Here is a 144,179-nt window from a genome sequence, read left to right on the forward strand (position 1 = left end):
TATATATATATATATATATATATATATATATATATATATATATATATATATATATATATATATATATATATATATATATATATATATATATATATGTTGTAAATGGAGCATTAAACAAATATAAGGAAAACACAATGCTATATTCTCCCTTTAAGCAGCGCGGGTGAGATGGAGGGAGTCAGTGACTGAGATGAATGGACGTACACAGAGGGGTCCGGGGTAACACAGGAGCAGTTCCCACAGCAGCGGAGGGGGCTCTGTGACGGTGTTTTGTCTGGGCGGATCTGATATTTGACATTGGTTGACCGCACTGGAGGGGGGGAGAGGACACCACTCATATCCCCCCTCTTTCCTCTATTGTATCTCAAATAATAACGCTAGTCTTGTGTGAAAGCAGCAAGACTGATGACACCCCCCAGCACTCCCTCCTGCCGTCTGTAGCAAGAAGCTTACTGTCTTCTGTCGGCCTGCCCATACACAGAGAGATCTCTGATCACAGAACAATTAGGCAGAGATAACGCTTATTAAAAATCGTGAGCGATTGCAATTTTACTAACGCAATCTCAGCACATGTAACTAAACTCAGTGGAGAATGGCGTTACAGGTAAAAATTGCACGCTTTCAGGTGCGTAAATAACGCTTTCGCATTGCAGCATAAATTTGCCAAACCCGCATGCAAATTCTCATTGACGTTTTTTGTAGCAAAGAGTAACAGAGGAACATGCACCTTCCGTCTTATGAATGGTTTATTGCAAGTGTACAGGTAATGTGGTGATATCAAGAACAAGCAACCATCTGTGTACCTGGATCATCGCTATGCAGGCTGTCCGGGGGGAGAACGGTGGGCCTAGCGACGGCTGTTTTGTGTCCTGATGGACGCTTGGTCACGCTGCGTTCCACCATTCTCATTGACATTTATTATCTACTCTGCAATGATGCATGAGGGAGAAACGCATACGAATGTGCATAGTGACTGGGTAAATCGCGTGCAGAAAAGCGTGCGTTTTTCACAAGAGCAAGTGTGAATTGAGCCTTAGCTGCTGCCCACGCTGCCAGTTTGCTGTAGCAGACAGGTCACGCTGCCAGTTTGCTGTAACAGACAGGTCACGCTGCCAGTTTGCTGTAGCAGACAGGTCACGCTGCCAGTTTGCTGTAACAGACAGGTCACGCTGCCAGTTTGCTGTAACAGACAGGTCACGCTGCCAGTTTGCTGTAACAGACAGGTCACGCTGCCAGTTTGCTGTAACAGACAGGTCACGCTGCCAGTTTGCTGTAACAGACAGGTCACGCTGCCAGTTTGCTGTAACAGACAGGTCACGCTGCCAGTTTGCTGTAACAGACAGGTCACGCTGCCAGTTTGCTGTAACAGACAGGTCACGCTGCCAGTTTGCTGTAACAGACAGGTCACGCTGCCAGTTTGCTGTAACTGACAGGTCACGCTGCCAGTTTGCTGTAACGGACAGGTCACGCTGCCAGTTTGCTGTAGCGGACAGGTCACGCTGCCAGTTTGCTGTAGCGGACAGGTCACGCTGCCAGTTTGCTGTAGCAGACAGGTCACGCTGCCATTTTGCTGTAGCAGACAGGTCACGCTGCCATTTTGCTGTAGCAGACAGGTCACGCTGCCAGTTTGCTGTAGCAGACAGGTCACGCTGCCAGTTTGCTGTAGCAGACAGGTCACGCTGCCAGTTTGCTGTAGCAGACAGGTCACGCTGCCATTTTGCTGTAGCAGACAGGTCACGCTGCCAGTTTGCTGTAGCAGACAGGTCACGCTGCCAGTTTGCTGTAGCAGACAGGTCACGCTGCCAGTTTGCTGTAGCAGACAGGTCACGCTGCCAGTTTGCTGTAGCAGACAGGTCACGCTGCCAGTTTGCTGTAGCAGACAGGTCACGCTGCCAGTTTGCTGTAGCGGACAGGTCACGCTGCCAGTTTGCTGTAGCGGACAGGTCACGCTGCCAGTTTGCTGTAGCGGACAGGTCACGCTGCCAGTTTGCTGTAGCGGACAGGTCACGCTGCCAGTTTGCTGTAGCGGACAGGTCACGCTGTCAGTTTGCTGTAGCGGACAGGTCACGCTGCCAGTTTGCTGTAGCGGACAGGTCACGCTGCCAGTTTGCTGTGGCGGACAGGTCACGCTGCCAGTTTGCTGTGGCGGACAGGTCACGCTGCCAGTTTGCTGTGGCGGACAGGTCACGCTGCCAGTTTGCTGTGGCGGACAGGTCACGCTGCCAGTTTGCTGTGGCAGACAGGTCACGCTGCCAGTTTGCTGTGGCAGACAGGTCACGCTGCCAGTTTGCTGTAGCAGACAGGTCACGCTGCCAGTTTGCTGTAGCAGACAGGTCACGCTGCCAGTTTGCTGTAGCAGACAGGTCACGCTGCCAGTTTGCTGTAGCAGACAGGTCACGCTGCCAGTTTGCTGTAGCAGACAGGTCACGCTGCCAGTTTGCTGTAGCAGACAGGTCACGCTGCCAGTTTGCTGTAGCAGACAGGTCACGCTGCCAGTTTGCTGTAGCAGACAGGTCACGCTGCCAGTTTGCTGTAGCAGACAGGTCACGCTGCCAGTTTGCTGTAGCAGACAGGTCACGCTGCCAGTTTGCTGTAGCAGACAGGTCACGCTGCCAGTTTGCTGTAGCAGACAGGTCACGCTGCCAGTTTGCTGTAGCAGACAGGTCACGCTGCCAGTTTGCTGTAGCAGACAGGTCACGCTGCCAGTTTGCTGTAGCAGACAGGTCACGCTGCCAGTTTGCTGTAGCAGACAGGTCACGCTGCCAGTTTGCTGTAGCAGACAGGTCACGCTGCCAGTTTGCTGTAGCAGACAGGTCACGCTGCCAGTTTGCTGTAGCAGACAGGTCACGCTGCCAGTTTGCTGTAGCAGACAGGTCACGCTGCCAGTTTGCTGTAGCAGACAGGTCACGCTGCCAGTTTGCTGTAGCAGACAGGTCACGCTGCCAGTTTGCTGTAGCAGACAGGTCACGCTGCCAGTTTGCTGTAGCAGACAGGTCACGCTGCCAGTTTGCTGTAGCAGACAGGTCACGCTGCCAGTTTGCTGTAGCAGACAGGTCACGCTGCCAGTTTGCTGTAGCAGACAGGTCACGCTGCCAGTTTGCTGTAGCAGACAGGTCACGCTGCCAGTTTGCTGTAGCAGACAGGTCACGCTGCCAGTTTGCTGTAGCAGACAGGTCACGCTGCCAGTTTGCTGTAGCAGACAGGTCACGCTGCCAGTTTGCTGTAGCAGACAGGTCACGCTGCCAGTTTGCTGTAGCAGACAGGTCACGCTGCCAGTTTGCTGTAGCAGACAGGTCACGCTGCCAGTTTGCTGTAGCAGACAGGTCACGCTGCCAGTTTGCTGTAGCAGACAGGTCACGCTGCCAGTTTGCTGTAGCAGACAGGTCACGCTGCCAGTTTGCTGTAGCAGACAGGTCACGCTGCCAGTTTGCTGTAGCAGACAGGTCACGCTGCCAGTTTGCTGTAGCAGACAGGTCACGCTGCCAGTTTGCTGTAGCAGACAGGTCACGCTGCCAGTTTGCTGTAGCAGACAGGTCACGCTGCCAGTTTGCTGTAGCAGACAGGTCACGCTGCCAGTTTGCTGTAGCAGACAGGTCACGCTGCCAGTTTGCTGTAGCAGACAGGTCACGCTGCCAGTTTGCTGTAGCAGACAGGTCACGCTGCCAGTTTGCTGTAGCAGACAGGTCACGCTGCCAGTTTGCTGTAGCAGACAGGTCACGCTGCCAGTTTGCTGTAGCAGACAGGTCACGCTGCCAGTTTGCTGTAGCAGACAGGTCACGCTGCCAGTTTGCTGTAGCAGACAGGTCACGCTGCCAGTTTGCTGTAGCAGACAGGTCACGCTGCCAGTTTGCTGTAGCAGACAGGTCACGCTGCCAGTTTGCTGTAGCAGACAGGTCACGCTGCCAGTTTGCTGTAGCAGACAGGTCACGCTGCCAGTTTGCTGTAGCAGACAGGTCACGCTGCCAGTTTGCTGTAGCAGACAGGTCACGCTGCCAGTTTGCTGTAGCAGACAGGTCACGCTGCCAGTTTGCTGTAGCAGACAGGTCACGCTGCCAGTTTGCTGTAGCAGACAGGTCACGCTGCCAGTTTGCTGTAGCAGACAGGTCACGCTGCCAGTTTGCTGTAGCAGACAGGTCACGCTGCCAGTTTGCTGTAGCAGACAGGTCACGCTGCCAGTTTGCTGTAGCAGACAGGTCACGCTGCCAGTTTGCTGTAGCAGACAGGTCACGCTGCCAGTTTGCTGTAGCAGACAGGTCACGCTGCCAGTTTGCTGTAGCAGACAGGTCACGCTGCCAGTTTGCTGTAGCAGACAGGTCACGCTGCCAGTTTGCTGTAGCAGACAGGTCACGCTGCCAGTTTGCTGTAGCAGACAGGTCACGCTGCCAGTTTGCTGTAGCAGACAGGTCACGCTGCCAGTTTGCTGTAGCAGACAGGTCACGCTGCCAGTTTGCTGTAGCAGACAGGTCACGCTGCCAGTTTGCTGTAGCAGACAGGTCACGCTGCCAGTTTGCTGTAGCAGACAGGTCACGCTGCCAGTTTGCTGTAGCAGACAGGTCACGCTGCCAGTCTGCTGTAGCAGACAGGTCACGCTGCCAGTCTGCTGTAGCAGACCGGTTGCTCATCACAAACTCAATTTGTTGTATTTTGGTGCATTTGCTGTGCAACTCGAGTCATAAACTCGGTACCTTCAGGCCCTGTTCACAGTAGCCAGTTGCTTTGCAGAATAATTCTGCATGTCAGCTCACTGCCCATACAATTCTATGGGGTTGTTCAGAGTACTGCATTGTAACTGATCGCGTTATTCTAACTCGCTGCATGCAGGCTTTGTATTAAAGTCTATGTCCAGTCTCCAGTGCAGTTCAGTCATTATAAAACATAACGCATGTGTTATGCAACTGACCACTGTGAACTTAGCCTCAGAAAACGGCCAATCTGATCATACATAATCCAGACCCACAAAAAAGTAATATTTGTTTTTTTTTATCTAAAAACTCTTGACGTTGCCATCAGCCTCACTCTGTGTCTGGTTACCTTTGGCATACTGGATAGCACTCTCATCTTGCAGTGCTGGATCCCTGGTTCAAATCCCAGCCTGGGCACTATCTGCATGGAGTTTGTATGTTACCCCCGTGTTCGCATTGGTTTCCTCCAGGGATGAGCAGAAACTACGCCAGTGAATTTACGCATCGTAGTTCGTAGGGGAAGTTTCAAAACTACGCTTACGAATTTAATTTTCCGCGTGCGATTGTATGCTTACAAATTTACGCATGGAAAGGGTAATGTACGCTCTGGGCACTCCGGTTTCCTCCCACATCCCAGAAACATACACATACATTAATTGGTTCCCTCTAAACGACTATGTACATACATACTATGTACATCGATGCGAAAGATGTTGGCACTATCTTCATTCTAAATAATACAATTCCCCCTATCTTCACAAATTATCACAATAAAACTCCGACCTTTGCAGCCTAAATTTCAAGATTGGTGGAAATATCGCCACTGTCTAATTTCAATGTTCAAGAATGCTTGACGGTAACCCGAATTGTTATTTCGGAAAACCTGTTTAGAAAATTGCGTTCATTTTGTTATTTTAAATAAAGTTCATCACGGCCGGCCCACATGACGACGCCGTGGCCATTGTTGTGTATGTTTGGATAAGCAATTGTCACGCCAAGTGCCGCCTTATTGAAACCGTCCACTAGACAATGAAGAAATCTGCTTTTGGCCAGCGTTCATAAAGCAATTTTTGAAATTTTAATCAAGGGGTCAGAGTGTGAGATTGGCCTGCGATGCCCCGTGTGGGTTCACAGAATGGGGTTGTTTGAGGTTGTGCACCATCTGATAAGATGACAGCTGTGACCTTGTCCCCAGTCGTCCCTGTGACCTCTGACCTTTCCTCTGGTCTTATCCTGGGCAGATTGTCCTTGACTGCGGTCCCCTGTGGGACAAGCAGAGACACTGATTTGTGTGTGGTGGGGGGTTTGCTGTTGTCATCTCTCTATAGTGCCTCCCCCTTCCATCTCTTTTATATGAGCTGGAGGAAGGAAAGGGGGGGGGGGGGGATTGGGGGCTGTGTTATGCTCTGTGGTGAGACCGTCTGTTGTGGAGACCCTCAGTTCAGAGTATGATCTGGGGTCATGCAAGGCTCTACTTGGTCACTGCAGCTTGTTTAGGGGATCTATGCAAAGCTTTTGAAGGAAACTTTCAAGACTATTGGCCTGGAGAACCCTGTAATTCCTCTACTGAGCCATGTGGTGGATTTGCTCCATCCTCCTGTCTTCCCTCCTCCAGGCTGGTAAGTTCAATTCTGACATTATTTCTGTGGTGCTGACATCTTTACAGACCCCATAGCCCTGTCACTAACTGCCCCTTTAGAGGAGCTTTTAATCCTTAGTCTAGGCTGATTTTTTTAGGGGAGCCAATTAAGCTTATCAGTATGTTTTGGGGATGTGGGAAGAATGGCATTTAAACACAGGGAGGACATACAAACTCTATGCAGACAGTGTCATGGCCGAGATTTGACCCTGAGACCTCAGCGCTGCAAGGCAGGAGTGCTATCCACCATGCCATCATGTATCGTGGCCACTGGCATATGGCAGTTTTGGATTGCAAGCTCCTCTGAGCAGTGATAATCCTCTCGCTTCCTCTCGTGTGTATTTTTGTCATTCCCAGACTGGTGTTTCCGTCCCTATGTTTGTAAACACTGACCAAGCAGAGGACCATTTCGCATGTGGGAAAGATTGCAAACAATCGTATTAATGGTATTAGTGGCGCAGTATAACGCCTGCTACACACCAAGCAATTTCCAGTCAGATAGACGGGTCAAATTGATTATTTCCGACAGGTCCAATCTGATTTCCGATTGTTTTTCTGATCAATTTTGTATAGAAGTAAATTGTTCATAAAAACGACCGGAAATCATATCGGCCCTGTCGTAAATGATCGATTGGACCCGTCTATCTGCCGGGAAATTGCATGGTGTGTGCCAGGCATTATATGCTTTGGAATGGTGCTTACTAGCCATGAGCGCTCTCTACAGCTGGTCGTCGGGTCAGGTGGTCCGACAGATGCTCCAGATTTTCCGCACGTTCGTTGTTAGTGGATCTTTCTAATTGTGAAGCCCATTAGCCTTTGTTGCAGGATGGGTAACATTCCTGCCTTCCTCTGGGATTCTTGCACCATCTGCACGGGGCTAAATGCTGCTGTCATGTTTATTAGCCCTGGTTTAAGCAGACACTTAAAGAAAATACCTGCTTTGGTAGACCTTTTTCAAACCAGTGTGAATGGACCGCAAGAGTTTGCATGCAGTTTTGTAAAAGTTCCTTTGAGAATACAGTGTTGCAGCGATAGTACTTGGACACCATCACGCATAGCTCTGTGAACTGTGTCTGGCGTGTACTGGCCAGTGGTGCTACGAAATTTCGCATCGAAATTCGCCGTTTTCCATCGTAATGCGAAATTTATGGGAGAATGCGTAATAAGTTACTTGTAAACCGTAATAATGTATCGAAACGTCGCGTGACTTCGTAATTTCGCGAAATTACGGTTCATTCATTTAGTATGTTTTGTTGCATATTATGATTGATGTAAGCTTACAAATTTCCGCATGCGGACATGGTATTGTATAGACGCGCATGCGCAGTTTAATGCATATGTTTATACTCATTATAAGCATGATTATACGCATTAATATATAGTATGTGCATGCGCACTGGCAAGTTTAACGCGGATTTTAACGCATAAGTAACGCGTAATTGCGTTACGCAATTTCGTTTACACACGTAGTACCGTAGCCGTAATTACGCAATAACCGTAATTTCGTAAAATACTACACAAAGTTTAATGCACAGTTTTTCGATGCGAGATTTGCAAGGCCACTACGACCACCACTGGTACTGGCACAATGCCACCCTTGGGCACGCCACACAAGCATTTTAGGCAGCATTCTCACTTACCCATTTGAATTTTGTCCTTAGATTCCTGCTCATTTGCCTGTTTGTGCGCATTTTGTTATACAATTTTTTTAAATTGTAGGTTTTTTTTTTTTTGCGTCCCAATAAATTCTATTTACATGAGAATGTACCTCATTAAAGGGGAACTGAAGAGAGAGGTATATGGAGGCTGTCATGTTTATTTCCTTTTAATCAATACCAGTTGCCTGGCAGCCCTGTTGGTCTATTTCTCTGCAGTAGTATCTGATTAAAACCAGAAACAAGCATGCAGCTAGTCTTGTCAGATCAGACTTATAAGTCTAAACCTCTGAAACACCTGATCTGCTGCATGCATGTTCAGGGGCTATGGCTAATAGTATTAGAGGCAGAGGATCAGCAGAGCTGCCAGGCAACTGGTATTGCTTAAAACGAAATAAACATGACAGCCTCCATATACCTCTCTCTTCAGTTCCCCTTTAACTTCAAAATTGGATGCAATTTTCACAAAATGTCTGCGTTTCTACTGACTAATACCTGGTACACACTTTCAATTATAATTGGCAAATCACTGACCAGTTTTATCACTTTCATATAGTATGAGAGTCAACAGATCTTGAATACTATAAGCAGATGGTGTAGGTAAGCCCTCATACTACATAGACATGGTAGAATTGGTCAGTGATTGGCCAATCATAATGTGTGAACCAGGCGTTAGGCTGGGAGCCAGTTTCCGTTGGCAATTTCGTGGACGTGGTTCAGGGTTTGCGGTGTTCTGCATTCACGTTTTCCATGTGTAATTTTTGGGGGAATTGCAGCAAAGTGCACTGCATGCATTTCGTAAACAGTACAACATGCGCGTTTACTTCGTAAGTGAGGCATGCGTTCATTGTACTGAATGCCTCACTGTAAGGTCGCACACTGAAGAACAATCGCATTGCATCTGCATGTTAAGTATGAAAGAGCCCTTAGAGACCCTTACAGGTGAAACTTGAAAAATTAGAATATCGTGCAAAAAGTCCATTTATGTCAGTAATTCAAGTTAAAAGGTGACACTAAACTCTGAATACTCACCTGAGGATGGATTGCAGAACCTCACAGCGACTCCACCTGTCAAAGTGCGTTCCCAGATCCATCTTCCAAAGCGCGAGAACACGCAACTGGACATGACAGGAGCAAACGGGAGGTTAAACGATCGTGGTACTTTGCCCGTGGGAGTTCATGGAGATCTTAAAGGTCTTCAAATAATCCAATCCAATCTAATCTGTTGTGACGGTCTTTATCGATGTGCGTTGAAAGCGTTAGTATAATCGCATGTAACTGGAAACAATCGCTGATTGCTAAAAAATTTGCCAGTCGGTAGAATTGTGCAAAATATTGCAGTGTGGGTATGAGCCTTAAAGGACAACCGAGGTGACATAAGATAGACATGTGTATATACAGTGCCTAGCGCACATATAACTAGGCTGTGTTCCTTTTTATTGTTTCTCTGCTTGAAAGAGTTAAACATCAGGTATGTAAGTGACCAGTTTCTATCTGGGTCAGGACTGGGTCGGACTGGGTCAGACTATAGCATAACCCTCACTGATAAGCAATTACAGCCATAAAATACTTTCCTGTCAGTAAATGGCTTCTGAGAGCAGGAAAGCGCTAAAAAGGGTCAATAATTTATAGATTTGAGCTCTGGCATACTTTAATGAAGGTGTCATTGAGCAGAGACAATGAAACAGTAAAAACTTAAAAACTAGATTTAAATTCAAAATAAAACTGGGGGATATCTAAAAAAGTCATTTTTAGGAGAAGGATGATGGATACAATTGATTTTCTCATCAGTTTATTTTCACTTTGGATATCCTTTAAGATACGAAATAGATTCATTACATGCAAAGGGAGATATTTTAAGCCTTTATTTGTTATAACTTTGATTATGGTTTACAGGTTATGAGAACCCCAAAATTAAAATCTCAGACCATTAGAATACTGTGAAAATGTTCAATATTCTCGGCTCAAAGTATCAGCTGAATGAAGCCTCTAGGTACACACCATACAATTTTCTGTTAGATTCTTCTGTTAGATTTACCTACAACATGGAAAAAAGCTATCAGGCAGGTAAATCTAAGAGAAAATCTAACAGAAATTTGTATGGTGTGTACTGCCCTCACTGCCAGTTTGCTGTAACCGATAACATTGCCTGCCAGTTTGCTGTAACAGACAGGTTGCTCATCACAAACTGTCACGTTGTTGTATTTTGGTGCATTTTCAGTGTAACTTAATACATAAACTCCGTACCTTCAGGCCCTGTTCATTGGCCAGTTGCTTTGCAGAATAATTCTGCATCTCCGCTCACTGCCCATCAATTCTATGGGGTTGTTCACAGTACTGCATTGTAAGGGCCCATTCACGATTTTTGCCAGCGTTTTGCGTGAGTGATTTTTTTCAGCGGAAAAATAACTGGACAGTGCGGCGATTTCTCCACGATCGCGTTTAGCGCTTCTATAGCACTGAAATGCAATCGCCGGGAAATCGCCTGAAAATGGTGCAGGTTTGCGTTTCACCATTTTGGGCGATTTGTGGCGATTAGCGCAAACCGCCCAAGTAAGAACGGGCCCATTGACTTTTATTACACTAGCGCTTTCAACAGCGCTAGCATTTGAGCGTTTTGCCGAAATCGCCGGCAAAACGCTCAAGTGTGAATGGGCCCTAACTGATTGTGTTATTCTAACTCGCTGCATGCAGGCTTTGTATTAAATTCTATGTCCAGTCTCCATTGCAGTTCACAGTCATTATAAAACATAACGCATGTGTTATGCAACTGACCACTGAACCTAGCCTCAGTAAACGGCCAATCTGATCATACATAATCCAGACACACAAAAGTAATAATTTTTTAATCTAAAAACTCTTGACGTTGCCATCAGCCCCACTCTGTGTCCGGTTACCTTTGGCATACTGGATAGCACTCTCACCTTGCAGTGCTGGATCCCTGGTTAGAATCCCAGCCCCTATCTGCATGGAGTTTGTATGTTGTCGCCCTGTCTGCGTGGGTTTCCAAAACACCTGCAAAGGGGTTCCTATTTCGTATATTAGTTTTACCTTTTACGTAGAGTTACTGAAATAAATGGCCCGTTGCACGATATTCTAATTAATTTTTCGAGTTTCACCTGTATGTACCTGGGAAATGTCTGTGTAAACTGGGCTGACAGCTGCCAATGGGTTCCCTACGTGGTTTTCTGGTAAAATCTCCGCTCCCTGCCCCTGACAGAACATTTTCTTTAGTCATTTGCTCTGAAGAACAATTTTATTTATTGTTTTGTCCACTCTCGATCCATACATATATATTTTTTAGGTGGATGTTCCCTTCAAAAAAAAAATTGGAATGAGATTTAGCGGCGATTCTGCATCCTGCTCTTTGTCAGCCTTTGGCAGAGAAGTGGTTAATAATGAGGTGGATCTTGAATGGGGGGTCCAGGAGGAGGAGGAGAGGTGGGTGAGACAGGGGAAGGAATGATTGTATTGGGGAGGAAGGCGGCATGCATCCATCTTCAGTCCTGTGTGACAGGATGAATGGAGGACCCCTCCCCCCATCCCCATCCATCTGTGTGGAGCACGCCATCAATCTGCCCCCTCAGGCAGCCTCTGCAGGGTGACAGTGTGCAGCTCTGAGGGAGGAGGGGGGCAACATTCTGCCAAATAGTGACATTTCTGCAGTGGGGAAGCATTCTTCAGCTTGGCAGCATCTCAGTTGTCCTATCTGGAATAACCACCTTATGCTTCTGAGAGGGGAAAAAAATCACTTTCAGGCCTTGTTCACATTGCGTTTGGCTCGCGTGTCCGCAGTGGGCTTTTTCAGCGTTTTTTAAATCGCTTTTTTCCAGCGATTTTCTGCGTGTTCGCTTTTTATGGGCGTTTTGCAGAGCGCTTCCGTCTTTTTATCCGGAAAAAAACGGAAACAATAAATACAATGTATTTTTTTTAAAACCGCTCACGCAATTGCTTGCCAAAGCGATTTGGCGTTTTTCCTACACCTTCCATTGAGGCAAATCGCCTCAAAAATGGCCCAATCACTGCTTTTCAAAGCGGAACGCAAACGAACCGCTCTGATAAGAACTCTCTCATAGAGAATCATTGCACAAGCGCTTTCAAGGAGATTTTGAGAATCACCCGAGCTTAAAGTTTTACAAAAACTGATATAATGTGAACAAGGCCTCAGCGCCAACCCTCACAAGATATCATCCATTATATGCAGTGCATGTTACCTGCCTGGCCTGGGCCGTTTCTCATAACAATGGGACTCCCAGACAAAATTAATCCAGGGCCTACCTTAAAGACCCCTCCCCCCCCCCTTCTCTTTTCCTTAAAATGAACCTTAAGTGAGAAAAAAAAAATGAGTTTTACTCACCTGGGGCTTACCTCAGCCCCCTGCAGCTGATCGGTGCCCACGACGAGTCGCTCTGATGCTCCGGGTCCCGCTGGCGGCCACTTCCGGTTTCGCCGTCAGGACCCGTCAGGCTGGGGAACGCGGCTGATACTACGCGTTCCCAGCCAAAATAGCACCCCTATGCGGCCATATGTCCGCATAGGCACTCGTATGCGGACATATGGCCGCATAGGGGTGCTATTTTGGCTGGGAACGCGTAGTATCAGCCGCGCTCCCCAGCCTGACGGGTCCTGACGGCGAAACCGGAAGTGGCCGCCAGCGGGACCCGGAGCATCAGAGCGACTCGTCGTGGGCACCGATCAGCTGCAGGGGGCTGAGGTAAGCCCCAGGTGAGTAAAACTCTATTTTTTTTTCTCACTTAAGGTTCACTTTAAAGAGACACTGAAGCGGAAAAAAAATTATGATATTATGATTTGTATATGTAGTACAGCTAAGAAATCAAACATTAAGATCAGATACATCAGTCTAATTGTTTTCAGTACAGGAAGAGTTAACAAACTCCAGTTGTTATTTCTATGCAAAAAAGCCATTAAGCTCTACGACTTTCAAAGTCCTGGAGAGAGGTGTCTTCTGACTTTTATTATCTCAACTGTAAGTGAACTGTTTTCTTTTTCTCTGCCAGAGGAGAGGTCATTAGTTCACAGACTGCTCTGAGAGAATCATTTTAAATGCTGAGCGTTGTGTATTCTCTACATATTATAGAATAATGCAATGTTAGAAAAAACACTATATACCTGAAAATAAAAATATGAGAATATTTTCTTTGCTGCTAATCTTCTAGTAATTATTCATAGTACACAACCAATTCATTATATCATATTTTTTTTCACTTCAGTGCCTCTTTAAGGTGGCATTAGAGGCCTCTAAATGTTGGCCATTTCACCCCCCCCCCCCCCCCCCCCCCCCGAGGCCAGAGTGGCTACTGTGCCACAACTTACTTAACTGTACTCCCCAGGTCCTCTGCAGAGCGTTCAGCAAGAGTAGCGCCTCTCCTGTGCCAGCAGCAAACTCCTCTATTAGTCCATGGCTGCATGCACTCCCATCTTCATCCTCCCTGGGGTGCCTCCCCTCCGTGACCTGCTGCATGTTATTACTAAATAACAGGTCACAGAAAAGATGCAGCCAGTGCTAGATGAAGACTAGGAACACAGATTGACACAGGTGCGTGACTCCTTCAGACAGTGAAGTTGGAGGGGGCGATTGCCCATATGGTATTGCTGGCCCTTCGCCAGCGATGTACAGAGCCCACTTTACAATGAGACACCGCAGCCGAAGGCAACCCTGGACACCGTCCAGCTTGGAAAGAAATCACACCGTAAGATGGGCATTAAATTCAACTTTTCTGTAGCTCTGATCTAGGGAAACTAAGCCCTCACTCCAGTCGTATTCAGAGGATAATGATTAATAATCAAGTCAATGAACCTTTAGCTTAGTATGGCGGAGCTCAGCGCAGGCTGACTCAAGGATGGCCAAGTCAACCTGCGCTGAGCTCAGGTGATGGCGGCCAGGGGGGGTGTTAGGATCCTAAGAGATCCGGGGCATTTTTGGGTACTCCCGCTGAAAAATAGGTGTGGCTATGCACCAGAATGTGGGTGTGGCCACGGGTGGGGACAAATTTACATGAAATTAACAGGGAACTAAGTAGGCCTGCCCAGAAAAATGTTGGATGAAGCCCCTCTCCATTAATACAGAAAAAAATCGAATGCAGCATATCACATAAATAACCAGTGTCATTTAAATATTTGGGACATGCTGGGTGCTGTGTGGTGCCATGCTAGGCACTGTGGTACTTCTATTGGGGCAGGCTGGGTGTTGTGGTGACATGCTGTAAGTTGTGGTGCCTGGAACCTCAATAGGGAGTATGCATCGTTGTGTGTGTCCTCACTGTTCTCTTCCCCCCCCCCCCCCCTTCTTCCTTTCCCGATCCACCCCAGCAGAGTAGCACAGCAGGAGGAACTACTCATCTCTTCTATCCACTCTCCAAGTCTGGAGAGGTCCTCTGTAGCTGGCGATTCTCCCCCTACCAACCGAGAATCACACTAGGAGCTCTAACATCTGATTATAGGGGTAGAAGCCTGGAAGAGAAGATGTAGGCAGAATCTGGAGACTAAGCGACTGTAGGCGAGTACTACCGCCCGCTGCCTGAGGGACATCCGGGGCACCCCAGAATAGATCAGGGGCACGTGCCACTGATCTTTGGGGCTAGAGACGCCCCTGATGACTGCAATTAAATTTGTCAGTAAATCCTGAGCCGTGTCCAGTGATGAGAAGCTTTCTGCTGTGAGGTTCTCCTCACCTCCCGTTGCGTATGTCACGAGTCTGCTGTGGTTGCATTATGGTCTCTGAAATATCCATGCTATAGAAATGATGTGTATTCTCTGCACCACCTTCAAACTAAAGAAGCCACTTGATGAGGGGTGAAGTGTCTTCAATACTAAAACAAACTGTCTTGCTGAAGCCAACTTATTCTCCTTACATGATACCAGGATGTGACAACCTCCAGAGATAATGTCTTGGATGAAATATGATGGCTCCTGTGGCAGATCTCTTTGCTAATGCTGCTTGGTTGGTTGTCACCTGCATCTGCTGGTGGCAGTGTATTCTGAGATTCTGGCCTAGAACATGTCCATAGATCGGTTGTTCTGGCTCCATTGAGACATTTAAAGGACAGCTGAAGTGAGAAGAATATGGAGGCTGCCATATTTATTTCCTTTTAAACGATACCATTTTTCCTGGTGGCCCTGCCTATTTGGCTGCAGTAGTGTCTGAATAACACCAGAAACAAGCATGCAGCTAAGCTTGTCAGATCTGACAATAATGTCAAAAACACCTGATCTGCTGCATGCTTGTTCAAGGTCTATGGCTAAACGTATTAGAGGCAGAGGATCAGCAGGATAGCCAGGCAACTGGTATTGCTTAAAAGGAAATAAATATGTCAGACTCCATATCCCTCTCACTTAATTCATCCTTTAATAATCAACAGACCTGTTCCTGATGCGTATTACAGCCAATCAAGCTATTTTGTCAGGAGTTGAGTCGGGGCTCTTCTTTATGTCATCAACAGCAACCTCCATCAGTAGCGCCACTAGGGGGGTACGGTAGGTGGAGACTGCACCAGGTGTCTCTAGCAAAGGGGGTGATGCCAAGCTCCAGGCTAAGGGACAGTGGAGTAGAGCTATGTAAATATAGACCAGGCCAGTGTTTCTCAAACCTGTCCTCGTGACTCTCCAAGGGTGCAGGATTTGCAGGCAACCTCAACTATGCACAGGTGGGTTAAATAGTGTCTCAGCTAAGTGGATTCCAAGTAGATTAGACACTAATTACCCCACCTGTGCATAGGTGAGGTTGTCTGCATGCACCGTTGGGGAGTCACGAGGACAGGTTTGAGAAACACTGGAGCATGCTATTGCCCAACTCATCTCTCCCCTATTGCAAAACGGTCCAGTGTAACCCCTTCCCAACCCCGTTCTCAACAAATGTAATGATGCTACAAAAAAGTATTATTGGTTTTGTTTAGCCTGGTGAGTTAGGAGGTTCATGGGGTAAGAGACCATGAGTTTCCGCACCAGGTGACACCACCCTAGTGTGACGCCTCTGACCTCCTATATGTCTCTTGTAGCAGTTGTGCCTCATTGGCTGAGCTTGGTGTAACCTTTGGTTCCTCACTTGACCTGTCTTCCTTTGTCAGCTCAGGCATTCAGTGGTGACCTGTCCTTCCTGCAGGAGCCGGCCGATGCCGTGGCCATCCGACATCAGGTGCTGATCCTGCACTGCCTGGCAGAGGGGCAACAACCAATCAGCATCAGCTGGTACAAGAATGGTGAGCCGCTCCCACCCTCCTCCTACATCCAGCAGCTCCTCAATGGATCCCTGTGGATCCGAAACTTCCAAAAGAGGCAACGAAACGGGACGGACGAGGGAGAGTACAGCTGTGCCGCTCAGAACCGCTATGGGAGACTCCTGAGCCGCAAAGCCAGAGTCCAGCTGGCATGTAAGTGGCGATCCATTGTGATTTTCGGATTGGTCATTCCACCATCTACAACCCTAATGCTATGTACACACGTCAGATTAATGTCTTTTAAGATGATCGAGGAATATCAGATATCACTGTGTTGGACTATAATCCGTATGAAAAATGTAACCAAACCCGGGTGCCGGGTAATGTTGTTTGAGCTATTGAGCTTGCTAGCACTTGGCATAGGCGATGGGCAAGCACCCTCCCCATGTAGTTACATCTAAGGGTTGTCGTGCTCAGGCACGACTGGTGGCATATCTAGAGGGGTACAGGCATGACTCTTGCCATGGGTGCCACAGTGCTATGGGTGCCTTGCCTGCCACTGTTCTGTGCCATCATGCCTGCCCCAGTGTTCCCCCATCATTCAGCCCTCAGATCAGCGGCGGCCAAAGAGAGAGAGAGAGAGGGCGCACACAGTGACCGCGGAGAACTTCATATGCGGAAGTGACATCATTAGTCACTTCCCGGATGTGTAGTGTGCCACATGGGTACTGTGTCCCCTCCAGGTGTTTGTGTTACCTTGCTGCTCCAAAACAGCTTATTGCTGCTCACGGTCTCTCAGTGACGTGTCCTTCTTTGAAATTGCCCCCTCCAGATAGTCATGAACTAGTGCCGGCCATCTCAAGACCCAGGGTAGTGTGCGCTTGTGTGATTATTCATTCAGATTCTTTGGTGGTGCCAGTGAGCCAACGTCCTGTCACCTGACTTTACCCAGCATGCACCGGTCTCCTGCTCACCTTCCCCAAACTCGCGGTGTGGTCAACACAGGTGGCCATTGCAAAGCACGGCACTTGCATGGCTATGCGATTCTCCCTAATGCAGTTATAATGAATGGAAATCGCACTGCGCTTGCGTGAATTTGTTGCCGACTATGTGTTGCAATTCCATGCATTGATGGAAACATTAGACAGTGCAGTCTATGCACTTCTGATGTCCCTGCAGCAGATCACATAACTGTGCATTCCTGAAACAGTTTCCAAACCCAGCAGGGTAGAATATACTAAGTTTATTAAACTGCACTGCAGCACAACTGTGGTTCAGCAATGGCCGACCATTAACCCAACCCCTAAAATGTTTACTTGCTTTGTGCTTTTCATGTTTCCTGGCAAAGATTAACATTCTGTGTCCTCTCTGTAGACCTGTCTCGCTTCCATCGGAACCCACAGCCAATGGCTGTAGCAGAAGGGAGTGTGGCCAGATTTCAGTGCTTGACAACAGCTGTCCCCAAAGCCACCATTATTTGGGAAAGGAACCGCACAGAGCTGGTCACAGCCGACCCCAGGTGAGCCAACAGTTGTCACCTGAAATGATTTCCATCTATTAGAGCAAAGTGAATGACTGTTCCTCAACTGGACCTCATACACTTTCTTCCTATACTGACCTTCTCAAACTCTACTGGACTTCATCGCTTTCTTTCTCTAATGGATCTCATCCCTTCTCGTCCTCTACTGGACCTCATTCCTTCTCCTCTACTGGACCTCATCACTTTATTCTTATACAGACCTCATCCCATCTCTGCCTCTACTGGACATCACCACTTTTTTTTTCTTCTGCTGGACCTCATCCCATTTCTTCCTCTACCATACTGCATCCCTTTTCTTCCTCTAATGGATCTCATAGTTTTTCTTCCTCTACCTGGCCTCATCACTTCTCTTCTTCTGGACCTCATCCCTTCTCTTAATCTACTGAACATAATCCCTTCTCGTCTTTTAAAGCCCTTATCCCTACTGTTTCTCTACTTGATCTTATCCCTACTGTTTCTCTACTTGATCTTATCCCTTCTCTTCCTCTACTGGACCTCATCCCATCTCTTCCTCTACTGGACCTCATCCCGTCTCTTCCTCTACTGGACCTCATCCCGTCTCTTCCTCTACTGGACCTCATCCCGTCTCTTCCTCTACTGGACCTCATCCCGTCTCTTCCTCTACTGGACCTCATCCCGTCTCTTCCTCTACTGGACCTCATCCCGTCTCTTCCTCTACTGGACCTCATCCCGTTTCTTCCTCTACTGGACCTCATCCCGTCTATTCCTCTACTGGACCTCATCCCTTCTTACTCTACTGAACCTCTTCCCTTCTCTTCCTCTACTGAACCTTGTAACCTCTCTTCCTCTACTAGACCTCACTTTCTTCCTTGCTGTACATAACCCGCTCTTTTCCCCTGCTAGACCTTGTCTCCTATTTTTCTTAATTTAACTTTCATCCTCCACTGGACCTCATTCCTTATTTTTTTTCCTCGCATAGACCGGCCTTTACTGGGCTGGGCTATATTATCAGCTGGGAAGAAACCCGTCACCGCAGTAAGTGATTTCTCAGTGCTGGGACTTATGGATGGCCTTTTTCTCCCAGGCTTTTCTCCTCGGTATTCCTTTAATGCTTTTGCCCTTTTATACTGGTTACCTAATCCTACTTCATTTTGTCCAGAAGTCACAAAGCCTTTTCCACCTTACTCTACTTCATCTCATAATTAGCTTTATTCTTCTTCTACAATCCATCACATTTTTGTACTGTCCTGCTTCTGCAGCCAATGTCCACTGTTCCTCTTGGGCACCCCAGTCTCTATCACTGCACATAATGTCTTCACTATTTCTCTATTGCTCCCCATCTGCTAATTCTCTCTAATGCAGCCTATTCCCTCTATACCTCTACCAGGTTTATCCATCCTTTAATTTCCTCCGTATTATGAATTCAGGGTTAATTTGGGTTTGTTTTTTTCTTAAGCCCCTTGTGGTTCTGGAACTGCGACTGAAGGTCATCACATATAGACAAGGCCTTTAATGTTAGGCAGTATTAAAAGTCACATAAACTCTGACTCAAGGTGATGTTCCCTGTCTGTGGTTTTTCCAGGTTCACCCTCCTCCCAGATGGCATCTTGCAAATCTCTGGTGTAACCAAGGATGATGTTGGTGTTTACAGATGCTTGGCTACTAATCCAGCCAATAGCAGATACAGTGATGAGGCTTGGCTGACCCTAACAGGTACCCATTCAATCAATGAAGGTATGCCCTTCCCCTACGACAGGGATCTTGAACTCCAGTCCTCAAGGGCCGAGGTCTTCACTCATTTTAGGCACAGCTCAAATTAATTGATGAGACTGAATCAGGAAAGGTGTGCTTCATCAAGTAGCACTCATTTCTACATTTCTCAGTCCATCTAAACACTGGCTTAGATATCAGGGACTGCAGTTTGACACCTGTGCCCTAGGATGTTCTTCAATGTAGACCTCTTCATTCCTCCTCTGTTGTTTTCTTTTACAGGTTCTGCCCATCTCAGCCACCAGGAACCAGTCATCCTTTCTGGACCCCAAAACCTAACCTTGACTGTCCACCAAACGGCCATCTTGGAATGTATTGCCACTGGAAACCCACGTCCTATCGTGTCCTGGAGTCGCCTGGGTAAAAAAGGAAATAAATGCATTATTCTGTGAACAACAAAATATTTTCTCTAGTAACCCCTTTACCAGTATTAAGCCAACATCAGCTAAAATTAAGAATGACTATATATAGTATATGGGAAGGAAGTTCTAATTTTCAAGGTCTTCTCCTTGCAGATGGGCGCTCCATTGGGGTGGAGGGGATCCAGGTTTTGGGGAACGGAAATCTGATGATCTCTGATGTTTCCGTGAAACATTCTGGTGTCTACGTCTGTGCTGCCAACCGGCCAGGGACGAGGGTCCGCCGCACAGCGCAAGGGATGCTTCTAGTCCAAGGTGGGTCCAGTCTGTGTCTAAATTGACGTGTCTAAATAGGACGTTAACATAGCACTGTGCACTAAGCAGCTATAGGATGATTTTCTTCAGTTCATGCCGTGAAAGTTAGTCTCCCAGTTTACTCAGTGGGATTATACTCCCGAAACCAGTATAAGCCTGTTTATCTCTGGTCATTGGCAAAGGCAAGAATCTCCCTGTGCCTGTGTCTTCACTCCGCCCACCTCCTTTTCTGCTGAAGTGACTCAGATGTTGCCAGGGCAATGTGTCTATTCAGCAGAGGGAGGGGGGCAGAGTGAAGGCACAGGGAGATTCTTGCCTTTGACAGTGACAAGAGATAAGCAAGCTTCTCCTGCTCTGTGCAGTGAAAATAAACAATTTTACACACTGGGAATACTTGTAAATGCTATCAAATGTTCTTTTATGTAACTAAGAGTAGTTACTATAATTTTAGTTTTGCGAGTATAATCCCACTTTAAGGTACCCAACAACGGTAACATTTTTAAGGGGCCCATACACTTATACTATTTCCCGCCGATATACAGCAGATTAGATCACTGTGATCGAATCTGCTGTGAAATCGTTGCGCAAACGCTGACCGGACGATCGATATCCATCCAAAATCGATCGTTCCCATGGATCTGTCCACGCGGAAGATTTCGCTTGATCGCCTGCGGGTCGGGAGTGCGTTGATAGCACCGTTGGAATGTCCGACGACTGACGTTAGCGGTAATACATTACCTGTTCCGCCGGCGCGTGTCCCCGCTGCCTCTTCTCCGCGCTCGGCTCCAGGACTCCGGCTGGCTTCACTTACTTCCTGTCGGGGGAAGTTTAATTAAACAGTAGAGCGCCCCCTACTGTTTAAAATTCCCCCGGCAGGAAGTAAAGTGAAGCTGGAGCCATGGAGCCCAGTGGAGAAGAGGCAGCGGAGACCGGGGGACTCGCGCCGGCTGTATCAGGTAATGTATGGCCGGGCTTATGGTCGGCGGCAGCTCCACAGATTGTGAATCGGTTTCATAGTGAAATAGATTCAAAATCTTTAGTGAACGATTATATTGTATAAAAATTGAAAAGCAATTGGTTTAGATGTGATCGCAAGTTGGATTCTTTAATGCTTTAAATCGATTAAATACAATATTTTCTTCGAATCTGAATAATCTTATAGAAAATATGATGGTTGGCTCATAAACAATTGGCACCTGTACTGTAGTAAACTCAGATTTGTGAAACGGGATTTATTTTGCTTTGCTGCACTTCCCCAACTAAAACACAGCGGCTGCCTGGACTGAGGACCAACAGACAAGCAGAGATAGAGATGATCTTCTACACAACTCTATCTAGCTGAATGCACACTTTTCTCTGTAGGATGAAACTCCAATTTCATCTATGGTCTAAAGCAGGGGTTGGGAACCTGATGAACGCCACATATTTTAAAATGTATTTCCGTGAGAGCCATACAGTATGTTACCAGCTATGGGACAGTGCGCATGCGCAGCAGAGGGCTCACATCCCTGTTGCCATGGTGATGTGCATACAGTTGATCCCTAAGGCAACAAAAACATCCGCCATGTCTTCAGCTTCTCTTGGGTTTCAGCAACATCAGCAATTTCCCTGAGAGCCAGACAGGAGAAATTCCAACTAACAGCTTGTACAAGTATCTGCCTGACTTGGGGAGGGGGGGTCGATTCACTTTGTAGGACGAGATCCCGGCACTTTGATTAACCCAATAGGCTGCCTGTCAAGTGACAGGCAGCCTATTGGTCCAATCAAAGTTCCTGTATCTCGTCCTACAAAGTCACTGGACCTGACAGGGTCCAGGGCAGGACAATGGGGGGAGCATGAGTAAGTTACTAGTGCACACTTTAACAGTAGCACGCCTGCCACACTAAACTGATTTGTATGTGAGCCAGATGTAGCCATCAAGAGCCACATCTGGCTCCCGAACCATCGGTTCCCTACCCCTGCTCTAAAGCATTAAACACAGAATAAAACTAATAGCTGAAACCTATTATTGGTTTCCAAGTTACTGGAAGGGTTAATAATCAAACTTTTCACTTCACTAAGAAGCTAATTAATAAGACTGCTCCCTTCTTTCCAATATTATCTGATTGTGTTCAGCTTTATTTCCCAGAGGGGAAGCAGAGAAAGCCTAGTACACACATCCAATGTTGATTGGCCAATTTTACCACTTCCATTAGTATGAGAGCTTACCTGCACAATCTCTTCATAATATTCAAAATCTGTTTGCCCTCATACTACATGGAAGTGGTCAAATTGGCCACTCATTGTCCAATCAAAATGGGATGTGTGTACCAGGCTCTTCTCTATCTTTATTTGATCAGTAATTACTAAATTACATGTCAATCTGGTAATTTGCCCTGAAGCTGGCATTCTTATCAATTATCTTCAGTGATGTGTAAATATGCCTTCAAGTGACCTACCAGTCTGTTTCCTATTAGTTTTTAGTATTGTGTTTTAATGTTTTGGAGCAAACATTTGACTTTCTTCCCGCTTTAACATATTACTGCTTATAAGTTTGTCCCTTGCTTTGCACTATAGTGGCTTCTTTTGTCTACTATTTCACAAATCTGAATTTATTTCATTCTATGCGGTCTATGCTGCATGTGTTTATTATTTTTAGTTAAAAAGATAAATAAAGCTGGAATACATTTACATGGTGGGATATTTTTTTTTGCTAGAAATGTATGAAAGTAGAGCAGCATAATAAGCTGCGGTTTGCTGATGACCCCTATTGCCGTCACCCTGGGGAATATATTACGAATACGCAAAAAGGGCATCGGGGAAATTTGGGTGCCGGAAATACCTGCTAGTAGAATATCGGTGAAGTTACCGGTATCCTACTATTGGGCAGTGGTAATTCCGATATATCTGTAAAGTTTACCAACACTTAACCTATCTTACACAAGCATTTCTACTGCTGCCTAACCCTAACTGACCCCGCTAATCCTAACTGTCCCCCCTGCTGTAAACCCGCCAATATCATGCCCCCTTTATCGCTGTATACATAAAATATTGGCCTTTACAGCACAATATTACAAAAAATTAGCAAACTCATTAGCCCCAACCTTAGCCGACTGCTTTAACCAATTACGAGAAGGCAAACTTCCCCCTAGCTCCCTGCTATCTGCTCATATCTCTATGATCCCCAAAATTGAGCAAGACTGTCATGCTCCTCACCAGTTTCGCCCTATTTCCCTCATGTTGATCTTAAAGAGGAGCTGTTAGGTATAAGGTCTCAGAGAAAATAAACACATATATCAGTAGCTAAATATAGGCTGTACTTACATTACATATGCATTTCACTGTCCACGTTTGGATTTCACAGAATTGTTATATAGTATATGCAGAGAATGATGCTCCTGACAGCTCATGGCAGGCTCCATGTTTGTCTGTCTCCTATGAAGCCAAATGTGTCGTCATGTCCTCCCTGCTTCCTGATCACAGAAAAGCTCGTACTGAATAACACTAGTGTGCAGTGAATATTAATGAGCCATGTGGCTAGGAACAATAGCGGACTCCTGCAGTGTACTCTGCCTGGAGATTTATCAGTGCTGTGGGCTGGACTGAGTTACATGCTATTGTTACTTGACCCTGTAACTTCTCATTAGCAGCCGAGGGGAGGGCCCCAGAATGCTTTGCAGTATGGTATGTGGCTTGCGTCCTCTTGGGTCTAACAGCTTTGCTGATAAGCACACATCAAATGTAAGAGAGATTTTTATCTTCAGTAATGCCTTTTTGGCTTCCTTCTAAACTGTTTAAGGGCCCTTTTCCACCAGCGCGTTTGCGCTGGCTGAATCGCAAAACCGCAAACCACTAGCGATTTTACAATCGCTACGGTTTGCTTTTTAACATAGGAATTGCGGTAGGTAATTTCCACTACCGCGATTCGTTTTTTACTTGATTGCGATCGCGCCGCGGAGCGACTTTTGCCACGATTTTGCTATGCAGTGCATAGCATAGCAAAATCGCGGCTGCGAACGTCGGGGAATCGCCGCTAATTGCGATTCAGCAATCGCTAGCGTTCAGCGTGAACGCTAGCGATTGCTAGTGGAAAAGGGCCCTAACACAGGAGAATAGAGGTTTAAATTAGCTTCTGCAGCCTGACAGTTACTCTTTAAGCTACTAGGGAAAATATTAGCTTCACGTTTGAATAGAGTTCTGCCAGATCTCATTCACCGCGATCAGGTAGGTTTTGTTCCAGGCCGCCAAGCGGAAGACAACACTAGACGTGCAATCCTGTCCCATTACTTGCACTCCCATAAAATCCCAAGTGTAGCCTTGTCCCTAGACATCTTTAAGGCCTTCGATACCCTCTCATGGGACTACCTCAAACATACTTTAAGCAAGTGGGGGCTAGACCCCTACTTCCTGAATTGGGTTGGAGGGCTGTATTCCACTCCCACAGCTTCAGTGAGATTCTCAGGCCACACCTCACGACCTTTTTCAATAAAGAGAGGCACACGTCAGGGCTGCCCCCTTTACCGTCTACTTTTCATCTTAGCTCTGGAGCCACTTGCCTGTTTCCTACGGGACAACATTAATATTAAAGGGGTAGATAGAGCCGGTTTTGCCCACAAATTATTAATGTTCGCGGATGACACCCTGTTGTATCTCACAACCTCACATCTCCATCCCAAACGCCCTCAAAGCCCTCGAACAATTTGCCCAGGTCTCTGGCTTAAAAATTAACATGGCAAAATCTAAAGCCTTAGGTATCGCCCTAACACCACATCTCACCACTCAACTTCGGGAATTTTGCCCCTTTCAGCGGGTTCAATCTATACCCTACCTTGGAGTTGCATTAACCCCCAACTATGACTCCCTCTTCGCAGCTAACTATCCGCCATTACTTAAATCCCTATCTGCACTAACGGACAGATGGTCTTCACTCCCGCTCTCCTGGCTGGGGAAGATTAATTCAATTAAGATGACATTTTTACCTAAGCTCCTCTATTACTTCAGAACCCTCCCTGTCAAAGTGCCCCTCCACTACCTGCGCACTTTTCAACATAGAATACAATCGTTCATTTGAGGTCGTAAGCACCCTAGAGTCAATAAGTCTACCCTTTTTCGCCCACAAACTAGACGGTGACTTAGGAGTCCCTCAGGTTAGCTCTTATTACCGAGCAGCGACTATCACGCAGGTGTTTCAAACCCGTGACACTCCTCTCTGAGTGTTTCTCGAAATCCCAGACAGTGCTCCTCTGCTCCCAAGCACCCTTCTTTGGGTACCCCAAAAAGTTTGGGATTCAGCCCGATACTCTTCTCATCTTCTATCCTCCCACCTTCCCATGCTACCTTTAGTTAACAACCCACTTTTCCTTCCAGGGAATGAAAATTCGGCAGCCTTTAGATGGTAGGTTGATAATGGTCTTACTAAAGTAATGCATTTCCTTACCCCCAGAGGGGTGTATAGTTGGCCAGCCCTACAAGAAAACTTTCAAGTCCCGCCGAGAGAATATTTTCGCTTTTTGCAGATAAAGCATTGGGTGCAGTCCCTCATCCAGAATAGGGAACCCCCTTATGATACCACCCCATATGAGAACATATGCCTTCACCGTGCCAACTCTAAAGGGCTGATCTCTACAATTTACACCTTTCTAACCCGCCCAGAATGACCACTAATCCATGCCTACACTAGATGATGGAAATCGGATCTGTCGGGCACGAGAGACAGAGAGGACTGGCTAAATATATGGTGCAGGATTTCCTGCTGCTCAACGAATCTACACACAGTAGAAGCGGCCTACAAGGTTATGACCCGCTGGTACCTTGTCCCGGAAATAATAGCTAAGGTCTTTCCTTCTGCCAGTCCTTTCTGCTTCCGCGGCTGCAGGTCACATGGAGATATGCTACATATTTGGTGGACCTGTCCCAGACTCACTAGGTTTTGGTGCCAAGTTTATAGGCTACTCTCATCCCCATTCCATGTCACTATCCCCAAAACCCCATGGCAAGCTCTCCTGCATGAAAAAATAGAGCTGCTCAACTCATCTCAGAACAAACTAGCCTCATTTGTTTTCTCGGCAGCTACCATGACAATTGCTAGCAACTGGAAAAGACCTTCTGTTAACATTGGTGAGGTGAAATCAAGAATCAACTCCTTTATGATCAACGAGAAATTGACCAGTATTTTGAGGGACACCCATAGAAAATTTGAGAAGATTTGGGACCCCTGGATCCAATTAGAGCATCCTCTCATGGAGAGTTCCTTGATCACGAGGCTATGAGTCGGGATGGCCCTCCTCCTCTTCTTTCCCCTTCTCTTTTTTCCTTCTTTCCTTCATTCTCTCTCTTCTGATTCTTTCTTCCTCGTTTGAACTCCCCAGTTGAGCTCATCATAGCGACCTCTTGGTTGCTCATCTATCGCTGGACGACGGGTACTGGAGGTCACAGTCTTCCCCAGCCTCAGGCTGGGACTACCCTCCCCTTACTCATATACATGCCCCAGATAGTTGGACGTGATCCTCTGGGACACACCTTTATAAAGCTTTCTAATGTGCATTTCCCCTTTGTTTACATTGTGATTATGTTATCATCCGTTTTATTGTAGGATAACTGTCAAATGTTACGTTGACTGTTATGTTATTATTTGGCTCTATTGTTAGCCTTAATGTATCCTTTTCTTTTTTGAAAACTGAAAACTTAATAAAATCTTTGAAACAGAAAATATTGGGCACCCACTATTTTATTAGGTGCCAATATTTACCTTTATAGCTGTAGTTAAAGTAAAAAAAAGATACTTACCTAAGGAGAGGCAAGGCTCTGGGTCCCATAAAGCCTTCCCGCTCCTCTCACTGTCCCATTGTTCTCACGCTGTCACCCCCGGTAGCTGTATCCCACCGATTGGTCGAATACCGTTTTGTGCAGCCTCGGGAAGCTTCAAAAGTCTTTGGGAGTCCAAGTGGTAGCACTCTCACGCATGCGCAGTATGTAGCCGCCCGTCTTTGGGAGCACTCGGGCCCTGGAAGACTTCTGAAGCCTCCCGCGGCGGGGGATTCCAATGGGTTGACATCGCTGGAACAAGCTCTAGAGCCTTCACTCTCCTTAGGGAAGTATTTGTTTTTTTTATTTTTTGTGGGTTTACATTATCTTTAACTTGGGCACCTATGGTTAGACAGGCAAAAACAGTGCAGGCGATTTAGGCAGACGGCCATAGGCCGTAATGTGAATTAGGGCTATAGCAGTGCTCAGTCAGTAATTTGGGCGTTGTCAAAAGCTGGAGCCCAAATTTCTATGAAAATAGCGTAATTCGGCCGCAAGCAGTAGCTGGCAAATGATGTCTTACTCCAGAGTCCATGGCGGTCTAGAGGGGGAACAGTAACGCCACCGGGACTTTCACAGGAGCAGGGGGAGCCGTATTTCTGCTTTTCCCTTCGCCTTTATTACATGTACAAGCCTATGGGGCGTGCAAACCTTAGTGGCCCCACCAGAGGCCCATTTTCCGGCTACTGTGTGAAGTGTGGGTCTGCATGCAGCCTCTTGCGGCCACTTTCTTAAAATAAAAAGCGCACTCGAGATATTTTGTGCATTGCGGTGGACCACCACTCATCGCAGGGGAGTTGTAATCCTCAGCGCTGAGAGTCCTGACAGTACAGAAACACGTATGGGTGGAGCTGGACATTGTGTGACTCCAGCCGCCACTATCAGAATTCCGCTGGCTGTAAGGGAGGACGTGGCCCCCCTTTCACTACAGAAAACAACGGCCCCCATTTCCAGCTCTGATTTTCTGTTATTTTATTTACTCTGCTGAAGTCTATTCTGTCCATCGGCTCTATTATTTGGCACGGTGCCTCTTGCTTGGCTCTCTGGGGACCGGCGTCTAGCGCACCTTTTCATTGGCTGTGTGCTCCGGAGACTCCCCCCTTTCTCTGGTGCCCCCCCATCCGTCTCCCTATGAATGAACGCTGACATGATGGTGACGGGGCGCTATACACCCGACTGGCCTCTCAAGCGGCATGTCAACAGCCACATCTGCGATTCTCATCCTTTCCCGCCACAGCGGACGGTGGGAGAATCCGCTGAGCTATAGAGTGGAGAGCCGGCCGGGCCAGCTGGACGGAGGGGCTGAATGAAGGGCCATTGTTTCCAGTGAATGAAGTGTCAGCCTTGGTTTCCGCGGCGATGGGGGGAGGGACCAGACTGCATTCACAGGATCAGAGCCTCTCGTACACATCAGAGTGTCAGCTCCCAGGGGCAGGATTTAAAACATGATTTGTGCCTCTTCCTTTTAGTGTAATTTAGGCCACACAGCAGGCTTGAAGCAGCAATTGCGGGTGAAACTCGAAAAATCCAGAATATCGCGCAAAAGTTCTTTTATTTCAGTAATTCAACTTAAAGCGGACCTGAACTCAGAACATACTCTCTGCTCTAAAATATGAGCAACAGCATAATAACCTTTAAAGAAAAATATATCTGTTACAGATGATACAAATCCTGCAGTAAATCAGCAGTGTGTCTACTTTCTGCTTTCATGGAAGCAGACCTATTGTTAACATTTTGTACTTTAAAATGAGCTTATCCGCCATGGCAGTCAGGTGACACGGGAAAGATCAAATTACAACTTGTGATTAGTCACAGATGAGGGGGAAATAGACAGGCTACACTCTCTAAATACATACAGGGAGCATTTCTCTATGTTTTCCTTCTGTTCTGTGCAAAAGTTCAGGTGCACTTTAAAGGGGAACTGAAGTAAGAGGTATACGGAGGCTGCCATATTAATTTCCTTTTAATCAATACCAGTTGCCTGGCAGCCCTGCTGGTCTCTTTCTCTGCAGTAGTATCTGAATAACACCAGAAACAAGCATGCAGCTAGTCTTGTCAGACCTGACTTTAAAGTCTGAAACATCTGATCTGCTGCATGATTGTTCAGGGGCTATGGCTAATAGTATTAGAGGCAGAGGATCAGCAGGGCTGCCAGGCAACTGGTATTGCTTAAAAGGAAATAAACATGGCAGCCTCCATATCCCTCTCTCTTCAGTTCCCCTTTAAAAGGTGAAACTAATGTATGACATAAACTCATTACATGTAAAGAGAGATATTTCAAGCCGTTATTTGTTATAATTGGGAGGATTATGGTTACAGCTTATGGGAACATCAAAATCTCAGATCATTAGAATATTACGAAAAGGTTCAATATTTTCGGCTCAAAGTGTCCGACTGTAATCATCTAATTCATCCAAAACACCTGCAGTGGGTTGCCATTTCATCTATCCGTTTCACCTTATAAGTTGAATCACTGAAATAAATTGACTTTTGCACAATATTCTAATTTTTCGAGTTTCACTTGTATTATTGATTTATAAAGCGGCAACATATTCCGTGGCGTTGTACAGAGCTAGGGCTAGCGCACACCAAAATCGCTACTGCAATCGCTAAAGCTTAGCGATTGCGATTTTGTGAAGCGATTTTCAGAGCGATTTTTGAATGAATGAGCATTGTTGCTCATTCATTTGAGCTGAACTGCTCCCCAAAAAAATGCTACATGCAGCACGTTTGCGATTTTGAAAAATCACAACGCTGCTGTGGGAATAACCTCATAGGGTTTCAGTAGCCAAGCGCATTTCAAAGCCCTGGCAATCTGAAAAACGCTCAGAACTGCTCTTTGAGTTTGATTCACTAAACCGTGACAACTCAAATATCACACCTTATCAAGGATATCACACCTTATCAAAGATATCACACCTTATCAAAGATATCACACCTTATCAAAGTTAACGCGCCTTATCAGAGTAGTATAGCAAGCACTACAAACCCGCAGGGGCTCAGGGCAGGACGAGAGCCATAGCCAATTAGCAGGCATAAGTTTGTAGTGCTCGCTATGCTACTCTGATAAGGCGTGCTAACTTTGATAAGGTGTGATATCTTTGATAAGGTGTGATATCTTTGATAAGGTGTGTTATCTTTGATACGGTGTGATATCCGAGTTATCACGGTTTAGTGAATCCAGCCCTTGGCGTGTACAAGGCCCTCAGAAACAAACACTGGGTTCATAATACAGAGAACGGCATACATAAAGTATAGACACTGGTACATATCACAGAATAGGCAGACATAGTCATTACAGTGACTAATGTGACATGATGAACAAAATGTATAGCAGATTCCAAGACACAAAAGGTGGAGAGAGTCCTGCCCTTGTGAGCTGACAATCTTAGGCCCCGTTCACACTTGCGGTTTTGCGAAAACCGCACCGGATGTCCGGACCGCACCGGAGCCGGATCGGACCTGAACCGTACGGTTCCTGTCCGGATCCGGTCCGGATCCGGTCCGGTTGCATACGGTTTCCGTGCGGTATGAACACGGTTGCGGTCCGGATCCGGATTCTTAAAGAGATAACAACCTGTATAAATACCTGGGGTTCTGGGAGGTCAGCAGAAGCTCTGGGGTCATTGTTGGAGACAGCTGGACGTGTGGAGACCATCCTTGGATACAGAGACAGCAGTTGGGACCATGGATCCAGTCATTTTTTACGCTTATTACCTGGGAATTCTCTCCTTCCTGTTGTTTACCTACTACTATGTGGGGAGAAGGCGTGCTCCTCGCAGGAGATGGTGGGTGCACCCTCTACTAGCCAGGAGGCAGAGGAAGGGAGAGTTCCAGGCCCTCTACCGGGACCTCAGACGACACCCACAGAAGTTCTACAGCTACACTCGGATGTCTATTCCCCTGTAAGTATATAGGCCTAAATACACCAACCCCCACCATTCCTAAACACCACACCCTCACCCCCACAACACCTCATCCCTGTATACCTAGCTAAACACACCACCCTGACCCCCACACCCCTGTATACCTAGCTATACACTACACCCCCACCCTCCACAACACTCCCAAACCTCTGTAAACACACCTCCCCCATCCTCCACCCAACACCTTGTCCCACAACATACTTTACAGCTTCTTCCTTTACATCTCCTGACAGGTTTGATACCCTTTTGGAGATGGTGAAGGATGACCTTAGGAAGAAGGATACCACGTTCAGGAGAGCAGTCACACCACAAGAACAACTACTCATCACACTGAGGTATGTAAAAACAAATTTTTTTATTGCAAAAACAACCACTTTCCAACATGGAAACATTCTTCCAACATGGAAGACAAAAAAATAACATATCTATGGTATAGCCCGGTCAGTTTTAAGGAACACCAACCACCAACTTTGTGCTGGTAGAGTTGCAGGGCATAGCTGCCCAAGTGTCTTTCGGGGACACCAGGCCCTAATAAATTGAAGTGCTTCAAAAACCTAACCACTGGCACAGGACCCTCTGAGCCATGGATGAAGGACACAGGTCAGTGAAAAGGCTAGGCCTCTCACCGACCAGTGTAGGTGTCCTTCATCCATGGTTTCAAGGGTCTTGTGCAAGTGGTTAGGAACAAGAACAAAGTGAGGAGCAAGAGGAACCGATGGCAGAGGTGCATGACTACAGGTGCAGTCAACAGGCACAAGGTTGTGACCCAGGTAGTGTCTTTCGGGGACACCAGGCCCTAAAATTGAAGTGCTTTAAAAACCTAACCACTGGCACAGGACCCTCTGAGCCATGGATGAAGGACACAGGTCAGTGAAAAGGCTAGGCCTCTCACCGACCAGTCAAGGTGTCCTTCATCCATGGTTCAAAGGGTCTTGTGCAAGTGGTTAGGAACAAGAACAAAGTGAGGAGCAAGAGGAACCGATGGCAGAGGAGCAGGACTACAGGTAGTGTCTTTTGGGGACAAAAGGCCATAAATTATTAGTGCTTCAAAACCCTAACCACTGGCACAGGACCCTCTGAGCCATGGATGAAGGACACAGGTCAGTGAAAAGGCTAGGCCTCTCACCGACCAGTCAAGGTGTCCTTCATCCATGGTTCAAAGGGTCTTGTGCAAGTGGTTAGGAACAAGAACAAAGTGAGGAGCAAGAGGAACCGATGGCAGAGGAGCAGGACTACAGGTAGTGTCTTTTGGGGACAAAAGGCCATAAATTATTAGTGCTTCAAAAACCTAACCACTGGCACATGACCCTCTGAGCCATGGATGAAGGACACAGGTCAGTGAAAAGGCTAGGCCTCTCACCGACCAGTCAAGGTGTCCTTCATCCATGGTTCAAAGGGTCTTGTGCAAGTGGTTAAGAACAAAGTGAGGAGCAAGAGGAACCGATGGCAGAGGTGCATGACTACAGGTGCAGTGCAACAGGCACAAGGTTGTGACCCAGGTAGTGTCTTTCGGGGACACCAGGCCCTAAAATTGAAGTGCTTTAAAAACCTAACCACTGGCACAGGACCCTCTGAGCCATGGATGAAGGACACAGGTCAGTGAAAAGGCTAGGCCTCTCACCGACCAGTCAAGGTGTCCTTCATCCATGGTTCAAAGGGTCTTGTGCAAGTGGTTAGGAACAAGAACAAAGTGAGGAGCAAGAGGAACTGATGGCAGAGGAGCAGGACTACAGGTAGTGTCTTTCGGGGACACCAGGCCCTAAATTATTAGTGCTTCTAAAACCTAACCACTGGCACAGGACCCTCTGAGCCATGGATGAAGGACACAGGTCAGTGAAAAGGCTAGGCCTCTCACCGACCAGTGAAGGTATCCTTCACCCATGGCTCCAAGGGTCTTGTGCAAGTGATTAGGAACAACAAAGTAAGGAACAAGAGGAATCAAAGGCACAGGTGCAGGACTACAGGTGCAGTGCAAGAGGCACAAGGTTGTGACCCAGGTAGTGTTTTTCGGGGACACCAGGCCCTAAATTATTAGTGCTTCTAAAACCTAACCACTGGCACAGGACCCTCTGAGCCATGGATGAAGGACACAGGTCAGTGAAAAGGCTAGGCCTCTCACCGACCAGTGAAGGTGTCCTTCACCCATGGCTCCAAGGGTCTTGTGCAAGTGATTAGGAACAACAAAGTAAGGAACAAGAGGAATCAAAGGCACAGGTGCAGGACTACAGGTGCAGTGCAACAGGCACAAGGTTGTGACCCAGGTAGTGTCTTTCGGGGACACCAGGCCCTAAAGTTCAAGTCCAGCAAAACCAAAAGTTCCCTGACATGGTCATCTGAACACCTCTGAACCTTGGTTGAAGGAGATGGGGCAGGGAAAAGGTTGGGCTAAAAAGCCCTGTGATGGTATCCTTCCTCCGAGGATCGGAGGTATTCAGAGGAGCATGTCCAGGAACAATTTGACTTTTTTTTTCAAATTGTATCGGCACCACTACTAGAAAAGGTGGGAGTTGCTGCCTGGAAATCTGGACTCTCTTGGGTGCTGGTCGTGGATGAGCTGGACCCTGACAGCGGTGGCCCATATTGACTGCCTCTGTAGCCGGTGTACATCTGTGATGATTGCCAGGTGGGCACCGCTGTTGGTTGTGGGGGTCTAAAAATTGGTGGTTGCAATAATGGCGTGTCCATGTGCTGTTTGATCACCTCCAGCAAAGTGGAATGGCACGCCATCAAGTTTTGGGAAGGCACCTTTTCCAAATATGGTATTAGAGACATCACAGTGTGAAAACACGGGTGTGCCTGCAATTTCAGTAGTTCCTTGCTTTGTTGATGCATTTGCTGCATCATGTTCTGCAGCTGGCCCACCGACTGATGATGCTGCGCACGCAGTTGGTCGATTTCTCCTCTGTGCATCTCATGCATCATTTTAAGCTCGTCCCTGTAGTGCCCATGTACAGCGTCGAGCTCACATTGCAGTGAAGTGATGTGGGACTTGTACTGCTCCATGATATGGCCCCTGTCCTCATCTTGCAACTGCCGGGTTATGAGAGTTTGGTGGCTCTGAAGAATCCCGAGAAGTCCGGAGACAGCCCCGGACATCTCGGACTCTGTCTCTCTCCTTGTTGGGGGGAGGGTACCTCGACGCCTCACTGGTGTGGTGGTCCTCACTGGTGGTGTGGCAGCATCTTCCCGTCCTCTGGCCTGTGTCGGGGTTGCCCTGCGCGCTGGTTGTGCTGCAGTCTCTCGGTGCTCATCACTTTGTTCTTGTTCCCCGGGAGCTTCCATAGCGGTCGATTGTGGAGGTGCAGCTTCATCCACACTCGGTCCTACAACCTCAACATCCAAGCTCTCTTCTCCCAAGTCATCATCAAAGGAGAGAGCTGGGATAGCTAAGGACTCCCTCCTCCTACTCCTCTCCTCGGGGACATAGGTTACATCGGCGACGTCATCATCCACCAAGCTCTCCTCACTGCTGAACCGTGCCTCCTGGGTCGGTTCCTCTTGCTCCAAATTGTCTTCAGTCCTGTAGATAAAAACAATATTTATTGGTGTGCCAAACAGCATGTGGCGTCAATTCACAGAGCTAGCAAACACTAGCAAACACTTTATCAACCGTTTCTACCAAACATTTGATAAAGCTTGTGAGAAAAGTTCGCTAGCCATGGGAATTGAGGCCAGTTTATAGCAATACATGGCCGAAGTCATGGTAGTTGTCTGCTAAAATGAGCTCTCAGTTCCTGCCCACAGTAGTGGTACTTACAGTCTAGGTTCCAGGCTTGCATTGCTGAAAGACAATTGCTTGGCAAATTGGTAGTCTTTTTGTCGCTTTCCCCCGCCACTGCCACTTCGTTCGGCAAGTTTTTTCTTCCGTAGCCATTTCACGTATGCATCACGTATATTGCGCCACCTTGTCTTGAACCTTTCTCCTGTAACGACATGAAAAATTGATTTCGATTATTTCTCTTGTAGGTACATCGCAACTGGACAAACATATACATCGCTACATGTCACATTTCGTATTGGGAAGAGCACGGTGGCAGGCATCGTCGTGAGGACTTCGAGGATCCTTTGGACGCGACTGAGGGCCAGATACATGCCTGTGCCGGACACCACGAAATGGGAGGAGATCGCCCAGGGATTCTGGACCGAGTGCAAGTTTCCTAATTGTGTTGGCGCACTGGATGGGAAACACATCCGGATTCAGAAACCCGTGGGGAGTGGCAGCCATTATTTCAACTATAAAAAATACTTCAGCATTGTTCTAATGGCAGTGGCAGATGCGGACTACAAGTTTGTGTACGTGGACGTGGGGTCGTACGGTAGTTCCAATGACTCTGGAATTTTCCAGCGTACGACCCTTTGCCGGCTGATGGAGGAAGGCAGACTGCGTCTCCCCCGTGACAGACCCTGGCCTGGGACAAGGGCACCGGCCTACCCCTATGTGTTTGTGGGGGACGAGGCCTTCGCCCTGTCCGACCATGTAATGCGTCCGTACCCAGACAGGGGACTTGATGCCAGCCAGCTACACTTCAATGCTCGGTTGAGCCGTGCAAGGAGAATGGTGGAGTGCACATTTGGGATCCTGGTGTCAAAGTGGAGGGTGTTCCACACGCCCATGCTGCTGAAACCGGGCAACGCAGTTGTCGTGGTGAAGGCAGCATGCATCCTCCACAACTTTGTGCGGCAGGAGGAAAGAGAGACTCCGGAACCCCCGAATGTGCTTCCACTAATGCCCCTGCGGAGGTATGCAACCAGGCCAAGGGTAGTGTCACTGCGGAACAGGGACCAACTGAGACTTTATTTTACCACACCACCAGGACGAGGGTGAATGTTTGGTTTTTAATATGTTTTGTTGAAATGTGTTTATTTTGGAGTTTCAAGTTTTTAAGTGATTTTAAATGTCTTAATTTTTTACAATAAATTGATGTTTAATAATTGGTCATTGTGTATGTTTTATGTGCACAGGTGGGGTACATCGCAGGTGGGTGGGAGACATCACAGGTGGGTGGGATACATCAAAGGTGGGTGGGATACAGCACAGGTGGGGTACATCACAGGTGGGGTACAGGTGGGTGGGATACAGTACAGGTGGGTGGGATACATCACAGGTGGGGTACAGGTGGGTGGGATACATCACAGGTGGGGTACAGGTGGGTGGGATACATCACAGGTGGGGTACAGGTGGGTGGGATACATCACAGGTGGGTGGGAGACATCACAGGTGGGTGGGATACATCACAGGTGGGTGGGATACATCACAGGTGGGTGGGATACATCACAGGTGGGGTACAGGTGGGTGGGATACAGCACAGGTGGGGTACAGGTGGGTGGGATACATCACAGGTGGGGTACAGGTGGGTGGGATACATCACAGGTGGAGTACAGGTGGGTGGGATACATCACAGGTGGGTGGGAGACATCACAGGTGGGTGGGATACATCACAGGTGGGTGGGATACAGCACAGGTGGGGTACAGGTGGGTGGGATACATCACAGGTGGGGTACAGGTGGGTGGGATACATCACAGGTGGGGTACAGGTGCGTGGGATACATCACAGGTGGGTGGGAGACATCACAGGTGGGTGGGATACATCACAGGTGGGTGGGATACATCACAGGTGGGGTACAGGTGGGTGGGATACAGCACAGGTGGGGTACAGGTGGGTGGGATACATCACAGGTGGGGTACAGGTGGGTGGGATACATCACAGGTGGGGTACACGTGGGTGGGGAACAGGTGGGTGGGCCACGGGTGGGTGGGCAACACGTGGGTGACACAAATCCATAGCAAAAGTGGAATACATCACAAGCTAAACCACAAGCCCCCCCAAAAACTTCTAGTCAACATACCCTCTGTGCCTTGCTGTCTCTTGCTCAAGTGCTCAAAGTCCTCCACATACAGCTTGGCAATTTTTTTCCACAGGCCTCTGCATTTTTTGATGTTGCTGTGGTCCGCATCCCCCTTGTCCCACAGGGCTGGTACCTGCTGCACCTGTAGGATGAGGTCTTCTGATGTGTAGGGCCTCACCCCCTCGTTATCAGACATATCGTCAGACATGTTGCTGCCAAACAGCTCCAGCATGAAGTCACTGCTGCTCCACTCTGTGAACGCTGGTGCCATGTGGTCCCCATCCAAAATGGCCACCATACCATAGAGTCAGCATAGGAAGTGTGGTATAACATCCGGTTTTTATAGCCAGTGTGTTGTGCGCTCTCCGGTTCTCATTGGTTTCCATTGGCCGGATGCAACATTCCGGCTCCGGTCCGGATACGTCAGCCGGACCAGCCGGACCAAAAAATAGCGCATGTTGGAACGGACGCCGGATCCGGTCCGGCTCCGGTCCGGACGAAACGGACGCATGTGAACGGTCGCATAGACTTTCATTGCTATGCCGTGCGTCCGTTTCGTCCGGTCCGCATGCGGTCCGGCACGGCTCCGGCACGGCGATTCCGGATAGCAACCGCTAATGTGAACCGGGCCTAAAGGAATAGGGAGGATAGAGGTGGCGTGATATAAACAGTAAAAGCCCCATTATCTAGCACCCACGGAGATTGGCTGATGCCGGATAAGTATAGTTTCTGGTTGCTTGTGAGGCAATGTTAAAAATAGGCCTAGTTAAAAAAAACAGTACTGTACCCAACACTGTATGCTTACCATAAACTCTGTACTCATTTTGAAATACAGTGATTGAAAACAAATTAAGACAGAGGACAGACTTAAAGGGTTATTTAAGCTGAAAAAATAATTTAACTCACCTGGGGCTTCTTGCAGCCCCCTGGAGTCATCCTGTGCCTGCGCCGTCCTTCCGAGACCCTCCAGCCAGCAGCGGCGACCCCCTCAATGCTGGTCGGCCACGGCTACCATGTGCCATGGTACAGTCCGTGCTGTTAGCCTCCAGTACAATATATGCTGCACCGCACCTCCCCATTGTACATTACATACAATTTCCCTCCCACCCTACACAATAATGGCACCCTCTTTCCTCTCTTCTCTCCCTAGTACACTTTAGGGGCATTACTTACGTAACCAGGATCCCTGGCCACACATGGCGTCTTCTAAGATTGGTTGCAGTGGTGCATTTTACAAACACTATAATATATTTTATCAGCTGTTGTGATGGTCAGTTGGATGCAAACTAATAAGAGTTGATGCACGATTATGTAAATTTTGAATGCAAATTTAAGCATCTTGAAAATGGATAAATCAAATTCCACCTTGGCAGGATTGGATTGGTCCATTTTGTGCGCAAAATTGCATGCAATATTTGCATAATTCCGCATTAACTTAATTGTATACCATTGCGCATACCTAATGAGTAAATGGTTCAGTGCTCTGTCCCTTTTGGCACTACAGGTTGTCCCTGGTAAACGAACGAGATAGGGACTGTAGGTTCGTTCTTAACCTGAATCTGTTCTTGAGTCAGAACATTGTGCCATCTCTGTCCCCTGTACCTCCTCTGTGCCCCCCCTCCCCCCTCCCTGTGCCTTCAGTGTCCCCTTCTGTGTCTCCTCTGCCCCCTGTACCTACTTATAGAAGTTTAAAAGCCATTTTTTCTTTGAATCTTTTTAAAATCTATTTTCTCAAACTATAAGTCCAATTTGAAAAAAAACATTTTTTGACTTGTTCTCACAGAATCACAGAATGCAGTTTGTATCGGCAGGTTGTCCGTTAGCCGGGTGTTCGTAAGTCGGGGTCTATGACTATTTTATTCATGTTACACCCCTAAACATTACTAGATTCTGCCGCCTAGTGTAGAAGTGACATCACTTCCCATTCCTAGTCTGCACAGGACAGGAGTGGTGAGTATTGGCTGTAGGTACCTGCAGTGCACTCTATTGTTGTGGCACAACAGCACTTCATTGATGCACTGATGACTGGCATGTGTGACAATCTGGTATGAGGGGCGGTGACTCTTGCTTATGTGACAGTGATTTTACATGAGGCAGTTTAGGCTTTATGGCTACAAACCGTCATTAACCCTCTGCACTCAAAACACACTCACAGCAAGCTGGAACTCTAATTGCGATATAAACAACAAGGTCGCAAAATTGTATTCAGTTGTAAAAATGGAGGATATTGGCTTCCAAAATGGACTGCATGAAACAACATTCTGTACTAGACCCTTTCACCAGCGCTGAGGTTCCCCCTGTAGAAAGGGTCCCTACTCTGCCTATACCAGTCAGCAAGCACACATTTCATGCTCATGAGTTTAGGCACAGTGTGCCGTTCCCTGGCGTATTATACAGAATATTTTTCCTTTTCTTGCAGCGCCCCCTGAGTTCATCGCGTGGCCGCAGTCGGCGACCTACGCCCCGGGTGACAACGCCAGCTTCTCCTGCGTTGTGGAGGGGGTCCCCCAGCCCACCCTGGCCTGGCTGAAGAATGGAAAATATGTAGAAGTCAGAGAGAACACCAGACTGAGCGACAACAATCGGTAAGCCAATAAGCTGCTCTCATAGATAGTTATCAGTTGAGTACGGGAATAATGGCTGCCGAGACAGTTCTGCACATTGATGCTATAGTGGGAGGATAATTAGTCTATTTGACAAAGCAGAATAGGGTAACATATCTACTATTAATATTATTTATTATGTTGGCTATGAAATAGCCAACATACTGTTATTCGAGTTCAGCTCGTTCTTATTATTAGCGTCCCCCCATTTTCTATATACACTACTCCTCCTACAGTTTTAGGGAGACAAGCCCCAAACTTTCCACACTTATTCGTCTTATTAGTAAGCGATCCCACCCTCCACGCCCCTGCGGCAGACCCCTTTTTTTGTACTGACTTTGACAGGGAAAAAATTTAAATCGTTGCCACTCGTACAATTTTGAAGCTACATTCCCCATACTCGGACCGCATATTGTTGGTGTCACCCCAAATAAAAATATGTATTTTTGGGGTGCAACCCAAAGTGGTTGGAGCTACCAACGGCCAATGAAAATTTAGCAATTTTCTATACGCTACTCCTCCCAGAGTTTTAGGAGTACAAATATGAAACTTTGCACACTTGTTCGGCTCATACCCGAATAGGTTGCTTGTGCTTTGTTAAGCAATCCCACCCTCTGTGCCCCTGTGGCGGCCCCCCACAGACTCCATTTTTACCATAGACTTTCATTGGAAAATGTGAAACTTTTGCCACTCGTACAGCTTTGAAAACTCACCAAACTTGGGTCACTTAGTGATGGGGTGAAGCTGAAACATTGCGTCACATTTTGGGGACCCTAAAAAGTGGGCGGAGCCATAAACAACCAATCAGATTTTCCCTATTGACTTCAATGAGAAAATGTAAACAGCTGTAATGCTCACAGTATTAAATCCTGAGTTCCCAGACTTGGCACACTGGGCCACTGGGTGACTTGGGTTAAAATTTGGCAAGGTGGGTGAAGCCACATACAGCCAATCAGACACATTGCCAACATCATGTGGTTTCTTCAGAAACGACAACATCAAGTTGTTATTTAGTATTTATATAGCGCCATCTTCTGCAGCGCTGCACAGAGTATACTGTCTTGTCACTTAACTGTCCCCAAAGGGGCTCACAATCTAATCCCTACCATAGTCATGTGTCTATGTATGTATCATGTAGTGACTGTATCATAGTCTAGGCCCAATTTAGGGGAAAGCTAAATAACTTATCTGTATGTTTTTGATATGTGGGAGGAAACAGAAGTGCCTGGAGGAAACCCATGCAGACACGGGGGGAACACACAAACTCCATGCAGATAGTGCCCTGCATGGGATTCGAACCAGGGCCCCCACTAAGCCCCCATGCTACTATGCATAACATACTACAGTGCTAGCCAAATATTGCAATGGATGGTGAACCAGACAGCAAGTTACACTTCTAAAAAGAAGAAAAAAAAATTAATAAGAATATAGAAAAAAAGAACCAGCGATAGGTATTCTCCTCATTGCCAGTCATAGAGGATGGACAACACAAATAGTCATATTGCCACTGAATAGACTTAAATCCCACTGGAGATACTAAGCATAGATCCTTCCCAGATTTTATTAAAGTACACCTAAACTGAGAGCGATATGGTGGCTGCCATATTTAATTTCTTTTAACGTGAACCTGAACTCAGAACTTTATCTCTGCTCTAAAAGATACGCAACAGCATAATATCCTTTAAAGAAAAACATTTTTGTTATAGCTGATACAAATCCTGCTATAAATCTGCAGTATGTCTACTTTCTGCTTTCATGGAAGCAGAAATAGGATTGACATCCTGTGTTTAACAATTGAATGCTCTGTCGAGGCAACCAACTGACAGCTGAGAGATCAAATTAAGGTGGTGATTGGTCACAGGTGAGGGGGGAATTAGACAGACTTAACTAAATACATACAGGGTAGATTTCTCTCGGTTTTCCTTCTGTCCTGTGCAAGAGTTCAGGTCCACTTTAGGCCTCTTTCACACCAAGACGTTGCGTTTTAGGGGACATTAGGTCGCATAACGTGCCCCTAACCCAACGCATGGTGGTGTTGAAGTTGAACGTCAGATTGAGCTGCATTATGAGGCTCTTGGTGCTATCCTGGGAAGTCCGGATCTTTTCAATGATCCGGATGATTTGAATCGGATCATTGAAAAGATTCGGATCTTTGATCCGGATCTTTGAATCATTTTACTAGGGAGGCAGGAAGCAGGGGTGCAGCAGAGTGAGAGGTGCAGGAGAATGAGGGCACATTGAGGGTGCTAATGGGGAAGGGAGAGATGCAGCAGGAAGATTGTGCTTGTGCACAGAAGCTGCAGTTCCTGTTTCTTCCAGACATCCACTGTGAACCCGAATCCTTCATTGTGATGATCCGGATGATTCGACTCACAAAAAAGATCCGAATTGTTAATGATCTGGACAACACTACAGTGCAGTGAATATTAATTAGCCATGTGGCTAAGAACAATAGCGACTCTCCCCTACTGAGCATGTGCAAACAGCCTAACGCAGCTAAAACCACCTATAACGCACAGCATGCTGCACTTTCATTGAACGTGCAGCATTACACTGTAGCGCAACGTGGGCGCTGTGAACAGCCCATTGATTTTGCGCTAACGTGCACCTGTAACGTCCCACTGTGAAAGCAGCCTTAAACAATACCAGTTGCCTGGCAGTCTTGCTGATCATCCTGGCATTAGTAGTTTCTGAATCACACAGATGAAGCAAGCATGCAGCTAATCTAGTCAGACTTCAGTCAGAAACATCTAAGCTGCATGCTTGTTCAGGGGTCTATAGCTAAAAATATTAGAGGCAGAGGCTCAGCAGGACGGCCAGGCAATCTGCATTGTTTAAAAGGAAATAAATATGTCAGCCTCAATACTCCTCTCACTTCACGTGTGCTTTAAGAACAGTAAATTGCCTTGGAGTCTAGCTTAAGGTGGCCACACACGATACAATAAAATGATACTGCAATTTGATAAATATGATTGGATCTCCAGAAAAAAATCGAAGACTTTTTTTTTTCATTCGGCTGAAAAATCCGGATTTCCCATTTTTTCTCAATTTTTATTGATGCTGGAAATTTTTCTTAAATTTTTTTTTTTTTTTTTTCGTTTCACTTATTTTTATTGAAAAAAATAATTGAACAAGAACATGCGATTCATTAAAGAAGAAATATTAACATGATAGACATAGTTAAGTATGTGAATACGTGTAATGACAGTTTCAGAGCGCATTTGTGGAAAAGGTATGAAGGAGTTGACGGAAGAAGTTCTGGGTCGAAAAAGTTTGTAAGGGCTCATTTCCACTATAGCGAATCAGCATGCGTTGTCCGCATGCGGATTCGCACAGCCAATACAAGTGGATGGGCCTGTTTCCACTTGTGCGTTGTGCTGAGCATTTTTGTGTGCAGGGAAAATCTGCACGGCAGAGCCGTCAGAATTCGCTCCCCGCACACCGCTAAGCGAATCGCATACAATGTATCTTAATAGGGAAATTGCATGCGGTTTTGGCATGCGTTTCCCCCCGCGGTTTCGCATGCGATTTCGCATAGGAGGTAATGTGACATGGTTAAAATCACCCACCTACTACCCTATGCGAAATCGCATGCGAAATCGCGGGAAAAAACGCATGCAAAATCGCACCCGCACGCGATTTCGTATGCGGCGATTTCCCGGCGATTCCGCACCGCACAAGTGGAAATGCAGCCTAAAAAGAATGTTCAGGAGTATACGTGTCGGCCTGCTGGTAGGAAGTTCTTCGTGTCTTGTTCAGACTGTACAATATCGATATTAACACTTGAAAAACAAACTACGTATTATAACTTGAAAAATTTGAAGGGGTGGGGATGGGGATGTAGGGATCACAGCAAGGATTGTCGATTGAGATTAGGGGGGTCATTATCAGTAGGGGAAGGGGGATAGATTGTTGACCACATGAGTGTAATACTATGAGTATTAAGTAGAGGCGTATACATAAAATAGTGGCAAGGACCTAGAGGCAATATACCAACCAGATAGCCAGACAACCAATTGGCGAGATGAAGGGAGGGTTAAGGGGGTATAAGATCGGAAGATAATAGTGCCCAGGGGTCCCAGACTTTGTGAAATTCTTCAATTTTTCTAAAGGTTGCATGGTGTGTGTTGGATTGTCAATGTATTAATATACACACCCTAGCAATTTTCTCAGAGTCTCCAATCATTTTTATCATAGTGCCCATTTAAAGTGAACCAGAGAGGAAGCACCCTCGTGTATTTTACCATATATATCAATGGGAACATGACCGTAAACATCTACTCTGCTTTTTGTTTCATCCTTCCCTGCTCAGTCTTCTTGTTATCAGCTCTGATCAAAACTCAGACTGAGCATTCAGTCTAGCATTGCCATGGAATGATTATAGCTGAGTTAATCTTCTGTGATGTCTTTTCAAGCCCAAGCCCACCCCCTCCTGGCTCTGCTTTTCTGCTACGAGAATAAATAGCCTCGGAAGTCCTTCTCATGCTGTGCAGGCGGTGGCAGGAGTGAAACTGGGTGCTAAGGCTTTAGGTGGGATCGGCGACGGCCGGTTCATGTCCAACAGGACGCTTGGTTACGCTGCGATCCACTAGCATCCACCAGGCCCCTAGATTCTCCAGGCCCTAGGCAACTGCCCAGGTTTGCCTTGTCAATTATCCAGCTCTGCTGGAGGGTCCTTCTAACGCTTAGCGAATTATCCTAGTTTCAGCATCACAAACGCTTCCTATATCTATATTGCTATAAACTGGTATGTTGCATCGCCCTCCCTATTGGCAGTATCAACAGAATTGCCTAAACTGCAGTATAGTAAAGCAACCACAAGATGTCACTGTCTGTAGAATGATGAGAGGATCTCTATGGTATTGTGATTTCCTGTATTCTCTCTGTGTTCCTGTCTGTTCTATGTAAGCTGTAGTTCCTGATGGTTGTGTATGATATATCTCTGCATGTTTTTCTTCAGTAAAGAGTTCTAACTTGTTAACTGGGTGCCTATCTGCATATACGGATCACTTCCAGTGATGTTTAGACTAGAGCTGCTGTGATGTCATGAAGCCTTCTCCTCCCAGAGAATTCTGGGAGATCAGTTATATTTTGTACTGGCTTTGGATTGCTCAGTAAACAAATATTCTCAACTGCCATTTATAAATAAGCATTGTAAAATAGAAACAGTTTTAAAGAGAACCCGCGGTGTGTTTAAAGAATGTTATCTGCATACAGAGGCTGGATCTGCCTATGCAGCCCAGCCTCTGTTGCTATTCCAAACCCCACTAAGGTCCCCCTGCACTCTGCAATCCCTCATAAATCACAGCCGTGCTGTGAGGCTGTGTTTACATCTGTAGTGTCAGTCTCAGCTGCTCCCCCGCCTCCTGCATAGCTCTGGTTCCTGCCCCCGTCCCTTCCCTCCAATCAGCAGGGAGGGAAGGGATGCAGGCGGGGACTGGAGTTCTGCAGGAGGCGGGGAGAGCAGCAGACTGACACTATAGAGATAAACACAGCCAGCTCTGACAAGCTGTTTGTCAGCAGCGTGGCTGTGATTTATGAGGGATTGCAGAGTGCAGGGGGACCTTAGGGGGGTTTGGGATAGCAACAGAGGCTGGGCTGTATAGGCAGATCCAGCCTCTGTATGCAGATAATATTCTTCAAACCCACCTCGGGTTCTCTTTAATCATGAAGTTAAATTCAGTTAAGTTTCTCTTTAAAGGACTTCCAAGGCCAAATGTTCCCAAAAAAGATACCTGCATAACTTTAGAGGACACGGAGGACACCGTCCGCGCCCTCCGTGCCGTTCCACCGGGTCCCCGCCGCTCATAGCCCCCCGAACGGCTGTTTCTTGTAGCGTGGATCGGGGGTTGGCCTTAGAGCTGCGCAGCCGCACTAGCGGCTATGTGGAGTGCGCAGCCGCGGCCAGCACCGGCGGCCATCTTTATGCAGGCAGGAGAGCCCGACCCTGGCCGTGGGGTCGTGAGCCGTTCGGGGGGGGGGGGGGGGCTATGAGCGGCCGGGAACCCAAAGTTATGCAGGTATCTAACTTTTTTTTTTTTGGAGCATTTGGCCTCGGAAGAAAAAGGACCTGAACTGAAAATAAAAAGTCAAAATAACCATACACAGGTCATACTTAACTCCTGTGTAGTCTACTCAATTTCTTTCTCCTCTCCTGCACCCCATTTGTCCACTGTGATCAATGGAATTCTCCGTCCTCCATTTTAAAAATGGCCATTACCCCATAACAGCTTCCTGGTCAGCACACTGTTAAACTGTAATATCACCCACTTGAGCCATAGGGGAACATGGACATTACCTTGCACATTCAGTTGTAACTGACAGCTGCTGATATATAACTGACAGCAACTGGTATATTTCATTTCTGACAAAATATTGTCAGAACTGGAAGGGATCACTGTAAGAAGAAAATGGTGAGCTTCTGAAAGGAACGGACGGTGAGGTTAGTATGTAATATTCATTTGCAGCTACGGCATGTGTTTGTTTTAAATAATTTTACTCGCTTCAGGTTCCCTTTAAAGCGGACCTGAACTCAGAACTTCCTCTTTGCTGTAAAAGATAAGCAACAGCATAATAACCTTTAACCACTTGCCGACCGCGCACTCATAACGCGCGTCGGCAAAGTGGCAGCTGCAGGACCAGCGACGCAGTATTGCGTCGCCAGCTGCAGGCTGATTAATCAGGAAGCAGCCGCTCGTGCGAGCGGCTGCTTCCTGTCAATTCACGGCGGGGGGCTCCGTGAATAGCCTGCGGGCCGCCGATGGCGGCTCACAGGCTTAACCACTTCCCGACCGCCCACTACACAGGGGCGGCGGGGAAGTGGAGCCCTGCAGGACGGCCTCACCCACAGAGGCGGCGGTCCATTTAAGGGCATGGGCGGAGCGATCGCGTCATCCGTGACGCGATCCTCCGCCGGCGCCTGTCACCGTTCGCTCGCCGCAACATCCCGCCGGCTATACGGAAGCGCCGGCGGGATGTTAACCCCGCGATCGCCGCATACAAAGTGTATAATACACTTTGTAATGTTTACAAAGTGTATTATACATGCTGCCTCCTGCCCTGGTGGTCCCAGTGTCCGAGGGACCACCAGGGCAGGCTGCAGCCACCCTAGTCTGCACCCAAGCACACTGATTTCTCCCCCCCCTGCCCCAGATCGCCCACAGCACCCATCAGACCCCCCCCCTGCCCACCCCCCAGACCCCTGTTTGCACCCAATCACCCCCCTAATCACCCATCAATCACTCCCTGTCACTATCTGTCAACGCTATTTTTTTTTTATCCCCCCCCCCTGCTCCCTGCCCCCTCCTGATCACCCCCCACCCCTCAGATTCTCCCCAGACCCCCCCCCCAGACCACCCCCCCCTGTTTACTGTATGCATCTATCCCCCTGATCACCTGTCAATCACCTGTCAATCACCTGTCAATCACCCGTCAATCACCCATCAATCACCCGTCAATCACCCCCTGTCACTGCCACCCATCAATCAGCCCCTAACCTGCCCCTTGCGGGCAATCTGATCACCCCCCCACACCAATAGATCGCCCACAGATCCGACATCAGATCACCTCCCAAATCCATTGTTTACATCTATTCTCTCCTCTAAACACCCACTAATTACCCATCAATCACCCATCAATCACCCCCTATCACCACTTGTCACTTTTACCTATCAGATCAGACCCTAATCTGCCCCTTGCGGGCACCCAATCACCCGCCCACACGCTCAGATTGCCCTCTGACCCCCCCTTATCAATTCACCAGTGCATTAATTACATCTGTTCTTCCCTGTAATAACCCACTGATCACCTGTCAATCACCTGCCAATCACCTATCACCCATCAATCACCCCCTGTCACCCCCTGTCACTGCCACCCATCAATCAGCCCCTAACCTGCCCCTTGCGGGCAATCTGATCACCCACCCACACCATTAGATCGCCCGCAAACCCGCCGTCAGATTACCTCCCAAATGTATCGTTTACATCTGTTATCTTCTCTAAACACCCACTAATTACCCATCAATCACCCCCTATCACCACCTGTCACTGTTACCTATCAGATCAGACCCTAATCTGCCCCTTGCGGGCACCCAATCACCCGCCCACACGCTCAGATTGCCCTCAGACCCCCCCCCCCTTATCAATTCGCCAGTGCATTAATTACATCTGTCCTTCCCTGTAATAACCCACTGATCACCTGTCAATCACCTGCCAATCACCTATCACCCATCAATCACCCCCTGTCACTGCCACCCAACAATCAGCCCCTAACCTGCCCCTTGCGGGCAATCTGATCACCCACCCACACCAATAGATCGCCCGCAGATCCGACATCAGATCACCACCCAAGCGCAGTGTTTCCATCTATTCTCTCCTCTAAACACCCACTAATTACCCATCAATCGCTCCCTATCACCACCTGTCACTGTTACCTATCAGATCAGACCCTAATCTGCCCCTTGCGGGCACCCAATCGCCCGCCTACACGCTCAGATTGCCCTCAGACCCCCCCTTATCAATTCGCCAGTGCAATATTTACATCTGTTCTCCCCTGTAATAACCCACTGATTACCTGTCAATCACCTATCAATCACCCATCAATCACCCCCTGTCACTGCCACCCATCAATCACCCCCTGTCACTGCCACCCATCAATCACCCCCTGTCACTGCCACCCATCAATCAGCCCCTAACCTGCCCCTTGCGGGCAAACTGATCACCCACCCACACCAATAGATCGCCCGCAGATCCGACATCAGATCACCACCCAAGCGCAGTGTTTCCATCTATTCTCTACCCTAAACACCCACTAATTACCCATCAATCACCCCCTGTCACTGCTACCTATCAGATTAGACCCCTATCTGCCCCTAGGGCACTCAATCACCCGCCCACACCCTCAGAATGCCCTCAGACCCCAGCCCTGATCACCTCGCCAGTGCATTGCTTGCATCCATTCCCCCCTCTAATCACACCTTGAGACACCCATCAATCACCTCCTGTCACCCCCTAGCACACCTACCCATCAGATCAGGCCCCAATTTGCCCCGTGTGGGCTCCTGATCACTCGGCCAAACCCTCAGACCCCCTTCCGATCACCTCCCCAGTGCATGGATTGCATCTATTTTCCCCTCTAACCACCCCCTGAGACACCCATCAATCACCTCCTGTCACCCCCCTAGCACTCCTATCCATCAGATCAGGCCTAATACAACCTGTCATCTAAAAGGCCACCCTGCTTATGACCGGTTCCACAAAATTCGCCCCCTCATAGACCACCTGTCATCAAAATTTGCAGATGCTTATACCCCTGAACAGTCATTTTGAGACATTTGGTTTCCAGACTACTCACGGTTTTGGGCCTGTAAAATGCCAGGGCGGTATAGGAACCCCACAAGTGACCCCATTTTAGAAAAAAAAGACACCCCAAGGTATTATGTTAGGTGTATGACGAGTTCATAGAAGATTTAATTTTTTGTCAAAAGTTAGCGGAAATTAATTTTTATTGGTTTTTTTTCACAAAGTGTCATTTTTCACTAACTTGTGACAAAAAATAAAATCTTCTATGAACTCGCCATACACCTAACGGAATACCTTGGGGTGTCTTCTTTCTAAAATGGGGTCACTTGTGGGGTTCCTATACTGCCCTGGCATTTTAGGGGCCCTAAACCGCGAGGAGTAGTCTAGAAAACAAATGCTTCAAAATGACCTGTGAATAGGACGTTGGGCCCCTTAGCGCACCTAGGCTGCAAAAAAGTGTCACACATGTGGTACCGCCGTACTCAGGAAAAGTAGTATAATGTGTTTTGGGGTGTATTTTTACACATACCCATGCTGGGTGGGAGAAATTTCTATGTAAATGGACAATTGTGTGTAAAAAAATCAAACAATTGTCATTTACAGAGATATTTCTCCCACTTAGCATGGGTATGTGTAAAAATACACCCCAAAACGCATTATACTACTTCTCCTGAGTACAGCGGTACCACATGTGTGGCACTTTTTTACACCCTAAGTACGCTAAGGGGCCCAAAGTCCAATGAGTACCTTTAGGATTTCACAGGTCATTTTGCGACATTTGGTTTCAAGACTACTCCTCACGGTTTAGGGCCCCTAAAATGCCAGGGCAGTATAGGAACCCCACAAATGACCCCATTCTAGAAAGAAGACACCCAAAGGTATTCCGTACGGAGTATGGTGAGTTCATAGAAGATTTTATTTTTTGTCACAAGTTAGCGGAAAATGACACTTTGTGAAAAAAAACTATTAAAATCAATTTCCGCTAACTTGTGACAAAAAAATAAAAACTTCTATGAACTCACCATACTCCTAACGGAATACCTTGGGGTGTCTTCTTTCTAAAATGGGGTCATTAGTGGGGTTCCTATACTGCCCTGGCATTTTAGGGGCCCTAAACCGCGAGGAGTAGTCTAGAAAACAAATGCTTCAAAATGACCTGTGAATAGGACGTTGGGCCCCTTAGCGCACCTAGGCTGCAAAAAAGTGTCACACATGTGGTACCGCCGTACTCAGGAAAAGTAGTATAATGTGTTTTGGGGTGTATTTTTACACATACCCATGCTGGGTGGGAGAAATTTCTATGTAAATGGACAATTGTGTGTAAAAAAATCAAACAATTGTCATTTACAGAGATATTTCTCCCACTTAGCATGGGTATGTGTAAAAATACACCCCAAAACGCATTATACTACTTCTCCTGAGTACAGCGGTACCACATGTGTGGCACTTTTTTACACCCTAAGTACGCTAAGGGGCCCAAAGTCCAATGAGTACCTTTAGGATTTCACAGGTCATTTTGCGACATTTGGTTTCAAGACTACTCCTCACGGTTTAGGGCCCCTAAAATGCCAGGGCAGTATAGGAACCCCACAAATGACCCCATTCTAGAAAGAAGACACCCAAAGGTATTCCGTACGGAGTATGGTGAGTTCATAGAAGATTTTATTTTTTGTCACAAGTTAGCGGAAAATGACACTTTGTGAAAAAAAACTATTAAAATCAATTTCCGCTAACTTGTGACAAAAAAATAAAAACTTCTATGAACTCACCATACTCCTAACGGAATACCTTGGGGTGTCTTCTTTCTAAAATGGGGTCATTAGTGGGGTTCCTATACTGCCCTGGCATTTTAGGGGCCCTAAACCGTGAGGAGTAGTCTTGAAACAAAAATGACCTGTGAAATCCTAAAGGTACTCATTGGACTTTGGGCCCCTTAGTGCAGTTAGGGTGCAAAAAAGTGCCACACATGTGGTATCGCCGTACTCGGGAGAAGTAGTACAATGTGTTTTGGGGTGTATTTTTACACATACCCATGCTGGGTGGGAGAAATACCTCTGTAAATGACAATCTTTTGATTTTTTTTACACACAATTGTCCATTTACAGAGGTATTTCTCCCACCCAGCATGGGTATGTGTAAAAATACACCCCAAAACACATTTTACTACTTCTCCCGAGTATGGCGATACCACATGTGTGGCACTTTTTTGCACCCTAACTGCGCTAAAGGGCCCAAAGTCCAATGAGTACCTTTAGGATTTCACAGGTCATTTTGCGACATTTGGTTTCAAGACTACTCCTCACGGTTTAGGGCCCCTAAAATGCCAGGGCAGTATAGGAACCCCACAAATGACCCCATTTTAGAAAGAAGACACCCCAAGGTATTCCGTTAGGAGTATGGTGAGTTCATAGAAGATTTTATTTTTTGTCAAAAGTTAGCGGAAATTGATTTTAATTGTGTTTTTTCACAAAGTGTCATTTTCCGCTAACTTGTGACAAAAAATAAAATCTTCTATGAACTCGCCATACTACTAACGGAATACCTTGGGGTGTCTTCTTTCTAAAATGGGGTCATTTGTGGGGTTCCTATACTGCCCTGGCATTTTAGGGGCCCTAAACCGTGAGGAGTAGTCTTGAAACGAAATTTCTCAAAATGACCTGTGAAATCCTAAAGGTACTCATTGGACTTTGGGCCCTTTAGCGCAGTTAGGGTGCAAAAAAGTGCCACACATGTGGTATCGCCGTACTCAGGAGAAGTAGTATAATGTGTTTTGTGGTGTATTTTTACACATACCCATGCTGAGTGGGAGAAATATCTCTGTAAATGGACAATTGTGTGTAAAAAAAATTAACAAATTGTCATTTACAGAGATATTTCTCCCACCCAGCATGGGTATGTGTAAAAATACACCCCAAAACACATTATACTACTTCTCCTGAGTACGGCAATACCACATGTGTGGCACTTTTTTGCAGCCTAACTGCGCTAAGGGGTCCAAAGTCCAATGAGCACCTTTAGGCTTTACAGGGGTGCTTACAATTTAGCACCCCCCAAAATGTCAGGACAGTAAACACACCCCACAAATGATCCCATTTTGGAAAGTAGACCCTTCAAGGTATTCAGAGAGGGGCATGGTGAGTCCGTGGCAGATTTCATTTTTTTTTGTCGCAAGTTAGAAGAAATGGAAACTTTTTTTTTTTTTTTTTTTCCTCACAAAGTGTCATTTTCCGCTTACTTGTGACAAAAAATAATATCTTCTATGAACTCACTATGCCTCTCAGTGAATACTTTGGGATGTCTTCTTTCCAAAATGGGGTCATTTGGGGGGTATTTATACTATCCTGGAATTCTAGCCCCTCATGAAACATGACAGGGGGTCAGAAAAGTCAGAGATGCTTGAAAATGGGAAAATTCACTTTTGGCACCATAGTTTGTAAACGCTATAACTTTTACCCAAACCAATAAATATACACTGAATGGGGTTTTTTTTTATCAAAAACATGTTTGTCCACATTTTTCGCGCTGCATGTATACAGAAATTTTACTTTATTTGAAAACTGTCAGCACAGAAAGTTAAAAAAATCATTTTTTTGCCAAAATTCATGTCTTTTTTGATGAATATAATAAAAAGTAAAAATCGCAGGAGCAATCAAATAGCATCAAAAGAAAGCTTTATTAGTGACAAGAAAAGGAGCCAAAATTCATTTAGGTGGTAGGTTGTATGAGCGAGCAATAAACCGTGAAAGCTGCAGTGGTCTGAATGGAAAAAAAGTGGCCGGTCCTTAAGGGGGGTAAAGCCCTAGGTCCTCAAGTGGTTAATGTAAACACAAGCGGAAATAATCCGCTTTGTTTACATTTGTACGGCGCTGCTGCGCAGCAGCGCCGTAAGGCAGATCGGCGATCCCCGGCCAATCAGCGGCCGGGGATCGCCGCCATGTGACAGGGGACGTCCCGTCACTGGCTGCACAGGACGGATAGCGTCCTGTGCAGCCCGGAACACCAGGGGGGCCAGGTAGGAGAGGGAGGGGGAGGATTTCGCCGCGGAGGGGGGCTTTGAGGTGCCCCCCCCCCCCGCAACACCCGCAGGCAGGAGCGATCAGACCCCCCCCAGCACATCATCCCCCTAGTGGGGAAAAAAGGGGGGCGATCTGGTCGCTCTGCCTGCACGCTGATCTGTGCTGGGGGCTGGAGAGCCCACCCAGCACAGATCAGCAACAACAGTGCTGGTCGTTAAGGGGGGGGGTAAAGGGTGGGTCCTCAAGTGGTTAAAGAAAAACATTTCTTTCTTACAGCTGATACAAATCCTGCAATAATTCTGCAGTGTGTCTACTTCCTGCTTTAAAGGAAGCAGACATATTGTTAACATCCTGTTTACAAATTAGCTGCTCTACCGCGGCAGCCAGCTGACACGGCTAGGAGGTTTAAATTGGTGATTAGTCACAGATGAGGGGGAATTGGGCTAAACTATCTAAATACATACAGGGTGCAGTTCTCTCTGTTTTCCTTCTGTCCTGTACAAGAGTTTAGGTCCACTTTAAGTAACACTGATAGGATGCATTTGTCTCTGCAGTACTCTGACCATCCTGCGGGTCACCTATTCTGATGAGGCGCTCTATCAATGTATTGCCGAGAACAGTGCTGGGACTAACCAAGCCAGCGCCCGTCTGGCAATCTCTCTGCCACAAGATGCCCCGAAGCTGCCCGAGAAAGTGATCGCCTTCCCCATTACCAGCACCGCCATTCAGGTGGCATGGAATCGGCCGTCGCCGGCGGATACAGACGGGATCATCGGATATGTGCTTCACATCCGCAGGGCTGAGGGTGAGTCGTGGAGGTGGGAATAAAGTAACGCTAAGCTGTAAATCTCAGTGTACAGGGGGTGTATAGGAATGTCCCCCACACGGTACAGGAAGTGGCCAGTTCGTCACTTCTGTCACTTTGCAGCCTGTTCTACCGTCATCAGTCATTTCAATCTGAGCAATGTATTATGGGATAGAAAACATCGCCACTTGCAAATTTGTTCCTTTCTGGTGAGGAAAAGTAGCAATCACGACTCTTAACGTCAGAGATGGATTAAGATGTAATGGGTCCCTAGGCAAGGTAGTAGGTTTGGGGCCCTGTGTGGTCCTTTTGGGGCCCTGTGTGGTCTTTTTGATGAGCTGAAGTGGAGAGAGGTCAGAGAAGGTGACAGGTGGGCCCCTTGACACCCACCAGGCCCCAAGCACCTGCCTAGGTTCAGGCAAAAGAATAAAGGAAACATTAAAGCAGCAGGGACAGCCTACTACCATCCCAGGAAAAAAAACACATATTTAAGTAGATAACTACTTGTTCTTCTTACATAGCATACTGTGTGCATTGTACTGTCCACATTTTTATTTCAGTGAATGTTATATAGTAAATAATGTTCCTGGCATTTTTCATTTTGCTTCTCTCTGACTGAAGCCAATCCTGATGTTATTTCCTCCCTTAGGCCTCTTAGGGCTGGTTCAGACAGACGTTTGCAGAGCGTTTACAGCCAGCGTTCAGGGCTTGGTGTTAAACGCTCCCATTCAAGTGAATGGGAGCGTTTGTACCAAGCTTTCAAGCGCGTTTACACAAACGCGGCGTTTGGGTCCCGATTTTCTATGGCGTTCAAGGAGCCCCTGGAAGCTACATGTAGCTTCCAGGGAGGTTAACCGCGACGGCTAATGTCCCCCTAGGGGAAGAAAAAACGCGACCGCATCCAAACGCACACGAACGCTGCTGAACGCGACGCCAGCAAACGCAACGCCTCCAAACGTCCGTCTGAACCAGCCCTTACACTGTAAGACGTTGCGTTTGATGCGACGTTAAGGTTGCACAATGTGCCCCTAACGCAAAGCATTGTGCACTATAACTTGGACGTTATAGTGCATTCTTTAGCCCTGCATTTGGTGCGCCGTTTTCGTCGCACAGTGATAGAACGAAAACGACGCATGCGTTACAAAAATAAAAAACATTACTGATCATGTGCAGTCTAACGCAGCTAAAAACGTGTATAATGCACAGCATGCAGCACTTTCATTTAACCACTTCAGGACCACAGTCTTTTCGCCCCTTAAGGACCAGAGCCTTTTTCTCCATTCAGACCACTGCAGCTTTCACGGTTTATTGCTCGCTCATACAACCTACCACCTAAATGAATTTTACCTCCTTTTCTTGTCACTAATACAGCTTTCTTTTGGTGCTATTTGATTGCTCCTGCGATTTTTACTTTTTATTATATTCAGCAAAAAAGACATGAATTTTGGCAAAAAATGATTTTTTTAACTTTCTGTGCTGACATTTTTCAAATAAAGTAAAATTTCTGTATACATGCAGCGCGAAAAATGTGGACAAACATGTTTTTGATAAAAAAAAACCCCATTCAGTGTATATTTATTGGTTTGGGTAAAAGTTATAGCGTTTACAAACTATGGTGCAAAAAGTGAATTTTCCCATTTTCAAGCATCTCTGACTTTTCTGCGCACCTGTCAGGTTTCATGAGGGGCTAAAATTCCAGGATAGTACAAATACCCCCCAAATGACCCCATTTTGGAAAGAAGACATCCCAAAGTATTCAGTGAGAGGCATGGTGAGTTCATAGAAGATTTTATTTTTTGTCACAAGTTAGCGGAAAATGACACTTTCTGACAAAAAAAAGAAAAAAAAAAAGTTTCCATTTCTTCTAACTTGCGACAAAAAAAAATGAAATCTGCCACGGACTCACTATGCTCCTCTCTGAATACCTTGAAGTGTCTACTTTCCAAAATGGGGTCATTTGTGGGGTGTGTTCACTGTCCTGGCATTTTGGGGGGTGCCTAATTGTAAGCACCCCTGTAAAGCCTAAAGATGCTCATTGGACTTTTGGCCCCTTAGCGCAGTTAGGCTGCAAAAAAGTGCCACACATGTGGTATTGCCGTACTCAGGAGTAGTAGTATAATGTGTTTTGGGGTGTATTTTTACACATACCCATGCTGGGTGGGAGAAATATCTCCATAAATGACAATTGTTTTATTTTTTTTACACACAATTGTCTATTTATAGAAATATTTCTCCCACTCAGCATGGGTATGTGGAAAAATACACCCCAAAACACATTATACTACTTCTCCTGAGTACGGCGATACCACATGTGTGGCACTTTTTTGCACCCTAACTGCGCTAAGGGGCCCAAAGTTCAATGAGTACCTTTAGGATTTCACAGGTCATTTTGAGAAATTTCGTTTCAAGACTACTCCTCACGGTTTAGGGCCCCTAAAATGCCAGGACAGTATAGGAACCCCACAAATTACCCCATTTTAGAAAGAAGACACCCCAAGGTATTCCGTTAGGAGGATGGTGAGTTCATAGAAGATTTTTTTTTTGTCACAAGTTAGCGGAAATTGATTTTAATTTTTTTTTTTCACAAAGTGTCATTTTCCGCTAACTTGTGACAAAAAATAAAATCTTCTATGAACTCACCATACTCCTAACGGAATACCTTGGGGTGTCTTCTTTCTAAAATGGGGTCATTTGTGGGGTTCCTATACTGCCCTGGCATTTTAGGGGCCCTAAACCGTGAGGAGTAGTCTTGAAACCAAATGTCGCAAAATGACCTGTGAAATCCTAAAGGTACTCATTGGACTTTGGGCCTCTTAGCGCACTTAGGGTGCAAAAAAGTGCCACACATGTGGTACCGCCGTACTCAGGAGAAGTAGTATAATGTGTTTTGGGGTGTATTTTTACACATACCCATGCTGGGTGGGAGAAATATCTCTGTAAATGACAATTGTTTGATTTTTTTTACACACAATTGTCCTTTTACAGAGATATTTCTCCCACCCAGCATGGGTATGTGTAAAAATACACCCCAAAACACAATATACTACTTCTTCTGAGTACGGCGATACCACATGTGTGACACTTTTTTGCAACCTAGGTGCGCTAAGGGGCCTAACGTCCTATTCACAGGTCATTTTGAGGCCTTTGGATTCTAGACTACTGCTCACGGTTTAGGGCCCCTAAAATGCCAGGGCAGTATAGGAACCCCACAAGTGACCCCATTTTAGAAAGAAGACACCCCAAGGTATTCTGTTAGGAGTATGGTGAGTTCATAGAAGATTTTTTTTTTGTCACAAGTTAGCGGAAAATGACACTTTGTGAAAAAAAAAAAAAACAATACATATCAATTTCCGCTAACTTGTGACAAAAAATAAAATCTTCAATGAACTCATCATACACCTAACAGAATACCTTGGGGTGTCTTCTTTCTAAAATGGGGTCACTTGTGGGGTTCCTATACTGCCCTGGCATTTTAGGGGCCCTAAAATGTGAGGAGTAGTCTTGAACCCAAATGTCTCAAAATGACCTGTGAAACCCTAAATGTACTCATTGGACTTTGGGCCCCTTAGCACAGTTAGGCTGCAAAAAAGTGTCACACATGTGGTATCGCCGTACTCAGAAGAAGTAGTATAATGTGTTTTGTGATGTATTCTTACATATAACCATGCTGGGTGGGAGAAATATCTCTGTAAATGACACATTTTTGATTTTTTTTACACACAATTGTCCATTTACAGAGAGATTTCTCCCACCCAGCATGGGTATGTGTAAAAATACACCACAAAACACATTATACTACTTCTCCTGAGTATGGCGATACCACATGTGTGACACTTTTTTGCAGCCTAGGTGCGCTAAGGGGCCCAACGTCCTATTCACAGGTCATTTTGAGGCATTTGTTTTCTAGACTACTCCTCACGGTTTAGGGCCCCTAAAATGCCAGGGCAGTATAGGAACCCCACAAGTGACCCCATTTTAGAAAGAAGACACCCAAAGGTATTCCGTTAGGGGTATGGTGAGTTCATAGAAGATTTTATTTTTTGTCACAAGTTAGTGAAAAATGACACTTTGTGAAAAAAACAATAAAAATCTAATTTCCGCTAACTTTTGACAAAAAATAAAATCTTCTATGAACTCATCATACACCTAACAGAATACCTTGGGGTGTCTTCTTTCTAAAATGGGGTCACTTGTGGGGTTCCTATACTGCCCTGGCATTTTACGGGCCCAAAACTGTGAGTAGTCTGGAAACCAAATTTCTCAAAATGACTGATCAGGGGTATAAGCATCTGCAAATTTTGATGACAGGTGGTCTATGAGGGGGCAAATTTTGTGGAACCGGTCATAAGCAGGGTGGCCTCTTAGATGACAGGATGTTTTGGGCCTGATCTGATGGATAGGAGTGCTAGGGGGTGACAGGAGGTGATTGATGGGTGTCTCAGGGGGCGGTTAGAGGGGAAAATAGATGCAATCAATGCACTGGGGAGGTGATCGGAAGGGGGTCTGAGGGGGACCTGAGGGTTTGGCCGAGTGATCAGGAGCCCACACGGGGCAAATTAGGGCCTGATCTGATGGGAAGGTGTGCTAGGGGGTGACAGGAGGTGATTGATGGGTGTCTCAAGGTGTGATTAGAGGGGGGAAATAGATGCAAGCAATGCACTAGCGAGGTGATCAGGGCTGGGGTCAGAGGACGTTCTGAGGTGTGGGCGGTCGATTGGGTGCCCGCAAGGGGCAGATTAGGGTCTAATCTGATGGGTAACCGTGACAGGTGGTGATAGGGGGTGATTGATGGGTAATTAGTGGGTGTTTAGAGGAGAGAAGAGATGTAAACACTGCACTTGGGAGGTGATCTGATGTCGGATCTGCGGGCGATCTATTGGTGTGGGTGGGTGATCAGATTGCCCGCAAGAGGCAGGTTAGGGGCTGATTGATGGGTGGCAGTGACAGGGGGTGATTGATGGGTGGCAGTGACAGGGGGTGATTGATAGGTGATTGACAGGTGATCAGTGGGTTATTACAGGGAATAACAGATGTAAATATTGCACTGGCGAATTGATAAAGGGGGGTCTGAGGGCAATCTGAGCGTGTGGGCGGGTGATTGGGTGCCCGCAAGGGGTAGATTAGGGTCTAATCTGATGGGTAACAGTGACAGGTGGTGATAGGGGGTGATTGATAGGTGATTGATGGGTAATTAGTGGGTGTTTAGAGGAGAGAAGAGATGTAAACACTGCACTTGGGAGGTGATCTGATGTCGGATCTGCGGGCGATCTATTGGTGTGGGTGGGTGATCAGATTGCCCGCAAGGGGCAGGTTAGGGGCTGATTGATGGGTGGCAGTGACAGGGGGTGATTGATGGGTGGCAGTGACAGGGGGTGATTGATAGGTGATTGACAGGTGATCAGTGGGTTATTACAGGGAATAACAGATGTAAATATTGCACTGGCGAATTGATAAGGGGGGGTCTGAGGGCAATCTGAGCGTGTGGGCGGGTGATTGGGTGCCGGCAAGGGGCAGATTAGGGTCTAATCTGATGGGTAACAGTGACAGGTGGTGATAGGGGGTGATTGATGGGTGATTGATGGGTAATTAGTGGGTGTTTAGAGGAGAGAAGAGATGGAAACACTGCATTTGGGAGGTGATCTGATGTCGGATCTGCGGGCGATCTATTGGTGTGGGTGGGTGATCAGATTGCCCGCAAGGGGCAGGTTAGGGGCTGATTGATGGGTGGCAGTGACAGGGGGTGATTGACGGGTGATTGACAGGTGATTGACAGGTGATTGACAGGTGATTGACAGGTGATCAGGGGGGATAGATGCATACAGTACACGGGGGGGGGGGGGGGTCTGGGGGGGGTCTGGGGAGAATCTGAGGGGTGGGGGGGGTGATCAGGAGGGAGTAGGGGGCAGATTAGGGACTAAAAAAAAAAATAGCGTTGACAGATAGTGACAGGGAGTGATTGATGGGTGATTAGGGGGGTGATTGGGTGCAAACAGTGGTCTGGGGGGTGGGCAGGGGGGGGGGTCTGAGGGGTGCTGTGGGCGATCAGGGGGCAGGGGGGGGGAAATCAGTGTGCTTGGGTGCAGACTAGGGTGGCTGCAGCCTGCCCTGGTGGTCCCTCGGACACTGGGACCACCAGGGCAGGAGGCAGCCAGTATAATAGGCTTTGTATACATTACAAAGCCTATTATACACTTTCCGTGCGGCGATCGGGCAGCTAGTAACCCGCCGGCGCTTCCGAACGGCCGGCGGGTTACAGCGAGCGGTGGGCGGAGCCAGTCCCCGGCGGCTGATTGCGTCACAAATGACGCGATCGCCGCATAGCCACTCCCGCAGCCGCCCCCGCCGATGGGCGTATTGCGGTCGTTTGGGCCCGGACTTTGCCGCCGCCCATCGGCTGGGGGCGGTCGTTAAGTGGTTAACGTGCAGCGTTAGACACCAACACAATGTCTGAACTGTGAACAGCCCATTGATTTTTCATTGTTGTAAGTTATTGTGCGTTACATGTTGTTGTAACGTGCCACTTTAACGTGAAGCGAAAAAAAAATGATAATATAATAAATTGGTTGTGTAGTACGGATAATTACTAGAATATTAGAAGCAAAGAAAATATCCTCATATTTTTATTTTCAGTTATATATTGCATCATTCTCTAATATTTGCAGTTTCCCCACTACTCAGCAATCTAAATGATTGTTACAGAGCAGGCTGTGAACATTTGATCTGTCCTGAACTGCTCTCTGCAGAAGAAAAAGCCTGACAGCTGAGATAATAAACTTCAGATAACAGAGCTCTCTGCGACTTTGAAAGTCATAGAGCTGAATGGCTTGTTTTGCATAGATAACAACTAGAGTGTCTTAACTCTTCCTGTACTGGAAACCATATTAGACTCTGCTCCCAATGTTTTATTTTTTAGCTGTACTACACATACAGGGAGTGAAGAATTATTAGGCAAGTTGTATTTTTGAGGAATAATTTTGAAAGTAGTTTTAAGTTTGTTTTCAGTTTTAGCTATTTTAGGGCGCTATCTGTGTGTGCAGGTGACTATTACTGTGCATAATTATTTGGCAACTTAACAAAAAAACAAATATATACCCATTTCAATTATTTATTTTTACCAGTGAAACCAATATAACATCTCAACATTGACAAATATACATTTCTGACATTCAAAAACAAAACAAAAACAAATCAGTGACCAATATAGCCACCTTTCTTTGCAAGGACACTCAAAAGCCTGCCATCCATGGATTCTGTCAGTGTTTTGATCTGTTCACCATCAACATTGCGTGCAGCAGCAACCACAGCCTCCCAGACACTGTTCAGAGAGGTGTACTGTTTTCCCTCCTTGTAAATCTCACATTTATTGATGGACCACAGGTTCTCAATGGGGTTCAGATCTGGTGAACAAGGAGGCCATGTCATTAGTTTTTCTTCTTTTATACCCTTTCTTGCCAGCCACGCTGTGGAGTACTTGGACGCGTGTGATGGAGCATTGTCATGCACTTCTTCCTGTACCACTGCTTGAAGAAGGTGTCTTCCAGAAACTGGCAGTAGGACTGGGAGTTGAGCTTGACTCCATCCTCAACCCGAAAAGGCCCCACAAGCTCATCTTTGATGATACCAGCCCAAACCAGTACTCCACCTCCACCTTGCTGGCGTCTGAGTCGGACTGGAGCTCTCTGCCCTTTACCAATCCAGCCACGGGCCCATCCATCTGGCCCATCAAGACTCACTCTCATTTCATCAGTCCATTAAACTTTAGAAAAATCAGTCTTGAGATATTTCTTGGCCCAGTCTTGACGTTTCAGCTTGTGTGTCTTGTTCAGTGGTGGTCGTCTTTCAGCCTTTCTTACCTTGGCCATGTCTCGGAGTATTGCACACCTTGTGCTTTTGGGCACTCCAGTGATGTTGCAGCTTTGAAATATGGCCAAACTGGTGGCATCTTGGCAGCTGCACGCTTAACTTTTCTCAGTTTATGGGCAGTTATTTTGCTCCTTGGTTTTTCCACACGCTTCTTGCGACCCTGTTGACTATTTTGAATGAAACGCTTGATTGTTCGATGATCACGCTTCAGAAGCTTTGCCATTTTAAGAGTGCTGCATCCCTCTGCAAGATATCTCACTATTTTTGACTTTTCTGAGCCTGTCAAGTCCTTCTTTTGACCCATTTTGCCAAAGGAAAGGAAGTTGCCTAATAATTATGCACACCTGATATAGGGTGTTGATGTCATTAGACCACACCCCTTCTCATTACAGAGATGCACATCACCTAATATGCTTAATTGGTAGTAGGCTTTCGAGCCTATACAGCTTGGAGTAAGACAACATGCATAAAGAGGATAATGTGGTCAAAATACTCATTTGCCTAATAATTCTGCACTCCCTGTACAACAAATCATTATATCATCTTTTTTTTTCCTTCATTGTCTCTTTAATAGCTTAATAGCTTCAGTGTCTCTTTAATAGCTTGCTTTGTAAACACATGTGAGGATAGCATAGATCAGATTTCAGCAGCTCACTGAACTGCCCTCAGCCAATCAGCGAGGAGCAGGAATGTGGGAGGCAGTGATCACAAGTTTCCTTCTCATTGGCAATGGCAAAAATAGAACCAGGCTGCTCGAGATGAGATTTATTACAGCAGAAACATTTCTGAATAGATTGGAGTGCTTGCAATGCAGAGTGAGATTGCAGGCTACATATTAAACACAGAGCAGTGGGTAAATGGAATTTTATTTTGTGGCTCACAATCCTGCTTTAAGGTTGCCTCATGAGGAAGGAGGACTGGTCCATAACCACTAATAGGTAAGAACCATTAGGTTTAAAACACTTACTGTAAATTACAGCTTATTACTGTGAAACATATGTACACCTTATACATACAGTATGTGTATACATGTATTTTACATTTTCCAGTTTTTTGTCATAATGCTCCTTTCATTCCCTTAGATCTATAGATGTTCTGGAAGTAAACGTTCAAGTTCTGATTTCCAGCCAAATACTGATTGCACAGATACTGATACCTGCTTGTTGGTTGTTTACAGATCCAAGCACTCAGGAGACACAGGAAGCCCTGAGTAAGATGACCTTCAAGCACAAACTGATGAATCTAGAACCTTCCACCAAGTATGCCCTCTTCCTGAGGGTGTATTCCCCTGTCGGAATCAGCCGAGACTCTGGAACCATCTTCGTCACCACCCGAGATATCGGTAAAGTCTTCATGTGGGACGTGGGTGGGTTTTGGCCCATTGGCATAACCTGACGTCTGTGACCTTTCTCCGCAATGGCTGACTGGTCGTCTTGGTGTCTTCTTGGTTTCTTTAGTTCCCAAGACTCCAGACTTCTCGGTCACCACTGTTAATGACACCAGCATTAGGATCGACTGGGAAGGAGCTCCACCTTCATCTACCATTCAGGGCTACAAATTAGAATATCGCAAAATGCCATGCACGAGCTTCCAGGGGACTCAGATCCTGCCACGGAACCAGACTTCCTTCATCTACTATGACCTGGGTGAGAAAGCATAAGGCTTAACATGAACCTGCTCTGCTTTACGATACAAATACCCTTGCTCAGTTCCACAATTCCAAGACACCTGATGATTTCAGTCAATAGTCCTTGTTGTGAACTACACCTCGTAAGAAATAAACATATGATAGTGCAGATGGTTTATGCCAGCAATTTGTCACCCCAAGTGCCACCTTATGCCAATAGGAGGTGAGGGGGATACCAACACCGTAGGGTCTCCTGTTCTCCCCACCCGGTTTGGTCCCCTGCTTATCGTACTGATGATTTTCTGGCCTTAATACCACTTCCTGTCACCATTCAGCTTCTCTCTATAGTGACTGAAATAAAACGTGCTATAGTGTAAAAACACTTTTAATGTAAAAGTCTAAAAGTATTGAGCTTACATTAAAAAGCATATAACAGCATGTGATATCACCAACTCCCTGGTCTTCAGGCCGCTGCGGGTATCAGATCAGTCTCTCCTCTTCCATTGTTGGCACATATCGGCACACTATAATAGAACGTGCTATAGTGTAAACCACTTTTAATTTAAAATTCTAACAGTATTGCGCTTATATTAAAAAAAAGCATTAATCATTTCTATGACGAAACTGGTAGGGTGGAGCTCCACCCTACCGGTTTCGTCATAGATATGATTAATGCTTTTTTTAATATAAGCGCAATACTGTTAGAATTTTAAATTAAAAGTGGTTTACACTATAGCACGTTCTATTTGAGTCACTATGAAGCTGGATGGTCACAGGAAGTGATATTAAGAAAGCATCCGTGCGGTAAGCAGGGGGGACCAAATGGGGGGGGGGGTCGGGGTAGAGGGGGGAGGAGCTAGCCCCCTCACCTCCTATTGACATAAGGTGGCAATTGTGGTGACAAATTGCTGGCATTAACCATCTGCACTATAATATGTTTCTTTCTTCCAAGGTGTGGTTCACAACAAGGACTATTGATTGAAATAATCAGGTGTCTTAGAATTGTGGAACTGAGCGCTATTGAAAGGTTATTTGAATTGCTTGTGGCGGTCTGGAGTAGAGTGCTCCACCAGAAGTGGTGTTTATTTAAGATGACACTGAAGCAAAAAAAAACAAAAAACCTTATAATACAATGAATTGTATGTGTAGTATGGATAATTAATAGAACATAAGTAGCAAAGAAAAGTCTCATTTTTTTATTTTAAGGTATATAGCTTTTTTTTTTCCTTATAACATATCATTCTCTAATATTTGCAGTTAACAAATTACACTGTGTTTTAAATGATGAAATGATGAAACAGAGCAGAGCTAATGAACCTTTGAACTCCCCTGCAGTAAAACCTTAGATAAACATGAAACACTGAGAGGTTGGGATAAGTGCTTCAGAGAACAGCACTGTAACCAACCCACGTTGGGTCAGAGAGCTCAGAGAAGCTCCTTTGTATACTGTAGGTAACTGATGTTTCTTAACTTTTCCTGTACTTTTCCTAGGACTAGAGGACATGATCTGCGCATGGAGGAAAAACGTTTTAGCCATTTATTTAGGAAAGGGTTCTTTACAGTAAGAGTGATTAAGATGTGGAATGCATTGCCACAGGAAGTCGTTATGGCAAACTCTATACCTGCATTTAAAGGCGGCTTAGATGCTTTCCTTGCGTTGAAAGACATCCATGGCTACAATTACTAGGTTATGCCTAATGATGTTGATCCAGGGATTTTATCTGATTGCCATCTGGAGTTGGGAAGGAATTTTTCCCTTTTGGGGGCTAATTGGTCCATTGCCTTGTAAGGGTTTTTTCGCCTTCCTCTGGATCAACAGGGGTATGTGGGGGACGGGCTGGTGTTGTACTTTATACTGGTTGAACTCGATGGACGTATGTCTTTTTTCAACCAAAATAACTATGTAACTATGTACTGGAAACAATACTCGTGCCTCTGCTAATAATGTTTTATTTCTTAGCTATATTACACATACAGATCGTATTATAAGTTTATTTTCACACCAGATTCCCTTTAATATTAATTTTATCTCCAGTATTGTATGTGAAGCACAGTGAGATTTTGTACTTTACAATACACCATCTTGTTTCTTGTAATCAAACTGGGCTAGGAAAGTGATTTTGCTTTTTCTATTTCCCTTAACAGAACCGTCCTCTTTGTACCAAATCAGACTGGTGGCCTTCGGTAACAGCGGAGATGGAAACGACACTCATCGATTTGTGTCCTTGAGGCGCAGTGGAAAGGTGGTACCAGGTAAACATTGGCCAGGCTTGTTAGATAAAAGGGGATTTTTGCTCAAACAAGTTATAAATGAATCTTTCTTGAAATTGCATTAAACTGCCCCCGAAGTGATGTGACAAGACATAGACGTGTGTATGTACGGTGCCTAGCATACATATAACTAAGTTGTGTTCCCTTTCTTCCTTTTTCTGCCTAAGGCTTCTTGCACACAGGGACGTTACAGGCGCACGTTAGTGCAGCCTGTAACGCTCCCCCAACGCACAGCAAAGTAACACAAGTGGGCTGTTCACACTGCCCACGTTGTGTTACTTTGTAACGCAGCAAAGTGCTGCATGCTGTGCGTTCTAGGCGGCTAAGCCGCGTTAGACTGCTTGCACATGCTCAGTCATGTTGGGGAGGAGCGGAGAGCGGCCAGGCACATGGCTAATTAATAGTCACTGCACTCAGTGACGTGCAGTGTTTACTTCCTGGAGCGGCCGCTCTGTGTGGCGATTGGCCGGGCGGGACCACTTAATGCCGCATGCGTCCAAGAGTACGCATCACGGCATCACGGACGCCAGAGTGAGCTGCACAACGCGGCTCACTCCGACGTCCACACCAGAGAGCACCAGGCGTTGCGTTAGGGGCACGTTATGTGCCCTATAACGTCACCCCTAAACGCAACGTCCTGGTGTGTAACTAGCCTAAAAGTTAATCAGGTGACAGTTTGCAAGTGACAGTTTCTCTCCAGGACCTAGTCAGACTATAGCATAATCCTCACTGATAAGGAATTACAGCCATAAAACTCTTTCCTGACAGTGAACAGTTTAATGTGCAGGGGATAGTTTTAAAAAAGGATAATTAACTTATTTTAGCTTCTGTAACTCTGAAAGACTGCATCAATCATATGAGACAATACAACATTACTCATACATTTTTTTTTAGCTGATACACAGAAAAGAAAACTGGGATAGCTAAAAAAAAAAAATACATTTTTAGGAGTAGGAGGATGGATACAATTGTTTATCTCATCATTTTATTTTCACCTTGGGTTTACTTTTACGGTGAACCTAAGGTGCAAATAAACTGATAACATTTATATTCATCCTCCTACTCCTAAATTTTTTTTTAATTATCCCCTGGTTTTATTTTATATTCAAACATTTGCAAAGTAGGTTGAATTTTTTACTGTCTCTAATCAGTGGCAGCCTATTAAGTATCCCAGAGTTAGATAAAGGTCAATAGTTCATGTATTTTAGCTCCCTGCCCTCAGAAGTTGTATTCTGCCAGGAAAACATTTATGGCTGTAATTTGCTTATCAGTGATGTTTATTATATTCCGGACAAGACAGAAGATGTCACTTTTATGCCTAGAAATGATTTCAGGCAGCAAAATAAAGCAAGTAAAACAACTAGATTATGTTTTATTCTGTACATACTCTTTAACCACTTCAGGACCACAGTCTTTTCGCCCCTTAAGGACCAGAGCCTTTTTCTCCATTCAGACCACTGCAGCTTTCACGGTTTAATGCTCGGTCATACAACCTACCACCTAAATGAATTTTACCTCCTTTTCTTGTCACTAATACAGCTTTCTTTTGATGCTATTTGATTGCTGCTGCGAGTTTTACTTTTTATTATATTCATCAAAAAAGACATGAATTTTGTCAAAAAAATGACTTTTTTAACTTTCTGTGCTGACATTTTTCAAATAAAGTAAAATTTCCTATACATTTGAGCGCGAAAGTTATTCTGCTACATGTCTTTGATAAAAAAACAACCATTCAGTGTATATTTATTGGATTGGGTAAAAGTTATAGCGTTTACAAACTATGGTGCCAAAAGTGAATTTTCCCATTTTCAAGCATCTCTGACTTTTCTGCGCACCTGTCAGGTTTCATGAGGGGCTAAAATTCCAGGATAGTCCAAATACCCCCCAAATGACCCCATTTTGGAAAGAAGACATCCCAAAGTATTCAGTGAGAGGCATGGTGAGTTCATAGAAGATTTTATTTTTTGTCACAAGTTAGCGGAAAATGACACTTTGTGACAACAACAACAAAAAAAAAAGTTTCCATTTCTTCTAACTTGCGACAAAAAAAAAATGAAATCTGCCACGGACTCACTATGCTCCTCTCTGAATACCTTGAAGTGTCTACTTTCCAAAATGGGGTCATTTGTGGGGTGTGTTCACTGTCCTGGCATTTTGGGGGGTGCCTAATTGTAAGCACCCCTGTAAAGCCTAAAGATGCTCATTGGACTTTGGGCCCCTTAGCGCAGTTAGGCTGCAAAAAAGTGCCACACGTGGTATTGCCGTACTCAGGAAAAGTAGTATAATGTGTTTTGGGGTGTATTTTTACACATACCCATGCTGGGTGGGAGAAATATCTCCGTAAATGACAATTTTTTTATTTTTTTTACACACAATTGTCTATTTATAGAGATATTTCTCCCACTCAGCATGGGTATGTGGAAAAATACACCCCAAAACACATTATACTACTTCTCCTGAGTACGGCAATACCACATGTGTGGCACTTTTTTGCACCCTAACTGCGCTAAGGGGCCCAAAGTCCAATGAGTACCTTTAGGATTTCACAGGTCATTTTGAGAAATTTCGTTTCAAGACTACTCCTCACGGTTTAGGGCCCCTAAAATGCCAGGACAGTATAGGAACCCCACAAATTACCCCATTTTAGAAAGAAGACACCCCAAGGTATTCCATTAGGAGTATGGTGAGTTCATAGAAGATTTTTTTTTTTTGTCACAAGTTAGCGGAAATTGATGTTAATTGTTTTTTTTCACAAAGTGTCATTTTCCGCTAACTTGTGACAAAAAATAAAATCTTCTATGAACTCACCATACTCCTAACGGAATACCTTGGGGTGTCTTCTTTCTAAAATGGGGTCATTTGTGGGGTTCCTATACTGCCCTGGCATTTTAGGGGCCCTAAACCGTGAGGAGTAGTCTTGAAACCAAATGTCGCAAAATGACCTGTGAAATCCTAAAGGTACTCATTGGACTTTGGGCCCCTTAGCGCACTTAGGGTGCAAAAAAGTGCCACACATGTGGTACCGCCGTACTCAGGAGAAGTAGTATAATGTGTTTTGGGGTGTATTTTTACACATACAGATGCTGGGTGGGAGAAATATCTCTGTAAATGACAATTATTTGATTTTTTTTACACACAATTGTCCATTTACAGAGAGATTTCTCCCACCCAGCATGGGTATGTATAAAAATACACCGCAAAACACATTATACTACTTCTTCTGAGTACGGCGATACCACATGTGTGACACTTTTTTGCAACCTAGGTGCGCTAAGGGGCCTAACGTCCTATTCACAGGTCATTTTGAGGCATTTGGATTCTAGACTACTCCTCACGGTTTAGGGCCCCTAAAATGCCAGGGCAGTATAGGAACCCCACAAGTGACCCCATTTTAGAAAGAAGACACCCCAAGGTATTCCGTTAGGGGTATGGTGAGTTCATAGAAGATTTTATTTTTTGTCACAAGTTAGTGAAAAATGACACTTTGTGAAAAAAACAATAAAAATCCAATTTCCTCTAACTTTTGACAAAAAATAAAATATTCTATGAACTCATCATACACCTAACAGAATACCTTGGGGTGTCTTCTTTCTAAAATGGGGTCACTTGTGGGGTTCCTATACTGCCCTGGCATTTTACGGGCCCAAAACTGTGAGTAGTCTGGAAACCAAATTTCTCAAAATGACTGTTCAGGGGTATAAGCATCTGCAAATTTTGATGACAGGTGGTCTATGAGGGGGCAAATTTTGTGGAAGCGGTCATAAGCAGGGTGGCCTCTTAGATGACAGGATGTATTGGGCCTGATCTGATGGATAGGAGTGCTAGGTGGGTGACAGGAGGTGATTGATGGGTGTCTCAGGGGGCGGTTAGAGGGGAAAATAGATGCAATAAATGCACTGGGGACGTGATCGGAAGGGGGTCTGAGGGGGATCTGAGGGTTTGGCCGAGTGATCAGGAGCCCACACGGGGCAAATTAGGGCCTGATCTGATGGGTAGGTGTGCTAGGGGGTGACAGGAGGTGATTGATGGGTGTCTCAAGGTGTGATTAGAGGGGGGAAATAGATGCAAGCAATGCACTGGCGAGGTGATCAGGGCTGGGGTCTGAGGGCGTTCTGAGGTGTGGGCGGGTGATTGGGTGCCCACAAGGGGCAGATTAGGGTCTAATCTGATGGGTAACAGTGACAGGTGGTGATAGGGGGTGATTGATGGGTAATTAGTGGGTGTTTAGAGGAGAGAAGATCTGCGGGCGATCTATTGGTGTGGGTGGGTGATCAGATTGCCCGCAAGGGGCAGGTTAGGGGCTGTTTGATGGGTGGCAGTGACAGGGGGTGATTGATGGGTGGCAGTGACAGGGGGTGATTGATGGGTGATTGACAGGTGATCAGTGGGTTATTACAGGGAATAACAGATGTAAATATTGCACGGGCGAATTGATAAGGGGGGGTCTGAGGGCAATCTGAGCGTGTGGGCGGGTGATTGGGTGCCCGCAAGGGGCAGATTAGGGTCTAATCTGATGGGTAACAGTGACAGGTGGTGATAGGGGGTGATTGATGGGTAATTAGTGGGTGTTTAGAGGAGATAAGAGATGTAAACAATGGATTTGGGAGGTGATCTGATGTCGGATCTGCGGGCGATCTATTGGTGTGGGTGGGTGATCAGATTGCCCGCAAGGGGCAGGTTAGGGGCTGATTGATGGGTGGCAGTGACAGGGGGTGATTGATGGGTGGCAGTGACAGGGGGTGATTGATGGGTGATTGACAGGTGATCAGTGGGTTATTACAGGGAATAACAGATGTAAATATTGCACGGGCGAATTGATAAGGGGGGGTCTGAGGGCAATCTGAGCGTGTGGGCGGGTGATTGGGTGCCCGCAAGGGGCAGATTAGGGTCTAATCTGATGGGTAACAGTGACAGGTGGTGATAGGGGGTGATTGATGGGTAATTAGTGGGTGTTTAGAGGAGATAAGAGATGTAAACAATGGATTTGGGAGGTGATCTGATGTCGGATCTGCGGGCGATCTATTGGTGTGGGTGGGTGATCAGATTGCCCGCAAGGGGCAGGTTAGGGGCTGATTGATGGGTGGCAGTGACAGGGGGTGATTGACGGGTGATTGACGGGTGATTGACAGGTGATTGACGGGTGATTGACAGGTGATCAGGGGGGATAGATGCATACAGTACACGGGGGGGGGGGGGGGGGTGATCAGGAGGGAGTAGGGGGCAGATTAGGGACTTAAAAATAAAATAGCGTTGACAGATAGTGACAGGGAGTGATTGATGGGTGATTAGGGGGGTGACTGGGTGCAAACAGTGGTCTGGGGGGTGGGCAGGGGGGGTCTGAGGGGTGCTGTGGGCGATCAGGGGGCAGGGGAGGGGGAAATCAGTGTGCTTGGGTGCAGACTAGGGTGGCTGCAGCCTGCCCTGGTGGTCCCTCGGACACTGGGACCACCAGGGCAGGAGGCAGCCAGTATAATAGGCTTTGTATACATTACAAAGCCTATTATACTTGTTACATGCGGCGATCCGGGTGCTAGTAACCCGCCGGCGCTTCCGAACGGCCGGCGGGTTACAACGAACGGTGGGCGGAGCCAGTCCCCGGCGGCTGATCGCGTCACGAATGACGCGATCGCCGCACAGACACTCCCGCAGCCGCCCCCGCCGATGGGCGTATTGCGGTCGTTTGGGCCCGGTCTTTGCCGCCGCCCATCGGCTGGGGGCGGTCCTCAAGTGGTTAATCTCATCATGTCACATGTATCCTGAGGTACACTTTAAGTGTTATGCAGAAGCTCACCTTAGCAATGATTCACCATACTGCTGGTGTGTATAGGCCTTAGGGCCGGTCCATATAGACATTAAGCGACGGTCACAGCATTCATCCATGAAGCGTTGTCCATTCAAGCACTGTCCATGGACAGTGCTTTTTAAATGTTGGCGCTGTTGCCTGTTCGTGCAAACACCGCACTCAATCCTGTTGTGTCATTTCATCCTGGAAATACATGTAGCGCCCACGTTTGGCTACGCTTGACTGTCCCCCTGTAGCGGTCAAAACATGATGCCGCTGAAGGTTGCCAGATGGCTTTCTGCTCGCTAGCTGAAAAGCATTTGGCAATGTCTAAATCAGGCGCCACCACTGCTGGTTCAGATGCCCGCCTGAACCAGCTCTCAAAGTGAACCTGAGATGGTTCTATAGCAGTGATGGCTAACCTTGGCACTCCAGCTGTGACAAAACTACAAATCCCATCATGCTTCTGCCTGCTTAGAGCTGTCATAGTACTGCAATGCCTCATGGGACTTGTAGTTCCACCACAGCTGGAGTGCCAAGGTTAGCCATCACTGTTCTATAGGTAACTAGGGCTTCCTCCAGCCCCATGAGCGCAGTGGCCTCCCTTGTCGTCCTCCTCGGCCTCACCTTTATGCCGCTATGACTTCCGGTAATCCACACAGTCGTGGCAGTCTGTGTATGTGCGGCTGCGTGTGCACACCCCTCATCACGCTCCCATCCTCTGGGAAGCGTGTGGCCGAGTGGCTTTTGCGCAGAAGCCCACGACTGGCGGCAACTGACCGGATTACTGGGAGTCGTAGTGCCAGAATGGAGGGGTCAAAGAGGACATCGAGGGAAGACATGGGGCTGGAGGAAGCCCCAAGTATGTATAAGTAAACGCTGGTGTACCATCTTAGGTACACTTTAAGGAGTTGACTACATCTACTTGTTCAAGATCAAGGTCCCAAACCAGGACAGTTTGTCATGATGCCAATTAATTGCTAGTTATCCAGAGTTCCTGAAACTGTTTTATCCATCCACAGATCCCTCACCTGACTCCGAGGAAGAACACAAACCCACGCTAGGATTGATATTTGGAGTCTGTGTTGGTTTGGCTTGTCCGGTCCTCTGCCTTCTGCTGCTATTCTTGCTGTATTGGAAGAGGTAGGAAAAACAGTTTGTAAGATGCAGTGCGAGACTTCCATCTCTTCAAATGTCTGTGGCCAACTCCACTTTTCGCTTACAGGCACTTATGTAAGAGAAAAACCAATGAGGGATGTGGCCACAATGTACAGGAGGAGAAGACTGACCAGGCAATAGAGGAGGAAAGGGACAGGAACTCAGAAGAACCAACAGAACTACTCTCAGTGGTAAGAAAAACTGTAATGTACCAATAAATTACTGCTTATTTGATCCACTCTGTATCTTACCTACAGCAAAAAGCGCCAATGGTATTGGAAAATCTGCCTTCCATTCCTAATACATAGGCTTTAAAGTGTACCCGAGCTGAAGCATCCTCATGTATTTTACAATATATATCAGTGGGAACATTTAAGAAAACACCTACCCTGCTCTCTGTTTCATTATTTACTGTTCAGATTGCTTCTTATCAGCCCAGATAAAATCCCTGACTGAGCATTCAGTCTGGCTTTGCTATAATGACCAAGCTATAATGTATCCTGAGCAGAGCCACAAGAGGGCAGCCTTGGGCTCGAAAAGACAGCACAGAAAACAGACTCAGCTATAAAGATTCCTGAACAAAGCCAAACTGAATGCTCAGTCGGGGATTTTATCAGGGCTGAAAACAAGCAGGCAGAACAGTGAAGAATGAAACAGAGAGCAGGGTAGGTGTTTTCTCTAATGTTCCCACTGATATATATGCTAAAATACATAAGGGTACTTCGTCTCTGGTTCCCTTTAAAGTGTACCCGAGCTGAAGCTCAGGTACAAAATTAGATACTTAAAGAGAGGGAAGCCTCAGGATCATATTGAGGCTTACCTCAGTATTCTTATGTCCCCCGCCACTCAGCACGGCCCACCAGAAGATTAGTGACGACAAGGCACTGTGGCTAATCATATCGGGTCCGTGCAGCTCCTCTTTCTGCAGAGTGGCCGCGCAGTAGCAGCGTGAGCCGCCCACGCATGCACAGTAAACTGGAGCTCCGTGCTACTGCGCATGGACAGGCGGGCGGACAGGCTCACTTAGCTACTGCTCGGCCACACTCGTAACAGAGGAGGAGCACGGCCCTGGTCTGGAGGGGAGCTGCGCTCAGCGACGGGGGACATCGGAGTACCGAGGAAAGCCTCAATAGCATCCTGAGGCTTCCCTCTCTTCAGGTAACAACAGAATACAGCAAGCAAGTAGGATGAGCAGGAAAGCTGGCACTGCTGCAAGTGTTCAATTTATTGTAGCATACATAAAGTGCAGGCGTGCAACATCTTGCAAAATGGCATAAAAAGTCATCGACATACCCTTGTGAGAGGCCTCCGTAGAATCACTATCCCAGCGCGAAACGGCCGTCAGGCATCATTGCCCAGCACCCACCACCACCCACGCCTCCTCTCACAAGGGTATGTCAATTGTCCAAAATGTCTTGGTATCCCGAGGAATCCAGAGTTCCTTTCAATGGAACTAAGCCCAATCCCTGAAAGACAACCCTACACTATAATACCCTCTCTACCAAACTACCAAGCATTTTTCACCAATGCAGCCAAGACAGTACCATTTCAATGGCATCCCCCAAATGCACTTTGATCCATTAGATTGCCAGAAAGAGAAGTTGGATTCCTCACTCTGGACAACGTGTCTCCATTGCTCTGCAGTCCAGTGGTGTGCTTTATATCACTGCATCTGATGATTTGCTTTCATTAAGCTCTCCACGCATTGTTCTTGAGTTTATCTAAAGCCAAAGTCTGTAGCTATTGAATTATTGGATAATTAAAAGCAAAATAGAGGCTGCCATTTTGAACTCCTTGAGGCTTAGTGCAAACATAACATGAAAGGCTGTGTTTTATGTCGCTTCATTTTATGTTGTGTGCGTTTTTGCTGCATTTGTGTTAGCAGGGTTTTTTTTTTTTTTTACCACAGATGCCCTTTACAAGCGTTTTGATGCGTTTGCAGTTTGCATACACAACGCATATGCGTTTTTCATGTGGTTTTCTTTTGTTTTATGCAAATCACTAGGAAGACAACAGGAAGCGGAAATACATCATAAATTTTTTTTTCCGAAAAACGCATAGAAAAATGCATACCATTGCGTTTTCATTGACTTTCGTTATGTGCGTTTTTGAATATTATGCAACAAAACCAGTATTTCCTGCGGTCCATAGACTTCCATTAGTGGTAAAAACGCATTTTTCACAACGCTAGCGTTTCTGCTATGCGTGCACCCAGCCTAAAACAAAAGCCACCTGCCAGTCTTTTCACTTTGGTTGTTTGCGAGTCCCACCTGGAACATGTATACAGCTAAAAGCACTGCATCCATCTTTATACTGAAAGAGAACCCGAGGCGGGTTCTCACAACGAAATCCCCATACAGAGGCTGGGTCTGCCTATAGAGCCCAGCCTCTGTTGCTATTTAGATCACCCCTAAATCCCCCCCTGCGCTCAGGGAGACCCCATAAATCTCAGCTGCGCTTCACGGGCTGTGTTTACCTTTGTAACGTCAGTCTCCGCTCTCCCCCGCCTCCTGCAGAGCTCCGGTCCCGCCCACGTCCCTTCCCTCCAATCAGCGGGGAGGGAAGGGACGCGGGTGGGGACCGGAGCTATGCAGGAGGCGGGGGACAGCGGAGACTGACGTTACAAAGGTATACACAGCCCTCTCTGACAAGCTGAGTGTCAGCAGCGCGGCTGTTATTTATGGGGGGGGGGGGGGGGAGTTGCAGAGCGCAGGGGGGGGGGGGGGGCGATCTAAATAGCAACAGAGGCTGGGCTCTATAGATAGACCCAGCCTCTGTATGGGGATTTTATTCTCAGAACCCCGCCTCGGGTTCTCTTTAAAGATAATCTGTAAGAAAAAAACCCTCCTGGGGAGTACTTACCTCGGGAGGGGGAAGCCTCTGGACCCTAATAAGGCTTCCCCCGTCCTCCTCTGCCCCAGTGCTGGAAGACCCCGAAACCACAGCTGACAAAGATGTTGGCTGTGGCGCAGTAACGCCTGCAATATTTACCTTCCCTGGCCTCAGCGCAGGTGCAGTAGCGGCTCGCCAATCGGGCTCAGGCAGAAATAGCTGAGCCCGATTGGGTCCACTCTACTTACCGTACTTCTTACAGATTTCTTTAAAGTGCAAGAGGGGGACAGTAGCCACAATGGAGCCACAATGGAGAAGTTGTCAGACCAGCTGGTTTCAATGATATCTGATTTGTCTGGGAAACTGTCCCTCACTTGCTGCAAGTTACCCTTTATTATTATTAATTTATAAAGTGCCAACATATGTCGTGGCCCTGTACAAAGTAAGGAACAAAAGAATAAAGAAAATGGTATACACCAATATACAAAATACGGAGTTTGTACAAAATACAGAATTGGTAATTACAGTGACAACATTAATATAAATAAACCTGTATGTTGCGCTCTTATCCGGATAAGTATATTGTACATGTGTCCTCCGTGGTTCCTGTCCAGTATGCAGTATCATAGTCACTTTTGTTAAATGTGTTTCAGCCTCACTTGTATTGTGTATTCACTGAAGATTGTTTGATCATATTGCATCGTTTTGAATTATTGCATAATATTGATAGCATTTAGCACTGTATTGGGAGTTACTGTCATTAGGACAGCATTGCACTTTATTACTAGTATACTGGTTAACAATTGAACCCGGGTTCATACCCAGCGGGTGGCTCTTATGTGAGCACCCCTGAGGTTGATCTATGACAAATATATACATATGGATTCATTGAGCACTGCTATTTCATGGTGATTAATTACACAGGTGGCATATATGTTTTAATTGTTTTTATGTGTATAGTGATGTTATTGTACTAATAAATTGCATATATCTTTTCATTACTGTACATGTGTGGTGCTGTTTTTAAAGGGCCTTGTTCTTCCGCCCCCCATGTATCTAGTTTTTGGTCCTAGCACACACATTAATAGTGTTGCAGAGAGATTCCTTTCTTATAAATAAACCTGTAACAAAATCCAAGACACAAAAGGGTGTTTTTTTAACCAGTCTTTATAAATCAAGTACCTTGTATTTGGTAGGAAAATAATCTTTAAAGAGGAACTTCAGCCTAAACAAAACATACTGTCATTAAGTTACATTAGTTATGTTAATTAAAATAGATGGGTAATATAATCTCTTACCCACTCTGTTTTAAAAGAACAGGCAAATGTTTATGATTTCATGAGGGCAGCCATCTTTTTGGTTGAAAGGAGGTGACCAGTAGCATGAGACACAGTTCCAACTGTCCTGTGTCCTGATCACACCTCCCAGTTGCTAATCAATGAGAACAACCACATCAGAAATCCCATCATGCTTTGCACAGCATCAGAGGAAAAATGCCTGGGCAGCTTTCTTTGATGGGGTGGAGCTTAGTTTCTGTGCAGCTAAAAATTAGGCTTTGGCGAGAAAAACAAAGTTCTGATGCTGCGAAACTGTTAAACCCCAAGCCTTTTCAGTGCTGCTGAGTAGATTTTTAGTCTGGGGTTTCACTTTAACGACATTTCTTTGTCTCATAGAATCCCACCAACGTGGCAGAAGCAGATTCATCACTAGGAAGAGACGCTACCAGAGTCAAGGAAGACCAAAGTCATGAGCCACCACATCCTGCTGTTTGAACAGTTTAACCTGTTGAGCTTGATTTCCCCAACCAGATGCTACCTCACCATGAATATATAAAATCCTCATCTTGTTTCAGAGATGTTAAATCTCCTTACCTGGTGATTGTTTACACGAGAGACTTCTCAGCTCGCTATTCAACAAAGGCTACCTAACTTTATGCCAAGGCTGAGTGACGATCCAGACACTTGGCCCTAACTACTCATGGAAAACTACCTACTGTGAAATTCAGAATTTTATGTCAAGAAGACCTCTGACTCTAAGTGCCAAAGGCCAATGGACCAAAAAAATAGACTTGTGATGGACTATTTCTGGAGACTTCAAAACAGACTCACAAACATTGATGGCTGAATACCAAAAGCTGATGGACTCAATAAATATTTCAGCTATATTGAAGATCCTGGATGACCTCTCTCTCTCTCTCCGCATTATCTGACTTTATAGTCTGAAACCTCTAGGAAAGGGAAAGTGGAGACCTTAGAGTGTCTCATGCCAACTTGGTGTCCACGGACATGACTTGGATGTGCCAAATTGAAAGAGGACTAGCCTGCAGAGAGACCTCATCACCCAATAACCGGGAACAATTGCTATTGAATTAGAGGAGTATTATGAAGGTTTCCACCAATTAATATTCCACCTGTGCTTTTTGTTGAACTGTTACATATTTAACCAAACATTGAGTACGCGCACTGTGTCGCCCATATGGACTGTGCTTGATCCTCATGGTGAGGCTGTGGGCGCTATAATAATGTTGTGTAGGTATACTGAAGAGGCTTGTACTATGTCTATGGAGAGAATAGAGATGACTGTAAGGCATACGATGGAACAGCTTTCTCCGCAGGAACAATGAGCTTGTTCATCACCGATATCAGGGGTGTAACTATAGGGAAGCAGTCCTGGCGACTGCAGGAGGACCCAGAGCAGTGCACCCCCAACTACTAACCTTCTCTACCTCTAATGCAGAAGTTAGAGCCGTTCTAGACTTTTTGCCGCCTGAAGCAATGCTTTGTGAGGATGCATCCTCCACCCCTCCACACCCCCCTCCCCGGGGTGTGTACGCAAAGCCGGAGAGGAGAGACACAACGGGCTGTACAACGGGCTCCGTTTTCTTCCTCCAAGACAGTATCTCCTACCTGCTGGCCCGCAGCATCTGATCCCCAGGATGCCGGGTATGTGCTGCACCTCCTCCCATAGCATCTCCTCCCTGCTGGCCCGCAGCCTCTCATCCCCAGGATACCGGGTATGTGCTGCACCTCCTCCCATAGCATCTACTCCCTGCTGGCCCGCAGCCTCTGATCCCCAGGATACCGGGTATGTGCTGCACCTCCTCCCATAGCATCTCCTCCCTGCTGGCCCGCAGCCTCTGATCCCCAGGATACCGGGCATGTGCTGCACCTCCTCCCATAGCATCTCCTCCCTGCTGGCCCGCAGCATTTGATCCCCAGGATGTCGGGTATGTGCTGCACCAACACCACATCACTCACACACTCTCATCAGATTAGCGATAGGATGAGATCACCAGCCACACATGAAGTCCTGCTTCTTCTCTGACTACAGCAGTGCCTCATGTGACCCAGCAGTGCCTCATGTGACCCAGCAGCACGTAACAGGTCACATGAGGCACCACTGTAGCCATGGATGCAGGAGGGTGGATGGAGAGCCTATCGTCAGAACCCTGAGAGCAGGTGAGTGATGCACTGCTGCACATCTAGGGAGGGGGAGATGTAGGATTCAAGAAGGGGGACAGTTGGGGGATGAGAGCCGCCTCTTGCCACCCTCTAATTCTTGCTGCTCTGAAGCACGTGGTTTACATTACTTCATGGAAGAACCACTCCTGTCTGAAGTCCAACCTCCAGATCAGCAATATATGAAGAAAGGCGGCAACCACTGGCTTAGGTTACCACTCAGCTGTCCCTCCTCCCCTTACCATTGAACGGAAACGCCACAGTAACATTGCCCATCCTCCCCTCTCACTTGTTTACAAAAATGCTGAGGTATCGACTGAATATCGATTGTTCAGGGCGACACACTCTGCCTTACAAAACTGCAATCCTGCAGGTACAATGCTGCTGACTGAACATCTACATCTGAACAGTAAATTATTCCTCCTGCCTGGCGGTCTGTTATAATGCCTTACTCATGGACCGGAGCGTAAAACTGTGACGTTCTAAAGTGTTTTTTTTCCCCCCTGTAACTTTTGAGTTAATTTTAGCTTACTGCAGTTGTTGTTTAATGTCACCCCTCCCCTCTGGACCAAAGGGCTCCAAATAAATTAAGAAACACAGTAACTTATAAAAATAGAGACATTTTGTCCATTGTATTGCACAACAAAGAGCTATTGATACACTACCTAGCCCTTCCCCCACCCTAACTCAATGTGTTAGTAACATGGCCGCTCGCCAATAGAAACGCATTTAACCCTTAAGCTCACAGACTACCTCTTGATCCTGAATCAGAATAGCGCTGCCTCCTGTTATCTGCGACTACAGCGACACCTGGTGGAAGGCATGCATACATGCATGCTTGTGGGACTGTTGCAGGATTGTGATGCTGGCATAAGTATGGGGAAGCTAAAGTGAGAGGAATAAGGAGGCTGCCATATTTATTTCCTTTTAAGAAATACCAGTTGCCTGGCTATTCTGCTGATGCTCTGCCTTTAATACTTGTAGCCATAGCCCCTGAACAAGCATGCAGCAGATCACATGTTTATGACATTATTGTCAGATCTGACAAGATTAGCTGCATGCTTGTTTCTGGTGTGATTCAGACACTACTGCAGCTAAATAGATCAGCAGGGCAGCCAGGCAACTGGTATTGTTTAACAAGAAATAAATATAACAAGAAATAAATATGGCCATTTTTCCTGAAACAGGCCACTGCAGCTTTAAAGAGAACCCGAATTGAAAATAAAAAGTCAAAATAACCATACATAGGTCATACTTACCTCCCATGTAGTCTACTCCTCAATCTCGTTCTGCTCTCCTGCGTCCCATTTGCCCACTGTGATCAATGGAATTCTCTGTCCTCCAATTTTGAAAATGGCCATTACCCCATACCAGCTTCCTGTTCAGCACACTGTTAAACTGTAATATCTCCAACTTGAGCCATAGGGAAACATGGACATTACCTTGCACATTCAGTTGTAACTGACAGCAACTGGTAGATTTCAGTTCTGACAACATCTTGTCAGAACTGGAAGGGATCACTGTAAGAATAAATGGTGAGCTTCTGAGAGGAACTGACGGTGAGGTAAGTATGTAATATTCATTTGCAGCTACATCATGTGTTTATTTAAAACAAATTTACTCACTTCAGGTTCCCTTTAAGGCCAAGCTGCAGGTCCGCACAACACAGCACACTAGTGTCCCTCCCCCCTTTTTCTCCGCACCAACAGAGCTCTCTGTTGGTGGGGTCTGATCGCTCCCCAGTTTATTTTTTTAAATAAATATGTATTTATTTATTTTTATCATTTTTTAACATTTACTTTTTGTTTTTTACTAACCCCTCCCTCCCCCAGCCGGCCAATCCTGGTGATCGGCTGTCATAGGCTTCTGCCTATGAGAGCCGATCGCTCTCTAGTGCCCCAGGGGGACAGCCGTGTTACACGCATGCAGCCAGTGGAGACACACCAGAGCCACAGCATCTGATCTGCTCCTTCTGGGCCAGTGACCTATAGTATTAGAGACGGAGCATAAGCAGAGAAGCATTGTTTATTAGGGAATAAAGATGGCAGCCTCCATATTTCTCTCACTTTAAGAGGAACTGTGATGAAACCATAAATTAATAAAATTGCTTTTTTTTTTTACAAGTCATTTATAGATTATTTAGTCAGTGTTTGCTCATTCTAAAATCTTTCCTCTCCCTGATGTACATTCTGAAACGTATTACTGGTGGTGACATCTTTAGTTCTGCCAGGTGATCTGTACGGAATGTTCGTTACTGAGAGTTCTATGCACAGAGGGAGATGCTGCTTGCTTGTCCGTTGGAAAAAAGCTGTTATTTCCCACAATGCAACAAGGTTCACAGACAGCAAACAGTCAGGACCTAGGTCATGACATCACACTGTGGGAGGTGTTTTACCATCATATTAGCCATACAAACCCCCCTGATGATCTATAGGAGAAAAGGTAAAGATGTCTCATGGGAAAGGGGGTATCATTAGCAAACACTATTTCAGGCTTTTTTATAGAACACACAGTCATTCCAGTCCTAAAGGCGCCCATTAATATTACAATCTGGATTGTACAATCATGCCACTTCTATGTAACATAAAGCACAACAAAGTATCCATTCAAAAAATATTCACTCAGCTTACCCTTCTGCTGCAGAGCTTTGGTAACATTGTATCATTAGTGGGCACCTTAAAGAGGCCCTGTAGTGACATACAGCATAGTAGAATGCAAATTATTCAGGATACCCGCTTTTACAGTAATATTCCTGGTTTCAGCATCAGAAAACGCCCCATATCTATAGATTACTGTCTATTGAATGTAGCTCCACCCTCCCAGTGACGTTTAGCCTAGGCTGATTAGCTATGCAGAATTCTCCCCACAGCAATCTGAGGGACCAGGTGTATTTTCTATTGGCTTCAGAACTTTCAGTAATCAAGCATTCCACAATGACGCAAGCACCAGCAGTAAAGTCACCACCTGTGATAAATGTCGGAATGTAAATCAGGGAGAGGAAAGATTTTACATAAGGCAAACACTGACTAATCTATAAATGAATACTGCAAGAATAATAGAGGAGAATGAAAAAGTGTCAGTTTGCCGACTGTCAGTGGATGGGCAGTGCAGGTATTGAAAATGAGTAGCTAAGGGTGCATACACACATCCAATTTTGATTGGCTAATTTTACCACTTCTATGTAGTAGGAGAGCATACTTAAGGAGCCCATACACCTAACGATTTTCCCGCCGATATACGGCCGATTCGATCACAGTGATCGAATCGGCTGTGAAATCGCCGTGCACACCGCTGACAGAACGATCGATTTCCGTCCGAAATCGATCGTTCCCGTCGATTCTCGTCAATCCGTCCGTGCGGAAGATTTTTCTCGATCGCCGGCGGGTCGGGAGTGCGTCAATAGTGGCGTTCCAATGCCCGACAACCGACGCAATACAGCGGGTATACATTACCTGTTCCAGCCGACACGAGTCCCCTGGTCTCTGCTGTCTTCTCCGCTCTGGTCTGGTCTCCGGCATGCTTCACTTCTTCCTGCCCGGCAGGAAGTTTAAACAGTAGAGGGCGCTCTACTGTGAAGCACGCCGGAGACCAGACCAGAGCGGAGAAGAGAGCAGAGACCAGGGGACTCATGTCGGCTGGAACAGGTAATGTATGTGGGGGGGGGGACAGCGGTGGCAGCAGCACCAGCACCACAGATTGTGAACGGTTTCTGGCTGAAATCTGTTCACAATCTGTTTGCAGTAAAGGCAGCCATACGATCCCGCTCTGATCAGATTCGATCAGAGAGGGATCCATCTGTTGGTCGAATCTGATGGCAAATCAACCAGTGTATGGCCACCTTTACACAATCTGCTCATAGTATTCAAACTCTGATGGCCTTCATACTATGTGGAAGTAAAATTGGATGTGTGTACACACCATAAGCCTCCTCCTCTACAGCTAGTGTCTCCTGCAGCAAGGCGGCAGTTTCTGAACAGTCTCGAAGCAATAGTACTCCAACTGGAGTTGTGTTGCCAGGGGTTGCAAAAAGAAAAGTTTGAGCTTATTGTCAGCTTTGGAGATTCTTAGCTGGCTGCAGACTGAAATGTAAATACCATTTTTAAAAACATAAAAAAACAGACATGCATCAGTGGTACTCATTTCACGTTGTAATTTAACGTTCAAATCTCAGTGTTTTTCGAGCATGATTTTCTGTGTAAAATACTGACTGCCCAGGAAGTCTCCTCTGCCTGCGGGTGTTATTAACTGCACAAAGCAGGATGCATTGCACCTCTGAAGGGGGATCAGCTGCACTAATCATAAGTCTAACCAATACTCACTGTTCTGGCAGGAAGGCTGGAGCTATACATGTGGTTGTATCTGCAGATAAAACCAAGTGGGAAAAAAGTTAATACGTGAATGAAGAAATACGCATTGGAGGCTGCTATATTTTATTTCCTTTGTTGCCTTCTGATCATTCTGGCTGTAGTAGTGTCTGAATCACACACATGAAACAAGCATGCATCTAGTCCAGTCAGACTTCAGTAAGAAATAGCTCATCTTCATGCTTGTTCAGGGTCTATGGTTGTCAGAGGCAGAGAATCAGCAGGACAGCCATGCAATGTGCATTGTTTAAAAGCAAAGAAATATGTCAGCCTTCATATGTCTCTCCCCTTGGGTTCCCTTTAAGTGATGATCTGCATTTGGATCATATTCAGAAGGTTGCTGAAAAGTTTGTGCAGTTTGCTTGCTGTAGCATCCCGTGCTCCATATAACTCAGGTGTGGGTTGTAAACGTCTGAAATCTAATAGACCTTGTTTTAATACGTGCAAGCTAGACTTGCTGGATCACTCAAATTCTGAGATTTCCGGCTCAAAAGTACTAAATCAAGACTAGTCTATGAACCTAATCTACAAGGTATTACCGTTATTCCTCCACTAGATGGAGCCAACATGCTATTTGTATTGTCTGTATTAACGTGGACCTGGGCACTTGGAAACCCATAGAGAAACGCACCCTGTATGTATTTAGAGAGTTTAGTCTAATTATCCCTCATCTGTGACTAATTACAAGTTGTAATTTGATCTCTTAGTTGTTTCAGCTGACTGCCATGGCAGAGAGCTCATTTGTAAGCACAGGATGTTAACTCTGTCTGCGTCCATGAAAGCAGAAAGTAGACACTGCAGATTTATTGCAGGATTTGTATCAGCTGTAAGGTTACTATGCTGTCATCTTTTAGAGCAGAGAGGAAGTTCGTTGACGTTGCATTGTGATGTAATGTCAAAGTCGCAACGCAAATTACAACACAATGCCACAAAAAAGTTGCAACGCAACTTAATGCCCCGTTATGGTCGCATACATGCAATAAAAAGTATGTTTCCAAGTCATTACTGAGCATGTGCAAACAGTCTAACGCAGCTAATAATGTGTATAACGCACTGCATGCAGCACTTTCACTTAACGTGCAGCGTTAGTCACCAACGCTGTGGTGGGGCATCGATTTTTCATTGCAGTGAGTTAAATGTTGCGTTAAATGTTGTTTTAACGTGCGACTTTAACGTCCCACTGTGAAAGAGGCCTTAATGTACGTATTTCCACCTAATAGCAACATTTGCCAAAAACACTAGTGTCCTTCTTTGAACAGTCTGCTAGTTAAAAAAAAAAAAAAAATACATTTGCATTTTTACAAAAGTTTCAGTAAGAAAACTAAAGTTAAAAAAAAAACAAAAAACCTTTTAGGCCTTTTTTCCACGGGCAGTTAAATTGTGTGCTCAGCAAGCAGTTGCCCGGCAACAGAGAGCAGTTACCAGGCAGCAGTGAGTAGTTACCAGGTAGCAGCAAGCAGTTGTGAGAGTTTGAGAGGCATTTCACTGCCTATCAACAGTCTGTGGAAAAGAGGCCTAACTAGCGACCTAAGCCAGTTTGAAAACTGGCTCTAGGTCTGTAATTGCCGCGTGCGCGCTTACCCGCTGCTCGCCCGCCCGCTCTGCCAGCTGGATGCCTGTCCACCCTGCGTCCTGTCCTAACGGCTGTCAGTGCTTGCCATGCATAGTAGTGCAAAAGCACTGACACCGGGCGCAGGGACATTAGGGTTTTATTATAGAGGATAACAGATGGTGTAGTAGTGACTATACTTGCAGGATGGTCAGAGAAGGGTTACTAATTAAACTATTTAATGTGCTTAAAGAGAACCCGAGGTGGGTTTAAAGAATGTTATCTGCATACAGAGGCTGGATCTGCCTATACAGCCCAGCCTCTGTTGCTATCCCAAACCCCACTAAGGTCCCCCTGCACTCTGCAATCCCTCATAAATCACAGCCGTGCTGTGAGGCTGTGTTTACATCTGTAGTGTCAGTCTCAGCTGCTCCCCCGCCCTGCTGCATAGCTCCGGTCCCTGCCCCCGTCCCTTCCCTCCAATCAGCAGGGAGGGAAGGGATGCAGGCGGGGACTGGAGTTCTGCAGGAGGCGGGGAGAGCAGCAGACTGACACTATAGAGATAAACACAGCCAGCTCTGACAAGCTGTTTGTCAGCAGCATGGCTGTGATTTATGAGGGATTGCAGAGTGCAGGGGGACCTTAGGGGGGTTTGGGATAGCAACAGAGGCTGGGCTGTATAGGCAGATCCAGCCTCTGTATGCAGATAATATTCTTCAAACCCACCTCGGGTTCTCTTTAAAAGGTTTGCCTGATCAATAATGCAATATATATTTAATATTTATTTCAGCCTCTTTTTATAATACTGGCCTACCACCTCCAGCATCCATAATATGAGGGTTTACCCTGTGATTATGAGGATAGTAAACTATCTGCTGTGTGTGCTGATCCTCATTTGTTAAAGGACAACTGAAGTGAGAGGAATATGGAGGCTGCCTGCCATATTTAATTCCTTTTAAGCAACACCAGTTGCCCGGCAGCCCTGCTTGTCTATTTGGCTGCATTGGTGTCTGAATCAGACCGGGAACAAGCATGCAGCTAATCTGGTCCAAAACACCTGATCTGCTGCATGCTTGTTCAGGTTCTATGGATAAAAGCATTAGAGACAGGATCAGAAGGGCTGCCAGGCAACTAGTATTGCTTAAAAGGAAATAAATATGGCAGCCTCCATATCCCTCATTACAGTTGTCCTTTAAAGGATCATTATTGTGAAAAATGTTAAAATACATTTAAACACATACAAATAAGAAGTACAATTCTTTTAGAGTAAAATAAGCTATAATTACTTTTCTCCTATGCCGCTGTTGCTTACAGTATGGGGTAAAAATCTGACATGTTTTTGACTAGCCCATCTCCTCATGGGGGTTTCTTTATTTTCAAAAGCACGTAATGAATGGCAGTTGCTCAGTCTAACTGCCAAAATAGTGTGCAAACAGATAGGGTGGCTGGCCAGCATCTTTGTACAGATTTTTTTTCCAGGGAGCGATTTTGTAAAGAATAAACTTTAAGGCCTGGTGCACACCAAAACCCGCTAGCAGATCCGCAAAATGCTAGCAGATTTTGAAACGCTTTTTCTTATTTTTCTATGGCGTTTTGCGGATTGCTGCAGCGGATTTCAGTATAGTACATTTCATATATTGTTACAGTAAAGCTGTTACTGAACAGCTTCTGTAACAAAAACGCCGGCAAAACCGCTCTGAACAGGCGTTTTTCAGAGCCGTTTGCGTTTTTCCTATACTTAACATTGAGGCAGAAACGCATCCGAAATCCAAAAAATGCCTCACCCCGGCAATTTTCGTTTCTGCAAAACGCCTCCCGCTCTGGTGTGCACCACCCCATTGAGATACATTGACCAAGCGGATCCGCAGCCGCAAGCGGCTGCAGAAACGCTGAAAAAGCCGCTCGGTGTGCACCAGCCCTAAGCCATAACCTATTCAGTAGGAGACCTTAGGCAAGTCTCCCTAACACTGCTACTGCCTATAGAGCGCGTCCCAGTGGCTGCTGCTCTGGCGCTCTGAGTCCGCCAGGAGAAAAGCGCTATATAAATATTATGTGTTTAACAAAATACCAAAAACCCCTCATATCCAGTCCAAGAGATGGACTAGTCCAAAACCTGTCAGTTTCTACTACCTACTGTGATAGCAACATAGGAGAAAAGTAATTTATAGCTCATTTACTCTGGAAGAAATGTACTTCTCATTTATATGTGTTCACCTGTATTTAAAATTTTACAATTTTTCACAATAGTGGTCCTTTAAGGCAGTGTGAAAAGTCTTAGCTCACCACACAGCATACAATCGTTTGTTCAGATTTGTTTCTGTGCCCATTTCTGCCTGTGTAGAGGGGGATCTGGTTTCCCATTCATTTTCACTACCCCTCAGTGTATCCGAGGTCCGTGAAAATGCAGCAAATCCGGACCGTCCGTTCAGGTTTTGAAAACGGGTCTCTGCAAACGCAGTTGGATCCGTTTTTTTTTTTGGGGGGGGGGGGGGGGGGTGAAGACGGCTGCTATTTTTAACATTGTTGTCCGTTGCTCTGGTTTTGACCCGGGCTGAAAAAACTGAGCCACGGATACATTTCCGGACCTAGTGTGAACTAGGCCTGAGTAATCCTCACTGTCATTGTAAACACGCAAAGCATGCTGTACATTACTCAACAGCCAATGTAAACTTCATAAATATATTGCAACGGGTTAGGATGGGATGATATTCTTCATTGCAACAGAATGGATTCAGTGTGAAAGGACCCTGAGGGCTAACAATGGTGTGTATTTGAAGGACAACTGTAACAGGAGTTATATGGAGGCTGCTATATTTATTTATTTTAAACAATACCAGTTGCCTGGCAACTCTGCTGATCTATTTGGCTGCAGTAGTGTCTGAATAACACCAGACACAAGAATGCAGCTAATCTTGTCAGATCTGACAATGTCAAATGCCTGATATGCTGCATGCTTGTTCAGGGGCTATGGCTAAAAGTATTAGAGGCAAGTCATTTATGACTGCCAGGCAACTGGTATTGCTTAAAAGGAAATAATTATGGCAGCCACCATACCCCTCTCACTTCAGTTGTGCTTTAAAACAAGCTAAAATCAAGAATGCAAATAATTGCTTTGTTTATCACATTCTCATTTTAATACACTTTAAAGCGGGATTGTCACCATAAAAAACAAATTTCAACAGCAACTGGTCTGAGTGTATTACCGGTAAGTGATAAAGATGCTAATCCTGCATTCAATACTTTTTCTGCTATTATGATTTGGAGTTATCACATACCTAAGGAGCACTGGCCCTTTAGTAGTCACTGTTAAACAGTTGCATGCTGGGGGTCTTTTTATCTATAATATATTCCTCCTCTTCCATTTATTTCCCTGCCTAGCTGCTTATCTGAAACACTATTCTCTGCTCACTTGTGTTTACAAGCAAGGCTGAGGTGACTCAGCGATTTGGAGGAGAAGAACAGAATTCTCTTCATTTACTATAGAACATTCACTGAAATCAAAACGTGGACAGTACGATACATGTCTTACATGTGTTATGTAAGTAGATCAAGTATTTACTCTACTTATATTAGTCTACTTATATAGGTGTTTTTTTTCCCTGGCACAGTATGGCTAATCCTACTGCTTTATTAAAGCACAACTGTGAGGGGAAAATAAAAAGTTCTAAGTTAGGTACTTACTGATGGAGCAGAGAGGTCGGTACACGCAAATAGGCACCTAGTATAACAAGGACTCTTTACTGAAAAAAACATGCATAGATATATCATACACCAGCATCAGGTAATGCAGCTTACATAGAACAGAGAGGAACAAAGAATGAATACAGGAAATCACAATACCATATACCATCCTACACACAATCTCCGCTCTACTAGCAATATCCTTCTGTCTTCTTCCCTTGTTGCCTCGTCTCAATCCTACTTACAAGACTTCTCTCCCTCAACACATCCACCACTCACCCACACTAATGGTGTGTACACACTTGAAAGATAAATGAAAGATCTTAGACCAATTTTACCCCCTTTAGTGACGTAAGCGGAAGTGATGAGAGAGACGCTATGGCATCGTGCACGGACCCCCGAGCGGCATTGCTATGGAGATGTACCGCTACTCGTTACTGCTCTGTGCATTGTGCATGTCAGCTGGGATGCCCTGCCGCTCTGTCTCCTCTCTCTTCGGTTCGGGCTTCGATCGCTGCAGCTGTCGGATCAGACTTCTCCCTCCTCTCAGCCAGGTACAAATTGTCCCTCACTTCTGAGCCGTGCATTAGGCCTCTTGCACACTGCAAGCGATTCAGATTCAGATTCCGCTTTTTAATCAGTTTTTACATCCGATTCAGATTCAGATTTGCAGTTTGCTCCCTGCACACTGCAAATCTGAATCTGAATCGGATGTAAAAACTGATTAAAAAGCGGAATCTGAATCTGAATCGCTTGCAGTGTGCAAGAGGCCTTAACCTGGGGGCCATGCTATTGCTGTGGATAACAATGTGCTGGAGAGACAGGGTGTCGTGGAGTTTGGGGGGGCAGGTTGTTATGTGCTGGGGGGCCATATTGTGTGGTGAGGAGAAGAGAGACAGACAGGGCAGAGATGTCAATTGCTGTAGGGGGGGCAGGGAGTCATGTGCTGGGGGGATAGAGGGATAGGGGTGTGTGTCATGTGCTAATGGGGGGCAGGTACTGTTTTTTACAGGGGAAGGGAGCTCTGACTGTTGGGGGTTGGAGCAGGTGTTCCACCAGTTCAGTGTTTGCCATAGGCACACACACACACACACACACACACACACACACACACACACACACACACACACACACACACACACACACACACACACACACACACACGGGGGGGGAGAAGATACTCAAGAAGCTACTGTACCATGGATGCACCAGGTTTAGTATGTCGTTTTTTCCCCCCATAGTTTTTTCCTCTAAACCTAGGTGCGTCTTATGGTCCGGAGCGTCTTATAGTCCAAAAAATATGGTACTGTATGAGAGAATTACATCAGCTAAAAATTTCCATTGCAGTCATAAACAGCACAAACACCATCCAACACCCAAATACACAAGCAAGCCACGCAGCCCAGTCTGCTTCCAGCTCTCCAACCCAAGAAAAGTCACACAGCAGATAAAAAGTTATAAACCGTTTCTTTTCTTTATTAAACGAAGCTTGCAAGTGATAAATATTACAAATGGTTTTGATTTTTTTTTAAATCCTTTCTCCAAAAATGAGCTTTATTTTTTTTTCCTTTTTTTGTACTTTTTAAAAGATTTTTTTTATTTTTAGTTTGTATGTTTTTTGTTTTTTTTTTAATTTGCAGAAGTCAGTCACTGTTGGGGGAGCTGGAGTCTGGAGAAACCAAATTCTCAATAAACACAATGTGGAAATGGATATAAAAAATGTAAAAAGCAGAAAAAAATTAAGAGGGTTTAAGAAGGAACACCAGTGTGCAAAAGGCAGCGTCACCTCCCCCCCCTACAGGGGACAAGGATGCAGGGGTATGGTTAGAGGATGCCACAGTGGCGGATTATCTGGCAGTGACTATTGATGAAATGTAATGACCTCCTGCGTCCTATCACACTGCTGCTGCCTCCTCTCCCATAATCCTCTGGGCTCTGCACCCTAAAATTGGCTCAGTGCTCACTTCATCTATGCTTAAAAAAATTTGAACAGATCTTTCTTAAGGTGGCCACTAACTGTCCAATTTCTAGCAAAAAATCGTTCGAGTGATCAGATACTTCTGATCAGAAGAAAAATCGTTCACTACACCTTCAATGAACCCATCTTTGCCTCCTGTCTATCGCAACAAACAAGAAAATCCAAATTTAGTTTGATGAAAATCCAATCGGACAACTATTTTTTTTATAATCGATTGTGCCCATCAACAGAGATTATTTACAACCAATCCAATCAGAACTTCTGATAGCTCAAACGTTTTTTTGCTAGAAATTGGACCATTAGTGGCCACATTAAAAACTCAAACTTTACCAGAATTCATTATCAGTCCTGAATCACAAAATGATATTCCACCATCTTTAAAAACAAAAATAAACGTGTGAAATTTTCAGAACAACACTATGGGCCTGATGCAATTCATTTTCTCCTAGGTGATATTTTCTCATTAAAGTGCCTTTTAGGCCACCAGTAATCAAGGAAATACTTTTAACAGTATTTTTTTTTTACCTACTTTTTTTTAATTGCAAAGTGCTAAAAAGTCAAGTGCCATTTGGTGGCAATTAAGTGACACGCGGCAGTGTTACTAGGTGATGCAAAAAAGTCACATTGCATCTGTGCACGCCGACTACGTCTGGGACGGCTGTCTGTCCACGTCTGCAGCCTGCGCAGTACATTCTTTCACAGTGTCGCAGCACCAGAACTTTGTTTTTCTTACCCAAGCCTCATTTTTAGCTGCTCAGACAAAAACTGCCCGGGCATTTTTCCCCTGATGCTGTGCAAAGCATGATGAGATTTCTGATGTTGTTGTTCTCCTTCTGCTGTTTTGCCGCAGGATCAGGACACAGGACAGTTGGAACTGTGACTCATGCTCCGTCACCTCCTTTTAACCAAAAAGAAGTCTACCCCCATGAAAATGATGACTTCCCCCATGAAATCACAAACATTTGCCTGCTCTTTTAAAACAGGGGGGGGAGGGGGCAAGAGATTATATTACCTATCTATTTTAATTAACATAACTAATGTAACTTAAGGACAGTATGTTTGTTTAGGCTGACGTTCCCCTTTAATGATCATGATTTCCTGAACAATCGACTTTCCAATACAATAACTGCGACCAATCGGCAACTATTATTCTGGACCACAAATGAAGGGGGGAAAATGATAAGCAATCCAATCAGACAAAAAGAATAGTTTGGACATTTTGATTGACGGAACAATCTGTAGAACAATAGTTTGTCACCGATTGGCACCAATTAAAGTACCCGATGCGATTGAACGGTTGGTTGTTAGGGACACTGTACCCTTAACGCACACCATTGGGGTGCATTCACACTATCTGTTGCATTGTGGAATAATTCTGCATATGAACTCACTGCCCTTAGGGTTCTATGAGCCGGTTCACATCTCGCTGCAGGCAGCAAGTGTCTGGAGAAGGTGTGTGAATAATGTGCACATTCCATAGATACTGACCATGCTTTAACATAACATGCGTTATAGCATGCGCAGTGTACATTGTAGTACACACGCAGTATAAGGCGCACAGTCTGAATCCAGACAAAAAGCTGGAGTGATTACAATCTCGTTGACCATCTCTACTGCTCAGTAATGACCGGTATAACTAATAAGCTGCACAAAGCTGGATGCATTACAACTCTTCAGCTGTATTTACCTGCCCCAATAACCAAGCTGACACAATCGGTAAACATTGCGTTGAATCTAATACTGTCACAAAGCTTAAAGAGACACTGAAGCGAGACTAAATCTCGCTTCAGGTCTTATATATAGCAGGGGCACGTGTGCCCCTGCTAAAACGCCGCTATCCCGCGGCTTAACGGGGGTCCCTTCACCCCCAACCCACCCCCCGCAAACCTGGGTCGGAAAAAGGTCGCTGGAGCTGATCTTCCTGGAGGCAGGGCTAACGGCTGCAGCCCTGCCTCCAGTCGCGTCTATCAGACGCGCATCGCCGCCTCTCCCCCGCCCCTCTCAGTGAAGGAAGACTGAGAGGGGCGGGGGAGAGGCGGAGGTACGCGTCTGACAGACGCGCATGGGGCAGGGCTGCGGCGGTTAGCCCTGCCCCAACCAGGAAGCGCTCCCCCGCTGCTCGGAGGGGGTTTGGGGGGACAGGGACCCCCGTTAAGCCGCGCTATAGCGGCGTTTTAGCAGGGGCACGCATGCCCCTGCTAGCTATGAGGTCTGAAGCGAGATCTATTCTCGCTTCAGACTCTCTTTAAGCTGTCTCAGTAAACACAATAAAATTAAAGAATCTGATGCCATGGATCAGATCAGATCTCAGCTGGGGAATTTTTTCTTTTATTTAAATAAATAGTGGAATATCACTTTAACCAGTCCTTACAATTGATCCTGCTCTCTAAACAAACTTCATTTTTACATATGATCAGTGTCTCCTATAGACGAAATCATGCAAGAGGAAACAGGAAGTAGACATGGCATGATCACATGATCATAACCAACCAATAACAAACAGTCTAGTGATGGGAATTCCGGCTCTTCTCAGAGAATCGGCTCTTCTGAATCAGCTTCCATTAAAGAGCCGGCTCTTACGGCTCTGAATCGGCTCTTCATTAAATGTCACTAGACACCACTCAGAATCGGCGTAAAAGCCTCGCCCCCGTCTCTATGACAACTCCAGGCTGCTTCTCTGACTGGGGCAATCCCTCCTGCTACTGCTCTGCTCCGCCCCATACACTCCTACAAGCTGCAAGAGGAGGACTACATCTCCCAGCATGCCTCAGCGCCCTTTATTACACAGCAAATCAGAGCTGTGTGGGGCGGCTGAGGCATCGGCTCTTTCAAAACTGAGAACCGGCTCTTGTCGTTCACAGCAAAGAGCCGGCTCGTTCGCAAACGACCCATCACTAAAACAGTCCTCCAAATGCTTCTTTGAAGAGATATTTGTTTTCTTCACAATGACATTTGTAAGTTTCCTGTCGGCTGATCCCTTCAATTTCACTGGAAAAAAAATGATCCTCGAAATTCCCAGGATTAAGAAAAATACATCCTGAAACCGAGGCAAGTTTTTTTTCCATAAAAGATGATCAACGAATTGCAAATTCTTCCTAAATTATGCACATTTTTATGCAAATATATGCAGTTTGAAAATGGACCAATCCGTTTAAACCCAGGCTTAAATTGATTGGTCAATTTTCAAGCTGCATATATTTGCATCAACATTTGCATCAACTCGGAAGAATTTGCATCTCTTTGATCATTCCTATTTTTCACCCACACTCTGCTTATGGTAAGTGATGTCCCGCTTTCATTCATCCTATAAAGCATGGCATGCTGGGTATACCTATATTAAAATAGCCTACCAATGCATCATGGGATTTGTAGTTCCACAGAAGACTGACAGCCTCAGGTTCTGCTAATTGGACTAAAGGCCGGTGCACAAACCAAAGGGTTCTTTGACCAAGGTTGACTCGTCAAGGGTGTCTCTGCTGAACATCTCGTGTGTGTACAGCCATCCTGACGCATCGCGGAGAGAGGCGGAGTGCCGTAATAGCTCGTCCACTCCTTACCCCTCCCACCGATACCCCCATTTATCATCCCTCTTCCATAGAAACCGAACGCGTCACTGGGCCGCAGCATTACAACGCACCTATATGGCGTTAGGCCCAGAACCGACGCCCCAAGTATTGAGTCTCCATCCCTGTAGGCGGCAATTTTTGTTTAAAAAAACACAAAAAAAAAAAAAAAAAAACCTAAAAACAAAGTATTTCCTTCTTTACAAAAAAAAAAAATCATTGAATTCAAGGGAGATCCCACAACTCCAAAATGTCAGAGATTCTACTGGCAACACATTTTTTTGCCACAAAAATAAAAAGGTTTTGCTTTATAAAGCAGCAATTTTCATGGGAAGGACCAGACTGAGGGTCACCACTTATTCATGTAAAAACTGGAATAAAATGTATGTAAAACAATTGATTGGTAGTATTTTTTTTTTGGTGGGGAGGGGGAGGGGGTGTCAATGCTGCCTTTTGCACAGTCATGCGAAGTACACGGACTACGATACACAGTGACATAAGTCTCATCACACTATTATTAAAACTCTGCTTTGTGTGTCTGTTGACAGTTCTTGTCTTTTTTGTTTTTTTCTTTTTATACATAATATACAACGTTCTCTGTATTTTATTTATTTTTTTACTTTAAACATGTCCAGAGATTTCCTTTTTACATGGAGAATGGAAACTTGTTGAATTGGAAGCGAAAAAAAAAAACGTTTTCTGACCTTATAATTATTATACTTTGTATAAAGAAACCAGAACTTCTCATCCACTAAGGGGAAGGGGGTGGTAGAGGATCTCATTGCATTAGAGGGGTGGTTGGTATTGGTGCAACACCTTGTGTCGAAGGGGAACTATCAGGGCAGCTATTAATCAGTTCAGGTCTGGCTTCCCTTAACAGCTGCCCTGACAAGGCCTCTTTTATGCTAGGTATACACCATACAATATTTCAGATTCATTATTCCCAACATGTCCAATCTGAAGTTCGATCGATTTTCCGATCGTTTTTTTCATAGACGTAAATGAAAATCGATCGGAAAAATGACTGGAAAGTTGAAAATTGTTATGAGGGTATAACGGCGACTGTTTTTTTTTTTGAGGGGGGTGGGGATGGCCACAAAATACTCACGGAGCCTCCAGTAGCTCTGGCAGCTTTCTAGCGTCCGTGCATGGCTCCTGGGCTGTCACGTGGCATGGGTCAGATGACACGCCGGGAGTCAGGCATGAAGGAGTCCGGAAAGCCACCAGGATCTACAGGACCATTCAATCGAAAGAATCACACACCTTTAGTAGAGCAGTGCTGGAACCCTTAGCAGCGATAATCCAACAGGCAAGGACAGACAGAGGGATCCGCACACAGTCTTCAAGGAACAACATGCTTTTACGGTTCCAATGCACACATATAATACACACCAAATTATCTCAGTCGACGATCGTTTCAGGGCCAATCAGGTCCCCTTTATCAAGGCATAAGCAGACAACATATACAACCACCAGTGTGAACAAATACCCTATATACAATAAAGATATAATTGGTGCAACACCCTAACTGCTAATCGGGCAGACTGTCACTCATGTCAAATAATTCAAAATCATTGGTGGAATGACCAGTCAGCTTACCTGTCAACGTAGTGTATTACGGGACAGTAACATCTGCAGCAGACACAGCTCTAAAAAGTGGGCGTGGCCAGTGCGTTGATGATGGCTCTCTTGTCAAATAATAGTCCATAGAGAGTCCAGAGTCTGTTGCTTAGCAACACCTATGCCGGCGAAGCACCGGCCAATAGGATCATGCCACCATGCCACACAGGTTGCTTTGGTGGCATGATCCTATTAGCCGGAGCTTCGCCGGCATAGGTTGTGCTAAGCAACAGACCCACCGGACTCTTTATGGACTATTATTGGACAAGAGAGCCATCATCAGCGCACTGGCCACGCCCACTTTCAGAGCTGTGTCTGCTGCAGAGGTTACTGTCCCGCAATACACTACCTTGACAGGGAAGCTGACTGGTCATTCCACCAATGATTTTGAATTGTTTGACATGAGTGAAAGTCTGCCCGATTAGCAGTTAGGGTGTTACACCAATTGTATCTTTATTGTATATAGGGGGTTTGTTCACACTGGTGGTTGTATATGTTGTCTGCCTATGCCTTGATAAAGGGGACCTGATTGGCCCCCGAAACGATCGTCGACTGAGACGATTTGGTGTGTAGTATATGTGTGCATTGGAACAATAAAAGCACATCGTTCCTTGAAGAGCCCTCTTTTGCCTGTAGGATCTACGGGACGTCGCTGGAGGCTCGGTGAGAATTTTGTCCTGCACGAAGGGGGAGGTACGTGCTTTTTTCGGCCAGTTGCACAAGCTACCGGCAAGCACATGTATACCGGGGACTCTGCTGTAGTTACTGGGTTCTACTCTTCTTAAAGGAACTCTATCGAACCATGTGTTCTAAAATGACAAACTACAAATAATGTCTAAGTAGCTGTGTAAACATTTTCCTACTTTTCATGTTAAATATCAGAGGCAAAAGCTGTAATTCGTTGTGAGTAGATTTTAGCTATGTCTGGAATGTCTCATTTGCATAGGTGCATCTCTGCAGTCTGACATGCTAAGAACAGTGTAATATTGCAGCTGAGTTACCTGACAGGCATTTGTTTTCATATATCAGGTTTACCACACACAATTACAGATGTTTATGTTGCACAAAAGATACATTTCCTCTGCTCTCTGTGAGAGAAATCTCTGCCTGTCTCTGACTGAGCTCTCTGCACACACAGGATTAATGATGCACTGTGAAGGGAATTCCCCCTCCCCACATGGCTGGCTTTGGTGTCAGATTAGAGAAGACTGCCTTCAGAGAAGCGTGAAAGGGATTAGATAACAGTAAACAAACATAAGGATTCAAATGTATACACCAGTACTTAGCAGGACTTGAAAAAAATATGTTAATCAATAGTGTTCCTTTAAGAAGACTTAAGAAGAGAGTAAGTTCTGAGTTTAGTTGCACTTTAAATGTTTGTGATTATTGTGGCTGCTATATCCCCTCTCACTATCAGTACATGCTACACAAGTCAAGACCCCACCCCTCATACATCTGCAAATTAATAGGCTGCTAAACTGAGCAAGGTTGATGATGGGTACTATGTCACAAGTCCAGTGGTCATGGGCCGAAACTTTTTCTGGGATCCTTAGGGTAAGTGGGGTCCTTAAAAAAATGCAATTTACATATTAAGCAGCATTAAACACAGTTTAATGAGGTACAGAGCAACTCAGATGCAAGAAAGTCTTTTTGAAAGGGGCGAGTGTGTCTGCGAATATTGGTGAAACATGTGCTTTGAGAACAGGAGGAACTTTCTTCCAGTGAGTCAGGGGTTAAATGCTGGGCAAAAAAAATAATAATCATACCTTTCCCCTTACATTAATAAATTCAATATGTACGTGCAAAATACTTTTGTAACAATGGCCTCCAAATCAGCTTATCGCCCACTGTCGGACTCCAATCAGTGCCAAGCTCCGCAACCAACACCCCCACAAAATTGGTGTATGCACCCTACCGTCCCGCATCATGCTGACAGATAAGGAGGCGTCAAGTGCATCATGGGATACCTCTTCCTAACTTTCTCAGTTAAGACACAAAGGGCAAGAGGCCCGCACAGAAAGGAGCTAAACGTCCAGTTTTCTGCACAGGCACTTGGCAGTTAAAAAGACGGCAATACACAGTGTTTTCTACTGTGTAAATAACTGTAGATGGTTTAATAATGATACATGGATAATATGGCCATGTGACTGGTACTAAAAATGCTTGGTCAAGGTCTCTGAAGGCCAGAAACCTGTTGTGATGATGTCTCCTAGTGGGCACCTAGGGAATTACCACACTTACAACAGCCACCCAGTAATACTGAGTTCAGCGGATGGCGCAGAACTGGTTTAAAAGCCGAATGGAGAGGGTGAATGCAGAGTTCTGCTTTAAGTTTCCTTGGGAATTTCTGGTAGGAAGAGAGAGGGATAAGAGATTTTAGGCACAATACCACTAAATTAACACTGATAATTTCTCCCCATGTCATCACCTTGAAACGGGTCAAGTTTGCAGAAAAAAAAAAATTAAAAAGTCCAGCGTAGATTTCCTTATAATGGTTTAAGTGCTTTTTTTTTTTAAACATACTTAGTCTTTTTTTCTGTAACACAACTGGGGCATATTTATACTGTGCACGTCCCCTTGACACAGTAAACACAAAAGAGGTGTGGCACTCCGGGGGAGCCTTGGGGGTCTTACCCCATTTGAGAGCTGCCAAACACTGCATTATCTGCGATGAACACCAGGGTGCGCTGCATGACATCCACCGTCCTTTAAGTCCAGGGCGACCGAAACATTTAGCCTGCCGAACTCCAAGGATGACTTTTACCATCCGGATGTGCTTGGTTGCGCCAATCGTGGTCGCTGCTTTTCAATCGTCCAGCGGCTATGTGGCGCAAAGGGCGCGCTTAGTGCAAATAAGGGTCGCCTTTCGTGTGATTTTGACGAATCCTGGACAGGCGTAGTTCGCAGCTTCCCGTGGTGAGCGGTGGCGTTAGCAGGACAACCGGAGGAGGTCTGCAGGTGAAACACTTTGAGAATTCCTTATTTTTCTTTTATTTCCGTTTAACGGAGAGTAATACTCTGCACTGCAGAGCGTCTGAAGAAAGGTGGCGGCTTGGCGTCGCCGCGGGCTGCCCCTCCCCTGGGATATGGCAACTGTCAGAATAGCACCGCCTCCCCGTCAGGGGGTATCCTAGGTCACTGGCAGGGTTGTAAGCCAGCCCCTGCCTCATAATGTCCACCAGGAGGAGGAGGAGAATTCCAAATAAAGTTATATCACACACGTGGCACCAGCAAAGGGGAAAGAAAAAAAGGTATAAAAAAAATAATAAAATGAAGCCAGTCTGGGGGACAAAACAAGCACAAACACTGACCCTTTATAAGCTGCTCTGGATGAGGGGGAGGGGAAAGGAAGGGGCGGGGACTGGCTCATCTCAGGCCTCGGATAGGTCCGCCAGTCTCTGTGAAGATGTAATTTGGGGGGAAGGGGGACACTTGGAGTGGCTATTTCTGTCCAGTGATGGACTGCGATATAGACCGTGGAGGGATCATATCCAGGAGGTACTCTCGCTGACGGTCGGCCAAGGTGACGGGCTTGTGACCTCCCATTCCTGCGTTCAGGTATGCAATATTCACGCCTAGGCGATAGAGAGAAGACGAGGGTTAGTACCAGTTTATTCTAAACTAGCATACACCATTCAAGCATGACATTTATTTCATTTCAAATCAGTGCAAGTACAAAGGTTCATCTACCAATTAAAGTGAGCCCATCGTGCAAGGGATATGGAGGCTGCCATATTTATTTCCTTTTAAAGTAGATCCGAGATAAACTTTTACTCATTGCATAATTGTGCCCCTTACATATAGTTTATAGGGCATTCCTCAAGACCTATACTTTTTTTTTTGTTTGAATACCCTAATTCCCTATAAACTAAACAAGCCTCACTCACAGCTTCACCAGCACCTAGGCACTCTGAGATCTATGTAGCAAGGGCTTATGGGAGCTCAGTCTGGGTAGGAGAAGGAGGACGAGGTGTTACTAGCCAGAGATTTCAGAGGCAGAGGGGAGTGGAGTTTTCACAGGCTGAGGGCTGGAGATGCAGAGCAGCTTGCCTGTGTGTAATGACGACAAGCAGAACATGGCTGCTGCCATTGTATCACAGGAAGAAGTAATCATATACTGCTTAAGCTGTTTGCAGCTAGATTTGCTGGGTAAACTAACTATCTAAACTTTAGCTAAGATATATCGACAAGTTACTTGTTATAGTTAGTTCTTCATCTCAGATCCGCTTTAAACAATACCAGTTGCCTGGCAGTCCTGTTGATGATCTGGCATCAGTGTCTGAGTCACAACCCCTCACACCCCTGGCGGTATGGAGAAGCCTGACTCTTCCAGGGAAAGCTGGCTAAAAACAGTATGGACAAGTCAGGCTTGTCCTGCAGTTCCAAGGCAAGGTTCCATTTTTTCGCATTAACATTTGTGTTCATATGGACGTTTTTACACTGTTCTTTAGGAAGAGGACTATAAAAAGGCTATGATGCAATCTTGCAGTACAAAACTTCGTTCAACTTTATTGACACATATGCAAAAATACAAAATTAGACCATAAAATTTCACGGATTTATAACCCGTTTTTATGGTCTATTTTTTCATAGATGTCAATAAATTGGAACAAAGTTTTCTACTGCAAGATTGCATCATGGCCGTTTTATAGTCCTCTTCCTAAAGAAAAGTGTAGTCAATTTGGGTGTGGTGGATCACCTGCTGAGAGGACTCTGTGGTTTTGCCCTTCCCTTTGAAAGAGGTCATACCTAAGAATATACGTACGTTTTTGCCTACTCTTTAAAGAGAAACTGTCACGCAAATCTTAAAATTGAAAACTCATAGAAATAAGAAGTACATTTCTGTAACGATCGGTGGGCGCAGAGAGTATCTGATTACCGGTGATCTGCAGTATCACCGGAAATACAGATATATACCAGATTATAAGTGAACTGCAGTCTCACCGATAATCCGATATACAAACTAACCTCTGATCACCTGAGTAGAGTGAAGTGTTTGGTGTAACTGTAACACAAAGAGGACAAGGCCTCAATGCAGTAAGGAGTACTGTACAGATTCCTTCCGCAGACCTGAGCTCTCCAAGACGGGAGGAGTCAGACTGACAGTAGGAAGGGATATCTGAAAGTGACCCTCAGGAGGTAGGATCGCTAACAGAGCGAGGAACCGCCTCTAACGGTAAGGTCGGTTCTCGAGGTCGGACAAGCCAGGTCGTACACACACGGACAGATAAAGTACAGGATCAGGAGGCAAAGGCAGAGTCAAAGTACAGGCAGGGTTCAGCAACGGGGTATCAGAAATATCGGGGTACAAAATCAGGAGGCAGAAGCAGAGTCAAGGAACGAGCCGGGATTCGGCAACAGAGTATCAGAAATATCGAGGTGCAAGATCAGAGTTCAGGAGGATAGTCAAGGCAGGCAAAAGTCATAACAGATAATCACAATCAAACTAGTACTTTAGCTATCAACAGAATCTAGCTTAGTGTAGGATTACAGCTCCAGCTGGTCCCGGCACACTAACGGATCTAACTACGGATCTGGGTGCTCCCACATATGTGAACGCAACGCCAGACAAGGAGCAAGTGAACAACCAGCAGTATATATACTCTAGGACCTTTCCAGGACCTCCCTAATTGCTGGTCCAATGGGAGCAGTGGAATTTGTCAGCTGACCCAGCTGGTCAGCCGACACCCTTCTAACTGCTATTTAAACTCTGCCTCTGTGCTCGCGCGCGTGTAAGTCTGAATCTTGGTGGACTATCAGTCCCAGCCACATCAGTACTGTTTTGCAATGTATCTAATGCGGGGGTCGCCTCTGATGTATATTCCGCCGTTACCAATGCGGATTCCGCCGCACTGCCCATGCGGCGTTTTTTCCGCGTTGTGACGCCATGCTGGACGCGGAAACAGCCGCCTCACCTCGAGAGATGGCGGCTTTTCCGCGTTTCCTCACAATTTCTTCCTGAGTAAAATGAGCAATAAATTACTTCTCTCCTATGTTGCTGGCATTTACAGTAAGTAGTAGAAATCTGACATTACTGACAGGTTTTGGGCTAGTACATCTCTCAATGGGGGATTCTCAACATGACCCTCCCTGAAAAAGATTTATACAAAGATGCTGACCAGCCTCCCTGCTCACCGCACACTTTTTGCAGTTGGACGGAGCAACTGCTATTTTGAAAATAAAGAAATCCCTGTGAAGCCCCCAGGAGGAGATGGGATAGTCCAAAACCTGTCAGTTCTGTCAGATTTCTACTGCCTACTGTAAGTGACAGCAACATTGGAGAAAAGTAATTTATGTCTCATTTTACTCCAGAAGAAACATATTTCTTAATTGTATATGTTTACATATATTTTAAATTGTAAGATTTTCGCGACAGAGGTCCTTTAAACGCGAATGCCAAATTTCCCACACAACGCAAATTTTAACCACTTAAGGACCAGGGGATTTTGGAATGATCGGTGCTGCGTGGGCTCTACAGCCCGCAGCACCGATCAGGTAAAAGGCAGGGCGATCAGACTTCCCCCCTTTTTTCCCCACTAGGGGGATGTCCTGCAGGGGGGGTCTGATCGCCGCCGGCTACTACTGATTTGCGAGGGGGGCTCCTCAAAGCCCCTCTCCGCAGCATTTTCCGGGCTCCCTCTGCTTACCTCCCTCTCCCATGTCCTCTGTGCGGCGCAGGACGGATATCCGTCCTGCGCCTGATAGAATAGGCTTCTGCCTATCAGATGCCAGGGATCCCCGGCCAATCAGAGGCCGGGGATCGCCGATCTACGTCACGGCGCTGCTGCGCAGCAGCGGCGTGTGATGTAAACAGCGGGGATTCCTTCCCCGCATGTTTACATTATGCGTGCGAGCCGCGATCACTGTTCACGGAGACAGTCTCGAGCGGCCGTTTCCATGCTATACTACTAACGACCCGCCGACGCCTATGGGCGTTAGGCGGTCGTTAAGTGGTTAAAAAGGTAGGTGAAAAACTGCATGTTTTCTGCCAAAAAGCTGAACAGCGGGGAAACTGTGGCTTGGCAAAAAAGGAAATTGAAGTAATATTTGTTTTGACATTTTGTGTGAACCTTTTATTATACTCGGAATGTATTCTAGACCCTTGCTTGGCACATTTTGGTAACTTACAGGCAAAAATTCCATGAAAATAAATGGAACCATTATCTGCATGGGAATGCAGCAGAAACTGAACGCCAGGGAGATTAAATAGGAACTATGGGGGAGGGGGTGGGGATGTTTCGGGGTGGTGGGGAGAATAATAGATACATTGCAGAGTGAGAAATTAAAAAATAAAAGATCAAGAAATGATTGATATTTCCAGGACATCATCTTTAGTACTGGCAGACATGAAATAAAACAGCCAGCACCAACTGCCATTATCTATAACCACACCCCCTAACAATGTTATAGGCTAAAAGTTTTTTTTTTTACAGTCATACATATGCCCAGAGGGAGATGTTGGTTGCTTGGCAGTTGGAAACAGGTGTTACTCTTTATTCTTTCTCACTCCATCCAGACCTATGGAAAAAGGCTTTAGGTGGGGTTTAAAGACCGGTCATGTGTGTATCAGACTCCCGGAGAAGCATGTAGGCAGAAGGCAACATGTTAGGAGGAGGTTCCATACCTGGCATGCCGAGCAAGCTCCCTGCCACGGGCAGCTGTGGGGCCTGGGCAAAGTTGGAGAGCATGGAGCGGGCAGTGGGCATTCCTCGCTGTAAAGCGCTCTGCGGCTGGGAGGCCTGCTGAAAAAAAGAAACACAGTCAAGAGAAAAATCGGGGTTCATACATGCCGAAATCATTCATTTTCAAATACAGATGCCAAGATCTGATTTAATAGTAACTCACAAACAACCAGAAACCACCATATTTTTCAGAAGATAAGACACTCCGGACTATAATATGCACCTAGGTTTAACCTCTTCCTGACCGCCTAACGCCAATAGGCGTCGGGAAGGTGCACAGGCGTCGGAAAGGCGTCAAGTCCTGGGGCGGGGTTTTACAGGGGATTGCACTCATCCCCCTTTGAGTGAGGGAGCTCCGCTTCATCATCAGTCTACCAGCAGTGATCGCCACTAGCAGACTGTCAGACGTGAAACGGCCATTTACATTGTGCAGCGCTGCAATCTACCCTGGAGAGGCTCAGGAGCGATCGCCATGCCTATGAGAGAGGATCGCCATGACTGGCCATGACTGGTGCTAGGGAGGGAGGAAATAAAGATATATACAAACAGAGAATTTTATTTAAAAAAATACACAAATTAATAAAAAAAAAAAAATAATAATCATGGCAACAGCGATCAGAGCCCACCAACGGAAATCTCTGATGGTGGGCAGAGAAGGGGGGGGGGGGGTGTGGATTCACCTAAGTTGTATAGCTCTGCAGCGAGCTAGTAATGCTACAGAGCACTAAATTGTAAAAAATAGCCTGGTCACTAATAATCTGATAATAATCTGAACATTTATATAGCGCTTTTCTCCTGTCGGACTCAAAGCGCTCAAGAGCTGCAGCCACTGGGACTGCAGCCACTGGGACGCGCTCAGGAGGCCACCCTGCAGTGTTAGGGAGTCTTGCCTTGAACTCCTTACTGAATAGGTACTTGACCTAGCCAGGATTCGAACCCTGGTCTCCCATGTCAAAGGCAGAGCCCTAAACCAGTACACTATCCAGCCACTGGGGGGTGAAAGCCTGTGGACCTGACATGGTGGTTACAGGGAAAAAACAGGGGAAAAAAATATAGTGAACCTGATCCGTCCATTGGTCCAGGAGCATCTTGTAGATGTTCTCCCCTAATTATTGTGTTCCCCTTGTACGTTGTGTGTCCCCTCCAATGCACATGTATAGTTACAAGCAGCAGCAGCAGCACAGCTCGCCTCATCCACCGGCGACCACAGACCTCTCCTGATTGCATCATCAGCAGAAGCCAGCACTAGGGGAGCAGTGCAGGAGCAGAGAGGTCTGTGATTACTACTGGAGCTGTTGGATGAGGAGAGTCATGCTGCTGCTTGCAGCTATGCGTTCGGAGGGGACACAAGGAGAGGACGACACATGGGGACAATGCAGAGAGTCCCCGACATTGCGTCAGGTCGTATCGGTGCACGTTTGTAAGAAGAGGCAGGGATTTTTTTCTCCATTTTATAGGTCGGAAAATACGGTACATTTATCCAGCATTTCCTAATCCCTGTAGGTGCCAGATGACCGAGGTTCTGCTGTATGGTCATGCATTGCCACCTACCGGTCTCATGGAGTGATGTCGGATGATGCTTTCTTGCTTGGTAACGGTGGGAGGGGTGGCGGGCGACAGGGATGCCTGGTGCTGTAACCGCTGCTCAATCTCCTGCAGCATGGACAAAAGGATTACAATTATTACTATGCCAGGTCCGCAGCACATTACAGAGTATGTTGAACAATTCACTTAAATGACCCTCGTGGGCACTCAAAACAAAGCCCTACCATAGCCTGATGCCAGTTTACAACCAATTAACCCAGCAGTACATTTTTGGGATATTTGAAAAAGTAAAATGCCTTCTTAAAACAGAAGGTATTTGCGATAATTCAGGTTGGAGTGAGCATATGAGGTCTCCCACAATGCCTCACTGCTGAATATGCAAATCATCCTTTGTTGTCCTTGTAAGTTAGCCACACCTCCAGAACCGCTGGAATGCAATGATGTGTCAGTTTGTTAATATTACAGAGCCATAATAATCCAACATGCATGCAGGCCGTTTCAGACTGGGTGATCCTCATAAGTGCATGGCATGGATTCATGTGGCTTTATGGCATAAAACTTAAAATACCCAGAGTTAGTTTCAAGTCCTACCTCATAGAGCCACATTAGGGGTCTAGTCCTGGGAAAAGAGGTGAGTGGACTCACCCTAAAAACCCCTTCGCCCTGCACGGGGCCCAAAAATGGGCGTGGCCAAACATAATGTGGGCGTGGCCATGGGTGGGGCCAAATGTACATGACCTTAGCAGTGATGTAAAAGGTCTGCCGGGGAATTTTGAACTCTGCCGTAGTGTATCCCCCCACAACTAGATGTAATCTGACAGCATTTCACCAAAAAGACACATAATCTGGTAGAAGTACCTACAAAATACAGATAATATGGCAGTGGTTCCCCCAAAATAGACAATGTGGCAGCAGCAGTTCCCCCAACATACACAAAATCTGGAAACAGTTCCCCAAAATATGCGAAACCTGGCAGCGGATCACCCAAAATACACGTAACACCCAAAATACATATAATCTGGCAGCAGTGGTCCCTCAAACATACACAATCTGGCAGCAGTTCCCCAAAATACACGTAATCTGGCAGCAACCGTTCCCTCAACATACACATAATCTGGCAGCTGTTCCCCAAAATACACGTAATCTGGCACCAGCCGTTCCGCTAACATACACATAATCTGGCAGCTTGGAAGAACAAAGAGAAATCGAGAGCCCAATATGGTGTAGTATTGTTAAGTTGGTTGTGGTTTAAAGCAAAATATTAAGATATACTCACAAACATGGGTTACCCATAGGCAACCACTTCAAATGCAGGTGGGGAGTATTAGAACCTGACCCCACTCAGGTTAAGATGTCGCTCTCTGTAGATAGGAAACGGGGTAGCACCCCTCCACCGAGGGTGGAATCAAGATTTCAGCAAGGCTTGGTGTACAGAGGCGCCAGAGTAGAATAAAAATGTTTAAAAACCGTCTAAAAGAGGGGGATGTTCAGGTGGACTTACCTCCCTCAAAAATATAGAACTCAATTGAGTCACAATATATCAATACAAAAAAACGTTTTATTTAACTCCACTTAGTGCAACGCGTTTCGCAGGTGTGGTCCTGCTTCATCAGGCAAACAGGAGTATAACTCAATGGGTCTAGAAGCAGAAGTGAGCGCCTCTGTGAACAGAGGCGCTCACTTCTGCATCTAGACCTATTGAGTTATACTCCTGTTTGCCTGATGAAGCAGGACCACACCTGCGAAACGCGTTGCACTAAGTGGAGTTAAATAAAACGTTTTTTTGTATTGATATATTGTGACTCAATTGAGTTCTATAATCTGGCAGCTGTTCCCCAAAATACACTTAGTCTATTAACAGCGGTTCCCCAAAAATGCAGATAATCTGACAGCAGTTCCCCCAAAATAGGTACCCCCAGCATAGGTAGCCAGGTCTATAGGTGTCCCCAATATAAGTAGCCATGAGTATAGTAGTCCCCAGTATATGTAGCCAGAGGTATAGGTGTCCCCAGTATATGTAGCCAGGGGTATATGTGCCCAGTATATGTAGCCAGGGATATATGTGCCCAGTATATGTAGCCAGGGATATATGTGCCCAGTATATGTAGCCAGGGGTATATGTTCCCAGTATATGTAGCCAGGGGTATAGATGACCCCAGTATATGTAGCCAGGGGGATATGTGCCCAGTATATGTAGCCAGGGGTATATGTGACCAGTATATGTGACCAGTATATGTAGTCAGGGGTATATGTGACCTATGTGACCAGTATATGTAGTCAGGGGTATAGATGACTCCAGTATATGTAGCCAGGGGTATATGTGACCTATGTGACCAGTATATGTAGTCAGGGGTATAGATGACCCCAGTATATGTAGCCAGGGGTATATGTCCACAGTATATGTAGCCAGGGGTATATGTCCACAGTATATGTAGCCAGGGGTATATGTCCACAGTATATGTAGCCAGGGGTATATGTCCACAGTATATGTAGCCAGGGGTATATGTCCCCAGTATATGTAGCCAGGGGTATATGTCCCCAGTATATGTAGCCAGGGGTATATGTCCACAGTATATGTAGCCAGGGGTATTTGTCCCCAGTATATGTAGCCAGGTGTATATGTGCCCAGTATATGTAGCCAGGGGTATATGTGCCCATTATATGTAGTCAGGGTTATAGATGACCCCAGTATATGTAACCAGGGGTATAGGTGTCCAGTACATGTACTGGAGCTGCGGTGAGAGCACAGGACGGATGCAGGGGGCTGGAGGAAGCCCCAGGTCAGTCATCGTTATTAAAGTACCTTTCTTCCCACTAAGCTGCTTTCATTGGCCAACTTTACTTAGCGTGGTGCCCACTTATCCAGTCATCAATATCACATGATGGCACTTAGCCAATGGCAGAAGCTTAGTGAAGGCAGAGGCAGGTACTCAGGCCTGAGTCTCACTCCATAAACAGTTGACTGAACTGGAAAAGTATTGTGTGTAGCAGGTATAACACAAGGAAACATACCAGCCTTCTCCTTCTGAGCCTGGGGCTTCCCCTCCCCACCAATCCCCTCCACACCCACCTGCTCCTGCTGCAAGGCTTTCACAAAGGCGTTTTTTAGCCGGTTGGTGTGTTCTGCTTTCAGTGCTTTCTTCTGATTGGACGTCATGCACTGCTCACACAGGATCTTGCCACTCTTCTCCTGCTTCCAATGAGGCGTGAAGTCGGTGCGGCACTGAGCACAGGTAAATGGGTCCATGTGAAGCAGAGAAGGGCATCCTTTGCCTGCTACAGATAAAGGGGAGGATAAGTAAGGTAGCACTGCCAAGTTGACTGCTTTACAACAATGAAGGTTCCACTTCGGCATTTATCTTCTTAACCTCCTTGCCGGTATAAAAAATCCGGCAAGGAGGCAGCGCCGCACTTTCTTTAAATTTATTTATTTTTTTAAACGCGGCGGGTTTACAGTGTATATTGTGGTCATCAAGAATGTTATGTTATATAACTGCATAAATGTGCTGTGTGGCATGGAAGGGTTTAACATAGTAGCTGATATACCTGGAAATCTCTGAACCTCTTCCTCCTTTCTGTCTCACTACACTGTTTGCTGCCTTATTCTCTGGTGATTGGTGCTGCTGCACCCTGTGACTATTACATCACTTCTGGTTTGTGTTCCAAGCTGGTTATGAATCCAGGATGTGCTGGTTTCCTTTCCCTCTCTCACTCCTGGCATTATTTGCAGGCAATGAATGATGATTATGGGTGTTCCCTCCTTTTTCTTTCCTATTTAAAGGCTGCTATGGTGGCTTTACTTGCATCCTCTCTCCTTGATAAAGCGAGGTGACTCTCGCGGAACTAGTGGGATCTTGTCCTCTGAGGGGATTCCTTGTTCCCTGCTGTGCTGCTGAGATTGACTTCATTTCTGGGCTAAGTATCTCCTATTTTTTTGCACTACTCCACTTTATGCTCTTTTTCCTATGGGCTGCTCCTTTGCCTTAATTTTTTACTAGGCATCTTATCACTAGTAATACTGTATACTTGGATAGCAATTGTGCACTTTATTTCCTAATCTTATATATGCGATTTATTTGTGTTTTGTTTTTTTTCTTCATTGCACATGTGTAGTTTATTGGTCCTGCATCACATTAGGTTGTATACTGAACCCGGGTTCTCCCCCTGTTGGGCTCAATATTGAGCCTACTGTGGGGTTTTATATCTGACAGCAGCATTGTGTCATTGTACAATATATTGCATTTAGAGTGATTGTCTCATATGCAGCAGGGATCATGTTGGAATATTTGCATGGTTTTTAAATGTTTTTTTCTTTATTGAATCATCAGTACTGTGATTATTAATATACCCAATGTTGAATAAAGATTTTCGTTAAACTTTTTCAAATTTTGCTGTGGGAGGTGCTATTTTTTAAGGGCTTTCTTCCTCTACCATATAGCGGCAGGTAGCGGCGAATCGGCGGCGATCGCGTACTACACGCAGCTAGCAAAGTGCAAGCTGCGTGTAGGAAAAAAAGAATTATGCAAATAGGCCCAGCGGGGCCTGAGAAATCCTCCTGCGCAGGTTACCCCGAGCTGAGCTCGGGATAACCGTCAAGGAGGTTAAAGTGGAGCTGTCAGCCATACTATCTCAGAAAAAAAAAACACAAATATAAGCAGATAAATACTTGCTCTACTTACATAACATGTATTGCACTGTCCACATTTTAATTTTAGTGATTTTTCTACAGTAAAAAAAGAGAACACCATTCTTAGCATTTCCCATTTTAACTGCGGCTATTTTAAAGCCAATCCTGATGTCATTTCCTCCCTTACTTTCCTCTGCATGGTTGTGTATGCATTGCCTGCCCTAGACTATAGAAAGTGCATTGTCTCAGCATGAGAAATATTGGCCAATCAGAGAGGAACAGAGGTGTGGGAGGGGAACACAGGAGGGAAAGAGGCTTCAGCCAATCAGGCTGCATTAGTTAAGTCTGAGGGGAAGTACAGAAGTAAAAAAAGACAACCCAGCATGCCCTGCAACTTCCCTTTTGTGTACCAAATAAGTCAGGTAAATTGGGGAATGATCATTTATAAACAAGAAAAGTAATAGTGATTTTAACTTTTGGATTGCCTGGTTAGCATCCTTATTAGTTGTTTACCAGATAAAAATAAAGAATTGATTTTTGATTTTAGGCCCGGCAGTCACACTTTAACCTTGTAAAGAGTGCAGAAGGCTTGGTGCACCCTCAGTGTATTTATAAATGTCTTCACTGGTGATTCATAACTTTCAAAAAAAAAAAAGAAAAAAAATATGGAGTGGAGGTGAATTTGACAGTGAAACTACAATCACCACATATACTATGACTATACTGGACAACCTGCATATCCTGTAGTATCTTATATACCACTGTGCAAAAGTAGGTTTTTTTTCCCCTTATTTTGAAGCCAGAAAGCTTTTGTTTTCAGTTGTCCTGGGTTGTGGTCACATGATTATGCCTACAGGCAGCTGCAGACTAGCATGACAGGCAAGAGGTCACTGCAAATTGATTATGTAGTTCTCTCCCAGCGTGCCTCATCAGTTTTCTGTAGGCATAATCATGTGACACAGCCTAAAAAATAAAAAGAAAAAAACAGAACACAAAATAAAGCCTTTTAGCCTTAAAATAAAAATTACTTCTGCAATTGCTATATTCGGTCTTATACAAAAACTTGGGCGTTTCTGGCCAAATTATATATTTAAAGAGTACCTAAAGGGGAAAAAAAAGTGCCCCTGCTTACCTCAGAAGGGGAAGCCTCTGAATCCTGAAGAGGCTTCCCTCATCCTACTCTGCATAGTTACATAGTTATTTGAGTTGGAATAAAAGACATACGTCCATCAAGTTCAACCAGAAAATAAAGTACAACACCGACCTGCTCCCTCACATATCCCTGTTGATCCAGAAGGCGAAAATCCTTTACAAGGCATGATCTAATGCAGTGTTCCCCAACCCTGTCCTCAAGCCTCACCAACAGTACAAGTTTTGCAGAAAATCACAAACATTCACAGGTAGGGTAATTAGTGTCTCAGCAGAGCTGATTATCTACCTCTGTGGATTTCCACAAAACATGCACTGTTGGTGGGCCTTGAGGACAGGGTTGGGGAACACTGATCTAATTAGCCCCTAAAGGGAAAAAAATCCTATTAGACTCCGGATGGCAATCAGATAAAATCCCTGGATCAACACCACTGGGAATTACCCAGTAATTATAGCCATGGATGTCTTTCAACACAAGCAAAGCATCTAAGCCCCCTTTAAATGCAGATATAGAATTTGCCATAACTACTTCCTGTGGTAATGCATTCCACATCTTAATCACTTAATTTTGGCCACCTTGATCGAGGCACACCAAACATAAAATAATTAAAAACTAGGGTGAACTGGACATCTGACACTTTAGGAGCCCTGCAGACCTCAGATGTTTTGCGGGGCTGATATGGCTCTGGCTGTAGTTTTGTCCTACCTTGGCTGTCGATGACGCTTTGTACAACCTCCTCCAGGCCCACCATGTAGATGAATTCGCTGTTGGCAGCACTTGGCAGGAAATGGAGCAGCGGGGCAGGGGGCTTCGGCGGGGGGATTTCAAGCAGCGTTTTCTCCAGCTGTTTGCGCAGGGCCAGTTTGGCGGCAGCCTGGGAGCTGATGGGGTCTTGCATGCCACTGGGGCTGGGCAGAGGGGAAGACACTCGGTTCACAGAGCCCGCCTGCAGGTGAGAGCCTAGGTTCATGTACATAGCCGATGAGTTGCTGCGCTGGCACTGGATAGAGGAGGTGGATTGCTGTGGAGCAGAGAGGAATGCAAGTGTAAAGTGTGTGAGTAATTATCACCTGGCCTGAGCTGTCATTAAGTGTTACTAAAGACCAAGCAATATATATATATTATATTCTCTCTCGCTGTACTACACAGGCTACCTTTAATCCTTCTGGCAGCAGGATGGGTGGAGCTACATCCTGCCTGCGTGTGCTCCTCCCCTCACTATCTACTGCATGTAAAAATAACTAAAGAGGTGATAACTTGCGGACTGGCGTGATAAGATAACACTCACTGTAAAAGCGTATCCCTACATGTTAATATGGCAAGCTTCTTTAGTGAATTAACACTTAAAATACTGATTGATGTGTGGTGATAAGTTTTCACCTGTATGATCTTAGTGAATTGTGGCCCTTGTTTTTGGTTTGCACTGCCTCCCCTTCACCCACCAGTTTTGCTACTTGCTTTGAAGAGGAGGCAGCACTGTATTTTGTATGTGCAAAAGCACTGGTAAACAGCCGGGGTCCATGATGGTCATTGGACCCGAGATGTAAGCTTTTTGTTCTTCTAATTGAAATAGTCAAAGCAGAAGAATGTACTAACCTGTGGATAGTTGAGCGGTTGCGTCATGCTTGGCGCGCTGTTTCGGATCAGACTGGCTTTGGGTGGCACACATTGGCTCTGCAGCTGGGTGGGATTGGGGGCGATTACTCTCTGCGACATCATCATGTGGGTTAACGGGGCATTTGAGGATGACCGAATGACACTGTGAGTCTAGAGATAGGAAGAGGATGGTTAATAAAGTGCAACTACCGATACATGGGCGTCAACCATGACAGAAAACATCCACCTGAGAGATTACCCATACCTGAAGGCTCCTCAAATTCTGCACCTCCAATCCAGGAGCCCCCGGCCGCGATGGGGCTTTTGCTAGGCTGGGTTGTCCAACATGAGTGGGAGATGGCTGTACGATGGTAGCGGCATTCTGGGCCACAGGGTTCTGAAACAGACATCAGGCAAGGTTCATAGGTCACTTGTCAAGAATACAGGAAGTGATATCACAGGTCACATGTCCGAGCTCTATGGATACTTGGCTAGAACATCAGCCGTGAAGGAGAGGAGCACTCTGCAGTAAGAGGACACCGCACTGTGCGATGGTAATAGTATACACAGAGCTTCCCAGAGCTAGACCAGTACTTTAGGCAAAGGGAGAAATATGCTGAAAAAAAAAAGTTTTCTTTACCTCTTGAAACAGCTTCAAAGAGACTCTGAAGCCAAAAAAAGGTCCCAACTTAAATAGTTACATCAGGAGAGGGAAGCCTCTGGTTCCTCTTGAGGCTTTCCCAGTCACCCTCCTTCTCACGGTTCGAGTGCCAGGAAATCAGTGGACAATCGCTTGTCAACGGAGCTCTCCCGCACTGTACAGGTGGCTCCATGTTACTACAGTACGCAGTGCGGACGAGTTCTGGAGACCTTCAGGGGTTCCAGCGCAGGAACAGGGGAAGCCTCTGTAGGATCCAGAGTCTTCCCTCTCCTGAGGGAAGTATCTACATTTTTGGCTTATAAAAAGTCTTCTCAAGAGCCATTTATGGTGAGCTTTACCTCCTGGTACTGCCCAGGAAAGAGGGCATTAAAAAAAATGACATCTATTTCTGGCCGCATATTGCAAAATGCAATAAATCCACTGACCCCACATACAGTGGGGGCAGCTGTGCAGTGTGAATCAGCCAAAGTGGAATACACTGCTTATGCATACATTGGCCAACAGGTGAAGTATTGGTATCCAGAGCCCTGGGGCTCTACCTGAATTTCAATAGGAATATTCCCTAGGTGGAAACCCGTTTTGGTCAGGATGACCTTCATCAAGTGACCAGACTGTGTTATGATACTCCGATAAACTAGGGAATATTTTCATCAAAATGTAGGTAGTCTTAGGACCTTTGTGTTGCTTGCACTCATCTACACCCATGGTGAATCTGCGTTAGTTTGGTTGTCCTCTTTTTGTGGCACAGAAACATTGGGGTCTCCACTCACCTTCTGGAGAACGTTCTCCTTCTGCAGTTGACTCTGACGCAGCTTCTTCAGCAGCACCAGTCTGGCCTCCTCCAATCGTAGCTCTTCCTTCAGATGTTTTATGAACTGTTGGCGCTCCTCCATGGTCTTACCCTGCATAAGAAACTGCATTAGAAGACACAAAGCAAGCCGCTCTATCTACTTTCCACTTGCTCATTCTCGCCCAAACTGTGTCACAGTGGGTCACTTGTTGGGAAAGCAAATATATACTGCTGCCCAGTTCTTAGCATTCTGCACACCTTAGCAGTCATGGTTGGGAGTCTTCTACATTTCAAGCAAGAGTTTGAAAGTATCTATAAAACATAGTTTAACCACAAAAACTGAAATCCAGTGACCTGCTTGCCCAATGGTTTTCAGAACGAAAACGTGAACAGCTCCTTAAAGTGGATCCAAGATAAACTTTTACTCATTGCATAATTGTGTTCCTTTCCTATTGTTCATAGGGCATTCCTCAAGCCAAACACTTTTTTTTTGTTTTAATACTTTAATTCCCTATAAACTAAACAAGCCTCGCCCACAGTTCCTTTTGTGCCTTGGCACTGTAGCAAGGGCTTATGGGAGCTCAGTCTGGGCAGGGGGAGGTGTTACTAGCCATTGATTTCAGAGGCAGAGGGGAGGAGGAGAGGGGAATGAATTTACACACAGGCAAGCTAATAGCATCTCCAGCCCTCAGCCTATGACAATGTCACAAACAGAACATGGCTGCCCTCATATCACATGAATAAATAATCAAACTGTTGAAGCTGTTTGCAACTAGATTTGCTGTGTAAATGATCTAAACTTTAGATAAGATATATAGACAAGTTACTTGTTATAGTTAGTTTTTCATCTCGGATCTGGACCCAGGACCAGTGTGGCCTCGCTGCCTCCACACGAGGCCAGGGTGGCCTCGCTGCCTCCACACAAGGCCAGGGTGGCCTCGCTGCCTCCACACAAGGCCAGGGTGGCCTCGCTGCCTCCATACAAGGCCAGGGTGGCCTCGCTGCCTCCACACAAGGCCAGGGTGGCCTCGCTGCCTCCACACGAGGCCAGGGTGGCCTCGCTGCCTCCACACGAGGCCAGGGTGGCCTCGCTGCCTCCACACGAGGCCAGGGTGGCCTCGCTGCCTCCACACGAGGCCTGGGTGGCCTCGCTGCCTCCACACGAGGCCTGGGTGGCCTCGCTGCCTCCACACGAGGCCAGGGTGGCCTCGCGGCCTCCACACAAGGCCAGGGTGGCCTCGCTGCCTCCACACAAGGCCAGGGTGGCCTCGCTGCCTCCACACAAGGCCAGGGTGGCCTCGCTGCCTCCACACAAGGCCAGGGTGGCCTCGCTGCCTCCACACAAGGCCAGGGTGGCCTCGCTGCCTCCACACAAGGCCAGGGTGGCCTCGCTGCCTCCACACAAGGCCAGGGTGCTTGCCTTTGTTACCTTCGAAAAAGAACAGGGTACCCTTGCCGCCTCCACTGAACATCATGTAACAAAAACAGAGACCTACTCCACAGCTGCTCTATTGTTTACACAACAGGTCTTTGTGAATTGCAGCCATGTTTTTCAGTAAATTACCAAACTTTTACCACATCTGTGAAAATCTTTATGAATAATAAAAAAAGTAAAAAATACAGAATGTGGCATTTTACCGACCTGATTTTTTGGTAATCGGAAAGCCCTTTATGAACTGAAGCCAAAGTCTCTGTCACCTGAACAAAAAAATCAGTTTACAAACCCTGCAATCCTTAAAGGACCACTCCAGTGAAAAAGTAAGCAGTTGAAGTGAACCGCCAGACTAAAAATCTACTCAGCAGCACTGAAAAGGTGTTTCTTTGACAGTTTCACAGCATCAGAACTTTGTTTTTCTTACCCAAGCCTCATTTTTTGCGGCACAGAATAAAACATTTTTTCCCATGATGCTGTGTAAAGCATGATGGGATTTCTGATGTTCTCCTTCTGCTGTTTTGGCACAATTTTTTTTTTCTAAATTTTGAATTTGAGATTTGAAGCCTAGCGTGTGCACAGCTGGGAGGGGTGATCAGCACACAGGACAGTTGGAACTGTGTCTCCTGCTCCCTGTCACCTCCTTTCAACCAAAAAAAGACGGCTGCCCCCATGAAATCACAAACATTTGCCTGTTTTTTTGTTTTTGTTTTTGTTTTGTTTTTTTAAACAGGGTGTGTAAGAGATTATATTACCTATCTATTTTAATATAATTCATGTAACTTAATGACAGTATGTTTGTTTAGGCTGAAGTTCCCCTTTAAATTCTGAGAGAACCAACAGGTTTTGGACTAGTCAATCTCCTCATAGGGGTTTCTCAGGGTTTTCTTTGTTTTCAATAGCATTTACTGAAAGCAGTTTAACTGCCAAAACAGTAAGATACCAGCCAGCCTCCCTAATCACTTGCACACTTTTTTTTGTCACGTTAGACTTTGCAACTGCTGTTCAGTTAATGCTTTTGAAAACAGAAGAAAAAACAGAGAATCCCCTGTGAGGAGATAAACTAGTCCACAATCTGTCGGTCCTGCCAGATTTTAACTGCTTACTTTTTTCACTGGAGTGGTCTTTTAAAGGACCATTATCGCGAAAAAAGTAGGCAGTTAAAATCTGACAAAACCAACAGGTTTTGGGGCAGTCCATCTCCTCATGGGGGATTCTCAGGATTTTCTTTGTTCAACAGCATTTTCTGAACAGCAGTTGCAAAGTCTAACTGACAAAATAGCCTGCAAGTGTGTAGGGAGGCTGGCTGGTATCTCACTATTTTGGCAGTTAAACTGCTGTTCAGGAATTTTTGCTGAAAACAAAGAAAACCCTGAGAATCCCTCATGAGGAAATGGACTGGCCCAAAACCTGTCGGTCCTGTCAGATTTGAACTGCTTACTTTTTCCGCGATAGCGTTCCTTTAACAGGTTGAGCATCCCAACTGCTAAGTATACTGCAACTTCGCTGCCCTGTTAAGACTGATAAGCCCCTATAGCTAAATATTACAGAGTTCCTACCTTGAACATCTCCAGGTTGGCCACCTTTATCCTGTCTTCTGTGCGGGAGGATGACCGTGGACTGGAGGCCTCATTATCGGAGAGGACGATGACGTCAGGGGAGGGGGTCAGTCCGGCTCGGTCCTGATCACTGTCACCAGAGCAAGAGAGGAAAACAGGAAAATGGTGAATCCTGATCACACCTGCTGGCAAAGGTCACATGACATGAATCACATGACCATTGCGCATTGTCAAGCATCCGATAGACACCTTCTCTAAGGGCCTGAGCCCACTAATGCAGTTGTGTCCGCTTTTCAGCATCTGTAATATTGATGTGTTGCTGAAAAGCGGACACAACTGCGCACAACTGCATTAGTGGGTTCAGGCCCTAAGAAACAAGTTCTTATCAGTAAGCTAAATTAGATCACCTGCCGCAATCAAAATCAGCAAGATTTCCAGTCCGCAGCCTCTTGGTACACGACTCTATGCCCAATAACCTCCACCTCATGCTCTGTTAGAAATGTGGGGGGGGATGGCATAGAAAGAATTGGACCCCACACTGTTAAAAATTAGAGACACCATCGGTGGACAACAAATACTCCTCCATGACTACGAGAGGCTAATTGAACCTGTCCTGTATAATTATCAGGCCAGGCTTTGATGCTATTGCTTCAGAGAAATTACTACAAAGGGGACTACACCGGCTAAAGTAGAAGTTAATAAACAAGTATCAGCAGAATAAGTGTCAGTTAAAGCGAACCTGAACTCCGAACTTTCTCTCTGCTCTAAAAGATAAGCAACAGCATAATAACATTTAAAGAACAACAATTCCTTGTTACAGCTTATAGAGCCCTTACTGAGATGCTGCAGTGTAGTTACTTCCTGGTATTCTGGGAGCACAGAACGGGTTAACCTCCTTTGTTTACATATTAGCTTTCAACACGGCAGACTCGGCAGAGAGCTGACAGCTCAAATTACACTAGCTCATTAATTGCAGATAAGGGAGAATTAGATGGGCTGTTCTCTATAAACACACTCAGGCCTGTTGCACACCAAGCGGTTTTTGAAGCAATCCGCAAACCGCTTCCGCCTTGGAAAACGCTTGGCTAATGCATTTCAATGGGCTGGTGCACACCGGTGGTTTGTGGTTTTCGCAAACCACAAACGTGACTCCTGCAGCACTTTTGCGGTTTGCAGATGCGTTTCTGCCTCAATGTAAAGTATAGGAAAGTGGAAAATCGCTCTGAAAAACGCTAGATCAGAGCGGTTTTGCAGGCGTTTTTCTTACAGAAGCTGTTCAGTAACAGCTTTACTGTAACAATACTATAATCTGCTACACAAAAACGCTCCCAAAAACGCTCGGCATGTTTAGAAAACCTCTCTACACATGCCTAGAATCGCTCTGAAATCTGCTTCAAAAACCTCTCGCGTTTTGCGGATCTGCTAGCGGTTTTAGTGTGCACTGGGCCACAGGGTGGCTTTCTCTGTGTTCTCCTCTCCTGTGCAAGAGTTCAGGTCCACTTTAAATGTATTAGGTAGGGTTAGGGTCCATACACACGCTAGATAAAAGTTGCAACAAATGCATAGGCAAGCAAAAGTGACATTTCACACCATGCATGCGCATGCTCTGGAACAATGTCATTTGGACCCCGGCCAACTGCAGGATATCTGTCCAATATTCGTTGAAACCTGAACTGTTAAACTGATTAGATTAACAATTGTCTTCATCCGCCTCCTAAATAATGATTTTTATTTTTTTACGAATCCCAGTTTTATTTTTGGTTTAAAAGCTAAAAAATTAGGTTTAGCGTTTAATTATCTCAGCTGAATGACAGTCTTTTAGTGTCTGAATCTACAATCTATGAACTGAACCTTTTTTTTTTTTTTTGTTCAACACAAATTTTTATTTGAATAAAGTTGCATAGTATATACATTCAGAACAAGTTGTATTCATAAGTAAGCACATTAAAAGCTCAAGTCAAGTATTTTTTTTGCAGCGTAAGATTAGGTTCCATATTTAAGGTGCATTGTAGAAAGAATTTTAGCATTATTACTGAATGACATCATATAAACCATGTTATTGTTTATATTGTAACATAACATAACATTTAACAGGAGGAAAACTAGGAGGGGGGATAGGGAGTGGGTGAGGGGGGGGGGGGGATATGGGTGGGGAGGAAGGGAGGGATAGGTAAGGGACAAAGGGCAGGGAATATATTGCTATTAGGTTTGTCCTCTTAGATATAAGTTTTTTCTATACGGTTGAAAAATCGGGTCCCAGAGAAGAAGAGCAGAGTGCATATTACGTTTGTTACAATTGTAGGATTGTTTTAAAGTTGGCCTAAGGTCCTAGTTAGGCTGGGTCTATAGTATCTAAAGTGTTATTGTATCATGGAGGTTCATAGTTCAGAAAGAAGGTTTCCCATGGATCCCATATTTTATCATGTTTGGATTCTGTATCCCGGAGTCTAGCTGTTAAAGATTCCATCAGCTTGGTCCAATTAATTTTAGCAATAATTTCAGGCATTCTAGGGATAGAGGTATTGCGCCAATATGAGGCTAGGGACAGTCTAGTGGCGGTTAAGATATGTGTGATCAATCTCATGAGGTTCTTTCTTGTTTTGGGAACAGGTTTACCCAGTAACATATATATGGGGTCCATGGGAATTGATGTTCCTGTTACTTTCCATATTAAAGCTTGGATATCAGTCCATAGAGGTTGTATTATAGGGCAATGCCAAAATATATGTTCTAAAGTGCCCAATTGATCACATCCCCTCCAGCATTTATTAGTGACTTCAGGATATATTTTAGACAATACCTCAGGGGTTTTATACCACCGGAATAGTATCTTGTAAATATTTTCCTTAACATGTGTGCACATGGATGTAAGTCTAGCATTTTCCCATATAGAGAGCCATTCTTCTAGGCTTATAGTATGGCCCAGAGCTTGTTCCCACTTGGACATGTATGCATGGTTAGGTTTGATAGTACCAGATTTGTCTAGAAGTAACTTATAAATCGAAGAGATAAGACCCTTTTGGTGTCCTTTGATTTTGCATAGATGTTCAAAGGGGGTATAAGTATACGGTGGGTTAATTCCTTTAGAAATAGACTTCAGTAGATGGTGAATTTGGTTATATTCCATAATAGTTTTAGTGTTTAGTCGTATTTTCTCTCCTATTTTTTCTTTAGTCAAGATTTTTCCAGAAGATAAGTCCACCCATTCCATAAAATTAGTGTATTTAAGACTGTACCATCTTCCCATGAATTCTTCTGACATTCCCGGAATGAAGGCCGGGTTTCCCAATATGGGATATAATGGGGATATGAGGGATCTAAGGTGAGCTGTTTTTACAGTTGACCGCCATATTTGTAGAGTGAATTTCATAGTGGGAAGTAGTTGGGTCAATGAGATTTTAGGAGGGATCTGGGGCCAGATCAAAGCTGGTAATGAAATGGGATAAACACTCATTGCTTCAATGAGGCCCCATTTGGTGTATACATTTAGATTGGACCACTCAGGTATTTGTCTTAGATGTGTGGCTTGATAGTATAGCTTTAAATTGGGTAGCCCTAATCCTCCCTGTTCCCGGGATGTCATTAGGATCGAGGCATTAGTTCTGGGACGAGAGTTGTTCCACACAAACTTTAGAAAAGCACGTTGTAGTAGTTTGAGTTGTGAGGATGGTACTTGGACCGGTAGGGTCTCAAATAGATATAGTAGGCGGGGCAGTATATTCATCTTAAGGGAATAAATTCTACCTATCCAGGAGATTTTATAAGCTGTCCATTTGTGGAGGTCTTGTAGGATGGATTGTATGAGGGATGGGAAGTTTGTTTTGTATAGGGTAGAGTAAGTGTGGGTTAGAAGTATGCCTAGGTATTTAATGTTGTGTTTCCTCCAATTGTAGTGGAAAGATTGTTGTAGATTATTCAGTAACGTCTGTGGGATTTTGATAGGGAGGGCTTCTGTTTTTTCTTGGTTGAGTTTAAAGCCTGAGATGGATTCAAAATCTTTCAATATTGAGTGTAATATAGGGAGTGAAGTGTGCGGTTGGGTTAAAGTTAGTAGGATGTCATCCGCGAATAGGGAGATCTTATATTCTTGGGATCTTTGTTTAATTCCTGTGATGTCGCGGTTTTGTCTTATGGCACACGCCAGGGGTTCAATACTAAGAGCAAATAGGAGGGGGGGAGAGTGGACATCCCTGGCGTGTGCCATTAAGAATTGGGAAATGGGTCGGAGATGCGAAGGGAAGTTTGACTGAGGTGGATGGGGAAGAGTATAGGAAGTGTACCATATTGAGGAAGGGTCCCCTGAATCCTTGATGTTCCAAGACTCTGAACAAAAATGGCCATGATAGCCTATCAAAGGCTTTTTCTGCGTCTAAACTTAGGAGCAGAGAAGGCTGGTTGGATCTGTTCATCAGTTCTATAAGGTTTATTGCCTTTCTGGTGTTATCGCCAGCTTGGCGTCCGATTATGAAGCCTACCTGGTCATTGTTGATCAGAGAAGTTAATATAGGATTCAGGCGATTGGCCATTACTTTGGTGATAATTTTAAGATCTGCATTAAGGAGAGAAATAGGGCGGTAACTTTGTGGGAGTTGTGGATCTTTCCCCTCTTTGGGTATCATTGTAATAAGGGAGGTTAAAAAAGAAGTAGGGGCTGATTGGTTATCCATGAATGTATTAGCAAGCTGGGTCAAGTAAGGGGAGAGGATACTTCGAAATTTTTTATAGTAGGAGTATGGAAGACCGTCTGGTCCAGGAGCTTTGGAAGAGGGGAGGAGTTTAATTACCTCCAAAATCTCTTCATTTGTTATGGGGGAATTTAGGAGTTTAATATTCTCTTCGGTTAACTTTGGTAGGGATAGTTGGTTTAGGAACTCATCAATCTTAGATAGATGTGTAGAGGGCCAGGAAGGCTGAGGGAGATTATAGAGTTGTCGGTAGTAGTCTGTAAAGATTTGAGCGATTTTTTGGGGGTGATAATGAATGGTTCCTTGGGGGTCTTTTATAGAGTATAAGGATGGTTGGGACGATTTTGGATTCAATTTACGTGCTAAAATGGTGTGTGGCTTATTCCCTCGTTCAAAGAAGAGTTGTCTAGTCCATCTTAGGCTTTTTTCTAGTTGTACAGATTGGATTGTCTGTATTTCATGTTTAATGGCCTGTATAGCTGAATAGTGTAGTTGGGAGGAGTCGTCTCTATATGCAGCTTGTGCTTGTTTAAGTTTCGAGTGTAGAGTTAGGAGTTTCGAGCAGGACATTTTTTTGCGTTTAGTGGCTTCTGAGATAAATGACCCCCTAATAAAGGCTTTATGTGCTTCCCATAATGTTCCAGGGGACGAGACAGATCCATCATTAATGTTAAAGTATGATTGCAATTCTTCAGAAAATTTGGCGAGGAAGTTTTTATCTTGTAGTAGGGTTTCATTTAATCTCCAGAAGTTTGGCTTATGGGGACGAGAAAATAAGTCGATCTCAACATTGACCGCTTGGTGGTCTGACCAAGCAATCGGTTGTATATCAGCTTTTTTCAGTAGAGGTATAGTGGTTGCTGTGGCGAATAGATAATCCAAGCGGGAATGAGATGCATGAGGGGGGGAGAAGAAAGTATATTCTATGGAGGTGGGGTTAGAAATTCGCCATAGGTCTAGGAGCCTATGTTGTCTTAAAAGTATTCTAAATTTACGGGAGTTGCGACTATGTGGAGATTTAGTAGTTCCGCTTAAAGGAGTGTATCTATCCTTAAGGTCTGAGAAAGCTAGATTAAAATCCCCTCCTAGCAATAGTGTGCCTGTGGTAAGTTTGGACAGTTTTCTAAGGAAAGTGGTTAAAAATGATATTTGATTTTGATTAGGAGCATATACGTTAGCTAATGTAACAGATTTCCCATATAAGGTGCCTATGATGATTAAATAGTGGCCTTTGGGATCAGGAACAGTTTTGGTGATTTGCAGTGGAAATGTCTTTTTATAGATGATAGCTACTCCTGCTTTCTTCTTAGGGCCCGAGGCCAAACACATCCCAGAAAACAGTCTATCATAAAGGCGAGGTTGGTCTTTTTTACACAGATGAGTCTCCTGTAGGAAAGCTAAGTCAATATTCATCCTTTTTAAGTCTCGAAAGAGAGAAAACCTCTTCTGGGGTGTGTTTAAGCCTTTAGTATTTAGTGTCATAATATTAACCATGGTATAGCTTGAGGTAGGTATGCAACTATGGCTGGAGGACAAACCATTCTAACCTGAAAAAAAAAACATAAAAGAAACCGAACAATAATAATAAGAGATTCAGATAGTATAGCGTATGCGTAGTACCAGAAAAATGTGCCACCTTTAATCTGGTGGCTAACTTTAGGGGCAGCATAAAACTGTTGCCTGAACGGAGACCGCCTCAGGTTGACTGCCTGCCGAGGCAGCCAGGCAAGTCGAGGATTGGTCCCCCTGAGGTACATGAGAAGTCCCAGGAGAAAATAGGTGGTGGTCCACATAATCAGTGGTATTAGGAGGTAACAGGGGGAGTCACCATCCGCCGTCCGCTGCAACCGTGCAGTGTCGGCAAGGAGAACTAGGTGGTTGGTAAGTCATTGCTTTAAAATAAAGAGCAGAAGGTTCAGATTCCAAGATGATGTCCTAGCGAGGAGCAGCAAAAACTGTAGTTCATTCCCCAGATGGTTGGTCTTCCATATGATTTGTGTTGTCTGGGAAAGTGATACTGCGGATAGGGAGTTTAGTCCATTCAGAAATGTGCCGTACTTTCCTTGGAGGTGAGGATATAGGTGAGGAGCGAGGTAGAACAGTGGAGGTAGCAGATAGTTTAAGGCCTAGTTGTTTGAGAAACATGGGGGCATCATCAAAGTCAGATAGAGTCAAGATCAGGCCTTGTTTGTTTACTATTAGGCGAAAGGGGAATCCCCATTTGTAAAAGATTCCAGCTTCTCTGAGCAGCTGTGTGACCGGCTTGAGGGCCCTGCGTTTTGCCAAAGTTATTAGAGATAGATCGTTATATATGGCAATATCGTCCCCTTTAAATGAGATAGTAGATTTGTTTCTGAGGGCTTTGAGGAGGGCATCTTTAGCCTCATAGTAATGAAGTCTGGCAATAATGTCTTTTGGCCTCTGGGCACCAGGTCGGCGTTCCCCCAAGGATCTGTGGGCTCTGTCTATTCTCCACATTTCATCCGCCATGTCAGGGAGTAGTGAGTGAAATAGTTCTTTGAGGTAGGCCTCGATACGCTCATTTGTCAGAGACATAGAGACCCCTTTGATGCGTACATTTTGTCTCCTCTCTCTATTCTCCATGTCCTCTTGTGCTGTGCGAATAGATTTTATGTCGGTTTGCATCAGTTGCTGCTCTTCCGATAAGTCAGCTTGTTTTATGGCTAGGGCATCCATCTTGTCTTCTAAGGCCTGTGTACGCTCCCCCAGCCCTGATATGTCAGTGCGGAGTTCTTGTACTGCAGTGAGGATTACGTTCTGCAGGGAGTTATGGAGGCTATGGTAGTGTTTGTCTAGTGTTTGTTCTAGGAGCGCAGCTGTTAGAAGCTGTGTGTTCCCCCCTGTACTCGCCTGGTCAGCCGAAGTTAGGCCTGGAGGATCTGCGTGGTCGGCGCCATCTTGGCTGGGCGGGTGACGGAGGAATTTTTCCATGGCGCCCGTTGTTGTGGCGCTTTTCTGGGCTCCCTTGGTGGCCATATGGTGCTGGGGGGCGTGTGGAGGTCGTCTGCCGCAAAAGCGCCGGTCTTTGTAGCTGTGGGAGCGGAGGAGGCAGCGGTGTGCAGCGGCGGCGGACGGAGCTCTCTCCCTATGCGTCCATCCCGGGTGACTCGCGCATGCGCCTCACTGAACCTTTTTTTTATCTATTCCATGCAATCAGAAGCTGTTCTCTTCCAAGAAATAGTTTTATGGCTGTAATTAGTTATCCGTGAGAGTTACACTATACAGTAGTCCTTCCGACTAGAGAGAAGCAGTCATTTGCATACCTTAATGTTTAACCTCCTAAGCGTTACGCAGCTCAGGACTTTTGCCAGTTTGTGCCCCCCAGAGATCCCATGCCTGAAAACCCTTTAGCTAGCACTAGTAGCTGGCTAGTACAAAAGCCCGGCACCCAGATCCCCCCTGATCCCCGCCGCTCCTCCGTTTATGCATTACCCAGCCTGGATCCAGCGATCGGCGCAGCCTCCCGGCACAGCTCCGGTCTTCACTATGGGGAGGATAGCACATGGCGTTATGACGTCGCCGACGTCATGCGCAAACCTGACCTTCCCCATAGAGAGACAGAAGCTGTGCGTGGAGGCTGCACGATCACTGGATCCAGGCTGGGTATCGTATTAACGGGGGGGGGGGGGGATCAGCGGGGATCGGGGGGCGCCGGGCACTTGCACTAGCCAGCCTTGTGCTAGCTAAAGGGTTTTCAGGCATGGGATCTCATTAAATCTGCATGGGGGACTCCTGGGGCCAGGAAGCGGTATGCCCGGCACAGTGTGGGGCATAACGCTAAGGAGGTTAACCTTCAGTGAGAAAAAGAATAAAACTCAACACAGCCTCATTCTATGTGGTAACAACACACTGTACATACAGGTTTATCTCATCATGTCCCGTGTTTGCTCAGGTACCCTTTAAAATGTTTTTGGAGAGATATTAACCATTTTACATCTAGACCTTGTTTTCAGCTTACAGACTAGACGGCAGTTTTCACGGACAACTGAACGCGACAGGTGGAGGTTGCCATATTTATTTCCTTTTAAACAATGCACATTGCCTGGCTGCCTTGCTCATCCTCTGCCGCTAATACATTTAGCCATCAACCCTAAACAAGCATGCCGATCAGGTGTTTCTGACAAAAATCTGTGAAGATTAGCTGCATGCTTGTTTCAGGTGTGAGATTCAGACACTGGTTGCAGCCAAAGAGATCAGCAGGACTGCCAAGCAACTAATATTGTTTAAAAGGAAAAATTCATATGTCATTTTAAAGTCTTAAAGTGAACCAGAGATGAAGGACCCTCATGTACTGTATTTTACCATATATATCAGTGGGAACATTAGAGAAAATACCTACCCTGCTTGTTATCAGCCCTGATAAAATCCCAGACTGAGCATTCAGTCTGGCTTTGCTCAGGAATCATTATAGCCGAGTCCGTCTTCTCTGATGTCTTTTCAAACCCAAGCCTGCCCCCTTCTGGCTCTGCTTTCCTGTTCTGTATATTTGCAGCATCACAGAGAGCAGTGATGAGATGGGAGGAGCCGATAATGTAAGGGTATATCGAAAAATGTTTTTTATCTAGATTTGTTAGTCAATGGCGATTTCATTTTGCACACAGCTCACTAAATTATATGCTTTTCTGATGAACTGTGTTTTGCATGGAGTTTTAGAAAAAAAAAAAAACGGCACACCAGAGCAGCGAAAATACCAGGTATAGTATTTATTTTATAAATCTATCGGGGGACAGGTTTATCTTGCGCCAAAGCATTCATCTCTGGTTTCCTTTAAAGAGACTCTGTAACAACAAAAACCTCCCCTGGGGGGTACTCACCTCGGGTGGGGGAAGTCTCGGGATCCTAATGAGGCTTCCAACGCCGTCCTCTGTCCCACGGGGGTCTCGCTGCAGCCCTCCAAACAACCGGCAACAGACCCGACTGTCAGTTCAATATTTACCTTTGCAGGCTCCAGCGGGGGCGCTGTGGCTGCTCTCGGCTCAGAACTACACGGAAATACCCGATCTCAGTCGGGTCCGCTCTACTGCGCAGGCGCCGGAAACTTGCGCCTGCGCAGTAGAGCAGACCCGACGGCGATCGGGTATTTCCGTGTAGTTCGGAGCCGAGAGCCGTCAGAGCGCCTGCGCAGGAGCCAGGAAGGTAAATATTGATGTCATTATCGGAGGGCTGCAGCGAGACCCCTGAGGGACGGAGGACGGCGTGGGAAGCCTCATTAGGATCCGGAGGCTTCCCCCACCCGAGGTGAGTATCCCCCAGGGGATCTTTTGACGTTACAGATCCTCTTTAAAGTTTTAGCTTTGTCCCTACTTAATCAGAAATACTTTTGACACCTAATTTATATGTATAGTTTTTATAGTTTTTTTTTTTTTTTTTTTTAGGAAAAAGTAGACTAAGGCCTGATTCACACTACAAGAGCTTTTTAAATGCTAGAGATTTTAAAACCTCTTGCTAATGCAATGCTATGGGGGATTTTTACAAAATCACATCACTCAAGCGAGAACACTCACATAGGATAACATTAGCAAGAGCTTTTCAAATCACAAAGCGCTCAGAAAAGCTCTTCTGGTGTGCACCAGTACTTAGGCTGGATCCACACTGTAAGCACTTACTCCCATTCACTTTCATTAAAATTGCTGTAAAAATCACGTAAAAAGTGCAGTGATCGCGCAAATTGCATATGCAGCGATTTTTACCGTGATTTTAATGAAAGTGAATGGGAGTGATTTTTTTTTTTTAAAAAGCACGCAATCACAAGCGCTCAGAAAAGCGCTTATAGTGTGGATCCAGCCTTACTTTGTGTGATATTTTTTTTTCCAGGCTTAAATAATAAAAAAAAAAAATTACAGTTTTTCTCAGTTTCACCCATTATAGTTTTAAAATACTAAGTACCGTATATACTCAAGTGTAAGCCGACCCGCGCATAGGTCGACCCCCGCCCCCCAACTTTTCCCTTAAAAAAACTGGATAAAATGTTTGACCCGAGTATAAGCCGGGGTAGGAAATGCCACAACAATGGAGCAATCACCCACCAGCTGCAAGTAACATTGTAAGCATGTATGCAGTTTCAGTCTACAGACACTAAAATAACCTCAGGTGGACAAGGATTCCACTCTCCAGTTCCCAAATAGATTTGGCATATTTTTTATAAATAAATCAGATTCTGTATTGTAAAGTACTGCAAAGTCCAGCAAAGTATGCAGGCTGGATCATCTCCCATTATAAGTAATACTGTAATGCATAAAATCCATTTCAGCCATTTCATGTGACCCTAATGCCAGAAAAATCTCACTGCACGCAAACAAATTCATATTAGTGTATAGTACGTACTTGCCGTATATATGTCTACGTATACTGGTATGTCCCCATACATGCCCCCCAGCATATGCAGTACAGCACAGCTCCTCTTTACGGCACAGCTTCTTTCTGAATTAATGTTATCTGCGGTGCAGGTTACCTCCCAAGTGCTCCCTCTTCCACATGCGGGTACAGAATTGTGCAGAATGCTAGGTGTAATGGTGCGGTCACCTCTGAGTCTTTCTCCCTGCCACCTGACCTCTTACCAGAGGGGAGCGATGTATGCAGTTTTCGGCTTCCCACAGGCCTTTCTACCTGCCCCCGTTCACCAGAGAATGCGATCCATCTTGCTTTTGGCTTCTCCCCGCTGTTCCTCCCAGCAGGCGGCATATGCAGTGAAGCGCATAGCGGAGTGTTCGATCTCCCATCCATGCTGCCTGCCGGAGTCTCGTATCTATGACGTGCGCACTGCCTGACGTCATAGATACGAGACTCCGGTAGGCAGCGTGGATGGGAAAAACGCTCCGCTACGAGCCGCCAGCGGGGAGAAGCTAAAAGCAAGATAAATTGCATCCTCTGGTGAGCGCTGGCAGGTAGAAAGGCCCGCGGGAAGCTGAAAAACTGCATACATACTGCACCATTATGCCTAGCATTCTGCTCAATTCTGCACCCGCATATGGCGGAGGGAGCACTGCGGGGGTAGAGGCAAGGAGGCACTGGGGATTATTCAAAGTAGAGACTCGAGTATAAGCCCAAACCCCCACTTTTGGACCACTTTTTTGGGTCCAAAAATTCGGCTTATACTCGACTAAATACGGTACATAATTATCATCAATTTTATTGAGCTATTCATACATTTATCACAAAACCGTAATGATGTTGCTGGCATAATGGGTGGTGATGATATGTGGTATGTTTTGCCCCAGGTGAGTAAAGCGTTTGTCCTTTTTACCTCATGTATCCTCTATAACCAGTACACTATCCAGCCACTGCTTGTTGGCAGCACAGATGGGAGTGGTGTTATGCTGGGAATACACCAGACGTTTTTTTCATCAGATAGATGGTTCCATAGATAATTTCCGACATGTACGATATTCTTTTCGATCGTTTTTCTAATCGATTTCTCATATAAGTGAATGGAATTAGAGTAGAAAAGATAAGAAAATCGACCAGAAAAACACATCGTGTGTACCCAGCATAAGTCTGTGGTTGGCTGAACGATGGGTGGTGGCGTAAATTTCTAGAGGAGTGGACTGTGGGGAAGATGGGAGTTAATGACATCAAAAGCACTTGTCCTCCAGTTTACCAGCATGAAATGAGATTTACATTTTAATATATGTACATTATATAGTTTACCTGACTATATTAGTGTGGTGGCTGGATGGTGTAATGGTTAAGGGCTCTGCATCTGACACAGGAGATCAGGGTTCAAATCTTGGCTCTGCCTGTTCAGTAAGCCAGCACCTATTCAGTAGGAGACCTTAGGCAAGTCTCCCTAACACTGCTACTGCCTATAGAGCGCGTCCTAGTGGCTGCTGCTCTGGCGCTTTGAGTCCATCAGGAGAAAAGTGTGATATAAGCGTGGTCTTTGTCTTTATATAATAAATATATACTGCCTCAGCCATTTACTTTGTAAGTTATAATAATTTACCTGGCTGATCCTACAGTAATGGATTGGCAGTGCTGGAAGGAGGAAGTCGAGCTCACCAAGGGCATTGAGGCTTTCCCCCTTCCTTCCCACAGAAGTGATGTGTCAGCTGTTCTCTTGCTACTCTCAGAGCAGGATCATCCACCAGGCAATCTAGGCAGATGCTTTTAGGCCTAGTGGGTGTCAAAGGGCTCACCTGCCACCTTCTCTGACCTCTCCCCACTATAGCTTACCAAAATCATCACAAGAGGGTGCCAAATCTACTACCTTGACTACGTCCCCATTACATCTCAATCGTTCCCTGGGTACTCTGGTATCAATTCGAAAGAACCACATACCTACGGTAGGTGGACGATGGTGCAGGATCCCTAGGCAATAGTAAATCCACAATCTAAAGGAGGGATCCGCACACAGACTTGCTGGAACGTCATGAAAAATGTATTGCCCCGTCACACACAAGAAATACATGTGACCATGTAACCAAGGAATGTTTCGGGGCCAATATGGACCTTTTGTCAAGGCATGGGACAGACAAACATGTAGACCAACATTGTGCAAACTGTACAATAAATAGCCTCAAAACTGGAAATCACAGACCCACTCAGCAACAAGCTCCACCCATAACAGGCGGGAAAGCCAAATAAAAAATTAGAAAAGCGTTAGTGCTGTCAGTTTAAATGTATTGGTGTTGGTACACATCACTGAACTGCAATGAGGGGAGACGTTACAGTTGAGTGATATGTACCAAAACATTTAAAGTGACAGCACTAACGGGAGCATTTTGGACTCCTTAAGAAACTGGAGTGTAACAAAGGTACTCGCAAGCCAACATAAAAATCAGCTCAAAAATGCTTCTAGCATCTCACCTGCGTCTGGAGCTCATGTCCACCGGCTCATCATTGATGTTCTCCTTGCCGTGTCTCCCCATTGGCCGGGTGTCCACGTGTGGCCGCAGGTTCCCGTTCATCTTTTCATCGTACAGTTTCAGCCCGTCCTGTTTGGTGGAGTGTTCGTGAGGCAGTTCCAGGCCAGGCAGGTCCTTCCGCTTTAGAAGAGCCAACATCTTCAGCCTCTCCATGGCCTCGTGTCCCTCCATCTTCAGCTGCTTGGCCAGAACATCCTCACGATCATCAGGCTGCTCAAGGCCCCTCTTCAGGAGGTTGAGGCGAAGAGCTTCTTCCGTCACTCTGTCCATCCTAAAGACAAATAAACCATGTCAGTAATCAAGGTTTTAACAAATCACCCCAAGAAGATGGTCACAAAGCAAATCTGGAAATGCATAATTCTGTGCCAATTTAACAAACACAGACAAACACAGAACATTTATATTGCGCTTTTCTCCTGGCGGACTCAAAGCGCCAGAGCTGCAGCCACTAGGACGCGCTCTATAGGCGGCAGCAGTGTTAGGGAGACTGGCCCAAGGTCTCCTACTGAATAGGTGCTGGCTTACTGAACAGGCAGAGCCGAGATTCGAACCCTGGTCTCCTGTGTCAGAGGCAGAGCCCTTAACCATTACTGCATTCAGCCACTAGTTTTCAGATACCAACCCCAGGTATCTCAGATCTGCAAACTTTTGTCCTCCTCTAGTATTAGTTCCTTGTTTAATGTATACAAGATTTCTCACATGCTTCACCACTCCTCTGGAATCTCCTTCCACAAAACATTAGTCACTCTCTAACCTTTGAAATCTTTAAATGCTTCCTCAAAACTCATTTTTTCTACCCATACCCATATAAACCATACTTAAGCCATCCCCCCTTTGGTCAAGTAGTACTCCTTACTAGATAAGCTAAAAACACACTGCCTGTAAATATGCCTATTATATCCTACCCCACCTTCTCCCCTCCCCCCATTCCTTTAGATTGAAAGCCAACATGGGCAGGGCTCTCTCTCACCAGTTTGTGACTTGCAATGTTATTTATTGTATTCATCATGTTACATTTGTCACTGTAATTACCAATTCTGTATTATGTACCCCATGTTGCTTTCTTACTTTGTACAGCACCATGGAATATGTTGGTGCCCTATAAATCAATAATAAGAATAAAATAATAATAACCCCAGTTCTGAATACCAGGTAGTCTTACAATGTTTCTTGACCTTTATCATTGCATTATAAAAAAAAAACAAAAAAAAAACACCAAACTCCAAAGGCTGCAGTGAATTTTTGCAACAAAAAGGGGAAGAAAACAAGAACAAGCACTGAGATCTATAATGTGGCTGGATAGTATCAGAACGGGATCAGACAGTGCTGGGATCTATAATGTAGAGAGGTGACTGGATATTATTATCAGGACAGCATCAGACAGTGCTGGGATCTATAATGTAAAGAGGTGACTGGATATTATCAGGACAGGATCAGGCAGGGCTGGGATCTATAATGTAGAGAGGTGACTGGATATTATTATCGGGACAGGATCAGACAGCGCTGGGATCTATAATGTAGAGAGGTGACTGTATATTATCAGGATGGGATCAGATAGTGCTGGGATCTATTGCTGGATACACACCAAGCGTTTCCACGTCGAATGCGTCCGTCGATACACGTTGGTTCGATTATTTCCGAGCATTTCCGAACGCATTTCGATGATTTTTAGGTCGATTGCCATGTAAAGTATGGCAAATCGACCTAATGATCCATCGACGCTTGAATCGGACATGTCGGAAATAATCGAATCGATGCGTATCGACGGACGCATCGAACACGGAAACGCATGGTGTGTATCCAGCATATAATGTAGAGAGGTGACTGGATGTTATTATCAGGGCAGGATCAGGCAGGGCTGGGATCTATAATGTAGAGAGGTGACTGGATGTTATTATCAGGACAGGATCAGGCAGGGCTGGGATCTATAATGTAGAGAGGTGGCTGGATTTTGTCAGGACAGGATCAGGCAGCGCTGGGATCTATAATGTAGAGAGGTGACTAGATATTATCAGGACAGGATCAGGCAGGGCTGGGATCTATAATGTAGAGAGGTGACTGGATGTTATTATCAGGACAGGATCAGGCAGGGCTGGGATCTATAATGTAGAGAGGCGATTGGATATTATCAGGACGGAATCAGACAACGCTGGGATCTATAATGTAAAGAGGTGACTGGATATTATCAGGACAGGATCAGGCAGGGCTGGGATCTATAATGTAGAGAGGTGACTAGATATTATCAGGACAGGATCAGGCAGGGCTGAGATCTATAATGTAGAGAGGTGACTGGATATTATCAGAATGGGATGAGACAGCGCTGGGATCTATAATGTAGAGAGGTGACTAGATATTATCAGGACAGGATCAGGCAGGGCTGGGATCTATAATGTAGATAGGTGACTGGATGTTATTATCAGGGCAGGATCAGGCAGGGCTGGGATCTATAATGTAGAGAGGCGATTGGATATTATCAGGACGGAATCAGACAACGCTGGGATCTATAATGTAAAGAGGTGACTGGATATTATCAGGATGGGATCAGGCAGGGCTGGGATCTATAATGTAGAGAGGTGGCTGGATATTATCAGGATGGGATCAGGCAGGGCTGGGATCTATAATGTAGAAAGGTGACTGGATGTTATCAGGACAGGATCAGACAGGGCTGGGATCTATAATGTAGAGAGGTGACTGGATATTATCAGGACAGGATCAGGCAGGGCTGGGATCTATAATGTAAAGAGGTGCCTGGATATTATCAGGACGGGATCAGACAGCGCTGGGATCTATAATGTAGAGAGGTGGCTGGATATTGTCAGGATGGGATCAGACAGTGCTGGGATCTATAATGTAGAGAGGTGACTGGATATTATCAGGACGGGATCAGACAGTGCTGGGATCCATAATGTAGAGGTGACTGGATATTATCAGGACAGGATCAGACAGTGCTGGGATCTTTAATGTAGATTAGTGAATGGATATTATCAGGATGGGATCAGACAGTGCTGGGACCTATAATGTAGAGAGGTGACTGGATATTATCAGGACAAGATCAGGCAGGGCTGGGATCTATAATGTAGAGAGGTGACTGGATATTATCAGGACAGGATCAGGCAGGGCTGGGATCTATAATGTAGAGAGGTGACTGGATATTATAAGGATGGGATCAGACAGTGCTGGGATCTATAATATAGAGAGGTGACTGGATATTATCAGGACAGGATCAGGCAGGGCGGGGATCTATAATGTAGAGAGGTGACTGGATATTATCAGGACGGGATCAGGCAGGGCTAGGATCTATAATGTAGAGAGGTGGCTGGATATTGTCAGGACAGGATCAGACAGCGCTGGGATCTATAATGTAGATTAGTGAATGGATATTATCAGGATGGGATCAGACAGTGCTGGGATCTATAATGTAGAGAGGTGACTGGATATTATCAGGGCAGGATCAGACAGCGCTGGGATCTATAATGTAGAGAGGTGATTGGATATTATTATCAGGACGGGATCAGACAGCACTGGGATCTATAATGTAGAGAGGTGACTGAATATTATCAGGATGGGATCAGACAGTGCTGGGATCTATAATGTAGAGAGGTGACTGGATATTATCAGGACAGGATCAGGCAGGGCTGGGATCTATAATGTAGAGAGGTGAACTGGATATTATCAGGACAGGATCAGGCAGGGCTGGGATCTATAATGTAGAGAGGTGAACTGGATATTATCAGGACAGGATCAGGCAGGGCTGGGATCTATAATGTAGAGAGGTGAACTGGATATTATCAGGACAGGATCAGGCAGGGCTGGGATCTATAATGTAGAGAGGTGGCTGGATATTATCAGGACAGGATCAGGCAGGGCTGGGATCTATAATGTAGAGAGGTGAACTGGATATTATCAGGACAGGATCAGGCAGGGCTGGGATCTATAATGTAGAGAGGTAACCAGATATTATTATCAGGATTGGATCAGGCAGGGCTGGGATCTATAATGTAGAGAGGTGGCTGGATATTATCAGGACAGGATCAGGCAGGGCGGGGATCTATAATGTAGAGAGGTGACTGGATGTTATTATCAGGATTGGATCAGGCAGGGCTGGGATCTATAATGTAGAGAGGTGGCTGGATATTATCAGGACAGGATCAGGCAGTGCTGGGATCTATAATGTAGAGAGGTGGCTGGATATTATCAGGACAGGATCAGGCAGGGCTGGGATCTATAATGTAGAGAGGTGGCTGGATATTATTAGGACGGGATCAGGCAGGGCTGGGATCTATAATGTAGAGATTTGACTGGATATTATGATTAGGGCAATCAATGATATAAAAAGAATTACTATTACAGAATATGGTAAAGAAGGTCTTCACACAATATAGATGACTGAGATCTAAGTTTACAACTTTGGACTTCTGCAGACAAAGTTTGCAGACAGAAGAAATAAAAATAAAAATAAAATGACAATTGGTGACAACGGGAGCTCAGAAATGCCCTCCATTCTTTGATCAATCAAGCAGCAGCACAAAAGACAAACTGTCATTACATCATGATTGAGATCAGCTTCCTGCAAAGATCTACTCCATCTCCAGTGGCAAGCAAGGGGTTAACAGGCAGACTTCACCATTTTATGGAGTGCCCACAGCAAAGATGGAGGTGCCAGGCGGTGGCTGCACCTGTTCCTTGGCATGACACATGCTCCGGGGGAGGGAAGAGGAGCCCTGAGACATAGAATGGCGGAGCTGTAATTTTATGGCTGCTCCAGGCATGCAAGACATTTCCCAGCAGTTTCTGAGATAAAGGCAGGGGGAACTGTGATCACCAGGCAAGCCTGTGCTACCAGTCTACGAGGACAGTGACCCTAAATATCCTATACTGCAATACCTGCCAGAGGGACAATGTCTCAGCTCAGCAAACACTATTCATCTCTCTGTACATCACTAGAATTCTGTATATGCATCTCTCTACCCTCTCCATACAGATATCCATCTCTGGGATCCCTCTATGCATCTGTCCAATCTCACCATCATTTCTAAGCAATTCCTCAATCTCTCCATCACTTCTGTACAATTCCCCAATCTCTCCATCACCTGTGTACAACTCCCCAATCTCTCCATCACCTCTGTACAGCTCCCCAATCTTTCCATCACCTCTGTACAACTCTCCAATCTCTCCATCAGCTCTGTACAACTCTCCAATCTTTCCATCAGCTCTGTACAACTCCCCAATCTTTCCATCACCTCTGTACAACTCTCCAATCTCTCCATCAGCTCTGTACAACTCTCCAATCTTTCCATCAGCTCTGTACAACTCCCCAATCTTTCCATCACCTCTGTACAACTCTCCAATCTCTCCATCAGCTCTGTACAACTCTCCAATCTTTACATCAGCTCTGTACAACTCTCCAATATTTCCATAACCTTTGTACAACTCTCCAATCTCTCCATCACCTCTGTACAACTCCCCAATCTCTCCATCACCTGTGTACAACTCCCCAATCTCTCCATCACCTGTGTACAACTCCCCAATCTCTCCATCACCTGTGTACAACTCCTCAATCTCTCCATCACCTCTGTACAACTCCCTAATCTCTCCATCAGCTCTGCACAACTCCCCAATCTCTCCATCAGCTCTGTACAACTCCCCAATCTCTCCATCAGCTCTGTACAACTCCCCAATCTCTCCATCAGCTCTGTACAACTCTCCAATCTCTCCATCAGCTCTGTACAACTCTCCAATCTTTCCATCACCTCTGTACAACTCTCCAATCTCTCCATCAGCTCTGTACAACGCTCCAATCTTTCCATCACCTCTGTACAACTCTCCAATCTCTCCATCAGCTCTGTACAACTCTCCAATCTTTCCATCACCTCTGTACAACACCCCAATCTCTCCATCACCTCTGTACAAGTCCCCAATCTCTCCATCACCTCTGTACAAGTCCCCAATCTCTCCATCACCTCTGTACAAGTCCCTGTTCTATCTCCATGCCCCAGGCACCTGCCTAAATTGCTGTGTGGGTGATCCAACTCTAATTAAACTGGGTATTAAAGCAAACATGAAGCGGAAAAAGGTATGATATAATGAACTGTATTTGTAGTACAGATAATGAATATAACAGTAGTAGCAAAGAAGAGAGTCTTTTATTTTCAGTTATATAGCCTTTTTTTTTTAAACTAACATTGCATCATATTGTCATAGTTGCAGTTTTAAAACCACACTTTTAAAGCTATAAAACAGAGCAGAAATAAATACCCTTTGAACTTTCCTGCAGTAAAACCTTTTCTCAAGCTGTCTCTCACTGTTTCTTGGCTGTTTAAGTGCTTCAGAAAACAGGACTGCATTGGACCCAGCGGGTCGAATACCATTATCAATAAATGTTAACACCCCTATAACTTCAGTTCCCAAACCACGATGCTTAGGGGTAATATTCGACTCCTCTCCTTTATTCCTCACATTCACTCCCTAACCAGCTCCTGTCATCTCCAACTCAAAAACATATCACACACCTGACCTTTTCTCACTTAGGACACAACTAAAATGTTAATACATGCTTTTATAATATCTCGCCTGGACTATTGCAACATACTACTTTGTGGACTACCAACTAACAGACCGACACCACTGCAATCTCTACTGAACTCTGCTACTTGTCTCATTCATCTTTTTTCCCGCTTTTTCTCTACTGCTCCTCTTAACTTTTAACTCCAACTTACAAAGCTGTCTACAATCTCTCTCCTATGTACATTTCCAGATACCAACCCAACCGCAATCTCAGATCGTCGTGGGGAAATCCAATAGGGAATAATCTGTGCACAAATTAATTACCAAAACCAACACCCTCCTTTGTTATACCAGTTTGAGTGCTAGTTGTGTAATGTTGTCCAGTTTCTGGAGCTCTGCACATCCATGCAGATAGATCATTTGGGTACAGCCTCTGTATGAAAGTGCTGCCATGTCTCCCGCTGTACAGATTGAATGTAAGTATACCTGTGGCTAGCTGCATTCATTGCTTCAATCTGCATTCAAAATCCTTTAGATTAGAATTAGTACATAATTGCATCTGTTCTGCATTCAAGGCATGTATATAGCCCCAGAGGGGCTCTGCCTGCCTCCGTTTGTTTTCATTTTAAGGTGCAGCCTTGAGCGCTGTCATTTGTCTGCCTGCATGACCATCTATTATCCTCCTCTAGAATCACCACCTCAGATTCACGTATACAAGATTTCTCACGTGCTTCACCCCTCCCTCTGCTACAACACATCAGTCAATCCCAAACCTTTGATATCTTTAAACGTGCCCTCAAAACTTACTTTTTCCATCAAGCATACACTCTACCTTAGACCAGTTCACCTGTTGACCTCTGGCCAGTACTTCCTACCAGATAACCTAAAACACACTGCCACTAGGTATGTTATTGTATACTACCCCATCTCTAGTTTCCCCCCTATTACTTTAGATTGTAAGCTCACAAGGGCAGGGCTCACTCAACATTTTGTTACACATTTACATGTAGTCCCCGGTTAACAAACGAGATAAGTCCTGTAGGCCCATTCTTAACCTGAATCCGTCCTTAAGTCGGAACGCTGTGCTATCTGTCCCCTGTGCGTCCAGTGTCCCCCCTCGGTGTCATCTCTGCCCCCCTCTGTGTCTCCTTGTGCCTCCCATGCCCCTTTTCCTAATGCAGAGTATGCGCAGCAAAAGCTACTACAAGTCCTACCTATTCCATGGCGGCTCCGAGCCAATCAGCAACGTCCTCTCTCCCTTCACCATTCCTCCCAGCGGCTTCACTAGTAGCGTTGCATAATGACGCAATCACAAGGAGCCGCGGGGTCTCCTTTTGATTGCGTCATTACGCGATGCTAGGGAAGCTGCTGGGAAGAGCATTGAGGGGAGCGCGTACTCTGCATTAGGAAAGGGGACACAAGAGGTAGTCCCCGGGCGGTGTGACGTCATCGCAGCAGGTCGACGGGCATTCGTATCGGCGGGTCGTTCGCAAGTCGGGCGTTCGTAACCCGGGCGTTCTTTGTACTGATCCTGTATTTTGTACCAGCTCTGTATTTTGTATACTGGTGTATTCCATTGTCTGTATTATTTTTTTACCCCATGTTTGTTTCTTACTTTGTACAGCGCTATGGAATATGTTGGTGCTTTATAAATTAATAATAATAATAATATCATAAGTTTATTTTTGCTTCGGGTTTGCTTTCAGGGATATTCATAAAAGTAATATTTGGGGAGAAAGGTAGAGGGTTAGTGGTTTGGAAGATCAGTATCTGGTGAGAACAGCAAGTGTCCGGCATATATTTGCTGCCCAAAGCTCATCAGTTAGCAGTCAGCTGTCTCTCGGATGCTGGCAGATACTAATAGCCGGTATCATCTAATAGGATCACAGCATCCTCTGGAGCCAAAATAATCAAAAGAAATCCGTCAAGCTCTTATTTCCTGCACCGCTTCTCTAATGTCCGCAAGCGCCTACAGATCAAGAGTTTTTGGAAACAAGATCAAGAGTTTTTGGAAATACAGATCTGTCGCAAGGAACCCTTTATCTAAAATACTAAATATCATTTTTGAGACAAATGCAGGTTCAACTTAAAAAGTGGAACATAAAAACGCTATATCTGTTCCATGGGCACCTTAATGAGTATTTCTGAACACACTCTGGCCATTTTGTTGCCTAAGGCAAGACAGCTGTTGCCTGAACCCCCCACCTCCTTCCCCCATCTTATGAATAGGGAGTCTGTAGCCTACTGTGGCCATACATCAGGCAACTTAACGGACGATCAACCATTTGTTATTATATTCAGTGGTGCTGTACAAAGTAAAGAAATGGACATGGGGTACATAATAATACAGACAAATGGTATACACTAATAAACCTAATATAAAAAATAGAGAATTGGTGACAAAAGTGCAGAATTGATACAAAATTGGTAATTACAGTGACAAAAGTAAAATTTTCAAAACACAAAAGGAGAGAGAGCCCTGCCCTTGTGAGCTCAGCTTACAGTCTAAAGGAACATCCGATTTGATTATTATAAATCGAATGAAAAGCTGTGCCATCAACAGCAAGCCCCATCAACGATGCAAGAATGGATCGGACATGCCGGAAGATGTACGCCCAACATGCTCGATCGGGTGTGTGGCGGTAATGGCGTGCCATATCGGGACAAGCGGGAATGATCCCTGTTGCTGTCCCCCAGCAGTGGACTTTACCAGTCTGTGTCCACCACTGGCTCTGGTGGGCTCCCTTCAACATCCGCATACACCCGCCCCACGTGGTTGCTGACATAACGTGAGCAGGTGAGTGATGTCACACTTGCGCCTCACGTATACACCAGCAACAAGAGGGGTGTGTATGTGGATTGCGGACAGAGCCTGGGGCCAGCAGCGGACGAACGAATGATAATCGGCGGTGCAAGAGCTGGTGCTAGCATCTCTGAAATGACAATTCTTTTAGGATTTTTTCGCCCAACAGTATCTCCGGTATTTACAGGGTGGCAGTTCAAGTGAGAAGGACTATTCCGGTAAAAAAAAAGGCTGGTGAACAAGAGAGGTGAAAGGCAAGCAGCACACAGAGTCCGCAGCAACAGAAGGGCAACAACATGACAAATTACAGCTAAATACAATGCAGGTGCATGAAAAGCATATCCCAACGTACAACAAGATAGACTTTGCAAAGGATGGGCTTTGGCAGAAGGAGACCATCAAGAGTGCCTTTGGTATCACAGAAAAATCTGAAAAGACACCTGTTGTGGGCCCATTGCCACCGTGCTCAATCTGTCTCAAATTGGTTTGAGAAACATCAGTGAGTTTAACCTGCTTCCATGGCCAGCTCAGTCCCCTGACCTCAATCCTATTAAGCATTTGTGGGACAAAGTCAAAAGATCACTTCAAAGCTTGGAAACGCCACCATCCAATCTGACCCAACTTAGAGCTGCCGTTATGTCAGCATGGGCCGACATTCCTCAGCAACGGTATCAGCATCTTGTTCAGTCCATGCCAAGAAGACTATCGGCTGTGATCAGAGCTGAAGGTTGATTAACTTGTTATTAGAGGGTGTTTTGGGCCACTCGTAAATATCTTGTCATGTTCCAAGCAGTTCCTATGAACAGTCACTGGCAGCACTTGGTTGGTGCCCTGTTAACCCATCGATAGACACAGTCAAGTGCACCATTTTGCAATTGACTTGCAGCAAATGTAATACAGGTTGAAATCGAGCCAATCAAAATCTGTAAAAAGAGCTTGTTTGTCCCAATTCTCAGCTTCGTATAATCTGCATGCAAGCTGAACACATTAGTGTCCCCATCTTCTAACAAAGACCTCTGTCAGTCAGCTGAACACAAGTTCATGTTGACTGATTGGAGGTCTATGGGTACCCAATGGATAAATCGGTTACTAAAGATACCAGATTTTCTTTATAGTAAAATCTAAAGCTGGCCATACATGCATAGATTTTCTTCCAGATGATTTTATCACACTGTTTCAATACATTTTGGGTGATTTATCACAAGAAAGGGACAGAGATCTCACTTAAGGGACAACTGAAGTGATAGGTATATGGAGGCTGCCATATTTATTTCCTTTTAAACAATACCAGTTGCCTGGCTGTCCTGCTGACCTATTTGGCTGCAGCAGACAGCCAGGCAACTGGTATTGCTTAAAAGGAAATAAATACGGTGGTCCTTTTATGGGATGTGGGGGGGGGGGGGGGGGAGGTGAGCGTTAGTATTGACAGGTACATACAACTGTACAGCATTGAGAAGGTACAAAGTTACCGGTTCGATGATATCTTTATTATATTTCCACTACACTCCAATCACACCTAAGTGGACAAGGTGGGTGAATACTATGCTCGCGCAGGCGCAGTACAGAGCCGCCCATCTTTGAGAGCACTCTGGCTCCCCAAAGCCTTCTTCGGACGGGGAAAGCAGTATTTGACTAATTTAGTCAAATACTGCTACCGGGGGAGCCAGGGCTGCAACGCGGGGACCGTGGGAGGAGCAGTAAGGCTCTATAGGACCCAGAGCCTTCCCCTTCCATAGGTAAGTATCTGCACCATTTTTTTTAAATGTGGTTCCCATTATCTTGACTGCATGTTTATTCCAGGTGAAACTCAAATCTGTCTCATGGGCAACTGGCAAAAAATTGGCAGCCTCCATATTTCTCTCACTTCATGTAAAACTGAAGCAAGAAAAAAGTTAGGATCGTCTTCACCTTGCATAGGTGAGTATCTATTAAGCCTTAGCTATTCTCTCGTGTCCTTGTCCCAGCACTGTCACCTGCATTTTATGCATTCAACCAACTGGTCAAACACGCCTTCGGAGACCCTAAAGGTGGCCACTACTGATCCAACCTTTTTCATCCAATATTACCAAAGGGTAATTTGAAGTCCCTTATTTTATATAGAAATGATTGGACACGTGGCTGGATAGTGGTTATGAACTATACCTCTGACACAGCAGACCATGGTTCAAATCTCAGCTCTCCCTGTTCAGTAAGCCAGCACCTATTCAGTAGGAGACCTTGGGCAATACTCCCTAACACTGCTACTGCCTATAGAGAGTGTGCTAGTGGCAGCAGCTTTGCTGCTTTGAGTCCACCAGGAGAAAAGTGTGATAGAGAAGCTCTGTGTCTTGTCTTGGATGAGAACGCTTGGATCATTAGTGGCCACCTATAGAAGGCTTCTGGAGTGATTGTGCTCCTGAAGACGGGCGGCTTTTACTGCGCATGCACAAGCGCGCAGCCATGAATGTACAGTATTGAGCTGCCCGTCTGCAGGAGCACTCCGGGACACAATCGCTCCCAAAGCCTTCCGATGGCTTCCGCGACAAGTTCAAATAGCGGACAGCAGGGGGAAACAGGACACCGAGAGAGGACTGGGAACGCTCCATAGCAGTGATGGCTAACCTTGGCACTCCAGCTGTGACAAAACTACAAACCCCATCATGCCTCTGCCTCCCCAAGTAGAGTATTGCAATGCCTCATGGGACTTGTTGTTCCACCACAGCTGGAGTGCCAAGGTTAGCCGTCACTGCTCTATTGGATGCAGAGCTTTCCCTCTTCATAGCCTTTGTTATTCTCACTACAGATTTGCTTTCAGTACACCTGTAAATGATCCTGAATTCATCCCACACATACAACTTCTCAGAGCAGCTTTTTATGCAGTCATCAGCGGAGATGGAGAGCTGCTCCCAAAGCAACCAATGGAATTCCAGTCCTGATTACAGATCAACGAGATGCTAGTAATAATAAAAGTTCAAACTGCATGCAGCTGTGAACTGGGACAATCAAAAGTATAGGTTGGAAGTGGATAGGACCAGGCCGATTCTCAGATGCGTACAATTTGCATGTAAGCTAGAATTATGCCAACTTACTGACCATTTGTAGTTTCCACAGATATGTTTACAGCATACCTGAAGCGAATATTGGATTGATAATAAAAAAAAAGAAGAAATAGGATTCTTTCCTCAATAGTGGGAATCCTTTAGATCAGGGATGTCAAACTCGAGGCCCGGGGGCCGAATGCGGCCCTCCTTGCCATTTTATGTTGTCCTCGAGAGCTTCAAATGTGCATCCAAATGTGCATCATTGTAAGACACAGAGCTTCTCTATCACACTTTTCTCCTGGTGGACTCAAAGCAGCAAAGCTGCTGCCACTAGCACACACTCTATAGGCAGTAGAAGTGTTAGGGAGTCTTGCCCAAGGTCTCCTACTGAATAGGTGCTGGCTTACTGAACAGGGAGAGCCGATTAGAAAAGCGCTTTACAAAAAATCCCTAACGCGCAGGTAATCTTAAAAAAAAATAATCACGCACAAAATTGCAAAACACTGGCGTCAACGATAGGGATTTATAATGTGAGCAAGGCCTAAAAGAATGACAGTACACTGCTTTCCTATCTAGAGTTAAAAACACTGCCAGTTTGAGCCTGCATGTAGCAACAACCCACAGGATCCCCTAGCAAAATTAACATGGGGCTCCTCCGAGATCCAAACCCCCTTGTGTGGCTAGTAAAACACACATACACACCTTTCCCCAGGTACCCTCTTCCCACATTCCAGAGTAGTGCAGCAGAGCAGTGTAATATTTACCTGCTCCAACGATGCATTGGAGTCTCTACTGTTCTGCCCAGCAGCTGCATGCTGCTGGGCAGCACACACCTCCACGCCTCCAGCTTCCGATCACATGACATGCATTCAGAGCCAGAGCTATGCAGCATAGAGCATGTGGCTATCAGGAAAGTTCAAAAGAACCGCTGGAGCAGGCAAATATTAAACTGCTGCACGGGGTTCTGCTCCTTTTGCAGAGTAGCCCATACAGTCGCAATTGTTACACCACCTTGTTTGAGACAATAAATGTTAGCTCTTTATAAACAATTTGGCCTACAACTTAGAATAGACAGTCACCAAGCAGCTAGGGGTGACCCAAACCACTGGGAGTGTATAGGGGGGTTAAAAGAGACCAAAAAGCCCTCATACTAAAAATAAATGCTTAGTGGGGTTTGCCTTCTTAAAACTGAAGGAAACTTGCAATGATTCAGCTTTAAGTGAAGATCTGTGGTTACCCACAATGCACCACTACTGAATATGCAAATTATCTATTTATGCCCCTAAGCCAGGCTTACATACAGAACCCGCTGGTGTATAGCAAGCCTATAGCTTAAAATTTTACAGAGCCACATCAACCCTAAAGGTGCGTACACACATGCGACTATAGTCGTTTGTAACGATCGTTCCCCAATCTTTACCAACGACGATCGTTACAAAAAACGAACCACCGACTATTAAGGCAAACGACGAACGAGCCAAATCGCTACAAAAGAAAGTTCTGTCTCGGCGGATTTTAACCAACGACGATCGTTTACAAAAGTAGTACATCGTTGGAAACGATCGTTCGTACTAGGCTTGACATGCGCATTTCACTATTTCTTCGTGAAACTTCTCATTTTTATGCGCAGGCGCAATAGTTGCTTTTTTGATGTAACGTTCGTTCTAACGATCAGATCGTTACACACCTTTTAAAACTAACTTTACTTAGGTCGTTCTTTCATCAATTAAAAGTTCGTTCGTCGTTCTCAACGAACGATCGTTGTCGCATGTGTGTACGTAGCATTAGTCTAAGCTCAACTTAGACTAGGTTTTATATTTTGGCCCCATATGTGATCGAGTTTGACACTCTAGATAGACGAGAGTGACAGCACAAAGCGACTGCAGGGGGCTGGAAGAAGCTCCAGGAAAGTTACACTGCTTTTTTTCCCTTTAAAGAGGAACGGTCGTGAAAATCTTAAAATTTAAAAACACATACAAATAAGAAGTATGTTTTTTTCCTGAGTAAAATGAGCCATAAATTACTCTTCTCCTATGTTGCTGTCACTTACCGTAGGTAGTAGAAATCTGACATTACCAACAGGTTTTGGGCTAGTCTATCTCTTCATGGGGGATTCTCAG

At 45.6% G+C, this 144,179-nt stretch overlaps 3 protein-coding genes across 8 annotated transcripts in view; 1 reads left to right on the forward strand and 2 right to left on the reverse strand.

The window, feature by feature from the left end:
• Positions 1-1,033: 1,033 nt before the first annotated feature.
• Positions 1,034-7,370, reverse strand: LOC137533412 (mucin-22-like). Its single transcript, XM_068254808.1, has 2 exons — positions 7,257-7,370; positions 1,034-4,600 (listed from the first exon to the last, which is right to left on the reverse strand). Exons 1-2 carry the CDS (start codon positions 7,368-7,370, stop codon positions 1,034-1,036), a joined length of 3,681 nt encoding a protein of 1,226 aa, XP_068110909.1.
• A 2,651-nt stretch (positions 7,371-10,021) lies between these two features.
• Positions 10,022-77,914, forward strand: LOC137533413 (immunoglobulin superfamily DCC subclass member 3-like). Its single transcript, XM_068254809.1, has 14 exons — positions 10,022-10,043; positions 16,061-16,363; positions 17,525-17,669; positions 19,234-19,364; positions 19,644-19,781; positions 19,937-20,095; positions 39,071-39,236; positions 53,124-53,374; positions 62,415-62,579; positions 62,695-62,883; positions 65,010-65,117; positions 71,940-72,060; positions 72,143-72,266; positions 76,581-77,914. The coding sequence occupies exons 1-14, from the start codon at positions 10,022-10,024 to the stop codon at positions 76,677-76,679; spliced, it is 2,121 nt and encodes a 706-aa protein (XP_068110910.1). The 3' UTR covers positions 76,680-77,914.
• Positions 77,915-96,714: 18,800 nt separating this feature from the next.
• The window catches only part of GATAD2B (GATA zinc finger domain containing 2B), an 82,773-nt gene continuing 35,308 nt past the window's right edge, over positions 96,715-144,179 (reverse strand). For 3 of the 6 annotated variants that reach the window (XM_068252429.1, XM_068252431.1, XM_068252430.1), the window contains exons 2-11: positions 129,674-130,003; positions 116,163-116,292; positions 113,152-113,283; positions 111,986-112,117; positions 111,721-111,891; positions 110,830-111,145; positions 107,418-107,623; positions 104,354-104,455; positions 102,745-102,862; positions 96,715-98,695 (exon numbers count right to left, since the gene is read on the reverse strand). In XM_068252429.1, the coding sequence (XP_068108530.1) occupies positions 98,562-98,695; positions 102,745-102,862; positions 104,354-104,455; positions 107,418-107,623; positions 110,830-111,145; positions 111,721-111,891; positions 111,986-112,117; positions 113,152-113,283; positions 116,163-116,292; positions 129,674-130,002 (1,770 nt within the window). In that variant the 5' untranslated portion in view covers position 130,003 and the 3' untranslated portion in view covers positions 96,715-98,561. The remainder of the gene's footprint in view (positions 98,696-102,744; positions 102,863-104,353; positions 104,456-107,417; positions 107,624-110,829; positions 111,146-111,720; positions 111,892-111,985; positions 112,118-113,151; positions 113,284-116,162; positions 116,293-129,673; positions 130,004-144,179) is intronic. The other 3 variants (XM_068252434.1, XM_068252433.1, XM_068252432.1) reach the window with 3 other exon arrangements.

Source organism: Hyperolius riggenbachi, chromosome 9, assembly GCF_040937935.1.
Source record: "Hyperolius riggenbachi isolate aHypRig1 chromosome 9, aHypRig1.pri, whole genome shotgun sequence".
Classification (NCBI taxonomy): domain Eukaryota; kingdom Metazoa; phylum Chordata; class Amphibia; order Anura; family Hyperoliidae; genus Hyperolius; species Hyperolius riggenbachi.

Excerpts from the sequence above, each read along its gene's own strand:
- LOC137533412 (XM_068254808.1), bottom strand. The coding sequence starts at position 7,370 with ATGGTGTCCAAGTACTATCGCTGCAACACTGTATTCTCAAAGGAACTT. Across the intron at positions 4,601-7,256 it reads AAAAAGGTCTACCAAAGCAG|CAGACTGGCAGCGTGACCTG; the intron begins GTATTTTCTTTA and ends GGTCTGCTACAG.
- LOC137533413 (XM_068254809.1), top strand. The coding sequence starts at position 10,022 with ATGGAAAAAAGCTATCAGGCAG. Across the intron at positions 17,670-19,233 it reads CTGGTCACAGCCGACCCCAG|GTTCACCCTCCTCCCAGATG; the intron begins GTGAGCCAACAG and ends TGGTTTTTCCAG. Across the intron at positions 19,782-19,936 it reads CGTGTCCTGGAGTCGCCTGG|ATGGGCGCTCCATTGGGGTG; the intron begins GTAAAAAAGGAA and ends TTCTCCTTGCAG.